This window comes from Lynx canadensis, chromosome E3, assembly GCF_007474595.2.
Source record: "Lynx canadensis isolate LIC74 chromosome E3, mLynCan4.pri.v2, whole genome shotgun sequence".
NCBI classification, from domain to species: Eukaryota; Metazoa; Chordata; class Mammalia; order Carnivora; family Felidae; genus Lynx; species Lynx canadensis.
In genome coordinates this window covers 4,004,774-4,127,582 of record NC_044318.1, presented here as the reverse complement: position 1 = coordinate 4,127,582, position 122,809 = coordinate 4,004,774, and the positions used below count along the sequence as shown (strand labels likewise).

General features: G+C 49.3%; 4 protein-coding genes and 1 non-coding gene across 12 annotated transcripts; 3 read left to right on the top strand and 2 right to left on the bottom strand.

Moving 5' to 3' along the window:
• Nucleotides 1-14,214: 14,214 nt before the first annotated feature.
• On the top strand, nt 14,215-39,883 carry CDIP1 (cell death inducing p53 target 1). Of its 6 annotated transcripts, none has more exons than XM_030300707.1 (7): nt 14,225-14,284; nt 35,812-35,889; nt 36,360-36,464; nt 36,566-36,721; nt 37,546-37,819; nt 37,929-38,065; nt 38,999-39,883. In XM_030300707.1, exons 3-6 carry the CDS (start codon nt 36,380-36,382, stop codon nt 38,038-38,040), a joined length of 627 nt encoding a protein of 208 aa, XP_030156567.1. In that variant the 5' UTR covers nt 14,225-14,284; nt 35,812-35,889; nt 36,360-36,379; the 3' UTR covers nt 38,041-38,065; nt 38,999-39,883. The 6 variants fall into 6 exon arrangements, with proteins under 6 accessions (XP_030156562.1, XP_030156567.1, XP_030156566.1 ...); XM_030300706.1 differs by having other exon boundaries at nt 38,996-39,883; XM_030300702.2 differs by having other exon boundaries at nt 14,215-14,284; nt 37,929-39,883.
• Nucleotides 39,884-40,112: 229 nt separating this feature from the next.
• On the bottom strand, nt 40,113-70,788 carry HMOX2 (heme oxygenase 2). The gene is made up of 6 exons (XM_030300700.1): nt 70,692-70,788; nt 44,143-44,269; nt 42,834-42,951; nt 41,928-42,419; nt 40,944-41,070; nt 40,113-40,853 (listed from the first exon to the last, which is right to left on the bottom strand). Exons 2-6 carry the CDS (start codon nt 44,226-44,228, stop codon nt 40,726-40,728), a joined length of 951 nt encoding a protein of 316 aa, XP_030156560.1. The 5' UTR covers nt 44,229-44,269; nt 70,692-70,788; the 3' UTR covers nt 40,113-40,725.
• Nucleotides 70,789-75,350: 4,562 nt separating this feature from the next.
• On the top strand, nt 75,351-84,357 carry NMRAL1 (NmrA like redox sensor 1). 2 transcript variants are annotated; one of them, XM_030301137.1, is made up of 5 exons: nt 75,351-75,628; nt 78,515-78,753; nt 81,151-81,400; nt 82,449-82,639; nt 84,071-84,357. In XM_030301137.1, exons 1-5 carry the CDS (start codon nt 75,589-75,591, stop codon nt 84,248-84,250), a joined length of 900 nt encoding a protein of 299 aa, XP_030156997.1. In that variant the 5' UTR covers nt 75,351-75,588; the 3' UTR covers nt 84,251-84,357. The 2 variants fall into 2 exon arrangements, with proteins under 2 accessions (XP_030156997.1, XP_030156998.1); XM_030301138.1 differs by lacking the exon at nt 75,351-75,628 and adding an exon at nt 77,774-78,405.
• Nucleotides 84,358-89,011: 4,654 nt separating this feature from the next.
• TRNAR-CCU lies at nt 89,012-89,083 on the top strand. Its single transcript has one exon. It is a non-coding gene; the product is annotated as a tRNA-Arg (tRNA).
• Nucleotides 89,084-90,568: 1,485 nt separating this feature from the next.
• Nucleotides 90,569-120,671, bottom strand: DNAJA3 (DnaJ heat shock protein family (Hsp40) member A3). 2 transcript variants are annotated; one of them, XM_030301287.2, is made up of 12 exons: nt 120,453-120,671; nt 114,470-114,603; nt 109,808-109,891; nt 108,879-109,073; nt 107,672-107,824; nt 104,658-104,805; nt 103,548-103,612; nt 101,234-101,362; nt 100,581-100,696; nt 99,240-99,337; nt 92,450-92,566; nt 90,569-91,794 (listed from the first exon to the last, which is right to left on the bottom strand). In XM_030301287.2, the coding sequence occupies exons 1-11, from the start codon at nt 120,661-120,663 to the stop codon at nt 92,463-92,465; spliced, it is 1,437 nt and encodes a 478-aa protein (XP_030157147.1). In that variant the 5' UTR covers nt 120,664-120,671; the 3' UTR covers nt 90,569-91,794; nt 92,450-92,462. The 2 variants fall into 2 exon arrangements, with proteins under 2 accessions (XP_030157147.1, XP_030157149.1); XM_030301289.2 differs by lacking the exon at nt 92,450-92,566.
• Between the last annotated feature and the right edge of the window lie 2,138 nt (nt 120,672-122,809).

Sequence of the window (122,809 nt, the reverse complement as noted above, 5' to 3'; positions counted from 1 at the left end):
CTCAGTTGGTTAAGCGTCTGACTCTTGATTTCAGCTCAGGTCATGGTCTTGGGGCCATGAGATCAAGCCTCCACACCCAGTGCGGAGCCTGCTTGACTCTCTCTCTCCTTCTGTCGCTCTTCTCCCCCCAACCCCTGCTCTCATCCTCTCTCTCTCTCCCTCTCTAAAAAAAAAAAAAAAGAAAAAGAAAAAGAAAAAAAAAGCCCCCTGGCTCTCTAGGGAAAGACCAGCTGGAGTCTGGGGCACGTATTCACAGCCTGGGGTTGGCAATCAAGGCTCCAGTTCAGGACCTGGTACGAGAGCAAACCAGGACACAGGTTTGCTTCTGATAATGAACTGTGTGGCGGGTGGCTGACGTATTCTGGGCAGTCGGTGCAGCGGCTGTCCTATGAGGGGACAGGACGGTTCACTGTGCAGGACAGCGGGAGGGTGGTAACCACAGCCCAGCTGCGATGGCTTTCTCTGAACAACCTCCTGACCAGCAACACTTGGGACGGCGAAGCTTGGGACTCTGTGGGCCAGGTTTCTGAGGACTGACTGTGTGTGCTTTTGGCTACGTGGGGGTAGAGATGGAGGAAGAGAAAAGCGGCCCCTGACATCGGGACCTGGCCTGGCACCATGGTCCCTGGCGCGCCTGTGAGGCCCAGTCGGTTGAGAGTCTAACTCTTGATTTTGGCTCAGGTCGTGATCTCGCTGCTCACGAAATGGAGCCCCACGTGGGGGCTCTGCACTGCAGCACCCGATCCAAGACATTCCCCCGTCACCTAACATGGACCCAAGTCCTGTAAACCCTTCGACTTAACCCTCCCAGAGAGTCCTGTGGGTTCCCCCTTGTGCTACAAGACCCAAAAATTCAAGTGCCGCCCTGAAACCTTCCAGACACACAGCCCCCCGCCCTCGTCCAGATGTGCGCCCCCATTGTCGGGCAAGGCTCCCCCCAGCCAGTCCCCCAGTGGCCACACCGGCCACACTCCTCCCTGTTCTCAGCATGCAGGGCTTCAGTTCCCTGCCAGCCTGCAAGCCAATCACATCCTCCTGCAGGCACCCCACCCCCTCATTAGAAAGAGCAGCCCAGAGCTCCGTGCTGGTTCACTGTGTTCCTGACTGCAACCCCGAGTGGCCCCATGTGGCGGGCGGTGTTCTTTTTCCCCCACCAGTGAGCGTATGTGGCTGATAACTGCTGTCCTGGCCAGCCCTGGGGGTTGTACTATTGAGGGCACATGTCTCCCCCTGCCCCACCAAAGGGGTGAATGGGAGGTAATCAGGACACGGACTGTGTGGGTTCTCTCTTGTCGCAACAAGTCAACAAGACCAACTTTGCTTAACACAGTGGCTTCTTGGCTGGAGGGGTTCACTCTGCGAACTTAACGGAAAACCTTTCAGTGGGCAGAGTTTCGTGGCTTTGGGAACCGCAGGCAAGGGGCTGAGGAGCTGTATTATTATGGAACCACGGGCAAGGCTTTCCTCAACAGGCAAGGGAAAATAAGAGGAAACAGGCAGGTTAGCACAGAAACAAGACGGGACAGGTCAGCATGGGGCCAGACCAGGGGTTCCCCATGGGCCTTACAAAGAAATGTGAGTGACAGAATTGGAAGCAATTCTCGGTCACTGGGGGGCCAGGGTGGGCAAGTGGGTGTGAGGGTGCTTTGTCATTTGCAGGGGATGCCCGGCATCCGGAACCACCCGCGTACTGGCTGGCGAAGCCTCCACTTTAGGAATCCTGGTTGGAGGCGACCACAGCTCACAGGTTCCCTGGCTCGCTTTGAAGTGAGGGCATGACCCCGTGCTTGGCTTTGGCAGCTCTGGGGCCCGAGGGGTATGTTCCTCTGGGGTCTAAGAACGTGAGGCTAGTAAATGAGCCTGGGTTGCAACAGTTCAGAGAGGTGGAAACTCATCTCAAAGAACCCAGTCTGGTCTCAGGCCTTCAAGATAGGGCTGCAAGCCGACTGCAGAGACACGGATGTATTTCCCAGCACCAAGCACTGGGCCTGGCAATGACTCTTCATTCTTTTCTTCAACCAGTATTTACTGGGCACCCCGCCACATGCTGCGCTCAATTATGGAGGAGACCACAGTGAGCACGTCTGGGGGGCGGTCTCTGATCTCACAGAGCTTGCTGGCTAGCGGGGGAGACATTTATTTTACAGGAAAGAAATAGACTAAGGTCAGGGAGGGATAGGAGTTAGAAACATAATAAGACGGGACAAGATGAGAGTGTGGGAGGGGCACTAATTTAAGCGGGCTGGTGGGGTAGCCAGCCTCTAAGACGCCCCCCCCCCCAAGATCTCCCCTGGCAAAGACCCCCTTCTGTGGCCCCGCCCACACTGCAGCAACAACCCTGTATATCTGCCCCAGTGTATCCTGGATGCAACGTATGAATGTTTACTCCCAGTCTGCATCTATGGACACACATGCATCCACTCACTTCACATCACAGAATGGCAAGATTTGAGAAAGCTGTGTATGTTGCAGGTGGTTTGATGCCGCTGAATCAAAACAGTTGTGATCAAATGCAGGAAAAGAAAAAAGCCAACGTGTTAGAGAAGATCCAAAAACTTTAAAAATCATGTCATTTTAGGTCTGGAAATAGAACACCTGTTACAAAATCAAAAGACCTAAAGACCAGACTGCCTGAGTGGAAGAGGTCACAATGCTGCCCCACAGGGTGTTCCCTGCTTCCTGGAGGATTTGCTGTCCCCAGGAAGCGACCCTGCCCTTGGGTCACCGGTCATCACCAGTCATTTGGCAACGCTGAGTTCTGATGGCAGAACCGTCGCTCAGACAATTTCAGGACAAAGTTGTCACTGGACATTCTCTGAGCGGCTGGTCGGAGCCAGAAGCCAATTAACATGGTTGGAAATGACCATTAGCGTTTTTTCCCTCCCAAATAAGTTAACATCAATGATTAAATCTGTTTTGTAAAATGCCGTTCATACATTTTCCCCAGACCAGCCATTTTTCATGCTGCATAGATGGCTAAGAAGGATAACCAGGTGCCTTTTCCTCCCAAGCTCCAGGAAGAACTGGACGCCAGGGCGAGTACTGCTGGTGAAGGCTCGGAGTTTGTGGTTAGTCAACGCGTGCCATTTCTGGCTGCCTGGTATCTGGACATTCTCCAACTTGGGGTGAGGGTGAGGGGTTGGGGGGGGATCTCATGACAGGTGCAGGCAACCTGCCCCCTGCTCAGAGACTGTCTGTCCAGTCAGATCTCTGCCACCCCACTCGCCTCTGTCTCATTTGTGGTTAGGTGTGAAAAATCAACAAAGCAACTGCTGCTCATGGTTCTGAAATTCAGGACCAGTATTTTCAAGTGCAAATCACCTGTGCACTGGTCTGCTGGAAGCTGGGGGGCCGTGGGGGTGGCGTGTGGGGTCGGGGGACTCAGCCACTTGCCACATTAGGCAAGACACCTGATCTAACGAAGGCCTCTTACCTCCCTGGGCCTCAGCTTTCTTGTGTCTAAAGTTAATGGCTCTAGGGGCGCCTGGGTGGCGCAGTCGGTTAAGCGTCCGACTTCAGCCAGGTCACGATCTCGCGGTCCGTGAGTTCGAGCCCCGCGTCGGGCTCTGGGCTGATGGCTCAGAGCCTGGAGCCTGTTTCTGATTCTGTGTCTCCCTCTCTCTCTGCCCCTCCCCCGTTCATGCTCTGTCTCTCTCTGTCCCAAAAATAAATAAAAAACGTTGAAAAAAAAATTTAAAAAAAAAAATAATAAAGTTAATGGCTCTAATCTCACTAGGGTAAAGAGCAGACGGAAAGGGAAGGAAGCTTTCAGGACGGCCCCGGTGGGGTTGAGGGGCCAGTGGCTGGGTGCACTCTGGGATTCCAGGCAGGCTGTCCTGGGTTGGCTTCATGACCAGCCCCAGCTTCCTGGTTCCCACGTGAGCTCTGTTCCCCAGCCAGGAACATAATTCTGTGAGCAGTCAGACCTTCCATTTGAGCCCTTTTCTGTTCAGGAAACCAGACTCAGGTTCTGTTGCCCCGACTGATCCAAAGCGCTCACTTGTGAGGCTGGCAAATGGTGAGAAACCACAAATGGAACTCAGTGAAGGTCAGGGGGACGGGCGTCTAGGGAGGACACAGCCAATCCGAGCCTGAACGATGCCCACCCAGCCAGGAGGGTGTGTCCAGGTGGGAGTGCAGGCTGTGGGTGCCCACATTTCTTCTTGCGGGGGGCATAAAATGTAGGTTTACATTTGCACAGGGACCTGGACAGAGTATTGCTCCTTAATGAGGCCTCAGGCCAGAGGTTTCCAGAACCTCTTGGGAAATGACCAAGGATCTCGGGGTGGGGGGGGGGGGCTTCCTCTCCCAGTCACTCACATCACATCCTTCACTGAGCCCTGTTTTCTTCCTAAATAACGACCAATGTCACTCACCCTTCCTTGTCCACCAGCAGCCCTGAAATCCTTTGCCTAGGACAAAGACCAAACCACATGGTGTGGTCTGTAGGCTGCATGGCTGGACCCACCTCTCCCCTCTTTGGCTTTAATTCCAGCAGCTCCTTCTACTCTAACCCCCCCTACCTCCTTCCCCCCCACCCCCAGGCAACCACTGTTCTGCTTTCCATCTCTATGGTTTTTGACTACTCTTGGGACCTCATATAAGTGGAATCACGCACTATTTGTCCTTCTGTGCCTGGCTTATCACACTTAACATAGTGTCCTCAAGGTTCATCCATGGTGTAGCCTGTGTCAGTTTCCCTCCTTTTTGAGGCTGAATAATATTTCATTGCACGTATATACACATTTTGCTTATCCCTTCATCCGCTGATGGGCAATGGACCTTTGGGTTGTGTTCATATTTCGGCTCCTGTGAATAATGCTGCCGGTGAACATGACGGTATAAACGCCTGTTCCAGTCCCTGCTGTAAGTTCTTGAACCCACAGGTGGAATTGCTGAGTCATACAGCAATTCTACCGTATGTAGAATTCAGCGTGTCTGGGGACCTGACACGCTGGTTTCTGTGGTGGCTGCACCATTCCTACCAGGCTCCAGTTTCTCCACGTGCTCACCAGAACTTGCTATTTTCTGATAACAGCTGCCCCAGTGGGTGTGAGGTGAGAGCTCGTGGTTTTCATTTGCGTTTCCCTGGTCACTGTGATGCTGAGCATCGTTTCACGTGCTAACTGGCCATTCGTATATCTCGGGAGAAATGTTTATTCCAGTCCTTTACCCATTTAAAATTTTGTTGTTGAGTTGTAGGAGTTCTTTATATATTCTAGATATTAACCCCTTATCAGACATACAATTTTCCAATTAACTTTCTTTTAGTCCTTGTTGAGGAACGTGATCAAAAAGATGTGACCTCCAATTGACCCATGAAAAGGACCCGAACACCTGGAGGCTCCTTAGCCCCTCCCCTGTCCTTGGCATGTGGCTGAAACATTTTTCCTGCCCCTATTTATGAGAGAAACGAAAGTCCTACTCATCATTCAGACTTCAGCTCAGCCATTACTTTCCAAGGGAAGCCTTCCCTACCTCCTTGATTGGAATAAACATTCCATACTCTGGGATCTTAGTACTTCCCATGTCTTTCCTTCACATGTTGGCCACGGTCATTTGTGTGGCTATCTGGTTAGTGCCATTCTCCCTCATCACTCTGAGTTCCTGGAGGCAGATGGGAGTTCTAATGGGAGATGGCTTCTAGCAAGTACACAGTTGATACTTCATAAATACTTGCTGACTGAATGAATAAAACAGAGTCATTTGCAGAAAGCCTTTTTCTGAGGAAGAACCACAAAGGAGGCATTTGCTTCCTTTGGCTGAACCTCCAGACGGGTATAGAAGGGCTGATTTCTACCTTCTGCCACAACCACAGGGAACTCCTCCTGTCGCTCACACAGGGTGGATTAAATAACACAAAAGAGGCAATCAGAAACGACATTGTATGATCCTTAATAATGTGTTCAGGAAACCGCTGTGATCAGACACTGAATTTTCAGTTCCTTTACTTGAAACAATAATACTACAAGACAAGGATCACCCTTGGTTTTTTTTTGTTATTATTATTATTATTATTATTATTATTATTAGCACTTTGGATATATCATCCCTCTGCCTTGCAGCCTCTGTTGTTTCCGAGGATAAGTTAGCTGCTGATCTTATTTGGGTTCCCTCGTAGGCGATGAGTCATTTTTCTCTTGCTCTTTTCAAAATTTGTTTCCCTTGTCTCGTCTTTTAACTATGATGTATCTGGGCATGGCTTTCTTTACAGTGCTCCTACTTGGGAGTTTGCTGAGATGCTTGGATGTGTAGATTAATGTGGGTTTGTTCTTTCTTCTTTTTGTTTTCTTCTATTACATTGTGGAGTTTTCAGGCATTATTTCTTTAAATATTTCTTCTGCTGGGGCACCTGGGTGGCTCAGTCGGTTAAGCGTCCGACTTTGGCTAGGTCATGATCGCATGATGTGTGGGTTTGAGCCCGGTTTCAGGCTCTGTGCTGACAGCTTGGAGCCCGGAGCCCGCTTCGGATTCTGTGTCTCCCTCTCTCTCTGCCCCTCTCCTACTGGCACTCTGTCTCTCAAAAATGAATAAATGTTTAAAATTTTTTTTTTACTATTTTTTCTGCTCCTTTCTCTCCCTCTTCTTTCCTTTGGTTACTCCCATTACACATGTGTTGGTGCACTTCATGGTGTCCCACATTTCTCTGAGGCTCTGTTCATGTTTCCTTATTCTATTTTCTCTGTTTTTCAGATTATATAATTTCTACCAATTTAGCTTCAAGCTCACTTGTTCTTTCTTTTGCCAGTTCAACCACCCTTGTTTTATAGATGAGGAATGAGGATCAGAAACTTAAATAATTTACTGACAGCCTCACACAGCTAATGAGGGGCAGAGCCAGGATCTGAATCTAAGATCTCAGGTCTCACTCCACCTATCACTTACGTATTCAATCATTCATTCACCCAATAAATATTTACTGAATGTTGACTACGGGCCAGAAACTACCCTCCAGGACAGAGAACCCCCAGCAGACAAGATTCTTGCCCTCACAAGAGCAGCAAACATGTCAACAAATGGGCCATGAGGTGACGCGGGCAGGTGCTCAGGGAGGCCTCGGGAGAGACATCTGAGCTGAAGACAGGATGTCCCTGGCGTTCCTTCAGGACAGAGACCTTTCTTCCTTTTGTCTGTCTCTCTAGCACCAGAACACAGAGCCCCGCACCCAGGAGGGGCTCAGTAAATGTTTGCTAAGTGGATGACAGCTCCAAAGGAGCGGTCCACTCTCACAGGCTGTGTCAACGACAGAAATATTACAAAACAGAAGCTAACACTGAAATCATTCATGTTTCCATTTAGAATCATTTAGCATTTAGGGGCGCCTGGGTGGCTCAGTCGATCAGACGTCCGACTTCGGCTCAGGTCATGATCTTGCAGTTCGTGGGTTCGAGCCCCGCATCGGGCTTTGTGCTGACATCTCAGAGCCTGGAACCCACTGTGGACTCTGTGTCTCCCTCTTTCTCTGCCCTTCCCCTGCCCATGCTCTGTCTCTTTCTTTCTCTCAAAAATAAATAAACATTAGAAAAAAATTAGAATTATTTAGCATTTACGTTGGAGGGTTGGGTGGAGGGTCTGGAAATGCCAGGTGTTGGTGAGCCTATGATGAGCAGAACTCCCACCCTCTGGTGGAGTGTAGATTGGGAGAAGGACTTTGGGAAAGTCTGTGACAGGGTATGCAGGGCTGGACACGGGTAGACCCTATGACCCAGACGTTCTACCCCACAGTGGGCAGCCAAAAGTAAGAGACTCATAGCATGCACTATAATGTCTGTGACAGCAATCTCACAATCCCTAAGAATTCCCATCCGGGAATTACCCAGATACCCAGGAACAGCACAACAGATGAACCATGCTATATTCACACAATGGACCATCATATGGCAATGACAATGAACACTGGCAGCCTTGTGCACCGGCAGGGATGACTCACTGATAGAAAACTGAGCACAAGAAGCCTTATAGAAAGGTGCTCATACCGTATGAATCCTTTTCTATAAAAAGCACAAAAATGGAGCGTGGTGAAATGGTCTTTTCTGTTAGAAGTCAGCAGCGTGGTGACCCTGGGGTGACCTCACACCCAGGGAGGGTGAGGCGGGCTGCTGGGAAACACGCACGCCAACGTGTTCCGTTCCTGAAAATGCACCGTGCCGTGCACTTGCGCTGAGAGCGCTTTTCTGTATCAAAGGTCTGAGAAGCCGCCACCATTCAGACAAATCACTGACCTCACAAGGTGGGTTCCACGGGGGTGGCACGCTCCCTTCCCTTCCTGTGCTGAGTATAAAGGCAGGTTTTTACAAATGTGACAGTTTCCTGGCTCATGCTGTCTCTGGAGGGCAGCTTGGGTGGTAAGGAGACCACCGGTCTAGAGTCACGTCTGCCAGCCACCAGCGTTGCAACTCTCTACTTAGGTTTAGGTAAGTGTGTGCAGGCTCTTTGTGGGGTCAAGAGAGGTGTGCGTGCAGAGTGCTTAGCACAGTACTTGGCGCCAAGTAAGTGCTCAGTGATTGTTGGTTGAGTCTCCCAAAACGATCACATGATTTTGTTTGAGGCTTTTGAGCCAATGATGGGAGAGAGGGTGAAGGAGGAGGCAGAGGGTTGTGGCAGGAGGGCAGGGAGGTACCCTTGGTGATGCCTGGGTTTTGCTCCATTGGAGAGAACTGCACTGAAAATGCCCTTGGTCACTTGGAGTGTTTGCTGCATGACAAAAACTGCACACTGCATGCTCCAACCGGCTCCAACTTGCAATGAAGATACAAATGCATGCAAACGAATCTACTCTTAGGAGTCGGGCTGGTGACTTCGTTGTGGGCGGACAGTGAGTGGTGGGAGGGGGCACAGAGGAGCTTGCTGGGGATGGTCACTCTCTGTGTCTTCACTTGGTGTCTGCTGCACTAAGAGTGAGGTTCACGAAAACGCATCAGCCTCAACACGTAAGACACGGGCACTTTTCTGCGTCTCGATGTGAGAATGAGGTCTGGCTTAAACTCTGATCTAAGAGAACTATGAAGGATGAACATTACCTCCAGGAGTCTGTAACACAGGCTCCAAGTCCAGGAAGGAAAGGCAAGCAGAGGAGACACCATGTCCCCTGCACCACCATTTGGCCAGCAGATGGCAGTGGTTGTAGAGAGGATGGAGGAGCTCCCACTTTCCCCACCTTTGGGCTGATTCTGTAAAACGTGGGAAGCGGCGGCGGGCTGGGTGGGGGGGGGGGGGGAGGACAGTCCAGTTGAAAGCCGACAGGTGTCCATCTGGAGGCAAGGGCCAGCAGAAGGACCACTGAAGCTATGCGCTCCGGCTGACCCAGTTAGGGTATAATCTGGACTAAAAATAAAGTGCTGCTGGCTTTGCAGTACAGGTGTGAGAACAGGTGTGAGGCTCAGGGGCTGGAGGAGGGGGCAGTAGGCGATGTAGAAGCAGCCTCGTGTGTGCATCTGTGAGAAAGGCAGGTGTCAGCAGAAAGCAACACTCCTGGGAAAAGGTGAGATCACCAGTTACGCTGCAAGGCCACAAGTGACAGCTCCTGACGCTTCCTGGGACAGTCCTGGGATTCTGGTCTCAGATGCGCCCCATGAGGATTCGAGAGCAAATAACACGGATAACATCACTCTCCACAGAGGTGTGTCTTATGATGTGTCTGATTCTTCCTGAGTTGCTTTGGGTAGAGTCTCTCCCTGGTTGTTTGTTTGTTTGTTTTGGTAACTGCTTTAAGATATAATCCACATTCATCCATTTAAATGTACAACTCAGTGGCTTTAGTACCTTCACTACGTTATGCAACAACCATCATGACAGTCAATCTTAGAACATTTTCATCACCCCAAAAAGAAAATCCGCACCCATTAGCCATCACCCCCTGCCGTTTTCCCTGCACTCCCCCAGCCCTAGGCAACCACTGATCTTCCCATCTCTACTGACCAGCCTGTTCTGAACATTTCAGTATATGTGCTGCCGAAGCGAGCACTGTTCTGAACATTTCATACAAATGGAATCATACAATATGCGTGGTCTTATTGTCTGGTTTCTTTCACTTATGCATGATGTTCTCAGGGTTCATCCACGGTGTAGCCTGTGTCATCACATCATTCCTTTTTTTAAAAAAATTTATTCATGCATTTTGAGAGAGAGAGAGAGAGAGAGAGAGAGAGAGAGTGTGTGTGTGTGTGTGTGTGTGTGTGTGTGTGTGTGCGCGCGCATGCATGCGCGTGTGAGCAGCAGAGGGGCAGAGGGAGAGGGAGACAGAGAATCCCAAGCAGGCTCTGTACTGACAGTGGGCCTTAAACCCACGAACTGTGATATTGTGACCTGAGCCAAAATCAAGAGTTGGACACTTAACCAACTGTGCCACCCGGGTACCCCAACACTACATTCCTTTTTATGGCTGACTAATACTCTACTGTATGGATAAGCCACGGTGTATTTATTTGTTGGTGGGTTGTTCCCACTTTTTTGGCTCTAGTGAATGTGAACATTCGTGCTATGCATATGAACAAATGCTATGGACGTTTGTATACAGGTTTGTGCGTGGCCATATATTTTCATGTTTTCTTGGCCATATTCCTAGGAGTAGAATTGTTAGTGGCTCAGTTTAATCTTCTGAGGAAGATTTGCCTTTAGTTTTTGGGGTTTTTTGTATGTATTTATTTTTGAGAGAGAGAGAGAGAGAAAGAGACAGAGACAGCGACACAGTGTAAACTGGGGAGGTTCAGAGACAGAGGGAGACATAGAATCTGAAACAGGCTCCAGGCTCTGAGCTGCTGGCACAGAGCCCGATGTGGGGCTTTGAACTCATGAACCATGAGATCATGAGCTGAGCCGAAGTTCAATGCTTAACCGAATGAGCCACCTGGGCACCCCACCTTTAGTTTTTGGTTTTTTTTCAAATGTAAACTCTGCACCCAACGTTAGGCTCAAACTCACACCCCGAGATCAAGACTCACACATTCTACCCCCTGTGCCAGCCAGGTGCCCCTGCCTTTAGTTTTAAGTGCAAATACAGTTCATGGGAATGCAAGCTGGTGCAGCCACTCTGGAAAACAGTATGGAGGTTCCACAAAACACTAAACACAGAACAACCCTATGACCCAGCAATGGCACTACGAGGCATTTATCCATGGGATACAGGTGTGCTGTTTCGAAGGGACACATGCACCCCCATGTTTATGGCAGCACTATCAACAACCAAAGTATGGAAAGAGCCCAAATGTCCATCGATGGATGAATGGATAAAGAAGATGGGGTATATACTTATGATGGAGTATTACTCGGCAATCAAAAAGAATGAAATGTTGCCATTTGCAACTACGTGGATGGAATTGGAGGGTATTATGCTAAGTGAAATTAGTCAGAGAAAGACAAATATCAAGGATTTCACTCATATGAGGCCTTTAAGAGACAAAACAGATGAACATAAGGGAAGGGAAGCAAAAATAATATAAAAACAGGGAGGGGGACAAAACAGAAGAGACTCATAAATATGGAGAACAAACAGGGTTACTGGAGGGGCTGTGGGGGGGGATGGGCTAAATGGGTAAGGGGCACTAAGGAATCTACTCCTGAAATCATTGTTGTACTGTATGCTAATTTGGATGTAAATTTTAAAAAATAAAAAGTAACATTAAAAAAATACAGTTCAATAATCTCTTTTATTCTTTGATTCCTTTAACAGCAAGTTGGAGATGGAAGTTCCAATTTTGTAAGCAGGGGAACTGGGGCCCAGGGCACTCTAAGGAGAGCAAATAATAATAGCTACCATCTGGGTCAAGTGCCAGCCTGTGCCAAGCACTGTGCAAAGGGACCTAGCTACAGTAAGCCATTCCATCCTTATGAGAGTCCTAGGGGGCTACTATTATGTTTATCCCCACTTCCCGGTCAGAAGATTAAGTGTTCTCAACAAGGCCACGCAGTGGTGTGGTCCAAGACTTGACTCCAGTTTGATCTTACTCAATTTTAGGCTCTCACTGGCCCCCTCTGCTATTGGGTGGACTCTGGAGGGTCAGAGCATCTCTCCTGAGCCTCTAGCATAGTGAGGTTTACCTGCCATCTTCTACTTGACCTGTATCACACAGGATACTCTGGACCACCTTTTGCCCTCCTTTCTCTCTGATCGTCCTCTTAGTGTCCCTGGATTTTCCTCCGGGTCCTGCCTACAGCCCCTTCTCTTCCTAATGGCTCTTCCTGCCCACAATTTCCACCCCTTGCACATTGCCAGATGATTTGTAGAAAATGCAGGTCTGGTCATATCACTCAAGATACAATGCTTCACATCCCCCATTACTACGGAAGTGGATAAAGTTCTGTTCTCCATAGGCTCGTCTATAAGACCCTCCTCATCTTTTCCCACCCACTACTCTCCCTTTTCACACCCTACAATCCAGCCATAAAGAATTGCTTGCATTTCCCCAGAAGCACCTCCATATGTCATTTCTCTGGGACTTTGCATAAGCAACTCTCACTGCTAGGAGTGCCCTTCTCCTAACTTCTTTTACCTGGGGAATTCTTACACATCCTTCAAGTCCTATCTTAAATGTCTATCTCCTCTCTGAAGCTTTCCTCATCTGATTGCTCCCTCCCTGACCTCTCAGAGCACCTTGTTTTGATGTCTTCGATGTCTTCAACACAGACTATTATATTCGTCTCCCTAGCTGGACTATGTGCACTTTGAGAACGGATATTGGGCTTTATTCCATTCTGTATGTTTCCAGGCAGAGACCAAAACTTTGCACGGTTGAACAAGCAAATGAATACATGTTCCATATCTGCACTGTTCAATATGGCATCTACAAGCTACATGTGGCTACTGAGCCCTGGGAATCTAGCTGATCCCAAATGAGATCTGTTTCAAGTCTAAAAACACACTGGATCTCCAACACTTAGGGTTGGGAAAAAACCCATAAAATATCTCATGGATAATTTTTTATACTGACTACTGAAAAATAATATTTTGCACGCATATTGGCTTAAATGAAATATATTAGTAAAATTAACACCACCTGTTTCTTTCTACTTTTAAAAAAAGTTGATTTATTTATTTTGAGAGAGTCAGAGACAGAGTGAGTAGGGGAGGGACAGAGAGAGAGGGAGAGAGAGAATCCCAAGCAGGCTCTGTCCACACTGTCAGAGCACAGGCCGACATGGGGTTCGAACCCATGAAACTGTGAGGTCACAACCTGAGCTGAAACCAAGAGTAAGATGCTTAACTGACTGAGCCACCCAGGCACCCCACTTTCTACTTTTTTTTTTAAATATGGTTAGAACTTTTAGAATTACATATGTGCTTGTTTCTCAGCTTCTTTTGGTATAAACCATTTTCCACATGGCAATCATAATGATTCCTTAAAATGTCAACTGATCATAAACAGTGGAGTCTCATTATTAGTGGTAGTTATATTGTATGAAGTCACTGTAAACACTGGATTAGCGAGTAGTGAACTACCACTCCTAGGAGAAATACAGGGTAGGGTTCCTGCCAGCATCCGGTCACATTTGCATTAACCAATCAGTACATAACCATGTTTTATGAATGTTTCTATCTAAAGACATCTTATTTACTCTATGCTGCTGATTCAGTAACACTGAACTAACAGCCAACACCACTATAACTTATAACCGTAACAGTTTTTCTAACACAGGTATTTTCTCCTGAAGGCACATAACAGCCTTTCTATGCTTAGGAACACTGGACAGTGCTTTGGGGGCTATGCTCAGACACCATTTTAAACAGGAAAATCAACAAAAAGCGCAAGAAGGCAAAAGACGTGGTACTAACCATACACAAAGACACGACTTCACGGTATGAGAACTAAAATAGGGCAGAATGTTGCCTTAACTGACCTCAGCTTGGCCCCTCCACACCAGGCATCTAAAGCTTCTCCCATTCTGCGCACATTCGCAGAACTCACAGCACCTCCTCTCAATAAGCATTTGTTGACTAAATAATGGAAGGAAGGTGCACCTTGCTTGGACGGATGCCCTGGTGCCCGGAAGGTGGGAGGGAGCGCTAATTGGGTCCTTCCCTTAGCTTCCGGCTCCTCTTTCGCTGGATACATCTATCCCGGCCCTCCCACGTGTCCAGCCTTCGCCGAAGCGCCTCTGCTCACCCTGACTTCACCAGGGTTCGTCACGTGTTGCCAGAGGCCCCGCCCCCGCGCTGACCTCATGGCTCCGCCTCTCACCGTGACGCCCTGCTCCAAAGCCTACCCGCCTCCTTCTGACAGACGCGCGACGGCGAGCTGCGGAGGTGGCCGTTCCTGCTGCTGCGGCCGCAGCGGGTGCCGCGGGGTCGGTGAGTCGCCTCGGCTACTGGAGACAGCTTCCCAGGGAGCCTCCCCCAGGAGCAGGGCTGGGCGTTTGCGGCCCCCGGGGGGAGGGGGGATGACCTCGGACCGCGGAGCCCCCAGCCCCCGCCTGCGGCGCCTGCGCGGTGCATGTCGGGCACTGTGGTCTCCCCGGCCCGCGGAGCGCGCCTCAGGCGCACAGACGGACTACATCTCCCAGAGACCTTTGGGCGGGCGGGGGGCGGCGTGCGCGCAAAGCCCCGCGGGGCTGAGGGTCTTGTCCTCCCAGCGCCTGGACCCCGGCCTGTTTTGGCGTTCGCTCGGCCTCGGGCGCCCGGCCTCCCGAGGTAAAGGGTCCCCGGGGGCGGCGCAGCGGGAGCTGATGCGATCCAGAGCGGCCCTCGGGGTTTTGACGTCGCACCGTCGCTGGGTTGGCCGGCTCCCCGTGGGGCTGTGGTTCCAGCTTCGCCAGGCCCGGGCGGGCGCCGGGGCCCGGTGCCCTGGGGGCTGCCGGCCCGCTCTTCGGGGTCCTGCTCGCTCATCACCTCTCGCACATCCCCAGTAGGGAATGTCGGGGAAATACCGTCTCCAGCTTTACGCGGCGGCTGTGTCCTCGAGGAAAGGGGGTCGGGGGCAGGGTCCTTGTGACGGAAGCCCCTGCTGAGCTCCTCGGTGACCTTGGCAGGCCCGAGGGGCCCGCGCGCCTCTCCCTCCCCCGCTCGTCCCCGCTCGCCGACGTCTGTAGGTCTCCGCGTCCGCGCCCGCCCGGAGGCAGTGACCTGGCCTGGCTTTGAGCCCGGCTTCGTGCCGTCGAGGACCTCGGTGTAGTTGAACTCTCACAGCTTTTTCTAGCCCGGCTTTGGGCACTTGTTCGTGGGTGTGCGTTTTCTGTTTTCCTCTAAATGTTCCCAGGAGGCTTCTCAACAGGTGTCAGGTAAGGAGCTAGCGACTCTGAGTTTCTCCTGTGTGGGTTTGAGATCCTTTGCCTCAGAATCACCAGGGCAGGGCCTTTGTTAAAAGGGTTGGTTCCTGGGGGCAGCCCCCCCTCCCCCGGGTTCTGATTCAGCAGTTATGGGATGTGCCCAGGACTGTTTAATAAGCTCCCCGGCTAATTCTCAGTCACATTTGGGGTTGAGAAGCTTTATCAAAGTGAAGGACGGAGGTCCTGGGGCAGAGCATTTATACCAGGTTTGTATGTAACCTGGTCCCTCCTGCAAGGCGGGCAGTGCCAGGATAAGTGTGACCTCTCTCCTTGGCACTTGGTTTCTTATCTCCGGGCTGACTTAGGAGTTGGGTGGGAGGAGGTGTGCCAGCTCTGCCTTGCCCTCAATTCCCACATTTAATTACGAAGATTTTGAAAGATACCTAAAAGTTGAGAGAACTTTACGCTGAATGCCCATAGGCCACCACCTAAAATTTAGAATATTTTATTGGATTTTATCACAAATCTAAGCAACAGACCACCTTGTTTGTTTATGTATGTCAAAGTCAGTGTGGACATCAGTCTGTGTCCCTCCCAAATAGTTAAACACGTATATAATAGAGTCGTAGAATCTTGCATGTTGTTTTTTAACTAACAGAAGCCCTGGGTGTTGAAGGTTTATCTCTCTGTCTCCCACCCCTGTGGAGCTGAAGGAGTTTCGAGGTTTTTCCATAGGATGGGCCCGTGGAACCAGGAAAGAACTTTACACGTGCTCTTACAGAGACTTGGAAAACAGCGGCCCATGGCTCCAAAATCACTAAGAGCAGAAACATGGAGTGTGGGACGTAGAGTAATATGTCAGGGACCAAAACTGTTTTGAGGGGCCACGAATGAAATGTATCCTAATAGATTGCTCCGGCATATCATGCCAGCCATAGTGATAGGTTGTCAGCCTGAATACTCTGTCTCTGCTCTTCACAGAGTAAGCTTGCTTGGTTTGAGCCTGCCTGTTTGGTGTATTTTCTAAAGCTCCAAGGGAACAGCGCTGCATAGCCCAGTTGACAAGCTTTGAGTCCCCTGGGCTGAGTACTTTGTTCTGTAGCCACAAACACCAACCCTTAATCCTTTCTGGTTGTCTGAGAGGGGGAGAAGTGACCAGTCCTGTGGAAATTTGTCTCCAGTTTCAGAAACACCATTCAAAGGGCATGCACATCTTTTTATCCATGTAGGACACAGGGGACTGTGGCGGTTAGAGTCACGGCACCTTATATTGATGTCTGTGTCCTTACATGAATGGAAGCGGTCACGCTGGTGGGAAGGCAGCATGCAGGGGGAGCTCAGCAGCTAATGTTGGCCCTCAGTGGGGAGGAGAGAGGAGAGCCAGGCTCACAGGGGTGGCGTGAGGTTTATTATGCCTCCACAAGGGGACTTGGAAATGGAGTGTACAGAGGGGGAGCGTGCCAGTTTCTAGAACCCCACAGACGGCTTCCGGCTTCTCATCCTTGCAGTCGGGACTCTCCCAGGCACGTCTCCCCAGGAGATGGGAATACTGCATTGCAATTTAGTGCTGCAGAGGAGAGGGGTGCTGGGCCTGGGCCTGTGCAAAGCGTCTCCCCGGAGAGGGCAGCCCACCCAGGGAGAGGCAGGTCTGGTTGCCCTTGAGCCTGCAGACCAAGCACCTCTCCTGCTCTGTGAGTCATCAGGTTCTGGTGACAATGGTGGGGTTCTGGGGCCAGTACTGTCTAGACTCGGCAGACCGTGCTGGGGGCACTTCTGTCGCTTCCAAGCTGTGTGACCGGGCATTTGCCCTCCCAGAACCTCACTTGCTACATCTGTGATAGGTGAAAAGCAACACCCAGGTGAGATAGTCCTGTGTCTGTTCTCACTAAAAGATTAGTGTCCCCTCATGTCAGACGAACTAAAACCAGCACAGAACCATGCAGTGCAGGGTCAGGAAGTCCAGTGACCTGATTGCTTCCATAAAAGTGGTTGTGATGTTTTTTGGGAATGTCGGATCAATTTTCCAGAAAGCGTTTGTCATCGTCATTTTGGTGCTCCTTATCCATGGGTACTATGAGCCCCTTCGTGTCCCCTTTGTGGTCTGGCCACTGGGAGCCCCAGCACCATTGATTCTTACCACCAGTTCTCATGAAGGTCCAGTAAAAACGGGATGTGCTGGATACATGATGTGTCCAATAAGTGTTGATTCAGTCTGAATTCATATCTTTTCCAATGTCTTTGTTTTCCCTTGAAGGAGAAATAGAGGCCAGGGAAGGCAGAGGAGGTAGAGAGGGCTGAAGGTGTGTCCGGGGTGGGGTCTGGGGAGAATTCGAACCCTCTGTTCCTCCGGGAGGAAGTGAAACTTGTCACAGTCCTAATCAGTATTAAGGGTAAAGGTCTTAGAGGCTGGGGAGGCAGCAGCGAATGCAGCTGTGTTTGCAGGGAGTTCTCTCTCTACCTGCTTTGGGCCCACCTGGCAGCGTCCTCACCTGTGTTGCGTCTCACAGCTGAGGAATGATTCGGAAGATGGCCAGATAGTGGCACAGCAGGGCTGAAGGGGGTGATGCTGAGGGGAACATGGGCTGTCCTGGCCTCCTAGTGAAAAGTGCTCCAGGGCGTTGCCTGTGACTCTAGAAAAGGGGTCTTTTGGATTTTTGACCATAAACAAAGGCGCTTTCATCAGGAAATCAGGGACTCTGTCTCTGCTACGGCTGTGTTCTGGCCCCGTGGCTGTGGGTGGTGGGCATTTGGGCCAGGAATAGCACAGGAAACCTGATTAGGCTGACCTCAACCCTCACGGACTCGCTTATTTTGTATACCCATGCCAGGGGCTGGGCAAGGCCTGTGGGGACCCAAGTGGGAGAGCCCCCCCAGTTGCTCTGGTTGGGAGATGAGTAAAGTGTGAAGGGAGTCACAGGGAATGCAAGGGGTCCGGGGAGGTGTGTGGAGGTTGAGGGAGGGTTCTGGGTAAGGTCCTTCCGTAGGGGTGGGGTTTGCTTTGTTTGGAGAAGAGCGCATTGCAATCTGGGTGGCTGCAGTAGAGTGCAGTGGAGAGACAGGGAACATGGGGCCAGGTCTAGACTCTTCCCCCTTAGACCTTGACCAGTAGGTGACAAAGTGGATCTCAGACCTTTCTGAACCATGACATTGGCAGGGCTTGCCAGAGCAGGGCCAGAAAAGAGTCTGGAACACCTCTCAGACATCCGTCTTGGGGACGGGGGCACTGCTAATGGCATAGGGCCTATGGGATGGGGAAGAGCCCCTGCCCAGAGTACCAGCCAGGCTGCATTACTTATCCACCGAGTCAGCCAGTATTTGACGTGCTTCCCAGAGCTGTGGAGATACTGGCCCCAGACCCTGTCCGTGCTATCCGGGAGCTGCTGGTTCTGCTGGGGAAGCTGAGCCCTTGACCCTAGTGTTCTGTTTCCCCTCTGCTCATGGTGACTCTGGTGTCCCAGGCCTGGAATCCCTACCCTCCTTCCTGCAGGGCCCACATGGCCTGAAGCCTCTCCAGTGCCCTGACCCACAGAAGCCCCTTCTCACCTGGAGCACCTGCTGTCCTGGGTTCTCATCTGGGTTTCGCTCAGTATCTTTTGCAAATTCTTCCTGAGTGTGAGCTGGCTTGGTCGCAGGATGTGCAGCTCCCTGAGGGCGGGGACCACAAGATGAGTGACCTCCATGGAGGGGCCCATGAAATGCTGGCTGAATTAAGGAGTGAAGAATCTAAGTCCCTTGAAAGAAAGAAAAGACAGACTTAGATAGTGACAGCTGTGCTGGTAACGCTGGCCCTTGCCGATCCTGGGAGAGTTCCGCACTGCTCCAGGCTGGAAGGCCCCCTCGGACCCCTTCTCACCTCTTGGACTCTTGGGGCATTCTCTGCTGTCTGAGGCTCAGGCCTCGGTTTCTGTCCTGTATAGACAAGCTGTGGTTATGTGTATTTCTGTGTGCATTTACCTGCTTTGCCTGTCCCATTTCTCTGTGGCCCCACTCAAACTGGCCAAAAAGAAGGCATGCCTCCTACAGGTGGGGGCTGAGTGCTAAGGGTTCCCAACCTCTAGCACCCCCCTGTTGATGTCAGGACTTTGGGGACCCACATTAGTACACCAGGCATCGTGCAGGAAGTAGAGAGCCGTGGGACAAACGGACAACCTGATTTTCCAAGCCCTCCATCTCACTTGGAATAAAAGTGGATTTCCTCTAGCTGCCTGAGGACCTGGCCTGCCGAGGGCCGGTCTCTCTGCCCTCAGCTCCTCCCACTCTCCTAGCACCCACGCTCCCCAGCCCCCAGCATGGTGTGGGCACACCGCAGGTCTCTGCACTTAACCCTCTTTGCTTGGACCTTCTTTGCACAGCTGTGCACGTGGCCTGTCTCATCTTTGGCCTGAGGGCTGCCCACTCTGAGAAACCCTCCCTGTTTAAAATTGCATCCCTGTAGCACTTCCTTCCCTGCTCTGTGTGCCTCCATGGCATGCATCGCTGTCTGACAACTGTAATCTTTACCTGTTTCTGTGTTCTATCTCCCCCAAATGTAAGGTCTGTTAGACATTTCTTTCCCCATCTTCAGGGCGTAGGTAGTGCCTGACTTATAGGTGTGCTGGGTGTTTATGTATTGAAGAAAGTTGCATAGTGTGTCTGCATTTCAGCTGTCCCGTCTTTGTAAGGGCTGGTAAAGTCCTGAGGTGTAGGGACCATGGTCTGCGTGTGCCCTGGTGCTCTGTGAAGTACAGGTAATACATTGTTGAATACCGGGTTGAATTCCCAACTGAACATTCAGTGGCTGGGTTCTAAAGTCAGCTGGTGGAGGGGCGCCTGGGTGGCGCAGTCGGTTAAGCGTCCGACTTCAGCCAGGTCACGATCTCGCGGTCCGTGAGTTCGAGCCCCGCGTCAGGCTCCGGGCTGATGGCTCGGAGCCTGGAGCCTGTTTCCGATTCTGTGTCTCCCTCTCACTCTGCCCCTCCCCTGTTCATGCTCTGTCTCTCTCTGTCCCAAAAATAAATAAACATTGAAAAAAAAAATTAAAAAAAAAATAAAGTCAGCTGGTGGAGCAGACACCTCATGGTCCACCTGCCCTGGAGAGGCCTTGAGTTGTCTGTGAGCTCAGAGGCTTGCAGGAACTGGGCTCCTGACGAGGCCGCGTGTGCTCCCACGTTCTGGTGCTCCCCAGCCCAGCCTTCACTGAGGGAGAAGCAGGGGGACTGGTCAGCTCACTTGAGTTGTTTTCTCCTTCAGTTCTGGGTAAGTGAAATCCCTGTAAACTCATGGTGGCATTCCCGTGTGCGCAGCCCTCTGTGGGAGTGTGGGATCCGCTGCAGCATACTTTTGAGTACGTGTGAGAACAGAGACCGGGCCGAGACCGGTGCGTCGAATGCACATCGGGCACGAGGCCGGACCCCTCTACGAGAAGCTGGGCCGGCTCGCAGTCCGAGAGCAGCCGGGGGGGTGGGCGCTGCCTGTCCTTGCCCGTCACTGGCTGCGGCACTGCCCCCTGCCTCTGGTGGGTGTTAGGCGATGTTTGAAGAGTAACGAATGTCAGCTGAGACTCTGGACTTTGTGATCTCTGATGATATTTCTCGCCTGAAAGGTGGTCTCTAGATGTGTGACTCAGAGAGAAGTATGCACATGGCCATAAATAAGGCAACTCCAGATATAGTGTGAGCTCCCATTTTCCCAAGGAGAAGATCGGAAATAGTTCTTCTGTCCCAAGTGGCATGAGTAAACTCTTTGGGCCAGATGTCCGTTGACAGTGATAGGAATTTCGTTAACCTTCCATATACTATTTCTTGTAAGGTAATTCAAAATACGGGTTAGGTGTATTCCTCACTCACGTGCGGAGCACTTTTGTTCCCACTCTTCCCTTTCACCTTTGTGGACATCATGTCGTCGTGGACGCCAGCCCCGCCTGACTGGCACGTTTCAACTGGAGAGCGTATCCCTGGACTGTTCTGGTTTCTCAGCTTTTTCCATTGATCCTGCAACATAGCTTCTTACTGTGTGCTCCTCAGATGCTTGTCTCTGACAACATCCAACCATTGCAGTGGTCTCCAGGAAGAATTACTCATCTGCGACATGTAGACTGGTTTTGGCTTTTTTCACTTGGTGCCATCCAGACGACCTCTAGCAGCATGTCACGCTGGCACTGGTGAGGTTGTTGCAACTCCTGTTCTGCACCCAGCTGTGCTTTGTTTAAGATAATTGGGAGAATGCCCTGGAACAGGAAGGATGTAAATGATGTACAAATACTTCCTCACTGCTCTGGGCAGGGAGACCTGGATAAGGTCTGGTTAAGCTCCCCTGCTGGGCCAGCAACGACGCTGTAGTCATTTGTGTCTGAAGTAAGATTCTTCCAGCCGGGTGGCCGTGACTGTCGTGGCCATGTGGCTTGGTTGCACGTAGGGCCTCGTGCTTTTACACGGATCAGAATGGTATGTCTTGATCTGAGATAACTGATTAAAATGGAGTCAATGCAAAGACTGCTTTGTGTCAGCTCAGTGCAGGCAGAGGTAAGGATTCTTTCTTTTCAGGGCTTCATGGTTGTCTAAGTGATGGTTCTGTAGATTCTTCCTGCTTCTAAAATTAGCTGGCCCTTTAGTTCACAAGCCCTGCCTGTCGGACAGGTGCAGATGACTTGTTTATTCATTGGGGGCTGCGGCTCTGTTTTCCACCCTCGTTCCATCCTCCTCCTCCTCTGGTCTGTGTTTCCTCCTCCTCCTCTGTCAGGCTCCGGAGGCCCATCCTGCCGGGGGGCACCTTCGAAGGCGGAGGAGATGCTGGACCACAGGTCAGAGGCCTGGCCTGCACTACCAGCGCCTGCCCCAGCTGCTGGCCTCAGGCGAGCCCAGTAACCTTGTCTGTCTCGGTTTTACATGCGTCCATTGGGTTCTTCTTCCTGCCCTCCTCTGCCACGTGGCCTGCTGGCTCCCCAGGCAGGGTCTCTGAGGTTAGAACTCCCTTGGATAGCCTTTATGTTCCAGCTTACGGGTCCGGACCCTCAGTTTTACTGGAGGACGCAAGGTGCCCTGGTCCAGAGAACCGGCTCCTGCTAGCAGACTCTTATGGGACCAGCGTGAAGACCGTCACACCGCTTCTGAGAGGAGAGCTGGGAAATCGACAGTCCTCGGGTGTGCTTCTTGGACTATTGCTTTTCCTGTAGGCAAAATTCGATTACAATTGGAGGTATCTTTCAGGATTGAGGAGGAATATGCCTACATTTATGAGCCTTTTTGGGAAGGAACCAGTCAAAGGAGCCGCTCATCCTAGAAAAATTAGAAACTACAGGTAAAACTTTCAGTATGTGTGTTTGTATATAAACAAGTGATCCAAAATCTTATTACCTAGAGAAAACAATTCTTCACATTTGGTGTGTAATTTGTATGTAAATATGTATCTTTAAAGTAGAATCACAGGGCGCCTGGATGGCTCAGTTGGTTAAGCATCCGACTTCGGCTCAGGTCATGATCTCACAGTTCTTGGTTCGAGCTCTGCTCTGTGCTGACAGCTCAGAGTCTGGAGCCCGCATTGGATTCTGTGTCTCCCTCTCTCTGCTCCTCCCCCGCTCATACTCTGTCTCCCTCTCTCTTTCTCTCAAAAATAAACATTAAAAACTTAAAAAAAAAAAAAAGACAACCTTTCCACCTCTGAAATGGGTCTGTATCACATTCTGGGGCGAAAAATATTATGCTATATGGATAAACCACGTGGGTAACCAGTCCCTTTGGTGGAACACAAGATGTTGATACATACAAACACTTTGCATGTGACTCTTTGCTCACGTGTTCACTTATCTCTAGGACAAGTGCCTTGAAATGGAATTAGTCAAATAGAATGAAGAGGTAGCAAAATTGTCCTCCAGACAAGCCCTGCTAACCTGCTCTGCTGTGGCCCGCGTGCTCCTGACACTCGGGGACTCAGAGTGGTTTGCTGAGGCTTTGACAAGAATTCAGCATGATGTAAATTGTACAGTTATTACCGTTGTCATCGTCACAGCTCCTGGAGATCTTACTGCTTTTTAGTTTAGACCCATTCTTTGAGTCCTGTCTGTCTGCCTTTTGATTTTGCTTCTAAGAGCAACCAGTGTATTTTCTCTCTTTTAATTGTGGACTTCTCACGCTCTGCTTGCGGCTCCATAAATACAAGTGACGTGAGCAAGAATTTGCGTTGAGCACCGTGTGACAGGCTCTGAGCTGTGTGCTCCTCCCAGCCTCATTTATGCCTCTGCACACGTCTGCGGGGGCAGGGGCTGCTGCCGCCATGTTACACATGAGAAAGCTGGGGGACCAGACGGCTGGTGTGGGGTCTGGCGCCCGGGCACCGGGTGAGGATTCTGTTCTTTCAGCTCGACCTGGGACTTGAGGGCGCAGGTCTCCCTGTGAAAGGGCACCGGTGATGGCTCGTGGGGCCATTGGCTTGGGCTGATGTACTAGTTGTTTGGCTCGGTGATCATGATCAGGGAGGAGCGTGCAGGCTGGGTGGGATGAGAGAGGCAGATGGGAAAACCAGATCTGCTTTCTGGTCCTTTCCGTGTCTTTAGCTTGTTTTGAATATTTAGAATTCCCCTGGCATCAGATAAGCCCCTATTCACGTGTAAAAATACGTCGTTCGCAGCCACCAGCGATGCTATCTGAGGGAAGGATTGTCTCTCATCCCGCGCCTCCATCGGTAAGAACAATGGAAATGGGCCACAGGCAGGATTTCCCAGGCCCTCTGGGGCTAGAACTTGGCAGCTCAAGGGCCTGCTTGGTGAACCTGTGCGGAGGCTAGAGAAAGCCAAGTCCATGGGAAGTCCACGATGGGAGCTTTTCAGCTATGGACCACTTGTCGACATACCTTCAGCCTAACTAGCACTGTACCTTCTTTTAAAGCATTTTTAATGTTTATTTTTTGAGAGAGAGAGAGAGCGAGCGCACGCATTAGCCAGGGAGGGGCAGAGAGAGAGGGAGACACAGAGTCTGAAGCGGGCTCCAGGCTCTGAGCTGTCAGCGCAGAGCCCGACGGGGGCTTGAACCCACGAACCGTGACATCATGACCTGACCCCAAGTCAGATGGTTAACTGACAGAGCCACCCAGGTGCCCCTAGCACTGTACACTTTTTTTTTTTAATTTTTTTAACATTTATTTATTTTTGAGAGACAGAGAGAGACAGAGCATGAGCAGGGGAGGGGCAGAGAGGGAGAGAGACACAGAATCCGAAGCAGGCTCCAAGCTGTCAGCACAGAGCCTGACATGGGGCTTGAACCCATCAACTGTGAGATCATGACCTGAGCCAAAGTTGGATGCTCAACTGACTGAGCCACCCAGGCACCCCAGCACTGTATACTTTTAATGACACTCGTATTCCTTCCTTGAGAATAATCAACTTGAAATTTACCAGTCACAAGTAATTTCCGACTGTAGTATGAGAATTGCTGGAAAACTGGCACTTCTGTTTCTCTTTGATTACTGGAATTAGGTCTGGCTGCATTTACGAGGAAACCCAAAGAAACCAAGTTAAAGCAAGTTTGTTTCTTTCTCACACAGAAGAGACGGGAAGTGGTAATCTCAGTGCCTGCGTGGTGTCTCTGGTCTTCCACGGCCTGGGCACCGTCACGTGTCTTTGGTGTGGCTTCCATGCCCAGGGTCACCTCGTGGTCAAGCATGGCTCTGGGAGCTGCTGCATCCATATTCCAGGCAGCGGACAGGAGGGCAGGAGGACGAAAGGTGGCTCCCCTCTAGCACCTTCCTGCCAGTCCTTACATCACTACTCTATGACTCACTGGCCAGAGTGTAGTCGTGTGGTCACAGGTGACTGGACAAAAGGCTTGGGAGTATCTTAGCTAAGACGTTGTTGCCCTGAATAAAAATGGAGTGTGGTGGTCCACGTAAGGAAACTGAGGCTCAGAGAGATTCAATAACTTGTCCAAGGTCCTACAGTCTGTCATAGTGGGCAGGATGCCATTGAACCCTGTGCTCTCAAAACTTTATTGTTGGTTGAGAAAGAAAGTTGACATCTTTGTTCCTGAAGACTGAGTGGTTGGGGATGCGGGGCACCATTTAGGATCACAGGCCAGGAAAGAAGAAGCCAGGGCGCTGCTGTGGAGGTGCTGTGAGCTTCCCGGCCCTTGACCCTGCCTGTTGGTGCAGCTCCCCCATGGGGGTCCACCCTCTGTGTGCTCCGGCAGAGCAGCCCCCTGTGGCCGTGCAGCTTGAACAGGGGCTCCAGGCTGGGACCTGGCCACCCACAGCGGTGCGGCCTCTGTCCTTCACCTGTCACTCCCGGTCCAGCCGCTGCTCCCATCCCCTCCTTGGCCTGCTGGTCTCATTAACTCCACCTCCTCCTGGCTTGCTCGGAGAGCCATTCCCTGACCCCCAGAATGTGTCCAGTTTTTCTGTGCTTTCAAAGTCCCCTAGACTACACTGCACACTTTGTAATTAGGTTTGGCGTTTGGTGTGGTTATTTAATGCCTGTCTTCCCCCGGTTGATTGTGAGCTTCTGGAAGGCAGGGACTGTGCTGTCACTTCCTGCATGCTACACAACTACTGTTGTGAACCAACAGTTGGTTACTCCCAGAAGAAGCACCGTCCCACCCTGCAAGGACCTCTGTGAAGTGGCGATCACACAGACTGTTAAGCCCAGCCCGGGGGGCTTGGGATAACAGAACGGTGCATAGTGTTGCCCCGGAAGTCTGTGACCGTCCCTGGCAAGTAAGTCCCCCAGTCATTGACACCTCCCGTTGGCCTGGTCCTTCCGTGGCTTCTCCACATCCATGTCTCAGTTCTCACACAGCCTCCAGGGAGGGCAGGTAAGGTTGGGATGATGCACTCACGTGTGGGCCGGGCCTCCTGTGAGGGGGTTCAGCAGGGGGCAATGCGGGCTCTCCTTCCCTCTTTTCTGGGTGGCTCTTGGACACCAAGAGGGTGTTTGGCTTGTGTACCCCGGGCCTCTAACCTTCCTGGGCAGCGGGTGCCTGTCTGTCCAGCACGTGGGAGGCTGCAGGCAACGTGGAAAGCTGAGTTTCCCCAACAAATCCCAAAGTCCTGCTCCAAGCCAGGTACCTGGAACATGCATCCTGGGGACAGAGGAGCCCCTCTGGGGCCAGCTGGCTTCCTAGTGCCACTGCTGCCAGGAAGGTGGTTCCTCCAGAGGGGGGCAGTGCTCAGGCCAGCCCGCCTTCAGAAAGGTCCCGCAGCTGCTGCCGCCCGGCCACCTTGCCCCAGGCTTTCAGGCAGATGCCCAGAGTGTCCGGGCTGAGCACCCTTTCCAGGGGTGTCACTGCCTGTGAAGTTGGGCCCTTTGGGAGCAGCCGTCTAGTACCTCGTACATAGCATCTCTTGAGGAGTCCTACGGAGCAAGTGGCCTCAACTTGGCTCTGTCACCAAGGAACTCTGCGGGGCTGAGCTACTCAGAGGGGGTTTGATTCTGAGACACCCCAGGATCCTGTGGGGAGCACACACCGGGACCCCCGCAGTTGTAGGGGCAGGAGCTGCGTGGCAGAGGCCTTGGTGCCTGTTTCCTTTTCTTTCCTGTTGCAGGTTGTTCAGAGTGAACGATGATAATAGCAGGTGCTATTATTCGGTGTTCTGTGCTAGGTCCTGAGCTACTGCACACACCGTTGACCTTAAACCTTGCTCCAACCCCCCGAGGTAGGCATGCTTTCCTCTATTTAAAAACTCTGGAATCTGAGACACGGTGAGGTCACACAGCTGGAAAGTGGTCAGCTGGTGTGAGCTGGTCAGATGCTTCCTGGAAAGCCCACGTCCCTGGGCGGGGCGGGCTCACCGGCTGGGCCACTCCGGCTCTCCCAGCTCTCCCTGGCCGTGGAGCCCCTTCCAGTCTGCGGGCTCCCCTAGACCAGCAGTACTCAAGCGGTGATGTGTGCGGTCTCCTGGAGGCTTCCGGGAGTCTGACGGTCACAAATCCAGTGACGCTAAGACGTGGTATCGCCCTTCTCAGCATGCTGGCTTTGCTTTTGTGGTGCAAAAGCAGCGAGGGCACCAAACTGCTGTTGGGATTCTGTTCACCACACCCATGACTCCTACGAGAGAAAGCGGTAAAAATGATTAATATTACTAAATAATCCTGACCCTCGAGTACACATCTTTTTAACATTCTACACGATGAAACATGTGACAGATCAATGCACACACCAAGTATGATGGATGCCCCAGGAAGAAGCACATGTATAGTCATTTGACTTGTGAGCTGAACTAGCTTTTTCGTGGTGCTCCACGTTTCCTTAAAAGAACGACTGATATACAAACCATGGTTACCTAGGCTTGGAGATTTAGTGGGCATTTTCTTCAAAATGAACAGTGAGCCCGCTACTTCAAGGAAAACAATTGCCCTCTGTTTTTAGAATTGTCGCCAGTGATAAATTTGTTCTTCTGTTTGTGGCCAATGATAAAATGAACTTTCACGGGGAAGTTAGAATTATGGGAAACTTGTATCTGCCACTGTGAGCTTGACAGTTTCCCATTAGTTACAGACTCTTCTGATGAGATTGCAGGTGTTACGGTGTGATTTGAGTGTGGGGAATGCTACGTATCGTAAGGTGTGTCAGCGCTGTTAGCTCTACGTAGTTGGGGCTCCGTGTTTTCCAGATGAGCCACGCGTGCCGTTAGAAGCCATGCATGTGTAAAAGAGCCATTCGAAATGCAGAGTAGAAGAATGCATTGTTACCAGGCGTGGGAAAAATTCACTAAGGATTCAGATTCCATATTGTAGCTAACCTTTGAGAAGGTACCACTTGTCAGGTTTGGCTGTGGTATGGAAGAATGTCCACAATTACGGATCTGAAAGGACTATTCCAGATACTTATCTGTGGGAAGCTGGATGTTCTTTAGTACTTCAACCAAAACAACATAGCACAGCCGACTGGAGGGAGAGGCAGACAAGAGAACCCAGCAGACTTCTCGTAGGCCAGAAATTAAAAAGGATTCCAAACATGTAAAACAATGCCGGTTGTCTCATTACAGTTGTTTAGGAAGGTAGCTGTTTGGGAAGGTAGTTGTTTTAACTATTTATGTTGACATGTAATGCATTTATTGTTTTTTAATGAATTAATAAATACTTGTAAAAAGTCCTCATTTTTCATTTCTAGTATGGCAAGTATTGGTAGACCACAAAAACAAAACCTTTTTGGAGTCCTCAGTAATTGAGTGTGAGGGAGTCCGGAGACTCAGAACACTAGAGAACTGCTCTTGCAGGCCCCTGGGGAGACTGAGGTCACAAATTCCTCCTTCTGGGCACTGTCCTCCGCCTGTGCCCCTCCTCCGGCTCCAGGAGAGCCCTCTCATGCAGAGATGGGTCTTTGCACCAGGCATTCTGTCGCTGCCCTGGGTCTGGGGTCCTGTGGGGGCAGGGCTGGGTAGCTCTTGGCGGTGTGCGGGGGACGGTTCAGGTCTGCAGGAGTGTGTCCTGTGGGCCTGGGCCCCGGTCCACCCAGCTCCCGTGGGAAGCCCGCCTTGGATCAGCAGCACCTTCTGCAGCAAAGGGTGAACAGTTGGGAGCACAGTGGAGCTCAGAGGCATTTCCCAGGGCCCCGAGGTCTTGTGCTTGTAACTCCTCCCTGTGATGTGAGGGGACAGAGGAGGGCAGCTGAAATCGGTGCACCAGGAGGTGAATGCCTCCTCTGTGTCACCAGGGACCAAAGCTGCCCATCGCTGCTCTGTCCTAAAAGTGTATTCTTTTCAGGATTTTAGCCAAGCAAATAATGCAGATACCTCTTTGTTTAATAGATGCGTGTGTGCTTGCGCATGTGTGTAATGAAAGAAGTCTCACCTCTCTTGACCGTGACTGCCAGACTTCAACCCCAGAGACGATGATCTTGGTCTGGGTGTTTCTCCTCTGTCTCTTTGGTTTATAACGGTGCACACACAGAGACAGATAGCTACACCTGGGTGGGTTTTGCTTTTTGAGGGATGTAATTGTAATTCACATGCCATCCAATCCACCCTTTTAAAGTAAACAGTCTGGGGTGCCTGGATGGCTCAGTTGGTTGAATGTCCAGCTCTTGATTTCAGCTCAGGTCATGATCCCAGGATCGTGGGATCGCGCCTCAAGTCAGGCTCCCTGCTGAGGGTTGGGTCTGCTTAAGATGCTCTCTCTCCCTCTGCCACTCTCCCCCGATTGCAGGCTCTCTCTAAAATAAAGATAAAGTGCCCAGTTCAGTGGCTTTAGTATGTTGAAAGAGCTCTGCCACCTTCACCACTGTCTGATTCCAGAGCCTTACTGTTCCCCCCAGCAGACGTGTGACGTGTGTTTTGACCCTAAAGGGCTCTGCTCCCCTGCACAGTGAGTCTTCCGGGCACGTGTCATTATCACTGTTCATGCAGCCTGGTCAGGAGGCAGGGGTTCTAGTCCCAGGAAGACCGAAGCTCACAGAGGGTCTGTGACTCGCTCAGGGCCACCGGCTTCAAGGCCAGGGCTGACTCCAGACCTCCACACTCTCCACGTATGCCCTGTTTTCCCGTTAACCGGTGACTGACATGAGGCAGATCCTTGCCGTGCTGTGAATGGGAGAAGGGGGTGGGGTCTTGGGTTCTTGCCTTCCTGCCCCCACATTGGAACCGTGTCCTGTCCTTGGAGCTATCCCGTTCCTCATCTGCTTAAAGTATTGTGTTGGATGCAGACAGGGCCTGGGATTGGTGGGGTGGGAGTAGGGGTGGTGAGGCAGTAAGACAGTTTTGCTTGGTTTCATGGCCCCACAGCCTAAAGCCCCTAGCAGGCACCTCAGGATATCATTTCTTTCCTCACACCTGGGGAAGCCTCACTTGGCCCCTCCGGCTCATCAGAGGAGAAGCAAGAACCTGTCCATGGGCATTAGGCCTGATTATTCTCTGTGGCACGGCTTAGGGTGGAACCCACCTTGGGGTGCAGGGCAGAAGTTTGTATTCTGCAGTGGGCCTGCGCTGAGTGCCAGGTGGGGCCAGGCTCCAGTGGCTGCCGGTCCAGCAGGTGGCACTCAGGACTCCACGGGGCTGAGGGAAGCTGTGGGCAGTTTTGCAGAAGGGGCCTGGCTCTGTGCCCGGGAGGTCCATGCCGTCCCCCCAGAAGCCTTAGCACCTGCTGCCCTTGGGAAAGTGAGATCACGGCAGAGACAGGCCAGCCGTAGGTCCACAGACAGACAGACGTGGAGGTGGCTTTCGTCTCAGTTTAGGGTGACTTGAGCAATTCCATTCTACGTGGACGCACAGTGGGTCCTAGCCTATGTTGGTTGTGGGTGTGGGGGCCAGGCTGGGCCTCAGGTGGGCCCATCCTGTCTCTCAGTGGGCCAAGAAGCATGTGCAGGCCTGCCCATGCATCTCTTGCCAGCGACCACTCGGGACCTCTCTCCTGGGCATACTGCCCCCGTCCTTTGGGGCTCTCCTGAATCTGTCCTCGGCTCCCCAGGGCCTTACTGTCCTGTGGCAGGCCATGGCCCTTTCCATTCTAAGGGTTTTCTTGCCGATCTCAAGGAAATGAGTGTGCAAAGAATCACAGTGGACAGCGCGGGGGGTGCTGCAGGCACAGGGTGTATCTCACAGTCCACAGCACCTTCTCAGGAGTCTTGAGCCTTCTAAATGAATGAGCCACCTGGCCCAAGCTGCCTCCCTCCCCCAGCGAAGGTCAGGACTGTTACTTCCAGGGCAGCCTCAATCCTGAAAATGGAGTCAAGGGGACACTGATGTCCTCTGTCATTTTGACTCGAGGCTCCTGTGACCAGGTGCCAACCAGTAACCTAACCTCCACCCTGCACACGTTTCCAGATCCTGCTTAGTTTCAGCCTCTGGAAAGCAGCTCTGTTTCCCAAGGGTCATTGGCTTGTAAAGTAGGAGCTGTTGGGGCTGGGGCATCACTTTCATCCAGGACTAAGTGGGAAATCCCTCAGTGTCCCTAGACCTTCACTGGAAAACAGGGAAACAGGAACTGAAGGGTAAAGAGAAGCCATTGAAAACACCTGACGCTGTGATTGTAAGGATGTGTGACCCTAGGTGTGACAGGAGCGTGCTTACTTTCTCAAGGTGGGGGTGGTAGGAGGGCTGCCCCGTGGGACTGAGGGGGACAGGTTAGCACCCATAGCAAGCACCCCGGGAGTGTCCAGAGACTGCCTCACCAGGTCCTCACTCAGGAACATCTCTTGGACTTCTGAGGTTGTGCAAGGTGTGGGGGGGTCTGTGTTCCTGGAGTACACTGCCCCTGAAGCCTGCATGGGGCGTGCCCCTGACTGGGGTGCCTGCACTGTGACTCTGTGACATGACCACTTCGTTTAAGAGTTGTCCTTTTTGGGGGGCACCTGGGTGGCTCAGTTGGTTAAGCGTCTGACTCTTGGTTTCAGCTCAGGTCATGATCTCACGGTTTGTGAGAGATCGAGACTCACGTCGGGCTCCATGCTGACAGCACAGAGCCTGCTTGGGATTCTCTCTCTCCCTCTCTGCCTCTCCCCTGCTCACTCAGTCTGTCTCTCAGATAAACAAACTTAACAACAAAAAGAATCATCCTTCTTGTGTGATGTGCTTTGGCTCACGGAGGGCACCTCTGCTCCTGTATGGAGTCCTGGTGTCCTGGGTGCCCCATCTCTCTGCCCTCACACCCGTGTGCTGCTGGGGACCGGACTGGGAGACTGAGAGGCCAGTCTTGGGTTTCCGGGACTGCATGTTGACTTCGCTGAGCTCCCAGGACCCCTGGCCCCCAGACCCCCCTCTTCTGTTGGGAACTGCAAACCGATGGGGACGGGGTCTGGTGGCCTTCCCTAGCCTCTGGTGATACATGTTCCGACCAGGGTGTGATCTCACATTACACGTTTGCATTTGTAGCTTAATTTGAGCAGTGTGCATTTTTATTGGAAAACTTGTGCTTTTGGACATGTGGGTTGGGTTGTTTTTTTTTTTTTTTAAGATCATAGCAGTTTTACAGTTTTTATTACACCTCACATGATGCAGTTTTGTGGCATGCACGTTGGTTTTATACTGGGAGGCGCTGGGGGGTGGAGATTGAATTCCAGAAAAGTTGATGATCCGTTTTTCAGAAACCTTTTTCCATACCGAAGGGGCCTACCCCAGTCTCTGCCACAGGTCACAGTTCCAGAAGGCAGCTGGAAGATGGTTCGGTTTGGATGTAGAGGGGAGGGGAGGGAGTAGGGGTAAGGCAGTGAGACAGGGGAGCAATAGAGCCCTGCTGTGCAAGGGAGGCATGGAGGCAGGTGGTGGTACGGTCTGTGGCCTGAGTGGCAGTGTCCCTGTGCGCACTGCAGGTGTCCATGTAGCTGGCAGCTGTGCCTGCTCTAGGAACAGCGGTCGACTCAGTTGGGTGGGTACCGGGGAGGGCCTTGCCCTGTGTGGCGGGCTCGTGCCATCATTATGACGGTGGAATTCCAGAAGCAGAATCTCGTGCTCTCAGAAACCATGGAATTAGATCTAGTGATGATGGTGAAAAGGCAGGCCACTCTTGTGTCTTCAGAGGTGGCACAAGTGCGCATGTGGCCCCGGGACGCGGGGGTGCCTGGAAGACCCAGGCTGGTTCCTCTCTCCCAGCACCCGAGAAGCTCTTCTTCCTGGCCGGGTCCCTGGTGAGCTGGGACCTGGAGATAGACGGTGGTGCCACCTCAGGGGCATCCCAGATGGTTGTAGGATAGGAGTTTAAGGCAGGTATTGGCCCATATCAGAGAGACTTAGCGTAATACAGAGTGTTCCGCCGACGCAAGTCAAGTCTCTTAAGGAAAGCTGCCTTTTCCTGCCGTCGGGAGGGCGCCTGGTGGGCTGGTAAGGATCCCCAGGCCCAGCACACACATTCCAGTCCTGCCTAAGCAGACCTCGTGTGATGCCCTTTAGAGACTCTGTGGCCTCCCTTTCTTGACCGTGCACTATTGAAATTCTCCTGCAGGCAGGGTTGGTTGGTGGGAGAGTCGTGCCAGGGTCCTAGACTCGACTCTACCTCTCATATGCCATGTGACCTCAGATAAGTCTCCTCCTCTTCTTATATGCCACATGACCTTGGATAAGTCCCCATCTTTTCTTGGTTTCCATGTCTTTAAAGGATTATTAGAAGTAGCAACTCAAAAGAACAGGTCATAATATATAAACTCTTGGGAGATGTTCTGCTTCATAGTGGTCAAAGAAGTAAGTAACCAAGTTGTCATTTTAACATTACACATTAGCAATTAACAGTAGTATCCAAAGTTTGTACTGTAAGTTGCCATCATCCTTCCCAAAAAGCACAAAGTGGCCATACCCTTGGACCTAATAATTTCACTTCTGGCAGGTTTGACCAAAGGAAATAACCCAAGAAAATGAAAGAGTGTTAGCCAAAGGTTTTCTGTCTCGCTCTCTCTCTCTTTTTTTTTTTTTCCTGAAAGTAACAAGAAGCCTTCTAAATGCCTTAATAAGGGTTGGTAAACCGTGATGGGCCCATTTTAGGGAATATTAAAATTGATGGTCGTGGTGTCTTGTAAGATGGAGAAAATACACGTGATACATATTAAAACCGTCACACCAGCAACTATATAAAAATATGGGTGACTATGCATAAGACAGGCAGGGATATACAGAGAGACTGGCTGCGTGAGATCGGGCAATTTTTTTTTAATGTTTTATTGACATAATCAAATATCATATGATTTCCCCATTTAATGTGTGCGGTTCACTCTTGTATTTTTTTTTTATTTTTTTTTTTTCAACGTTTATTTATTTTTGGGACAGAGAGAGACAGAGCATGAACGGGGGAGGGGCAGAGTGAGAGGGAGACACAGAATCGGAAACAGGCTCCAGGCTCTGAGCCATCAGCCCAGAGCCCGACGCGGGGCTCGAACTCACGGACCGCGAGATCGTGACCTGGCTGAAGTCGGACGCTTAACCGACTGTGCCACCCAGGCGCCCCCACTCTTGTATTTTTAAAATTTTCTTTATTTTGAGAGAGCACAAGCTTGAGCTAGGGAGGGGTAGAGAGAGGGAGAGAGAAATAACCCTAAGCAGGCTCTGCATTGTCAGTGTGGAGCCTGATAGGGGCTTGAACTCTAGAACTGTGAGATCATGATCTGAGCTGAAATCCAGAGTCAGAGGCTTAACCGACTGAGCTACCCAGGCGCCCCAATTCACTGGTTTTTAATATATTTTGCAACCATCATTACTACCAGTGTTGGCAAGGAAACCAAAAGGAAACTCCATATTCATCACTCTCTGCCCACCCCCACCTCCTAAGCCCTGACACCCATGAATATGATTCTTGTGTCTGGATTGGCCGGTTCTGGATGTAAGGAATCACACCGTATGTAGCCTTTTGTGTCTGGTCTCTTTCACTGAGCGGCCTGTTTTCCAGGTTCATCCAGGTTGTAGCATTCCACGGTGGGCACACATCAGCACATGTACAGTTGGGCTATCGACCTATCAGTGGTTGGATGCTGTCAGTTGCGTACGTTTTTTGGCTACTATGAAGAATGTTGCTGTGAACATTTGTGTACAAGTTTCTGTGTGTTTTCCCCGTTCTCCTGTATACACACCTGGGAGGGGAATCACCTGGGTCATGTGGTAATTAACTGTATTAACCTTTTGAAGAACCACCAGGCAGTGTAAAGGTGCTGTGCTTTCGTGTGCCCCACCCCCAGCAGTGTGGGGGTTCCAGTTTCTCTACATAATACTTGTTACTTTCTCGTTGTGGTAACAAGAAATGGTACCTCATTGTGGTTTTGACTTGCGTTTCCTTTTGGCTAGGTGTTCAGCTTCTCATGTATTCATTGAACATTTGTTTTTATCTTTGGAGAAATGTGTATTCAGATCCTTTGCCATTTTTTAATTGGGTTTTTTTGTTAATGAGTTAGAGCTCTTTATATAGATATTGTAAATACAAGTTCTCTAGCAGGTAGAGGATGTGTAAAAATCTGTGCCGTGTGCAGTCTCTCCACTTTCTTGGTGGTGCCCTTGAAACCCAAGCTTTTAATTTTACTGATATCCATTTCTTTTGCTGCTTGGACTTGGTCTCTCAGGCCCTGCCACTGATGTGTGAAATTTAACGAGGCTCCAGGCTCCCTCTGCCCCCCGTAGGGTCGTCTGGGGCCCTTCATCCCCATGTGGCTCTGAACTTCACTCGTGGGCCTCTAGGACAGAGATGGTTTCACTGCGTGTCTCTCTGTCCTGTTTAGAGTTAGTTCCTATTATTTTATTTCACTTAAAAAAACATGAAGCCCTACTTCAAAATGCTAATTTCTAGCCTTCTATGCTGGGCACAGTGAAAAGGAGGGGCCTTGCTGAAGGAGACAGGATGCCAACCCAGGGCAGGAAGGCCCCAGGTTTCCCGTTTCTCCCCAGGGCCCAGCAGCAGGTGCTCAGGGAGCCTTGGGAGGGAAAGAAGTGAGGGAAATGTTTCACTCTGCATCTTCTTTCCTACCCATCCTCAACAAGCACAAGGGCCTCTGTGCCGCATGCACAGCGGCTGTGAGAGCTGGGGAGTAGGGAGACGCCTGTTCTCATTTCTTCCTGCAGTGGCTGCGGGTCTGTGGGGGCCAGTCTGAGCCTGCTGGGGAGGGACTTGGGACCAGCAGCGGAGAGGAAGGGGACCGGAGTGGGTCGGCAAGTGGGAGGGTGCTGTGCCGGGAGGGGCGGAACCAGCCCCGAATGGGGGAGGGAGTGTGGCTGAGGCCTGCCTCTTCTCCCCCGCCCACCCCCCAACAGCTCCCCAGAGGCCTGCGTGTCTGCGTGGCAGTGGAAGGAGCCTCTCCTGCTTCCCCTTCTGACTGCCTGGGATTCGAGGTAACAAGTCTCCCAGATCCTCTCCCACAGGCAAGCCACGCAGTGCTCCGGCACGGAGGCAGCTTGCTGCCGTGAGGGAGGGAGGGAGGGTCTGCCTTACCATGTTCTGCCCTCACAGGGCACCCTTGCCCTCTGGCTCGGATGCAGGGGCATGGGTGATGGTGCAGGATGGTGGCTTTGGGCCTGGCATATCCTTGGCAATGGTGGGGCATCTCCAGGGCCTAGAGGGAGCCCACTGACTCCAAACCCCTTTCCTGAAGGAATCAGTCCTAGTCCATAAGCCCTGTCCCCACCCAGAGCACGGAGATTTACGTGGAGGAGTAAGATAGACTCGAGCTGCAAGGGCAGGGCACACCTGTGGGAGCACTCACGGGAGGCTGTGTGCTTGGGCTCCGAGGACGGTCACAGGCCGATGCCTGACCAGCATGCAGAGGCTGGGAGCTTGGTTCACGTCTGGGTTTTTGTTCCAGGCCCAGGAGAAGCAGCAGAGATGTCCAACGAGCCACCCCCTCCTTATCCTGGAGGCCCCACGGCCCCCCTTCTGGAGGAGAAGAGTGGAGCCCCACCTACCCCAGGTAGGGCTCAGTGCCCCTGATGGTCCCAGCTCCTAGAAGCTGGTGCCTGACTCTGCAGCCACTGCCCTCTGAGCTCCCTCTTCCTGCCCTTCTCTGTCCAGGCCGCACCTCCCCAGCTGTGATGCAGCCCCCACCAGGCATGTCGATGCCCCCCGCAGATATCGGTCCCCCACCCTATGAGCCACCAGGTCACGCGATGCCTCAGCCCAGCTTCATCCCCCCGCACATGAATGCAGACGGCACGTACATGCCTCCAGGTAAGTAGGATAGGGGGAGCACAGGGTCTGCCCTGCCCAGCACCCAGTGTGTCATCTGGGCTGCCATCCACCCTTTGGTGTAGGCAGGTGGTCTGCCTGCCGTGTGTTCTCTAGTAAGGGGGGGGGGGGGCTGCCTCTCAGTGTGGACGGTTGAGGGGTGGGGCACAAGTGTCCTAGAGCAAGGCGCTGCTGTGCAGGTATTGTGGGCAAACCATGTGAGCCCTGGGCCCTGCGGGGGGTAGGGTTAGCTCCTGGGAAGGCTCCTCAGGCCTGTGAGAGGTACTGACTCATGGGTGCTGCAGGGGCCTCTCCCTGCCAGGGCGTGGAGTCTGGTGGAGGTGTGGGCTCCTGCTCACCCAGCAGTTCTCCAGAAGGAGTCCTCAGGCTGGAGAAAGTCCCAGGGCTCTTGCACAGGCGGCCCCAGGTATTTGAGTGCAGGATCTGACGCTGGTGGGAAGGAGAGCCCTGTGTGCGTGAGAGGGGCTTGGGCTGGTGTGCGGCGAGGCTTTCCCTCCTGTGGGACACAGTGCCCCGTCCCCTTTGTGCCAGAGGCAGGGAGCACACACATGAGGTGGAGACCAAGGAGAGATGAGGCCTTCTCCCAGCTCTGCCACGTCTGGCTGGACCAAGTAGCTGCTCTGTCCTGGTGCTCACAGGGTCGGGACCAGGAAGGGCTGGGAGACTGTCATGGTCACCTTGGCCCAGGACCTGGTCCCTGAGGCCTCATTTTGTGTCCTGGGGTCCTTGGGGCCTTGTGCTTACCTCTCACGTGGGGCAGGTGGCAAGCCAGCCACGTCTTTGTTCTGTTTTCTGTGCCATTTCAGGTTTCTACCCTCCTCCAGGCCCCCACCCACCCATGGGCTACTATCCACCAGGGCCCTATCCGCCAGGGCCCTATCCTGGCCCTGGGGGCCACACTGCCACAGTCCTAGTTCCTTCAGGGGCCGCCACCACGGTGACGGTGCTGCAGGGAGAGATCTTTGAAGGTGCGCCTGTACAGACGGTATGTCCCCACTGCCAGCAGGCCATCACCACCAAGATCTCCTATGAGATTGGCCTGATGAACTTCGTGCTTGGCTTCTTCTGCTGCTTCATGGGGTAGGTGGTGTGGGCGCCTAGAGGGTAGGGGCTGGAGTAAGCTTGGGTGCCCTGGGTGCCCTCAATGCCTTCTCCTCTGACCTCCCTGCCTTCCCGGTCTCTGATTCAGGTGTGATCTGGGCTGCTGCTTGATCCCTTGCCTCATCAACGATTTCAAGGACGTGACGCACACGTGCCCCAGCTGCAAAGCCTACATCTACACGTACAAGCGCCTGTGCTAACGGAGCCGGGACTGGACTCCCTGCTGTCAGTCTGGCCCCCTGTGCTTCTGCTCCCCTTGCTCAGTGGCTCGCTTCCCCGCTCCCATTTGGGGATGGAAGCCGTTCCACCGGTCCCCTGGAAGTCCTGTCCTTTTTGGCTTGCCCTTCCCTGAGCATCTGACTCTTCGGCAAAAATTCTGTTGGATTTAAGGCCAAGGGTCAGCGAGTGGCAGGGGGATGGCACTGAGCCGCATGTTGCTGGTGTGCTTGGTGTTTGTGATGAGGAAGATAAAGTGGGAAGGGTCTCCTCGCACAGTCTCCCTGCTGGGGTCTCTCTCATTCCTCTTCTGTACAAAGTATAGACTTGGTCCTGACTCTCCCTGGGACCAGAAGCAGCCAGAGCAGAACTGGGGCCTGCACTGGGGCTGTATCTGTAGCCACGGTTATTTCTGATCTGCTGGGCTGAGAGTGGGGGAGTGGACCCAAGCAGGACAGGGACATAAGGCCTGGCTCTGTTTTGGGGTGCCAGAGGTGGGCATGAGTATTAGAAGGAATGACTCTGGCCCTCAGAACTCAGAAACTCAACACCTTTTCCAAGTGCCCAGGAGTCACCTGGGGTAAGGTAGAGAGGTTAGCACACCTGCAAGTAACGGGGTAAGCACTTAAGGCTCCCGCTTGCCAAGAAGGGACTTGCCTCTGGCCCCTGCCCAGCTCCCTTTCTGGCCACCCCTCCACAAACCCATCTCTGCTAGTGCCAGAAGGAACGCCCAGGAGCCTAGCTCGTCTGCCTATACCACATCCTTGCTGTGTGTGGGCAAGACCTCTGCCCAGGGGCTGGCGTAGCCCGGCCAGGACTGGAGGGGACAGGGACCGCTTCGCAAACACGCTCAGATTTGCAGTGCGTTCATGGATCCTCTTCTCGGTAAACGCTGGGCCCCTCCTCCTGGCTGACTTGCTGTCACTGTGCTTGTTTCAGCAGCAGGTACTGCAGCAGGAGGAGCTGTGGCACTGGACTAGGACAGGCTGGGGATGAGGAAGGAGCAGCCACACGTGGCGGAAGTGCCCTGGTGGACACCTGCCCTGGGCCTGAGCCCACACTGTATTTCCTGGTTTGTCTGTGAACTCGATCACGTGGACCGCTGTACCCGCCGCCCCTCTCCTCGTCTCGCACTGCCACTGCATGGCCTCCTGTCACTGTGAATCATGGCTGCTCTCAGTTTGTAGTTTCTCATTAAATTGGCCCTTTCACTCCCCTGCCCTGGGCCTCTGCTCTCTTGCCTGGCTTCCTTCTTCAAGGGAAAGAGGGTGGGGCTAGAAGTGGTCAAAGGGCAGGGGCTTGAGTCCTCAGGGTCTTAGCGCTTATGACCCACTGACTGCCCAGAGAAGACAGTAAGCCACTTGGGAATCCAGTGTGGAGGTGGACGAGCCCTGGGATGCTAGCTGTGACCTGGCTGGGACAGGAGTCCACTTCACTGCACTGTAGGGTCACCTTACTGTCTCTGATCCTGGTCTCACCCGTCTCCACACCATGGCATCTGCCCACACGGTCTGCAGGCTGGAGCCCCCTGGCTTGAGCTCAGGGTCATCCCACCCTGCAGGCAAATACCCTCGCTCCCTTAAGCAAGACAGCAAGCCACTGGGGCTGAGGCTTCTGGTCTGAAGGCTAATGGGAGGTAGGCAATCGGCCCCCAGGTTGAGCCAGCTCCTTCCCTACCCCTCATCTTAACTGTGAAGTGGGTTGGCTTGGTCACGAGTTGAAGACAAGTTTTCCCCACCATTTAATCCTTTTTTGAATAAAAGTTTTGCAGATCCTCAAAATATAAAACAGGAAACAGATTCCTATCAATAAAAGTATTTAAATTCACATTTGTATTTTAGACCATGAATTGTTACATAATGCTCTTGATCCTTATTTATAAACAAACTATCTCAAAATGTAGGAAACCTTCAAAGCACTTCTGAGAGAAAATCACAAGACCAGATGATAGATTTGGCTCTGGGCAGAGGGCTGTGAGGTGACCAGGAGTGTTGAGAGCACAAGGCCAAGACTGGCTGCGAAGGATAACGTTGGCGCCAGGAAAGAGGGAGGCAGCTGTCAGAGTCCACTTTATTGAGTGCTGTAGCGTTTACACAGGTCAAAGGAGGGGATGCGCCATGGCTAAACAGACCCCCTCTCGGGTTTCTGCTTGAGCAGGAAGAGGACTGGCTACTCAGGATGGAGCTCCCAGGGCCTCGGAGACAGGATGCAAGCCCCCCCCCCCCCCCCCCAAGGACAGGCCTCCTTCCTCCCACAGAGCTACAGCAACCTGGGCTTGCTGGATGCTCTGTTCCCACTAGGGGAAAAATACCCACCTAAATGCCAGCACAAGGAATGACGAAGGGAAGGAGCCTCAGGATAAGCGCTGTGGGTGCCCTGGGAGCAGAGCTGGTTCCAGAGACTCAGACTGGCCTGCGGAGCTGCACTGGCTGCTCCCGGTACCATGGCCCAACGGCTGCAGGAATGGAGGGCCTGCACCCTGCTCGGCATCTAGCCCACACAGAGGACGCTACAGGCAGAGGCTTTAGCGTCTGGCTTTTATTGGTTGCTTGTTTTCTCAAACCCAGCATTTAAAAAAAAAAAGTCACCTGAGGTGGTAGTTTAGTCACAGGTGGGGATGGGCCAGTGGTCAATCGGGAGGATGGCGCCAAGGCGGTATGATGGGTCCTTCACACGTAGTACCAGGCCAAGAAGCCGGCAACAAGGGCCGCACCAGCGGCCAGAATGAACTGGAGGCTAGGCTTACTCAGCACAGCCAGGGCTGTTCGGAAGGGGCAGCTGCTGCCCTCCGGGGCACCTGTGTGGCGGCACCAACAGGGGACAGGGCATCAGTGGAGAACGCTGACACGCCCACCCTGGAGGAGAGTTTTGGACAGGCAAGACCTACCTCCATCTTGTTTAGCAGCGTAGTAGGGGCATTTACGCACATCTCCTTTCCCATCGTGCACGGGGAGCCCATCCTCCAGGGTCTCTTTGGCCAACAAGAAGCCAGCCTGGTCCAGTTCATCGAAAATCTGCAGGAGCAGGGGATGAACGGCTTTCAGTGGACTCCGAAGTGCAAACCAGTCAAGGAGCAGCCCGAATCTGCAGCGGGGGCAGCCACACGGACCCAACGCTGCTCCCTGGCACAAGCTCAGAGGTGGGGCCACACCTGTGCCGCTGACTGTGGGAGCTCCTCCCTGGGCACTGACCAGACACACAGCCCACAGCTGGAGCTACCAGGGCAGAAACAGGAGAGAACAAAAGCGCTGCCCCCAAATACCACGTTAACATTGGTCCTTCCCCATTCGCCGTTGCTAGGTATTTTCAGCAAGAATGACGGAGAGGAACGTGGGAGAACTGAGGCCCCAGCAGGGCTGACCCATCCTAAGTGGCCCACGGAGGCTCACTGATGTGGGACTGATCTGATGGGCCTGTGTCGGGGCTGGTGCTTCCTTTCCCCGCCTCGGCCACCCTCCCGGTGCCGAGGGCCAACCTGGACTCCAGGACAGAATCTGCCTCCCCAGGCTTAGCCCCATTTAAAAAAAACTTGTCAGCTGAGTTCTCACCCTGCTTGGTTCTCTCCCTGAACTGATCAAATGGGGCAGCCCTTACTAAAAAGGAGGAAATCCACTCAAGACCAGAATCCTGTGGTGAGAGGGAGTGACCTCCCTCTACGTGCTAGGGCCTTGCCCTCCTCGGAACAAAAACACAAAAGCTGTCCATCAAAGCGAAGCCATCATGGGCTCATGCCCTCTGTGGCCTATTTGGTCCTACGATTTTCTCCCTGGAAGGCTGCCCCGTATCGGGCCTAAAGCACTGGTGCCTGTTACGGCAGCTCCGGATCAGCCCCCACAGTCAGGGGCCCCCTTCTGCCTGACCTCAGCAGTACCTGCATGTTGTACTCAAAGGCCTTGTTGGCCTCCTCCACGATCTTCTCTTTGGTCTTTAGGTTCAGGTCCAAGGCATTCATCCTGGCCCGGTAGAGCTGCTTGAACTGTTGAGCATTGTCCACGTTCTCAAACTTATAGAACTGGGTCCCTTCTCCCGTGCTGGGGAGTTTCAGGGCCCGCTGGGCCACCTTCTTCAGCACCTGGCCCCCTGAAAGGTCCCCCATGTAGCGGGTGTATGCATGGGCCACCAGCAGCTCCGGCTCATTCTGCCCCACATAGTGGATCCGCTCCACGTACTTTTGGGCAGCCTGGGAGCACTGCACCTGCTCCTCCCAGTTCTCGCCAAAGAAATACTCCATGTCCTTGGTCAGTGCCTCCTTCCGGTGCAGCTCCGTGGGGAAGTACAAGGGGGCAAAGGCTGGGTGGTCCTTGTTGCGTTCCATCTCCTCCTCCAGGGCTGAATATGTGAAGTAAAGTGCAGTAGTGGCCAGCTGTTGAGGGTGACAGGGGAGACCACGGGGAGGGCTGCAGTCCTGGCAGCCCTTGACCAGCAAACACCCCTCCCGAGCCCAATGCCCTTGCGTCTGAGCAGCCATAGAGGAAGGCTCCATCCAGTCGCATGCCCCCTCTAATTCCCGCAGGCCCATTTTGATACAGTGGATTATTTCACACACCCAGGCAACTTTTTATGTTTCTTAAAGGAATGACACGGAACGTGGATACTTCTGCTTCACACCATCACTATGTTATTCTATTTAAGCTACCTGAAAACCACAGTCTGCTGTCAAAAGAATGGAGAGCAGGTGGCAAAAGGCCCAGCTTCCACTGAAGAACTGTTCCAAGGGGATGTTCCTGACACGACCGAGGCCCCGGACCTGACCCTATCCATGACCAAGGGCACAAACCTTAAACAGCTCCTTCCTGATGTTGCCTTTCAAGAAGTCCTTGACAAATTGGGTGTTTTCTGCCCGGTCATGTGCTTCCTTGGTCCCTTCCTTCAGGAGCTCGGAGAGGTCAGCCATCCTGTGGAGATGGCAAGATGTGTGAATTAGCCCTTCCTAGTTTCAGGGTGTCCCCTCGCTGAGATGGACGCAGAAGCTTCTGAGAAACTCAACCCCAGCCTGAATACAGGGTCTTGCTAGGGAGCACGGAACAGGCAGATGTGAGTCGGCCCCCAGGACTTGGATGACATGTGGAGGACTGTGGCCTACTTCCTAACAGTGTCCATGTCTGAACCACCTGAATGAACAATGCTTTGCCTCTGTGACCACCTAGCGCCTGATAAAAAGCCCACCTCTAATCCCAGCACAGCGTGTGCTGGCTTCTTCAGGAACAGCGAGCCTTTGGGAACGTGTCTCATGGAATCCACACTGCTGTGATGGACTGACTGTGGATGTCCCGGGGCAGCCTTGCTGCCCTCCTCCCACCTGGGACCCACAGCCTCTTCAGGACTGCATGTGGCTTGGCCCAGGGGCAGGAGGAGAAGGAGACAAAGGCTGAGGAAGTTGGAGCCAGTACCTGGGCTTGTACCGCTTAACAAAATTATACAGGATGGAGCTGTGCTGACAGGTGCCACAGGCAGCAACCAGCGAGGGAAACAAAGAACCCATGACCCTGAAGACGGGAGGCGCCGCACAGTAGCCCGTGTGGTCCACAGGGTCCATCCACCAAAGAGATAAAAACGCGGCCCCATACAGCCCACCCTCTGCTGGCTTCTTTAGGAGATTGGGCTCCTATCACCTACATGCTGAGAATCATTTCTTACTAGCAATTATTTCAAGATATAAAAAAGCACTTTGTCAATGACAGGGCTCAATAAGATAAGAACAATGAAGAACAGGCTCTGGGAATTCATGAAGTGTCTCTACCCAGTAAGAAAAATCCCTGGAGTCAGAGCTGCTCCCACATCCTAAGGGGTGGAAAACACTGGAAAAGGTGCCAGTTTTGCCTGATTACCCTTTTTCACCACAAAAGAAACAAGGATCAGGGAAACCATCAAATTCTATTCCTCAGCACTCCTAGCGGTGCCTGTCCTGCTTCCTCGGGAACGAATGGGGAGAAAGCTGAGCAGCCCAGGGTGCTGCATGCCACTTCTCTCTGCAATCCCAACCAGGGGTCCCGGGGGAAACAGCAGCGACACTCCCCACACCCTGGTGCCTCCCACATACAAGGCCCCGGGCACATGAATCAACACAGCCAGCCACCACCACTCACCTGGTGTGGTTTTCTTTTTCTGAGGCCCCAAAGCTCTTTTTCTCCGACTCATCCACCCCCTCTGAGGTCTCCAGTTCCACTGACATGGTTGCCGAGTGAGATTCTTGCTGCTCTCACTCTTCTGGTCCTGTAGAGACACAAGGAGCTGGTGATGTGGCGCCCACAGCATCACTTCCCCCAGACACCCGCTGGTTCTGCTCTCCTCTGAGCCAACATAACGGAGGAGTCACCCACGCGCCTCAGGAGTGTTTTCGTTAAAAATAAAACTCTGCCATTACTGGGACCATTATCCGGATATGGACAAAATTTGAATATGGACAGGAGATGAGGTAATAGCGTCAAACTGATACTGAACTTGCTTTTTTTTTTTTTTTTAATAATTGTACTGTGAGTATATAAGAGAATGTCTTTGTTTTAGGAAATACATCCTGAAGTATTCAAAATTAAAGGCCACACTTCTGCAAGTTAACTGTAAAATGGTTCAGAAAGTGTGCGTGCGTGCACATACCTGTTAGGGAGAGGGAGGGAGGGAGGGAACACTCAAGTCAAAGCAAATGAAACAAAACACTGGCAGTGAATTTGGATAAAAGGTACACAAGAGTTACTTGTATCATTCTTGCAGCTTTTCTGTATGTTTGAAATTATATCAAAATCAGAAGTTAACCTAAAACACAAAATAACAAATAACATCATAGATAAAGCTTAAAACCAAAAGCAGTGGTGCAGCGAGCGGAGCGGCTCTGAGTTGGGCAGCAACCCGTCCCAGCTGTCACAGGCAGGGCGGCCTTGTGCACAGAGCCGCGGGGCAGGGCAGTTAACTGGAACAGTGAGCCAGGCCGTTTGAAGACGCTAAGAAGAGCAGCTGGAAAGGCACTCGACGAGCTGCATCAGGTATTCAGAGTCACCAAGCAAGTGGACCGTCCCCAGCCTGCTCCAGACTTTGAGGGGCTGAAGGAAGAAAGACAAGCCAGCCGCTCTCCCTTTGCTGCTGAACCTTCCGTACCTTCCTAAACCAGGGATACGGTCCCACAAGACAAGCTAACCCTCCACCCCTGGAGGCCTCTGCTCTGGAGCACAAAAGAGCAGCCCATCTGGGAAACTTTCCAGATGAACAGCAGCACAGTTCACCAGTTACTAATGTAACTCACAAAACCAGAACTACCCAATCAAGCCAAGGAAAGAAGAGGTCTTTATTTTCCTACCTCAACCAGTATCTATTTACTGAGCATTTTCTACATGCTCTACCCAGAAATAGGTGTCAAGGGGGACAAAAAAAGTGTAAGTAATGGTCCTTTGAAGGGTTAAAGAAGAAAATAAAAATCAACCTCTAACTCACTCCACAGATACACCCACTGTTAACGTTAGTACGTATCCTGAGTTTTCTCCAGACATGTAATTACATCTTATCTTTTGGGATATTATAATACATGGTTTGCTCAGCATGCTCTTTCTGAACCTTTATATTTAGCATTTATACAGTGGGATTGACAGGATTAAGTGAGAACAGGGAAGATAAGGCTTTTAGCACAGTGCCTACCACATGGTAAGCACTCACTCACTAAATAGTAGATATGATTGCCTTTGTATTTTGACTGAGGCTTAACTGCTGTTGTCCTAGAATGCTTAGAAAATAAATAGCAGAAAGTGAAATAAGCCAGACAAAGACATGCAGGGTATCATTTGTATGTGGAATCTAAAAAAAGAGGCTTAAGTCATAAAAACAGAGGGTAGAATGGTAGTTGCCAGGGGATAAGGGTGGGAGCAATAGGGAGATGTTGGTAAAAGGGTACAAATTTTCAGTTATAAGATGAATAAGACCTGAGGATCTGTGAACAGCATGGTGACTAGAGTTAATAATACTTTACTGCATAACTGAAATTGGTAAGAAATGTAGCTTTTAAGCGTTGTCACAGAAAAATATTTGAGGTCATAGATGTTCATTCAATTATGAGAATCCATAATTATAAATCACATTGTATACTTTAAACATATTATAATTTAATTTTTTAAATAAAAATTTTCATGTTTATTTAATTTTGAGAGAGAGAAAGAGAGCGTGATCTGGGGAAGGGCAGAGAGAGGGAGACAGAATCTGAAGCAGGCTCCAGGCTCTGAGCTGTCAGCACAGAGCAGGATGCTGGGCTCAAACTCACAAACCGTGAAATTATGACCTGACCAAAGATGGATGTTTAACCGACAGAGCCACTCAGTCACCCTCAACAAAAAAATTTTTTAATGCTTATTCATTTTTGAGAGAGAGAGGAAGAGAGACAGAATGCCAGCAGGGGAGGGGCAGAGAGAGAGGGGGAGACACAAAATCCAAAGCAGGCTCCAGGCTCTGAAGCTGTCAGCACAGAGCCTGACACAGGGCTTGAACCCACAAACCACAAGATCATGACCTGAGCTGAAGTCGGATGCTTAACCAACTGAGCCACCCAGGCACCACGAAATATATTATAATTTTACTTGTCAACTATACCTCAATAAAGCTGGAAAAAGAAAAACAGAATATATAGAAAATGGGACCTTCCCTTGACTCCCAAATCACATATACTTTCATCTCTAATAATGCTGATGAAGGCTATGGTTCATTAACGTTAAGTCCAGGATGTGAAAGTAGGTGGTCATCACATGGAGAGAAGGCTATTCAGAAAGGCTTCCTGGAGAAGGGGGGGTGCTTACCCAGCTCCCTCAACACCATACAGGATTTAGGGTGGAAGAGAGGAAGGGCCTCTGGATCAAGGAACAATGTAAACAAAGTAAAATGGGACAGACCATAGAGATGGCCTAAGGGTGCCCAGCTATGCATCCTGTGTCCTTTTACCAAGGGGCCAAGGCAGACTTTGTCGGCTGCAGAATAAGCCTCACACCAGCTTGTCCATGCTGACCTCCTTTTACAGACTTAAGAAAGAACATCTGAGCTCTATGCCCATGAGGACCCTCAGAGCCAAGATTTATCTCAGGCCAGTCGGCCCTCAGGCTGCTAAGAGAAGGTGCTGGATGGGTCCCCCAGTAGAGGGAAGAGGGGAGAGTAAAAGGTCCCAGAGCCTCTAGACAGGTGGCAGGCCCACATGGCCATGCTGAAGACATACCCCAGGTACCTGAGGACTGCACCTCCCATGCTGCCTGCAGGTGAAACTGAAAGTAGGCAAACACAAGAACAAGTGTGCAATCGGGCTGCCCTAGGTTACCAGCTGCAGTAACTTAGGTAAACTTTCTGCACCTAATTATCATGCTGCACAACAGTCATTATATATGTAATTCAATCTGATCATTAATTGTTTTGTTTGATAATAACTGCACACTCTGGGAGGGTGTAGTCTTGCTCGACCAACAGGACCTTTTGCTTCTCTTACAAATATGAAAGGGGGAGGGAAAGCAGGCTGCCACAGATGCCTCCTCATCAGCACTTTGTGCCAGTCTTCAGGCACACCTTCCTCCCACCTTCTTCAACCTCAGTCCTGCCCTAGAGCCCCTAATCCCCTCAACTCAAGGGAGGTCCAACTCTGGCCCCAGGGGCAGGGCCACAGGTGTCTGTTTCATTGCTGGAGCTCCAGAGCCCGGGAAATAACAAGTTCTCAACAAACACTTGTTAAATTAAAAATCCAAAGGTGGGGGAAGGGGGGTGTGCCTGGCTGGCTCAGGCGGAAGAGCATGCGACTCTTCATCTTGGGAACCTACGTCCAAGCCCCATGCTGGGTGTACGATTACTTACATAAATAAAAACTTTAAAAAAATCCGAAGGAAAGAAAGCAGGCAGGCAATGATCTCATGCATCCTGCCAACAACATGGCACCTGTGGACAACAAAAAGTACTCTGCTGTTGACTACTTCAATAGTTTTCTAAACTCAAAACATGATTTAGCAATTTAGTTTTTGAAGGAAAGATAGGTACTGGCCTACTTCACTCAGAAGGAAGAATACAGATGGGGCACCTGGGTGGCTCAGTCAGTTAAGTGTCCAACTTTGGCTCAGGTCATGATCTCATGGTTTCTGAGTTCGAGCCCCGCGTCAGGCTCTGTGCTGACAGCTTGGAGCCTGCTTCGGATTCTGTGTCTCCCTCTCTGCCCCTCCCCTGCTTGTGCTCTCTCAAAAATAAATAAATATATTTTTAAAAAGGAAGAATACGGAGTCCTTAATGTGGACTCAAAGCACCATCTGCACAGATGGGAAGAATGCTCTGAGAAAGGCTCAGTTAGCACACTCAACCCATACGAGCAGGGTCCAGGCAGGGCGGCCTGTGTCCATCATGTGGCCTGGTCACTGTTCCTCAAGGGGGTGGCTGGGTAGTACAGCATTCAGAAGCCACCTTGCAATGTCAGAAAAAGAATTCACTTCTGAAAAGCTACGTGTCCAAATTTGGTCTGACTGGCCCTCTATGCCTGAATCCTTTTTTCTTTGCAGGAGCCCCTGGAATCCCTAGAAAATCAGAGGTTAAATCATAAATGTAGAACCTTTCTAGACTTCAACCTCTCATTATCGAGAAGCTGCCTCACTCCACCAGGAAAAACAACAACAGAAAATATCCCAAAAGATTAACAGTAATCTGTACCAAAATGATAAGTAGCCATAATATGACGTTAGAAAAAAGTCACACAGCCTAACAATACAGGGTTGGACTGCTCAAACAACAGCAAACAATAGAATCCTGGCACAGCTGGGACAAGTTGATAGGCTGCAACCACTATGGAAAAGTCTACATAAACTTGTTTTAAATAAAGGACTCAAAACGCTGACTACAACCATGCACAAAAGTATGTAAGTAAAAAAAAGAAAAAGTACTGAAGTATACTGACAGTAACAGGAAATCTATTTAAGAGTATAAAATGCACAATAAATTATATTAAAGAAAAAAGAAAAAAATAAAGCTCAACGTACCAGTTCCAATCAAGCAATCAATCAATAAAAACAAAAGAGTATAAAACTTGTTATTTGACTTTTTGGCAAACTGGCTACTTCTTTTATATAAAGTGGCCAAATTCTCTTGAAAAGGGGGAAGAAAGGCAGGGGAGAGAGGAAGAGGGGGAGGGAGAGGGAAGGAGAGAGAGAGACAGAGACAGAGAGAGAGAAAGAGAGAGGAAATGGACCAAGCAAACCAGCTAAGGTAAGATCCTGCACTACACGAGTCCACAGGAAGTCACCTGGGCCATTACTTTGCTCTTACAAATTTCAGAAAGGTCCACCTGCCCTCTGTGTTTTAATTCCAGAAAACTGTGACCCTCTATTTATAAAATCTACCTCCATACCTCCATAACTCCTGTACTACCTATTCACCTGACTGATAAAGGTTTTCACTCCCATATCAGGTCTGATAGAAGCAGCAACAATGTCCCTTATCACCAATGTTCCTTCCAGCAAAGTTCGTTCCTGTGGACCTGCCCAGGAGTTCCAGAACACTCAGTTCAAAGCCTTTGCTCCTGGTAATTTGCAGGCTCAAGGCACTAGGGCTTTTGAAAGAACTCATGTGTTCAAAGATGTTAAATCCTCCTCCACGGACACACATCCTGCAAACCTCAGAAGTCAGAAAGCTCAGTGCAATGATACCAGAACAGACTACGTTATCACTCATTCCCCATTTGGTGATTCAAAAAGGCACAAAAAAGACCTAACCTATAACAATTCTTTTTCATTTTGATTCTTCTTTGCCCTGGAAAGCCAAGGAAGAAGGGAGCAGACTGCTGAGCTCAGCCAGCACTAAAGAGCAAGGTGGGGGAAGGGGGAAGAAAACGCACTGCAACCAGCTCCCTGGAATTAGAACAATTCTCCCACCTGACTCTGGAATTGACAGTGACCAGCTACCAGCTACAGATGCCCACAACATGAGCTAGTGTTGTTATTCCCATGCACAGAGAAGGAAACAGCCACAGGGAAAAGGAAAGCGGCTGCTCAGACATCTGTATGGCTCTGCCACAGTTCCCACCCCTCCCTACTAAACAGCTTGTGGTTGGGCACCGGGAGTCCCTGCCTGCTTACCAGAAGGCTGTTCCCAGCTCAGTTTACTCCTGTATAGAACTAGCATCACATTAATAAGAGATTCTTTGGCTTTCACAAGTGCTGTCATCTTGTTTCCCCAGGTAAACCAGAAGCTTCCTACAAGACAGATCATCAAGACTCCCGTAGGCTCAGTTTCTCAGAGTCCAATGCCACGTTCCAAATCACTTAGAACCCACCCTGGGGAGTCTCCAACCTGAACTACAACTGTTATAGATGCAGAAACAGAATGCCTACTGAGAAAGCTAACTTAAATGGGTGTGGGACAAGAAAATATTGGTTAAATTCTAAAATACCAGGGGCATGGAGTGCCTGGGTGGCTCAGTCAGCTGGGCGTCCGACTTCGGCTCAAGTCATGATCTCACAGCTCGTGAGTTCCAGCCCCGCATCGGGCTCTGTGCTGACAGCTCAGAGCCTGGAGCCTGCTTCAGATTCTGGGCCTCCCTCTCTCTCTGCCCCAACCCACTCTCATTCTGTCTCTCTCTCTCTCTCTCAAAAATAAAAATAAACATTAAAAAAACTTTTTTTAAATACCAGGGGCACCTGGCTGGCTCAGTTGTAAGAGCATGCAACTCCTGACTTTAGGGCTCTGAGTTTGAGCCCCATGTTGGGTTTAGAGATTACTTTTAAAAATTAAATAGATAAAATACCAAATACAATAAAAATTTTAATTAGGAAAAAAAATTTTTTTTAATTTTTTTTTTAACGTTTTTATTTATTTTTGAGACAGAGAGAGACAGAGCATGAGCAGGGGAGGGGCAGAGAGAGAGGGAGACACAGAATCCGAAGCAGGCTCCAGGCTCTGAGCTGTCAGCACAGAGCCGGACGCGGGGCTCGAACTCACAGACTGCGAGATCATGACCTGAGCCGAAGTCGGACGCTCAACCAACTGAGCCACCCAGGCACCCCAGGAAAAAAATTTTTAGTTGGGTATTATGCCTCTAACTGGTATGAAATTTAGTTTTATCTTTCTTCAGATTGCCCTCCTTCTTTCCCTTCCTCTCTCTCTTAGGGTCTAGATTTTCTAACTAAGGATTTGTTTGTATTTCCCATGCCTCAGGCTGGCCAAGACCATTCTCACCCCTTAGGGCCCAGTGAGATTAGCTTCTGCGTTTATCTGGCTGTGTTATGTTTTCTCTGCTGCTCCCCTCCCTACAGGTCTCCCCTGTAGTCCCTGCCCTCGGCTGCTGTCTCCACATCAGAGCTGGGCACTGGCTCCCTGCCCCACTCCAACCCCTCCAAACAGGCCCATTTCCACATCCATCCTCTCCTTGCCCAGGGAGGCTGCTCCTCACCCATGTGCCTCTAAGGGCAGGCACTACATTGGACTCTGGTTACTTTTCTTAGCCAGCATTGGAAGTAAAGAGGACTCTAGTTTCTTTTGTCCAAAGGTCTACCTCTGGTCATTGGTGCAGCTTCTTTTCTGCAGCCCATGGTTTTCTGTGTGTGTGTGTGTGTGTGTCTTCCACTCTTTGGTTTCAATAAATACCTTTCAATTATATACATCTTCGTCTATGATCCCACCTCACCCACTTACATCTTTTGACATTTAGGAGGGTCACAGTTCAAAAATAATGTATTACCTCTTACAGAAACCATGTACATTGTGTGCCCCATAAATGATTTTAGATAAACACAGAATACAAGAATCCCAGACTCTCTTTCCTGGATTATAAGATCTGTTCCTTCTTTATATGCCCTAAAGGCTTTTCACCTTTGAGAGAATACCTGTTTTTTTTTTTAATTTTTCTTTTTAATGTTTATTTATTTTTGAAGGAGGGAGGGAGAGGGGGAGAGAGAGAGAGAGAATAAGTGGGGGAGGGGCAGAGAGAGAGAGAGGGAGACAGAATCTGAAGCAGGCTCCAGGCTCTGAGCTGTTGGCACAGAGCCCAATGCGGGGTCGAACCCATGAGCTAGGAGATCATGATCTGAGCCGAAGTCAGACACTTAACCAAATGAGCCACCCAGGCACCCTAGCCACCCAGGCACCTGGAGAATACCTGTTTCCATTTAACAATACCATAATCAAGGGCGCCTGGGTGGCTCAGTCAGTTAAGCCTCGGACTTCAATTGAGGCTATGATCTCATGGTTCGTGAGTTTGAGCCCCATGCTGGGCTCTGTGCTAACAGCTCAGAACCTGGAGCCTGCTTCGGATTCTGTGTTTCCTTCTCTCTGCCTGCCCCTGCCATTCCTGCCCGGCCCCCCCCCCCCATCCTGCTCACCCTGTCTCTCTCTCTCAAAAGTAAATAAACATTTAAAAATTTTAAAAAGCAAAAAAAAAAAAAAAAAAAAAAAAAAAAAAAAAAAAAATTAAAAAAAAAAAAAAAAAGGGGCGCCTGGGTGGCGCAGTCGGTTAAGCGTCCGACTTCAGCCAGGTCACGATCTCGCGGTCCGTGAGTTCGAGCCCCGCGTCGGGCTCTGGGCTGATGGCTCAGAGCCTGGAGCCTGTTTCCGATTCTGTGTCTCCCTCTCTCTCTGCCCCTCCCCCGTTCATGCTCTGTCTCTCTCTGTCCCAAAAATAAATAAACGTTGAAAAAAAAAAAAAATTTAAAAAGCAACACCATAATCAGGCCAAGTTAATTCTTTTTTTCTTTTTCTTTCTTTTTTTTTTTTTGAGAGGGAGAGGGGGAGGGGCAAAGAGCGAGGGAGAGAATCCCAAGCAGGCTCCGTGTTGTCAGTGTGGAGCCCTATGAGAGGCTCAATCCTACAAACTGTAAGATCAATGACCAGAGCCGAAATCAAGAGTGGGACGCTTAACCGACTGAGCCACCCAGGCTCCCCAGGCCAAGTCAATTCTTAATGGCTCCACATAGTCCCATCAGGCCTCAGGAGACATAAATCAACTGGTTGTTTACCCAAAAGTTCTTTTCGGGGGGGAGGGGGGAATTATTTTCTGGATACGTGCTACATAAATAGAGTAAATTCTAACATCCTTACAAACCCTATATGTGATCTGGGAACAAAGAACTGTAGAGCTACTATGGAGGGCAGAAACCGGGCACAGGAAGGCAAATCTCTTCAGAGCCTCCAAATCTAGCTCTACATTATTCACCTACAGCCCAGTGTCCCATACCACAAGACTATTTGGAGGATCAAATAAGATAATGACCGTGAAACCACTTCCTAACAAGCGTTACAAAAGGAATTGAGAACGGACTCAGAACTGTTTACCAGCTGGTCTGCGTGGAGACACTCCCAGTGAGCTTTTCAAACCTTGTCAGGACACCAGGAAACTCTCAACAGGGGGAAGAAGCCCTGTTCCTGGATGTGGTGTGGAGAATTTGTTTTCCTTAATACTGTTTGAAATCCAGCCCCTCACCAAGCACCAGTTTTGCATGCCACTCAGGAAATGGACAGGCAGAGAAGTGCTATCTGCCTCAGGTCAACAGCCACTTAACTGGCTCTGCTTTGCTCCCAGACCTCAGGGAGGCTAGAATGCAAGTGGGGCCTCCCCAAAACTCTGAGGAAACCAGGTTGTCTAGGTCAACAGCTTCTGAGTTTATACAATACATGGCCTGAGGTCTCCTCTGAACCCTGGAGCTGCCGCTGCTCAGGAAATCTTAACACACAACCTTCATCCTTTTCACTTTAATCACTGGGTGAATTCAATCCCACAGTTCACTGACTGGATGACTATTAACCTCTTGATAAAGAGCAGTTTCAGACAAAGAATCCTGGAAAAGTAGAGACTCTCGGGACACAAAATTCTTGCATCAGATTTATTAAACACATTTTTGCACATCTGGACAATAAGCAACCAGAATGCAATACAACTACTAATTAGTCCAAGAGTACCGGCCTCTTAGTAACCCCAACAACTGACATCGCTCAGAAGTTCAAGACTGCTCTGGCAGGCTTTCTTTTTACTGAGGACAGGGATGTGCTCATCTGTAGCATGTCCAAATACAAGAGAGCAAGCATTCAAAGCAGACACCAGGGAGGACACCTGAAGCACTGAAAAGAGCTCAGAGTACGGGCCAGGAGTCTACTGTTGATGCTGCCAAAGTCCTGGTAAAGAGACTCCCTACTACAAATGAAACAAATTAAGACTTGCCCTGTTCTGAGTGTCTCCTCACCTCATATGAGAGACCAGACCTCAGGGCTGAGAGGAAAAGACTCTTTCCCATGAGAGGCATCTGGGTGGGACCAGAAGCCCTGACTGAATTCTGAAATGGGAAGGACCACATTTTGTAAGAATAAAGCCCAGGCATCAGACATCCCACAAGGGCTGGTGTTAACAGAGGAAATGCTGACATGACCATGGGTCACCCCTAGGTACTATCAAGTGAAAATGATTCTAACTTTGGAACAATCTTGAAAGCATGTGTCCTGTGGCTTAAGTAGAGTCATCATATTCCCTTTCACTCAGGTGCAACAGTTGTCACATGTGGCTTCGGCTTCTCTCGTGGATGAGGACTGTGAACAGCATTTGGGGGTGGAGGCAGAGAGTGGCTCAATAGGGTGCATTCTGCTGGATCCCCCTTTTGGAGAACCTAGAAGTGCTACTAGCTTCCAGATGTGTCCCTCTCTACAAACAGACTCAACAGAACCTCAAAAGCACCCCTTGAGTGCTTCAAAACCTCAAAAAGCACAGAAGGTCCTTGAGTTCACCCTGGGAGGTGATACAGACAAAGCACCAGACTGAAGTCTAACACACCTGGGCACACCAGGCTAAGTCACTTTCAAGCAGGGTCCCATTGACCATGAAGGAATGAAGAGTGAGAGATTTAAGTGATATGTCCAACGTCATTTAGAAAGTTAATAGTGGAGTTGGGACCAAGCCGGAGTCCTTCTGAATGCAAGGTCATTCGTCCTATGTCCCAGCTAACATGCATGTGAAATCAGTATGATGTCACCACAGACTACTAACATCATGGAAAATGAGGCTGTACTATACTGCATTTATGTGTGCAGTGGAGGGGTTTTCTAAACCACTGATTGTCATTTGGGTTTTTGTTTTTTGTTTTTGTTTTTAGTATGAAACATTAGCTCAATCCTTTGATTTCTGAGAAGTAAATGCCCAGGCTCCCACTGGAAGCTTCAGAAGCTGCTGCTGCCCATCCTACAACACTTACCTTGGCTCACTCAGATTACAGGCAACCCGAGAAGATTGTTCCCTGGCGAGCCCTGCTTTTAATGGACCAGCAGGGCAGGCCAAGACTGGAGACAGCTGGTCCCAGAGGGGAAGACGGCACCTCCACCTCTCAGGGCATGGAGGGAACCAGCCAGACTTGCCAGGCCCAGGTGGACAATGAAGCCAGGCATCCCTGCACCAAGAAGAGGTCACAGTAAGGTCTGCACATCTCTATAGCACCCATCGCCATGGTAACTACAGAAAAACAGGAGACCTGGTTTCAAGAATCTATAAGTGTGTCCTCCATGTGTTGTGTTTAAAATCTATTCAGTCCCATCTTTGTCTACTGAAAATATATGTCTACTTGGAAAAAGTAGTGCAATGGATAGAACTGTGTCAACATAAACTTCATATAAGATTAGCAACTCCATAGGCCAAGGTATTGGTCAATCTAACAAGGTGGCTCCTATAATCTCACTTTGGACCTATAAGGGATTTTAACATGTTTCCACAGGCCTACAGAGTCAAATATTATTCCCAGGCTTTTTCACAATGACTGTCTAGATTCTGACAGCAGGGGAAGAGGTGGGTGGGTGGAGTGGGGGGCAAGGAAGCAAGCCCAGACTCAGAATTGCTAACTCCAAGAGGCTGGTTCCATCCTACAAAGGCTTGGTCTATGGCAGCAGGGGACCAGCAACAGTGGCTACTAGGACTTTCTCACAGTAAGGAGTTCAGCTTTCCCAGCAGGCCCTACCTCCACTGGTAGAAGGGTAAGGGGTACAGACCAGTCAGCCTGCTGCTGCCTACTCTGGCTCCCTGTATTAGTGAACAAGGTGACAAGGGCTCCTTGGAATGGAGGCTCTAGTTATTTTCCTCTCTCAGTATACCTAGCCTCATTTGTACACGAATGACTAAGTCCCATAAGAGTAGCCAGGGGCCAGAGTATGGAGAAAACATGTTGTAAGCAATGTGAAATTACCACAGTTAGTTGTAACAGTGGCCCTCTCTTCTATCCTAAAAAATCTCTCAGAATAAGAGCCAATTTACAGGGATAATCCTTAAAAGGCAAGACAGTCATAAACTTTACTGTAACCTCAAAACCATGCTCTTATTTTTCTTTAGTTTTTAACATGTTTATTATTCATCTTTGAGAGAGAAAGCACAGGCAAGGGAGGGGCAGAGAGAGAGGTAGACAGAATCCGAAGCAGACTCCAGGCTCTAAGCTGTCACCACAGAACTGAACACGGGGCTCAAACCCATGAACCTTGAGATCACAACCTGAGCCGAAATCGGACGCTTACCCGACTGAACCACCCAGGCGCCCCAAAACCATGCTTTTTTAAAAGGCAGAAAAATCAAAGTGATACAGGGTGTTACTTAGCAAAATGCCCTTAAACTCTAGATATTCCAGCTGTTCAACAAAGCCTTTTAGCATAGAGGGGAAAAAGTAACAGATCATCATGCATTAATTACTCTGCCTTATCTGTGAAATTTCTACAACCATGAGGTTTCTTTTCCTCATTAGTACGAAGTTCCCAGGACACGATCTCCCCATGCAACAGTTGTGGCAATAACTCAATGTCTGCATAAATGCCATATGTGCCTGTTAATTCTTTTCTTTTTATTCAAGTATAGTTGACATACAATATTGTGTTAGTGTCAGGTACAACACAGGGATTCAACATTTATATACATTACAAAATGATCACCTTGTTAAGTGTAGTTACCATCTGTCACCATACAAAGTTATTACAATGTTACTGACTATAATTCGTAAACTATACTGTACATTCCTATGACTTACTTATTTTATAACTGGAAATTGGTACTGCTTAATCCCCTTCACCTATTTCACCCATCCCCTCTCCTCCTTCCCTCTTACAATCATTAGTTTGTTCTCTGTATTTACAAGCCTGTTTCTGTTTTATTAGTTTTGTTTTTCAGATTCTACATATAAGTGAAATCATACGTTGTCTTTCTCTGCCTGATTTATTTCACTTAGTATAACACCCTCTGGGCCCATCCATGTTGACACTATTAATTTAGACACAAATGTTAAGTATCTGTATCTCAGTATACATCCTATGACATGGAGACTGAATGCCTCCACCTGAAAGTTTCTATAAGATGGGTTCAACACATCTAATAGCAGACATATCCATACAAGTCCTTTCTACACAGCACAATGCTAATATGCTGACATGACATAGAAGGAGGTGAGGCAATGGCTGAATTGCATGATCTCCAGAGTTGACCTGTAGCAGGCACCTAACAAATGTTAACCTGAACTGAGCTCAGCCAAGAAAAAATACACTGGCACACAAGCCAAAAGGTAGAGTAGGGATATGGTTAAGGCACAGGCTCAGGGCACCTGGGTGGCTCAATCGGTTAAAGCATCAGACTTCAACTTACGTCATGATCTCATGGTTCGCAGGTTCGAGCCCCGCATCAGGCTCTATAATGACAGCTCAGAGCCTGGAGCTTGCTTCACATTCTGTGTCTCCCTCTCTCTCTGTCCCTCCCCACATGCACTCTGTCTCTCAAAAATAAATAAACATTTAAAAAATATTAGGGGCGCCTGGGTGGCGCAGTTGGTTAAGCGTCCGACTTCAGCCAGGTCACAATCTTGCGGTCCGTGAGTTCGAGCCCCGCGTCGGGCTCTGGGCTGACGGCTCAGAGCCTGGAGCCTGTTTCCGATTCTGTGTCTCCCTCTCTCTCTGCCCCTCCCCCGTTCATGCTCTGTCTCTCTCTGTCCCAAAAATAAATAAACGTTGAAAAAAAAAAATTAAAAAAAAAAAAATAAAAAATATTAAAAAAAAAATAGGGGCGCCTGGGTGGCTCACTAAGTTAAGCGTCCGATTTTGGCTTAGGTCATGATCTCGTGGTCCGTGAGTTCAAGCCCCACATCAGGCTCTGTGCTGCCAGCTTGGGGCCTGGAGCCTGCTTCGGATTCTGTGTCTCCCTCTCTCTGACTCTACCGCATTCATGCTCTGTCTCTCTAAAATAAATAAGCGTTAAAAATAATAAATAAATAAATAAATAAATAAATAAACAAATGGCACAGGTTCTAGTCAGGCACAACTGAGAGCAAACCCTGGTTCTGCCACATACCAGCTGGGTGGCCTTGGACCAGGTACTTAACTTCTCAGAGGGTCAGTTTCTTTATCTGATAGTAATAACTATGCAAGGTATGTAATGAGAATTAAATGATAAGTTACTTATAGAACTGTGACATATCATATAGCATTGATTAACAAACTGAAGAAAGGGCCACTTAAAGTTAACACATGTTCCCATATACATTTACACAAGAAATGGAAATACCCTTGTCTGTGAAAACCCTTACAGGCAACGTCAAATCTGTACTGGGGTCACAGACTTTGAGTTGAAGGCTCACTGTGAAGAACCTCTGTTTTCATTCTGACAACACTAGATACCAAGAAAGGAACACAAAAATCTTGGAATTTCTAGCAAAATAAACTTTGCAAAGGCTCTAAAAGAAGATGATCTCCTAAGTTCAAACTCTTTCAGGGACACTCTGAACATGAGTTAGATAAAGGCCCCTTCATGCTGTGGAGGGTCAGGATGGAGGCCAAGGGCATGTTATTGTTTTATTTCTTTAGAGTAGCTCATCACTATAAATAAAGGTTTAGATAACTGAAAAATTTACTTGACTCTGTAATCAATTTGATTTGCACTTATATCTTATGACACTCAATCCCCAACCCAATGGTTCTCAGCTTGGGGACCATTTTGGCAACACCCCCCCTCCCCCCGCCCCCCCCCCTGCCCTGCCCAGGGGTTATCCGGAAATGTCTGGAGACACGTTTGATTATCACAAGTGGGAGGGGGAGGGGGTTTGGCCACTCAACTGGTATCAAGTGGGTAGAGGCCAGGGATGCTGCTCAACATCCTGCAATGCACAGAAAGCACAAACACAAGTACATTCATGCACACGTGTGTACACATACTCACACACCCACCACCACTACAAACTGTTATCCAGCCCAAAATGTCAACAGCACCAAGGCCGAGGAACTCTGCTTGAATCTCAGAAGCAGTGCTAAGGTCATTCAAGAAAGGACATGCATCTAATACTCTTCCTGTCCCTTCAGTAGTTTACAGAGACATATGAGATTCTGGCACTATGCTTCACACTGTTTGTCACACCTTTATCAAATATCCTTTACAGAGATTTCTGGGGAAACTGAATTTCAAGAAAACAGAAGAGGCTGTTACCAAATGGGGCAACTTGGCACTGTCCACAGATCACAATGAAAGGGGTCACAGTACCTTCCTGGGAATAGGACTGATTTGTATTTGGATCACTAGGAGGCAAAACCTTTAAAGCTCTGTAACAAAGCCAGGCAGAGGTGAAGCTCCTGAAAGAAATGTGTTTACTGACTTCTTTGTGGAATGGAACAAAAAACTGGAAGAAATCTAATGACTGTTTAGCGGTCTGGTCTGTGACTGACAAGTAAGCTAGGAACGAGGAGAACTAAAGTTCTACGACCAGGCCCACACTGGGTAACTACATTTTATGACTTCCCTAGAATTCCAACATCCTCATTTATAAAATGAGAGGCATTCCTCAGGAAGCTGCAGGGAGGATGGCATTTAACATGAGCCATAGCAGGAAAAGCTGTGGGCTTCCCCCATCTGTTTCAGCTGGAGCAACTCCCCTATTCCTTGCTATACTTCCTCCCAAAATGGGGTTGTGCTACTTCTAAAAATAAGGCCTAGAAAACAACGAACTTGATCATCTTGGAGGCCCGATATTATATTAACAGCGACCTAAGCAAGCCTTTTACAATCTACCATAGCACTTGTATCCCATGACAGTATTTATTTCCATTCCAGATTATAGTTCATTTATCTTTCCCTCCTACTGCCCAACACAGGGCACCCAATCAGGGTTTGCTGAGTCAATGAATGATTTCCAGAATTTGAGGTATTCTCAAAATCAAGATTATTCTCAAAGAGCGGATGACAAATACGACAGTTAAAAATGAAGCCCGGAAATAAGAAAAATGGCTGGTGAGTAAGCATTTTTGAGCAGTGTTTTTACTGGAGAAATTTCTACTGATGGTGAGAGATGAGAATGGCCATGTGGGGAGACCAAGCATATAATACTTTGTGCTCAAATAATAGTTTCAGGGTGCCTGGGTGGCTCAGTCGGTTGAGCATCTGACTTCGGCTCAGGTCATGATCTCACAGTTCTTGAGTTTGAGCCCCGCATCGGGCTCTGTGCTGACAGCTCAGAGCCTCGAGCCTGCTTCAGATTCTGTGTCCCCCTCTCTCTCTGCCCCACCCCTGCTTGTGCTCTGTGTCTCTCCGTCTTTCGAAAATGAATAAACATAAAAAAAATTTTTTTTAATTAAAAAAATAATAATAGTTTCACGTTTGAAGGAGAAATGTTGGGTTTGCACTGGTTTCAAAGCGGCTTCCTTACATGCCACGGATACAGATACTGAGAACACACCTTTTAGATTTTGTTTTAAGGACTGTGAAAGCCTGACTGGGAGCAGAGCACTTGGCCTTACCGCACCACCCCCTCCCCCACCTTCTTTTTAAAGAAATGATAGGCAAAATTTTAACAGTCAAGGTAACAAACACTTGCCAGCACTCCACCACCCCAGGCAAGCACAAACTACCTGAAACTTCCTGATGTCTACCTCCATAGAAAAACGCTTTATTCCTCCAGCTGGCTTCAGACAGAAGGGATGCACAGGAGCATTTTCTTCATGTTTGTTACTCCAGCAAAGGGGCCGACCTAAAGAAGGCAATAGCTGTACAACCTCCTAATAAGCCCATATCCTGTTTCTAAGCACATTTTGGAGGAAATACACCAAGGAATTAGGTTATCATTATTGCCAGGGCATAAAGCAAAATGCTACAGGGATCACAACTTACTGAAAAAACAACAGCAGCAGTGTGCCACTATAAAACTGAGTAAGTTCCTCTTCCATGAGGCAGCCCCCAAAACTACATGAGTTAAAGATACATGAAGTAGGTACCTATAATTCTGAAGAGTTCCCAAGAACTGGTCAAACATCACTGTCTCTATCAATCATTATCAAAAAGAAATTCAAATAGCCCAGAACATCCACTGTTGCCCAAGGACATGATTAGGCAATAATGAATGAATAACTTTAAGGTTAAAGAGGTAGGCAAGATAGGGAGGGCAAATGTTCAACAGCTTATAGGCCAAGAAAGGCAGGGACTGTGTGCTCCTCGGCTCTGAGAGGTATCTCAACCCTTTTTCGAAACCAAACCCTACACAAAAGGCCAATATGGAAAGCAAGTACTGTATAGTGAATGGAGCATCCACAGTTAAAGTGGTGGTGCAGGGTGCCTGGCTGGCTTGGTAGGTAGGCCATGCAACTTCGGATTTCCAGGTCATGAGTTCAAGGCCCACGTTGGGCGCAGAGCTTACTTAATTTAAATAAATAAAAAATAAAGCCTTGGTAGCGGCTTTGGTGGCAGGTACTCAGGAGCTCAGCTCCTCCATCACCCTTAGGAATTCTGAGCTCAGCCTAGTTTGCCGGCTGTGGTCTAGGGCAACTAGGTCACTTGCTTTGAAACAGACGGCTTCCATTTCCTGCTACATGTGCTAAGTGACAGTGGCTCTTGGACAGTCTCTTAGGTTCTGTGTGTCCAAGCAACAGAAGGAAACTGGCCCTGGATTAGCCACTGTTCTCAGAGCTGCCCATGGCTTTCTGACTGCTGGGCCAGGGCTCCGTATACTCTTTCACACCTTGTTTCCAGCAGTCCAGCAGCTTCTTGAAAACATTTTGACCTTCCCAAAAACCTGTGGCTTCTGTGTCTTCAATTCACTCCATCCCCAATACTCCTACTTAACTGTACCTCTGTATCAGCTACACTTGACTGTAAGGTCTCTGAGGCCAGACTTGGAGTCTCAACCACACTAGAAAGTGAGAGTGCTTAGCTGCCCTGTTCCTGGGAACCAGTGAGAACTCACTGTCCTTTCCATGTGCACTCTTGCAAGTCCCATGACAGTTGGTATTTAGTTAATGTCTGTTTGTTTACAAAGGAATCCTATGGTTTCTGTCTCTAATCTTCCACCCAACTACTTCCTCATCTGAAGACAGAAATTCAGAGACATGTACTTCTAAAGATGGGTAGGAAGGGTATTTGCCAGAATAGAAAAATCAGTAACTTTTTTGGTTGCAAATCCCTTTGAGAATCAGATGACAGCTTCAAATCCTCCAGGACAAATGCATATAAAAAATGTGGTCAATGCCATTCCAGAGCAACCACAAGCCCCTAAAGTTTACCCATGGACCCAGAATTCAGGTTAAGAATCCCTACCCCAGTAGAGTCTCTTTATGAGAGACATTCCCTTTGTGAGTAATGTTTTTAAGGAAGCCCTGAATAGTTATTAAAACGGGGTTTCCCCTCTCTTTAGTTCCCTTCTTTTCTGTTCGAATTCTTTTACCTAACCCCAATGGGTTCAGTTCAAGTTCTCCTGTCTTTTCTCTTTCTCAGCCCTTCACTTCCCTGACCTCCCAAAATTCTGTGTGCAAGGGACTATCATAAACCTTACAATTTTACAGTTTTGAGTCTCCCCAAGGTGACAGCCAACTCCATGTGAACAAGGACTATGCTGGGTTTGTTACTGTTTTGCACACCCCCTCAGTGCCAATTCTCTGTATACCACAGAGGCAATACATACTGCCAAAGAGACGGATGCCACTGCTTCTTTGCCCTTCTACCTTAGGCATTTGCACCTGAACGTTAACTTCTTTAACACCGGACATATGCCCTGGAAAAGCCAAATATAAAAGCAAGAAAGAATAACCTGATCAACCCCTCTTCTCCTTTCAGGTCCTCTAGTATGACTCCACAAACACAAAAAGCAGGACAAATATGACACTGAATACAGACACCTGTAAATTTTGCTGAAGTTGTCAAAAACACAAGTGTGTGGTACAGGAATGGAGTGTTTTAAAAGTTACTTTCCAAGGGCTCCTGGCTGGCTCAGTCGGTGGAGCATGTGACTCTTGATCTCGGGGTTTTGAGTTTGAGACCCACACTGGGTGTAGAGATTACTCAGAAGATAAAAAAAAAAAAATCTAAAAAAATGTTTAAAAGTTATTTCCTAATTAGTGAGATACCTATTACTAAACAAAGAGAAAGCCTGACGCTCCCCTTGCCTTCCTGTGGAAAACCAAGGGAGTGAAGGTCAATGACAACTCACTACAACTGCCTTCAAATACTACCTAGATTCCTCTCCCAACCCAAACACAATTCTGCTCACCAATTCTTTCCCTTCACCTGCCCACCCTCCTCCAGCCTGTCCTGGAAATAATTCCAGGTGACAACAGCTCCTCTGCAGCAGTGTGTAGTGGTCCTGCTATAGAGAAGAGCAGATCCAATAACTAAGGAAGTTACACCACAGCATCATCACCAAACATTTATAATGCTCATGGGCTCTGTGGCTTAAGACCTTAAGAGGCCTTAAGGCCCTGTTTTGAACTTTAAGTACCTTTCAATCAAGAAAGAGAAAGAAGATAACACAAGGTGTACCACAGTATAAACATTAATTGTACAGTGCAGACAACAGTGCTAAAGACTGAGCCTTAGGCGGAGCCTAAGGGTGGCTAAGTCTGTCAAGTGTCTGACTTCGGCTCACGCCATGATCTCACGTTTCATGAATTAGAGCCCAGCATTGGGCTCTGCACTGACAGTGCTGAGTCTGCTTGGAATTCGCTCTCTCTCCCTCCCTCCCTCCCTCTCTCTGCTCCTCCCCAACTTGAGCTCTCTCTCGAGAAAAAAACAAAAAACAAAAAACAAAAAACCTGAACCTTATGTTCCACATTTTCCAGGACAGTTCTGCTTCAAATCAAATATCCTGTCTCATCAGTTCCTTTAGTACCTTAGTGCACCTGTATGGTCAGACTATGGGTCCCAGTGTTTGGCATAAAAAATCTGCCCATCGGGGCGCCTGGGTGGCGCAGTCGGTTAAGCGTCCGACTTCAGCCAGGTCACGATCTCGCGGTCCGTGAGTTCGAGCCCCGCGTCGGGCTCTGGGCTGATGGCTCGGAGCCTGGAGCCTGTTTCCGATTCTGTGTCTCCCTCTCTCTCTGCTCCTCCCCCGTTCATGCTCTGTCTCTCTCTGTCCCAAAAATAAATAAACGTTGAAAAAAAAAAATTAAAAAAAAAAAAAAAAATCTGCCCATCATAGCAAGTGATGAGGCAGGCCAATCAATCAGGTTAGCAAAAACATAATGGCAGATTGTTTAAATCATGCCAGTGCCTTCCCACAGCCCTCAGGTAATTGTGGCATTGACCCACAGAATAAGACCGTGAAACTTGAGTCATCTGAGACTGAGAAAGCTCATCAGGAGAAAGGCAGGACACTGGGAGTCCTTAGAAAAAGTCAGGCACGCAGGGTGCGAGTCACCTGTCTCTGTTATGCCATTCTTCTCCAAAGCCCTTTTAAAGTTACTGAGAACTATGACAATAATTAGGCCTATGATACTCCTGGGAAAGAAACAAATCTGTTCGTGTGACAAAAATTAATTTTTCCCCTAAGCAGAGAGAAGAGACTACTTGCTTGGCCTCTGGCATACAAGCTGACAGCAGTTATCGCCAGGCAACAATTAGCCCTTTCTTTCCTCTTCTGCTGTCCCCTTCCTCATGTACCCCATTCACTTACTTCTCTACCCTCTTGCCAGTCCATTCCCACTTCTGTCCAGCCTGTGTTTGTGACAGGTGGCCCTAAACAAGAATCACATGAAAAACCTTAAAAAGCACAGATTCCCGGGCCCCCAAACTTACCCAAATAGCAAAGTGTGAAAACCCCTGCCCTAGATTCCATAAGCAGCATTCAAGGCACAAAAGGTACTTTAACATATTAACCTTAACTTCATTAGGTATTAACCCCATTTTTCAGACACAAAAACTGCAGCTCAAATGATTTAAATGTTTTTCTCATGGTCAAAAATATATCATCACAAATTCCTTTTTTGGGAGAAACAAACCATTTATTTTTCACTCTAATACAAATGAATATGTATGTATTTGGATATATACATGTACATACAAAACAAAATTGTCTAATTTTGAACAGCTGTGAGTGAAAAAGATTGTTACCAATTGATTAGCTTAATTTTGTGCTTAACAATTCAATCACTTTTTTTTTTTCTTTAAGTAAGCTCTAAGCCCAACATGGGCCTGGAGCTCACAACCCCAAGATCAAGAATCGTGTGCTCTACTGACTGAGCCAGCCAGGCACCCCAACAATTCAACCACTCTGAAGTACAAACAGTCAGTCAGTCTATCTGTGTATGTTCATAGAGTGAGGCATTCAAGCACACATTTGAAAAAAGAACCTTCCTCAACATCACATCATTAAACAGCAAGAATACATGCACTCTGATGAAAATCCTACTCCACAAATGGACTAGACAACTCTTGGATAACTATTACAATATCTGCTTAAAGAAATCTATCACAAAGACAAAGCCATGTTTGATAAAAAAGCCTTTGAAAATTATATCAAAGCAATAAGAAAAAACCTGTTCACTGATAAGAGCCTTATGAATTTAATTGCTATTTTGAAATGCTGAGTTCAGAGTTTAGAATATTGCCTTGCAAGGTCTGAATACAGATGCGTTGATATGACGACTCAGAAAGCATTGTTGGCTCCATTTCAGTCCTCCATGATTGCGATTTGGATGTAGTTCTCTGATGGGCTGTTTGTAAATGGATTCCCTTTACAATAGGTGTACACCTTTAAATTATCTATAGTGAACTCCAATAACCAGTGTTATTCTTAAATGGAAACACAATGGTCATTCAGAAAAGATTTCCTGCAATATATATAAATAAATGTAACCGCATATTCATAAATACACATAACGTTCCTAGGCCAGATCATCAGCTATGGGCTGCTGTAGTTCAACACTGTGTGTCAAATTTATTAGAAATTTAGAAACGAAATTTCTGAGGGACCTAGCTGCCTTGTTAGTTGGCTTTAAAATGTGTAATACAATGGGAGACATCTCATGGTAAATAAACTCAGTCAATATAAAGAAGTAAACCAGGGATGCCTGGGTGGCTCAGTGGGTTAAGCGTCTGATTTCGGCTCAGGTCATGATCTCGGGGTTCGTGACTTTGGGCCCTGCGTCAGGCTCTGTGCTGATAGCTCAGAGCCTGGAGCCTGCTTTGGATTCTGTGTCTCCCTCTCTCTGTCCCTCCTATACTCACACTCTGTTTCACTTTCTCAAAAATAAATAAACATTAAAAAAATAAAAAAAAAAAAAAAGTAAACCATACGGTGAACAATATTACAGGGCACCTGAGTGATCACCAGAGTGAAATATCTTCCAGCATTTAAAAAAAAAGGAAAGACATTGGTACAAGCAATTAACTGTTCCAATTAAAAATTCCCCCTCCCTTCCTCCTTTCCCTCCTCCTCCTCCTCCTCTCTCTCTCTCCCTCTCTTCCTTCCTCCATCTCTCCCTTCCTACTTTTCCCTCCTTCCCAAAAACTAATCACTAATGGCACTGCTTCTCAGTACTGCAAAAATATCCTGAAAAATTATTCAGATTACAAAAGACAAAGCTTTCATCTTATGTTTTTGCACAAACCTAACAGATACAATACATTTAGTTAAAAAGCACATAACTCACACTGTGTTGAACACAAAAGAAGATGTGATCCAGAGCTCTTAATTCTCTCATTGACTACTGTAAGAAAAAAATATTGGGGGGCGTCCAGCTGGCTCAGTTGCAAGAGCGAGCACTCTTTATCTCGGGGCTGTGAGTTCCAGCCCGACAATGGGTGTAAAGATAACTTAAAAATAAAATCTTTACCAAAAAAAAAAAAAAAATTGCATTAAATGTCTATTTATAACTTTCTAGTTAACTGTGGCCAATAACATACCAGTAGGTAATTTATAATTTTTCATCTCTTTTCTCTCCAAGGAGTTACAAGCTGAATTCTAAACTTATTATAAATACACAATTCCAATTTTCTTTTTTTTTTAACGTTTATTTTTGAGACAGAGAGAGACAGAGCATGAACGGGGGAGGGGCAGAGAGAGAGGGAGACACAGAATTGGAAGCAGGCTCCAGGCTCTGAGCCATCAGCTCAGAGCCCGACACGGGGCTCAAACTCATGGACCGCGAGATCGTGACCTGAGCCGAAGTCGGACGCCCAACCGACTGAGCCACCCAGGTGCCCCCACAATTCCAATTTTCAAAAGTATCTTTCTCCTGAAGGAGTGATATTCTAGTTTTTGGTACAATACTGATGCAGAGTTCAACTGTCCTATGAAGAGAGTCAGCTATAAAAGGAAACCAGGGGCACCTGAGTGGCTCCGTCGGTTAAGCGTTTGACTCTGGATTTTGGCTCAGGTCATGAGCTCCACGTTGTGGAGCCCAGCTTGGGATTCTCTCTCTCCCTCACTCTCTGCTCCTACTCTCCTCAAAATAAATAAACATTAAAAAAAAAAAAAAAAAAAAAAAGGGAAACCAAAAAAATCAAGGTAGCCCAAAGGCCCCAGCTGTCCAGTTATACATTTCAACAGACTTAATAAGGGGCTAGCTAAGGGCAATGAATGCCATCTTCTCCCGAGGCAATGTCATTTCTAGGGTAGCTCCTACTCCTGACTCTGGTGATACAGCATCTCACCTTACTGGCCCAAGCAATAGAAAAACGCAAAGCAACTAAGACAAAAAGAGAACCACAGATTTTCCTCCTCACATTCCCAGTTAAATGGGGTTATTTAGTGAGTGTTTCCAAGGCCCCTCTAATTTCCACACCCTCACCAGTGTTTCGCCTTAAGGTACTGTATTTGAAAGTTTTTCCAATGTCACCACGTAAACTTTTAAATGCCCAAATGAGCTATGAGCTTCTGGAAAGCTTGTGATGTTTTGTCTTGTGATGATTTTGAGGGAGAGAGAGAGAGAGAAAGAAAGAGAGAAGGAGAGAGAGAGGGGGGGAGAGGGAGAGAAAGGAAGGAAGGAAGGAAGGAAGGAAGGAAGGAAGGAAGGAAGGAAGGAAGGAAGGAAGGAAGGAAAGAAGGAAGGACATGCACACACACACACACACACACACACACACACACACACACCTGGGTGGCTCAGTCAGTTAAGCGTCTGGTTTCGGCTCAGGTCATGATCTCACAGTTTGTGGATTCGAGCCCCACATCGTGCTCTGTGCTGATGGCTCAGAGCCTGGAGCCTGGAGCCTGCTTCGGATTCTGTCTGTCTCTCTCTCTCTCTCTCTCTCTCTGCCCCTCCCCCGCTCACGCTCGCATGTGCGCGCTCTCTCTCTCAAGAGAAAACATTTAAAAAAATTAAAAAATAAATAAAAGAAAGAAAGATCCTAAATAAAGCATATACTGGGGCGCCTGGGTGGCTTAGTCGGTTCAGTGTCCGACTTCAGCTAGGGTTGTGATCTCATGGTTCCTGGGTTCGAGCCCCACGTTGCGCTCTGTGCTGGCAGCTCAGAGCCTGGATCCTGCTTCGGATTCTCTGTCTCCCTCTCTCTCTGCCCCTCCCCCATTAGCGCTCTCTCTGTGTCTCTCAGAAGTGAATAAATGTTAAAAAAAAATTTTTTTAGGGGCGCCTGGGTGGCTCAGTTGGTTAAGTGTCTGACTCTTGGTTTCGGCTCAGGTCATGGTCTCACGGTTCATGGGTTCAGGCCCCACATCCGGCTCTGTGCTGACAGTGCAGAGCCTGCTTGAGATTCTCCCTCTCCCTCTCTCTCTGCCCCTCTCTGACTCGCTCCGTCTCTCTCTCAAAAACAAATTTAAAAAATTAAAAAAAATGTTTTTAAAGAATAAAGCATAGATTTACTATTTACTAATGTGTATTCTTTAATCCACTCCTTGCAAAAGAAAAACTAACATTTTTATTACTGGAGTTAAAATTTTAATCAAAACACACTGGTTGGGGCGTCTGAGTGGCTCAGTCACTTGAGTGTCTGACTTCCATTCAGGTCATGATCTCACGATTGGGGAGTACAAGCCCCACATGTGGAGCTCACTGCTGTCAGTGCTGAGCCTGCTTGGGATCTTCTGTCCCCCTGTCTCTCTGCCCTTCCTCCTCTCACGCTTTCTCGAGGCGTGCGCTCTCTCTCTCTCTCAAAACTAAATAAATATTAGAACAAAACAAAACAAACAAACAAACAAAAAAAAAAACACAGTAACACCATACCAGAAACTCAAATACACAAAACCACTAAGCTCCTCTTTCCTTCTACTTGGAATGACAGTTAACAGGGAGAGGGAAGAGAGTTTAAATGACATAACCCAACCTCTACAACACTATTTAGGAAAGAGCGTCAGATCTTGTAGGCAAGACGACCAGGATCAAGCCCATGTGTGGCATCGTGTCAGTTGTGCGATGCAAGTGAAGTCACTTAACCAGTTTCATCATTAATTCCATTTTATAAGTGAAAAACCTATCAATTCGCAAGGTTTTGGAAGGGGATGACAGTAAACAGCAGAGCCTTATACGGGGCTGTCCCCCAATCCCATCCTGCCTTGTCTGGTTCACAGAGCCATGAACAAGAACAGCCACCGGCCACAACAACAGGTTCATCAGAATCCTTTTTTTTTTTTTTTCCCCCAAGTCTATTCATTTATTCCGAGAGAAAGAGACAGGGGGTGAGAGAGCAGCCCAAGCAGGCTCTGCACCACCAGCACAGAGCCCCATGCGGGGCTGGAACCCACAAACCGCCAGACCGTGACCTGAGCCAAAATCAAGAGTGAGACAGATGCTCAAACGACTGAGCCACCCAGGCGCCCCTCCTCAGAATCCATTTAAATAGCATGACACACGGGCAGACAGCGTCCTGCAAAAGACCGTGCAAGGCGTTCCTGGCAACTGCAGGCAATCAATACACCTACATTACCGCGCCGACGAGGTGACCGGTAAACTCCCTGCCCAGACTAACCGGCTGCCCCGGGCGTGGATCCCTCCCGATCGCTTGGCGGCCGCGGGTCACCCATGAAGTCATGACAGTGACTCAATGCGCCCTTCCGAGTGAGGTGAGTCAGGAGGAAGGGCAGAGCCCGCAGCAGCCGCCAAGCGGGACACGGATCTCCGGCGCCGGGCCAGGCCCGGGTCCCGGCGGGCCCACTGCGGACGAAGGCTGCAACCTCCGCCGGGGACACCCAGTCCGCACGCGGCGCCCCTGGGGTCACCTCGCCCAACGCACTCGTGACGCCGCGAGGGGCTGGGCCCAACGGGGACCAACGCTGACCGGCCGTTCGGCCTCCTCGGCCCTCCCAAACGACGCGCAGGAAGCGGGGACCCCCAGCCCAACCCTCTCCCCTCTCACCCCGCTTCCGGCCGCCCCCCGCCCCGGCCCACTGGGTCTCCCTCAGGACGGCGCCGGGGACGCGGAGTGCCGCGTTCGGCCTGGCCCAGCTCCCGAAAGCCCGGGCGGCCTAGACTCGCTGAGGAGCCCGAAAAAAAGCCGGAAAGGGCGCCAGCCACTCACCCGCCGCGGGTCCGCTCCGCCGTCGGTAGGTCCCAGCGTCCGCGCGTCAGTCACCTACTCCCCGAGGCGCCGCGGCCGCCGCAGCCAAGCGGGCGGCGCGAGTGCGGCCCGACGTGCGCACGCAGAGGGGGCGGGCCCTGCAGAGGACACGCCCCTGCGGCGGACACGCGTCCCTTCTCGCGGTGCCCGCGGCTGCTAGTGTACCGGGGCCCTCCCGAGAGAGTTCATTGATAAGAGCAGGTGTTAATGACGATGATCCGGGGTACAAGCTTTCCATGCCCGGTGTCACCGCCTTCCAGGCTCCTCTCCCTCTGGACTCCAACCTTGCCGTTTCTGTTCCAGCCACACTGGCTTCTCGTCATTTCCTTACCTTGCGGGCTGGCTGCAGATTAAATGACCGGTGCAGTCAGCTGTTGACAAAGATGTGCGCAATATGCGGTGTTCGTGGGAGTTACTGGGGAACGGGAGACAATTTATTGAGATCTATTAGAGTTTAGAATGGGTCTTCTCTGTGCTCAAACAATTCCACTTCTCGGTAGCTATTGGAGAGCAACGCGTGCAAGAACCCAAAGAGACGCAACAACGAAGATCGTTGCACCATGTAAAGGGATGCATGCGCCATTTGGGTGAAAATCTGGAAACCATCTTAACGTTGTTTGAAGGAAGATGGGGTGGGGATTGACAGGGGGACATCTGTTCAACGGAGATGTGCCTCCGTTAAAAAGGGAAGGGCAGAGACCACCTTAGGATGTTCAGCAGAAAGGAAAAGCCAGATGTACGAAAATACAAAAATAACATTTGATAGTGTGTAAACTTAACCTAAAAAAATACATTGAACTCTAGTGTGTATGTGAACTGTTTAAGGGTGAAGAGCACTGATGTCTGCAATCTACTTGAAATATATCAAAAAATAAGAAAGTTGATGGATAATAGCTGTCTTATGGATAAATATTAGCAAAATGCTTAGAATTGTAGAATGTGGGTGGTATTTGTATGGGTGTTCATTATACAGTTATTTCAGCTTTTCTATATGTCTACATATTTTCACAATAAAATTGGGGGAAAATATATCCAATATGATCTCTTTTAAGTTTTTTTTTTTTTTAACTACAAAATGATCTCTCCACACGTTCACGTTTAGGTATCTAAATGCATCCAAAAGCCAGGAAGATTTACACACTAGAATGACAGAGGGAGGTCGAGGGTCACTTGTGGTTTATCTGTACCATTTGCATTTTTTTATGAGATGCATAAACCCATTATACATTCCTTAGCTATCAAAACCCAATTTAAGGGGCACCTGGGTGGCCCATGTCGGGCTCTGTGCTGACAACTGGGAGTCTGGAGCCTGCTTTGCATTCTGTGTCTCCGGCTTTCTCTGCCCCTGCCCCACTCATGCTCTGTCTCTGTCTCTGTCTCTCAAAAATAAACATTAAAAAAATTTTTTTTAAAGCAACCAAAATTTAAAAATAATGAATTTTAAGAAAGTAAAAATTGGAAGTACACACTGTACTGTCCCCTGCCTCAAACACATACACCAAAAAATGGAATTAAACCAAGTGGCACTGAATGAAGTAGGGGTTGCTCTGAGGGTTCAAATGAGATAATGGGGGGGGGAGCGCTTGTTGGGTGTAGAGAGTACTCAAAAATAAAATCTTAAAAAAAATAAGGGGCACCCAGCTGGCTCAGTCAGTAGAGCGAGCATGACACTTTTGATCTGGGGATTGTGGGTTCCAGCTCCACACTGGCTGTAGAGATTACTTAAAATCTTTAAAAATATAAAAAAGTAATAAAATGCATGTATTTATTTTAATATACTTCACTCGTGTTTATATTTATAAATGAAAATTTTTATCTATGTGTTTATTTTGCACAACTCTCTTGCAGTCTCTTCCATGCCCTGTTATGTTATGCCTCTCTGCTCAGACTATAAAGTTTGCCTGGACAGGGCTCACCACATTAGGGCTAACTCCTACTCATTCCTTATGACTCCACATAACCATCACATCCTCCAGGAAGCCCTCCCTGATCCCTAAGCTAGGCTAACTATTCCTATTCTACTTTCATCTCCATCCCACTGGTATAACTGTCTACCATAATAGGAGAGCTTCCTGAAAGCTGGCCTATGTCTTGTTTCTCTGTATCTCTCTTCTCCTGGCACAATGCCCAGCACTTACTAGAAGCTCAATAAATACTTATTAAATGGAACCCAAGTGCATATTACTGTGATAATAAATGAGGGTTTTTTAATGTTTATTCTTGAGAGAGAAAGAGAAATCGGGGGACAAAGAGAGAGGGAGACAGAGGATCCTATGTGGGCTCGATGCAGGGCTCAAACTCAAACCATGAGATCATTACCTGAGCTGAAGTTGGATGCTTAACTGACTGAGCCACCCAGGCGCCCCTATAGATGATGTTTTTCTTTAAGAAAATAAACCCAGGGCCACCTGGGTGGCTCAGTTGGTTAAGTGTCAGACTCTTGGTCATGATCTCATGGTTCATGGGTTCAAGTCCCGGGTCAAGTCCCAGGTCAAGCTCCAAGCTGACAGTGCAAAGCCTGTTTGGGATTCTCTAACTCCCTCTCTCTCTCTGACCTTACCCCACTCGTGCTCTCTATCAAAATAAATAAGTAAACATTAAAAAGAAAAGAAATCCAAACAAGCAGTAGGACCAGCTACAGAATTTGCACGACCTGGTGCAAAATGAAAACTCAGGGTTCCTTGTTTAAAAATTATCAAGAATTTCAAGAAAGCAATAGCAGAGCCTTAAACCAAGCATGGGTGTCCTTCTCAGAGTGGGATCCTGTGCAACTGCTCAGGTTACAAGCCCGTGAAGCCAGCCTTAGTGCCCAGGTTTAATTAAGTAGCACAGGGCCACAGTAGGACACAAGGAACTCCACTGCCTTTTGGCCTTGCTGAATCGACAGCTTGGAAATCAGAGCAGGAAAGAGTGGCAGAGAATGGTGTCTCTGCCCCTGGGCTTCTGGTCAGTGGTGCAGGTGCCAGGGGTCTGTCTGGAAGTGAGCGGGCATTATTGGTAGCCTGGGCAAAAGTTTTGTCTCTTGAAACCCCACCCAGCCCACAACCAAGTGGTCTCTTGAGGCCTGAGGGGAAAGATTTGGCTACCGACTGGTGTTCTTAGCTGAGACTCTGTGCTTCCTGTGGGACTTTATATCTGAGGAAGACTTCCTGCAAAGCTCTTGCCAAATCACCCAGCCCAGTGACATGCTCATAATGATAACAGTGGGAATCCTTCTCTGAGCTTCCCCTGTGTGTCAGGCATAAGCTAAGCCCCACATTATCTCATTTGAATTTTATTTATTTATTTCCTTTTTTAAAGTAATCTCTAAGCCCAACGTGAGGCTCGAACTCATGACCTGGGAATAAAGAGTTACATGCTCTACAGACTGAGCCAGCCAGGCAAACCTTTATACATGCATTTTATAATAAATAAAGACCGATATTTTACATATAAATTACACATTACAAAAACATTTGAAAATGATAAAACAGGGGCACCTGAGTGGCTCAGTCGGTTAAGCGTCTGACTTCGGCTCAGGTCATGATCTCATGGTTTGTGAGTTCGTGCCCCGCGTGGGGCTCTGAGCTGACAGCTCAGAGCCTGGAGCCTGCTTCAGATTCTGTGTCTCCCTCTGTCTGCCCCTTGGCCGCTTGCACTCTGTCTCTTGCATTGTCTCAAAAATAAACATTAAAAAAAAATTAAAAATGATAAAACATAAGGAAGGCTAAAATGCACATTACCTTGTGGGTTAGTTATCTCCACCAGTAGATTGGGGGAAACAGCAGCAGATTTAGTTGGGTTTCCCGGTAACTCCAGTGCCAGGGTATTTAGACAACAGGTCAATCAACAAATATTTACTGAGCGTCTACGTGCCAGGTGCTCTGCTAAATGCTGGAAATTTAGCAGTGAATACAGAGATGTGCCTGATGTTATGAAGATGACATTCCTGGACGGGTCAATACATTTTGGAAGGAGTGAGTGAATGAAAAAAAAAAATGAAAGCTCTTATCCATTAATAAATTTTCAGGTGAGGAGCGACAGGAGAGGAGTGTTTTAGTTGAACACAAAGAAATCTCACTTTTTCTGTAAAAAAATAATTCAAATCCGTACAACTAGAAGCAACCTCAAACATGAGTTCAGGCCTTGGGTGTTGAGAGTCCCAGATGCAGATTTAATTATCCTTAGGTGACACCTATATCTGCAAGTTCAGATGTTCATGCCGGATAAAGACGTGCGTTTCTGTTTCTGGTCTTGGTTTTCGGCTTCCGCAGGCTTCAGCGCCAGCATCCCGCTAACCCGCTCCGCACGTGAACTCAAAAGAGCCCCGAGGTCCGCAAATCCGGTTTCTGCACGCCCGTGGCGAGAATTCTAGCCTGGGTGGAACGAACCATCCGCGCCCGCCAAGGGGGTGGTGGGTCAGCTCCGCGCGCAGCAGCGCCGGGACGGTGGGAGTTCAGAAGCCGCGCGGCCTGGGGTCCCCTCACGCAGGAAGGCCTAGAGGGCGTGGCTTTTCCAGGACGAGGCTGGAGCTGCGGGCGGGACCCGCCTTCTCAGGTTCCACCCCTCCTCCCCCCACCCGCGGCGGTGGACTCGGCTGCAAATTCCGGGGCCCTTGTTCCCTCCTCCTTAGTTTCCCGCCTGGTCTGAGGCGAGGAGGTACCGTAGGCCCGGGCCACCGCGCCGGGGTGTCCGGCGCGGAGAGGGGGCGGAGCGGGCCGGGGGTCGCGGGGCCCCGACTTCTCCCGGGCTGGCCGCCCGTCGGGCCCACGCAGTGCGCTCCCGGGGTGGTCCCAGGCGGGGACCCCTGTCCTCTTCGCCAACCCGAGCGTCCCGCGGTTCCCAGGCTTCAGGGACCGCACTTCCCGCTCCGGCCCGCATGGCGGACAAGAAACTGGTGGTGGTGTTTGGAGCCACAGGTGAGCGAGACCAGCGCCGCCCCGCAGAGCCTGGGAGACCGAGGGGGGTGGGGGTGGGGCAGGGCTGGAAGGAGGGTCCTGTGGCCCGGACCCCTGACCCGGCCAGGGACCCTGGAGCAGGACCTGGGAGCACATTCTGTTTGAATTAAAAAAATAATAATAATTACTTTAACTTCTTGAAAAAGTGACAGTTGCACATAATACCAAAATTAAATCTCCCTCCTACTTCTGTCTCAGCAACCCCATCCATCTCTGTCATCGTTTCTTGAGTATTCTACCAGATTAGATATGTACAAAGATTTTTTTTTTAATGGCAAAGTGTCTTGCCATCATGTTTTGTTCTTTTTTGTACTGTATGTTTTTAAATATGTGTACCAGCTTAAGATCTAAATCACATATACAATTCACCCATTTAAAGTGTGCAGTTCGCTGGTTTTTGGGAGCCTTGTTGGCTCAGTCGGTTAAGCCTCCGACTTTGGCTCAGGTCATGATCCCCAGGTCGGTGAGTTCCAGCCCCACCTGGGGCTCTGCACTGACAGTGCAGAACCTGCTTAGGATTCTCTTGCTCTCCCTCTCTCTGCCCCTCCCCCACTTGCTCTCTCAAAATAAATACTTATAAATATTCTTATTCAAAAAAAATTTTTAATGTTTATTACCTTTGAGAGAGGGAGAGACAGAGCGTGAGCGGGGGAGGGGCAGCGAGAGAGAGAGACAGACAGACAGACAGATCCAAAGCAAGCACCAGGCTCTGAGCTCTGTGCTGACACAGCCAGTTGCAGGGCTCGAACCCACCACCCATGAGATCATGGCCTGAGCTGAAGTTGGAGGCTGAACCAACTGAACCACCCAGGCGCCCCTCAAAATAAACTTAAAAATAAAGTGTGCAATTCACTGGTTTCTGGTATATTCACAGAGCTTTACGCTCATCCTTGGCAGTTTTAGAACAAGGTCATCTCATCACTCCCAAAAGAAACTCACACCCACCAGCAGTTACTTTACTCTCGGTTTCTTAAACTTTCCTCAGCCTTTGGCAGCCATTGGTCTACTCTCAATCTGTAGATTTGTCCATTCTGGACATTTCATATAAATTAAATCATACACTCTGTGGCCTTTTATGCCTGGCTTCCTTGACTCGGCATCGTGTTTTTGAGGTTCATCCATTTTGTAGCAGGTGTCAGTACTCCATTCCTTTTCTATGTCTGAATAATATTCCATTTTATGGGTAGACTGCATTGTGTTGATCTACTCTTCCATTGCTGGATGTTTGGCTTGTTTCCAGCTCTTGGCTGTTGTGAACAATATAGTGAACGTTCATGCACAGGTTTTTGTGTGAACATGTTTTTGAGAAACTTCCAGACTCTTTTCGAAAGTGACTGCCCCATTTTCTATTCCCACCAGTACTGTGTGAAGGTTGTTGTGGTTCTGCAGCTTCCCTTTTCCACTCCAGGATAGGTCACGTTCACCTGTCCAAGTCATATGCACAGATCTGCCAATCTGCCAGTGATTACTTTGGCGTGGATTGATCACTTCCTTAACCAGATTCTTACCAAAGGACATCTTGTTTCTACAAATTTCCACTATTGCACGTAGTACTGCATTCACTTTTCTCGTACATGTATTTATGGATGATTTTTTATTTTCTTCCTTTTGATGATTTTACTTTTTGTAATTTTCTCTTAAGTAATCTGTGTACCCAACATGGGGCTCAAACTCACTACCCCGAGATCAAGAGTTGCATGCTCTTCCAGCTGAACCAGCCAGGCGCCCCTCAGTCTTTTAGAGAAAAGATGTAGGTAATACTTTATTTCTTAAGCTAAGCAGTGGGTACATGGGTGTTGGCATGCCTTTGTGTATGTGCTAAATATTTTATAATAGATTTATTTTTTTTACACGTAAACTCTGCTCCCAAAGTGGGACTTGAACTCCCCGACTTTGAGTTGCATGCTTTATTTACTAAGCCGGTCAGCTGCCCTTGTAATACATTTTATTTTTTATCTTTTTTTTTAATGTTTATTTATTTTAAGGAGAGTGAGCGTGAGCAGGGGAGGGGCAGAGAGAGGGAGAGAGAGAGTCCCAAGCAGGCTCTGCATTGTCAGCAGCGAGCCCGCTGCGGCGCTTGAACTCACAACCCTAAGATCATGACCTGAGCCGAAGTCAGACACTTAACCAACTGAGCCACCCAAGTGCCCATTTTAAACATTTTACAAAAGGTTTGATGCTAAAACATTGATGAACTTTGGAAACCGTATGCTGAGTGAAAGAAGCGAGACACAATAGCTACATGTTATATGATTCCATTTGTGTGAAATGTCCAGAATAGTCAGATCCGTAGAGACAGATCAATACAGACAGAAGGTACGTGAGTGGTCTGCCAGGGCTGAGAGGGAGGGGAATGGAGAGTGACTGCTGATGGGTGTGGGTTTTCTTTTAGGGGGCACGAAATATTCTAAAATTGACGGGGATGATGGTTGCACGCTCTGAATATACAAAAAAACAAAAACCCACTGCACTGTACACTTTCCTTATTTATTTAACTTGAAGCAGTGAGTCTTACCGGTGAAATTCCAGGCAAGTCTGGTGTGTGGACGGCAGCACAAGTCTCAGCTGCCTCATAGAGGTATCTGTTTACTCTGGCTAAAATCAGCCCACTAGTGTGGATTTGCCAAAATATTTTTTAAATAAATATAAACCGTATACCCTGTAAAAGGTGAGCGGATTCTATCTCAATAAAGCTGTTATTTTTTTTAACGGTGTAAGGCACTTCATGAGGATCACAGGTGGAAAGGGCCTGGGCGTCTGGCTGTAATGGAGCCTTCCCTGAGGGGCTTCCCCTCAGCCGGACTCCCAGGCAGGCCCATCCCCGCAGGCCTTTCTGACTCTTCGCAGGTGCTCAGGGAGGCTCGGTGGCCCGGACGCTCCTGGAAGATGGGACATTCAGGGTCCGAGTGGTCACTCGAGACCCTAGGCAGAGGGCAGCAAGGGAGCTGAGGCTGCAGGGTGCAGAAGTGGTGCGGGGAGACCAGGATGACGAGGCCAGCATGGAGCTGGCCCTGACCGGGGCCCATGCTACCTTCATCGTGACCAACTACTGGGAAAACTGCAGCCAGGAGCAGGAGGTCAAGCAGGTGAGGGCAGGGGGGAGGGCGTGGGGAGGCCGGGCTAGGAGCAGGGCATCTCACTAGGAGCTCCCTGGGAGGCAGCTCCAACTTGTTAGAAAGGGACTGACCCTGCCTGTGACCCACTGACCACTGCAGACCTTTCCCCTCCTCTTCCATGCAGTCCACCTGGACTTGAATGAGGATAGGAGGCAGCTGCTTTCTTTTCTGGTGGTTTTTATTTTAATTTTAAAAGTGTATTTATTTATTTTGAAAGAGAGAGAGTGAGCGGAGAGAGAGGGAGAGAGAATCCCAAGCAGGCTCCGCGCTGTCAGCACAGAGCCCAGTGCGGGGTTTGAACTCATGATCTGTGAGATCATGACCTGAGTCAAACCAAGAGTTGAGTGCTCAATCAACTGAGCCACCCAGGCCCCCTGATTTTTTTTAAGATATCATTCAAGTACTATACACTATGCCTTTTCAAAGTGTATAATTCAATGTGTATGTATACATATGTGTATATATATACACATACATATATATATATATATATATTGTGCAGCCATCACTGTTACCTACCTAATTCTAGAATGTTTTCATCACCACAAAAAGAAACCTTTATCTATTAGCAGTTATTCCCCATTCTTCCTCCCCCCCCCAGCCCCAAGCAACCAATAATCTACTTTGTCATCCATTGACTTTTTACACTTTCTAGAAAAACAACTCTGTTGACCCATAATTTCCTGGAAATAAGATGCACACATTTTAATTGTATAGTTTGATGGAATTTGAAAGTCAGTATACTCATATATATATTTTTAAGCTTAGTTATTTATTGGGGGGGTGAGTATAGAGGGGGAGAGAGAGAGTGAGAATCCCAATCAGGCTCTGTGCTGTCACTGCAGAGCTCAACATGGGGCTCTGTCTCACGAACAGCAAGATCATGACCTGAGCTGAAATCAAGAGCCTGATGCTTAACTGACTGGGCCACCCAAGCACTCCTAAGTAAACCCACATATTACCAATCTAATCAAAATACATTTCCATCATCCCAGAAAGCCCATGTCCCCTTTGTATGTTGTATGTTTCTGTTTATTGTTTTCCACCCACATTCTCTCTAGTTATGGAGCCCAGGTGGCAGGGGGAGGGATATGGGACGGAGAACATGAGACATAGCCATCTTTCACTCTGAGGATGGGGACACTCGCACAGAGTCTGTCACATAGACTCAGGTATCTGTGGGACGTATTGTTGGTGGCAGAGGAGAGGCTCCTGCTGTCTGTCACTTCATCTTTCAGCCCTCCCTCGTCCATGACCAGCTGCAGCTCTGCTCTAGACATGGACCTTCCCTGCCCTGGGCTTTATTAGGGGAAAAAAGGCCTTTGTAAAATAAAGGGAGACTGGACGGGCCCACTGGTCTTTAAAGTTGTTTTCAGCCTTGACATTTTCTTTGAATCCACTTACATAGAGTAGAGTAGGACATAGAGTACTCCTTCCCATAGAGTAGAGAAGGACAGCTTCTCTGGTTGATGGAGGGAATGTTAGGTCATTATCCTGATGGCCTGGGTTCATGTCCCGTAGCTGCCATAACCAGCCAGCTGGCTCAAACGACAGGAATTTACTCTCATTCTGGGGGCCAGAAGTCGAAAATCCAGGAACCTCCAGAAGGAGACTCTAAGGGTGATTCCACTCCTTGCCTCTTCCAGCTTTTGGTGGCTGCTGGCTCTCCTCATGGCCACCTCACCCCAATCTCTGCCTTCACGCAGGGCCTTCTCCTCTGTGTGTTCTCTTCGGTCTCTTGTAGGGATGCTTGTCATCAGATTGAGAACCCACCTGGAATCATCCTTAGTTCTATCTGCAGATTTCTTTTCCCAAGTAAGGTCACGTTCACAGGTTCTGGAGGTTAGGACATGGACACATCTTTCTGGAGGCCACCATCCAACACATCCTTATGCAGTAGGTGGTGTGGCTCTCCCTGTTTAACTGACAGTTAAGTGCATCACAGCCCCGGGTAGCACCTGAGCAGTCTGTGTGCCTAATTGCTGAGCTGTACCACCTCCCTAGCGGACTGCTGGGGCCTTCCATCGACGGTGGCTTTACACGGAGTAGGCCGAGCTGGGAGACCTCTGTGTGGCCCTCTCCCGACCTTCCACCCCTCCTGTCATAATGCACACATGTGGGCCGCAGTTGAGCATATTGAGAAGTAGGACAACCCAGATGATCTAGAGAAGGGACGCTAAGGTAGAAGGCTCACAGTCCACGTGTGGAACCACGTGTGAGCATCGTTCCAGGAGAGGGACAAGGGTGAAGTGGTGTTGGCCTCTTTGCATCAGGCACGGTGGCAACCAGGGCAGGAGAGCCAGGGCTGTGGCTGGGGATACACTTCTTCCCTCTCAGCTCTGTGATTTCTCCTTTCCTGCCCACCAGGGAAAGCTGCTGGCCGATGTGGCCAAGCGCCTGGGCCTTCGCTACGTGGTCTACAGTGGCTTGGAGAACATCAGGAAGCTAACGGCCGGGAGGCTGGCAGCGGGCCACTTTGACGGCAAAGGGGAGGTGGAGGAATATTTCCGGGACATCGGAGTTCCCATGACCAGTGTGCGGCTGGCCTGCTATTTTGAGAACCTGCTCTCCTACTTCCTGCCCCAGAAAGCTCCGGATGGAAAGAGCTACTTGCTGAGTGAGTGTCCTTCCTCCCTTCTCGAGCATCCGCTGTCACCGAGGGGAGCAGTGGGTGTTGGAGAAAGCTGGCTAGTCCTCAGATGGTTCCGGGTCCAAGCCCTGGTTCTCTAGTGTCAGGCCTGTGACACTGGGCCTCTGCTTCCTGCTCTGTGAAATGGGCATAACTGACCTTTGCAGGGGCGTTGAGAAAATCTGCCAAGAGGCAATGATGCGATGCTTTACAGAGCGCACTTGTTACTTTTCCTTCAGAAGTAAGAGAGTTGGGAAGATCAGGTCCAGTGAGGTCGGTGTCCTGACGCAACCACCCCTCACCCTCTGCATGAACACAGGCTCACCCTCGCTTGAGTCCTGCCCAGCAGGGAGGGTGAGCAGTCTGGTCCTAGTGTTGGCACACTGGCACCGCCCTTTATAGTTTGCAAAGTTGGTCGGGGATCCCTCTTGTGTTCTGTCTCTGGTTGGAGCTCTGTCCCTACAAGGTCTTTGGGTGACCTGAACGGGCAGCTGCGGTGGCCCCTTCGCCTGGGCGAGGAATGTGGCAGGACCCACGTGCTCCTGGCGCCAATCTAGACATTGCCCTGCTCCCCACCAGACCACCGTGGCAGGTGGAATCACTAGTAATTCAGCACATTTATGGAGCACCTGCCATGTGCTGCTCTGGTCCAGGCCCTGGCCTTGACTCTCTAGCACTCCTGTTAGCAGACTTGGTTTTCCACGGCAGGAATTCCAGATGTGACCAGGTGCCCTGGGTCCAGCGCCTTGGGAGCAGCCCCTCCATTTCCTTCCTGTTCTGGTCTTAGCCCTGAGGGGGTCGTAGGTCCCGGGTTCCCTCCACTCTATAAATGGAGTAACAAGGGCTCAGGGTGTCAACAGGGGACCGTCAGGGTGGCAGAGCTCGGATTGGATCCCGTTTCCTTACTGAGCTGCACTGCCTCGCTGCCGCCACAGACACCGGAGGGTGCTGCCGTGTGCACGTGTCTGGGCGGTGGGCTGGTGGGAACATCAGCCACAACCCCAGCACATCCCTCTTCCCCCCACTTCCCTCCCAGGCTTGCCCATGGGTGATGTGCCCATGGACGGCATATCTGTGACCGACCTGGGTCCCGTGGTGCTAAGCCTGCTGAAGATGCCAGAAGAATACATCGGCCGGAACATCGGGCTCAGTACCTGCAGGCACACGGCGGAAGAGTATGCCGCCCTGCTCTCCAAGCACACTGGCAAGGCCGTGCGCAGTGCCAAGGTGGGCCCCTGCAGCCCCCCGGGCCCGGGCTGGGTGATGTCCCAGCTCCCACCAGGGTGCTCCGGCAGCCGGGGTCTGGTCGTTCTGATCCCCAGAGGGAGCTATGGTTGGTAGGGAAGTGGTATGGTATCTAGGGCTGCCCCACTCTCTGGGCAAAGTCAATCTGAATTCGTCACTGTGAGCATTTGTCATGCTGTTCTTGGGAGCCACGGGTGGCCACTGAGAGAAGTTTTTGGCTTAGGCAATTGACTAAGTGGCAAGGAAGGTTTCTAGGAAGAGGGGACACTAGGGGCCAAGGCAAGGAGTGAACACACAGGGCGTGTTGGGCAGGGAAGGAGGCCAGAGAGATGGGCCCCATCCCTGCCTCCTCCTGGCCTGGCTGTGTCCCCGCTGACCCTCCGTCTTCCCCTTAGGTGCCTTGTATCTTATTTGTCCTTCCCATTATGGAAGTAAGACTTATTAAGGTCTGAGAAACTCCCACGTTATTAAAAGACAGGAACCACCTATAGAGTTCCAAGACACGAGCAGAGCAGTGATGGGGAGGCCATGGCAGGGCATGTCTCAGTTGGGTCAGACCCCCAGAATGGGGTCCTGCTCCCAGCCCTTACGGCCCACCAGCATGCGGGCCTCGGGGCACAATCCCTGACCCTCTCTGCCTCAGTAGCCTCATCTGTAAAACGGGTGGATGAATAGAATTCCCTTCCTTGGTTGTCAGAATTTAACAGAATAATCGAGGTAAGCACTTCCTTAGTGCAATGAGGTGCTCTAGAAAACGTGCCCTAAATGGCCATGCATTACATCTAAACAAAAGTCTGAGGCAACCATGGAGGATTTCAAGAGCTGAGGAGTTCAGGTTCAGTTTGGTCAGGAACTGGGAACAGCTTTGGTTTTTGAGCAATAAAGTGATGTTTGCAGAGTTCTGGTTTGGAAAGGGCTGAAAAGTTTCCATCTTCTGATCTCAAAAGAACAGCATTTATGATTTTTCTAAAGTAATCTCTACACTCACTGTGGGGCTTGAACTTACAACCCTGAGATCAAGAGTCACACATTCTTTGGACTGAACCAGCCAGGCACCCCTTGAACGGTTTAAGTTGACTTAGAACAGTGGTTTTTTAGCTTTAATCTTTTTTTTTTTTTTTTTACATTTATTTATTTATTTTGAGAGAGGGGGAGACAGGATCCAAAATGGGCTCTGTGCTGACAGCACAGAGCCTGATGTGGGGCTTGAACTCACAAACCGTGAGATCATGACCTGAGCCAAAGTCAGATGCTTAACTGACTGAGCCACCCAGGCGCCCCTAGAACTTTAATCTTTTTAGTAGAGGGGTTTTCACATGAACTTACTGGTAAGGACCTGGGCTGGTACTGAGTTGCCAACAGCCGGGGTGCTAGTGATGCTGACAGACCCAAAAGACTCCCCTCTGCTTCCAGACGACCCCAGAGGACTACGAGAAGTATGACTTCCCTGGCGCCCGAGACCTTGCCAACATGTTCCGTTTCTATGCCCTGAAACCTGACCGTGACATCGAACTGACCCTGAGACTCAACCCCAAGGCCAAGACGCTGGACCAGTGGCTGGAGCAGCACAAAGGGGACTTTGCTGGGCTCTGACCCTGCCATCTCTCAGCCCCGTCTGGGGGCACAGGAGATACAGTCACAGTGATCCGTTCTCGTGTTGCAAAAAGTTATTTTTTTAAATAAAGGCCATTGTTTTCACAGATGGCTTCCAAAAGAAAAGGGCTTTGTTTCAGGGACTGGGGTTGGGGTGGCAGCTGCTGAGGCATGAATATCCCAACAGGAAGCATCAAGTGGTGGAGACGCAGCCCCCTCCCTTTGCAGGGGACTCGAGGGCTGAAGACACACAACTTAAACGCAACTCTAAGTTTAGTCCGGCACGTGGGAGACCGTGCTGTGACCACAGCCCAGAGGAGCGGCTCTGACCACTGTTTGTACTACGTTTGAGGACAGAGGGGATTCCGCATACCAACCATAAGCAATGCCTTTTTTTTTTTTTTTTTAATTTTTTTTAAATTTTTTTTTTCAACGTTTATTTATTTTTGGGACAGAGAGAGACAGAGCATGAACGGGGGAGGGGCAGAGAGAGAGGGAGACACAGAATCGGAAGCAGGCTCCAGGCTCTGAGCCACCAGCCCAGAGCCCGACGTGGGGCTCGAACTCACGGACCGCGAGATCGTGACCTGGCTGAAGTCGGACGCTTAACTGACTGCGCCACCCAGGCGCCCCAAGCAATGCCTTTTGACATCGAGGCAAATACAGCCTTCATCTCCAGAGAGCTGGTGAGGCCAACCACACATTCTTTCTTGAAGCTTGAAGGCGGCAAGACCGGCCCTTTCTCCCTTTGTCTCTCCTCCCCCCAGTGGCAGCAGCCCTAAGTAGGTCATCTTCAAAACAGGCCAGGCAAAACATCTGGAGGGCAGTGACAGACCGGACCAGAGGTCACCATAATTGCACACCACTGAGAAAAAGTAACACGCTGCTTACAGCAAAGGCTGGGGAATAAAGCCAAGGAAGGGAAAGCACTGCCTCGCCTGTAGTGTCCACATAGGACCGGGAAGGTAGGGGTGGTTCAACCTCCCCTCTCCTGCTCACTTTACAGAAGAGGGAGGAACACCCAGAGAACACAGGTCAAATGCCCGAGGTCCCACGGCAGGCATGTTTTTCCTGTACGGATTTGCGTATCGTCTGTCACAGCTCTTTACTACCCTACCTTAGCCTTGGTACCTGCAGTCATGAAGACTGACAGCAGTCCCACCAAATTCATTTGATCCATTCATTGATGACTTGAAAAAGCATCTGACAGCTTACCACTGTGCCAGGTGCACAATGTTAATCAAAAAGGTTATGGTCTTTACCTTGAAGAGCTTTGGTTGGTGGGAGAACCAGATACAGATATGCATGAATAGTTATAGATTGACATAGGGCTGCAGAAAATGGGAAGCACGAGAGCACCTGGGTGGCTCAGTCGGTTGAGCATCCAACTTCAGCTCAGGTCATGATCTCGTGGTGTGTGAGTTCAAGCCCTGCATTGGGCTCTGTGCTGACATCTCAGAGCCTGGAGCCTGCTTTGGATTCTGTGTGTGTGTCTCTCTCTCTGTCCCTCCCCCACTTATTCTCTCTCTCTCTCTCTCTCTCTCTCTCTCTCAGAAATAAACATTAAAAAAAATTTTTTTGGGGGGCGCCTGGGTGGCGCAGTCGGTTAAGCGTCCGACTTCAGCCAGGTCACGATCTCGCGGTCCGTGAGTTCGAGCCCCGCGTCAGGCTCTGGGCTGATGGCTCGGAGCCTGGAGCCTGTTTCCGATTCTGTGTCTCCCTCTCTCTCTGCCCCTCCCCCATTCATGCTCTGTCTCTCTCTGTCCCAAAATAAATAAATAAATAAATAAACGTTGAAAAAAAATTTTTTTTTAAATAAACACAAATAGTAATGGGAGGAGGGGGCCTACTTTTGGGGGACAGGGACAGACTGAGGTATAAGGGGAGGGCAGCAAGCCCCTAGACGGGGCGGGAAGGCAAGCAGCATCAGCAATAGAATGTGAGAGGCCATCTGCGTCCAGCCCTATGTGATGCCCAAGTCTCCCATACCCGAGGTTGGGAAACTCACCAGCTTGGGGCTGAGTCACTGTGATGAGATCCTGGAGTGGCCTGTGGTCAGTACAGAGCCTGGGAGGAGTCCACTGTGCCCAGAAGCAGAGCAAACCAGCAAGCCTGCGTCGGGTTCCAGGCGCGCCTCGCCCAAAGGGATAGGAGCTGGGCACATTGCTGAGCCTCGCCAGTCCGCTTAGCTGGCCAGGCTGTTCTGAGGATGCCATGAGATCATTCGTGCAGAGCAGCGTCTGACATCCCCGGGTCACTCTCCCCCTCCTTCTGAGACACATGGTCAAGCCCTGCTAGCCTCCAGTGCCCTCATCCTGTTCCCTGCCCCCATCCCAAGTGTGGCCAAAGCAGTGGGTCTCAGTGGGAACAGCCCAAATCCAGTGAAATAAATAGACAACAGTCAGGATACTCCATGTGCTATGAGCTGTCCACACTGCACACAAAAACCAGATCCTAGGTGGTAGAACTATTCTGTAGGATATTACAATGGACACACGTCACAATGGATTTGTCCACACCCATAGGATATGCACCACCAAGAGCAAACCCTAATGAAAACGTGACTTCGGAGATAAATGATGTTCATCAGTTGGAACAAATGTCCCACTCTTGTGGAGGTGCTGATAGTACGGGAGGAGGGGGGGCTGTGCACGTGGGGCCAGAGGGTTAAAAGACAACAGTCCTAGTATTTAAACCATCTGATCTGTAATAGACATTCATGTCAATCCTCTTCCCTTGGCCCCCATCGATCCCCAAATGGGGCTGGAGCGGAACTGGCCCTTCCCATACCCTGGATACTCAAGTCGAGGTGCCTGCCTGGCCCAGGGTGCTCCTGCCCCGCCTGTGCATCACTACAGGAAGGAAGCATGTGTGGATCACAGCTCACAGAGCCCTGGGGAGTCTGGGTCAGCACCGCACGGAGGGGATGACTCCTAGCACCACGACATCTGCTGGTGGAGGCGTCCCCAGCTGGGTGGATGCCACGTGTGCCTGGTTTTCTGAAATTTGGTACCTGAAATACATTAGTTCGCTGCCAACGTTTTTCATTTTCTTAACTGGTGAACTATACAGAAAATTTACCATTTTAGTCATTGTTAAGTGTACATATAATTCAGTGGCATTAATTACATTCACAGTATTGTGCTGCCCTCACCAGCATCCCTCTCCAGGACTTTTTCATCTTCCCAAACTGACACTGTCTCCATTAAACACTAGCTTCCCGTTCCCCCTCCCCCAGCACGAACCACTCTACTTTGTCTCTATGAGCTTGATGACTCCCAAGTACCTTATGTAAGTCGCTGCCAACATCTTAAAATGAGACAACTCCATAGCGTTGTTGATGATAGCCAAATGCTGGAAATAACCCAAATGTCTATCAGTGAATGGCTGGAAAACAAAAGTGGTCTATCCACAGAATGGAATTGACTCAGCCGTAAAAAGGAACAAGTACCCATCCGTGCCACAACATGGATGAAGCCTGAGACATCGTATTAAGTGAAACCAGAAGGAAACAAGCCACCATATATTGTATGACCCCATTCACATGAAATGTGCAGAGTAGATGAATCCTAGAGACGGGGAGTGGGTTTGTGGCTGCCAGGGTCTGAGGGACCCGGGGAAATGGGGAGGGACTGCTAATGGAATTGGGGTTTCTCTTCAGGGTGATGAAAATGTTCTAAAATGGATTGTGGTGGGGTACCTGGGTGGCTAAGTCAGCTAAGCATCTAACTCTTGGTTTGGGCTCAGGTCACGATCTCATGGTTTGTGAGTTCGAGCCCTGAGTCAGGCTCCACACTCAGTGTGGAGCCTGCTTGGGATTCTCTGCCCCGCCTCTCTGCCCCTACCCTGCTTGCTCTGCCTCTCTCTCAAAACAAACACAAGATCCAATCAAATGTCTATAAGAAACCCATTTTAAAAAAATATTAACTGGGGCATCTGCGTGGCTCAGTTGGTTAAGTACCCAACTTCGGCTCAGGTCATGATCTCGCAACTCCTGGGTTTGAGCCCTGCTTCAGGCTCTGTGCTGACAGCTCAGAGCCTGGAGCCTGCTTTGGATTCTGTGTGTGTGTATCTTTCTCTCTGCCCCCCCCCCCTCAAAAATAATAAACACTAAAAAATTCTTTTAATTTTTTTTTTGTTTTTATTTATTTTTGAGACACAGAGAGACAGAGCATGAGCAGGGAAGCAGCAGAGAGAGAGGGAGACACAGAATCCGAAACAGGCTCCAGGCTCTGAGCCGTCAGCACAGAGCCCGACGCGGGGCTTGAACTCATGGAGTGTGAGATCATGACCTGAGCTGAAGTCGGACGCTTAACCGACTGAGCCACCCGGGTGCCCCAAAAATTCTTAATAAAATAAAAAAATAAAATGGACTGTGGTGGTGGAGGCACAACGTTGGACTTAAAATCCACTAAACCGTATGCTTTAATGAGTGAATTGTACAATATAGGTAACCCCAAAAATGAGGTAACTAAAATCTCCACAGAAGAATCTGGATGCCCAGCTTCTCTTGCAGAGCACCAGACGGTCTGGTAGCACAGGGTCTGAATTCCCACATGGCCCCCTCGGGTGGAGCCGAACAGCCACCCCCTTGAGACAGGGCAGCCAGTGTCCATCACCCCCACCGCCTCCTGGGTTCTGCACAACTGGGAAGCACGTCAGGGCCCACTCGCTTTATGTAAAGTTGCCGGCTGGCTCATCTGTGACCCTTCATGAGGATCATGCCAAATAAATACAACTTTTGGTTAAAAGATCTGGGGCGCCTGGCTGGCTCAGTCGGTAGAGCAAGCGACTCCTGATCTCAGGGTGTGGGTTCGAGCCCCATGTTGGGTGTAGAGATTACTTAAAAATCTTTCTGTAGATAAATAATTACAAGATACAAAGTGCGGGTTTCCCAGTGCTAAAACACGCCTTCTGCAAGAGGTGCGAGTGTTCACTTAATTCGGGGACAGGCCCCAGGGTGGCAGGAAAGCAGAGTGAGGGCAGGGCCATCCTTGGACACACGGTAGCCAAGAAGCTTGTGGGACTGGAGAGGATTCTCGTCTTTGAGGGGGGTCTTCATGACAAGGAAGGCAGAGTTCAAGTCCACCTAAACCCAGAGGCCTCAGGAGAATGGCCCAGGTCAGAAACATATCAGAGCAGAGACCCGCCGGTGTGACAGAGCCAAGGTCCGGCGCCCAGGTCTTCATCACCCACACGTGACCGTGCCTTCCCCCATCCTCCCTACCCACCTACCTTTCCACTCCTCTCAGTCCCCAAAGGCTCAGGGGCAGAGTTACTTTTTCATATTTTTGAGGACCTCGTCTCACGTTCCAGCCTCAACTCAGAGGCTGCAAAGTCTGGAGACCAACGCCTCGAGACCCTCCTGTGGGAAGAAGCCCAATCTGAGTCTTGAGTGGGACTTGATTGGGCAGGTGTTGCACTGCCCCCTTCCGGCCAGCAGGGGAAGGACGGCCTGGTGCAGCAGGGATGGTGTCTGGCCAGCAAGAAAACCACCTTTCTCTTTCAAAGTCTCCCTCCAGACTTGTGCTTTCAAAAGACAGGACATGAATGGGATTTGGCTGGACTTCTCCAGGAAGAAAACTTAAGCTGTCATGAGGCACTGCCCAGGTCCCACCGCTGGACCTGGGATCTAGGACCGTGCCGGGCCCATTCTGGTGAAGGGAGAAGCATCTGATGCTGGCACGAAGTCACCGCGCAGCCTCTTTGTGCCCACAAGGTCTTCCCCAACGTCTTCACCCGGCCCAGCAAGTGCTCTCACACCTCATGTGCACAGCCTGGAACCCTGGGATGGATCTGAGCTATGTGCTCAGGGTCACTGCAGCTGTGCAGCCATCAGGGCTTCTGTGGGACAGCCTCTGCTGGGAGCCCAAACCAGTTAAACTACAATCAGCAAAAACTTCAATGCAAAAAAAAAAACAACAACATTCCTCTGAAAATAATGGAGGAGAAAAAAAAAAATCTAGTGAGGAAGACAGTGACATGCAGGGCCCCAAGTAGGCCAACACTGCACATCTTCTCGTGGCCCCCAAAGAAAGTTACACGCCGAGAATTCCAGAACATTCAATCAAATAAGCATAGTCTCATGGAAAGCCCCCCCGCACTGGGACCTTGGAGGGTCAGCATTTGTCAGAGCACCATGTGGCCATCATGGCGCGTGTGCTCTTGGGCTGGAGTGACTCAGTGGATGGGGGCGGCCCCAGGAAGGCCAGAGGTGACGCGGGATGGCCCCCATGTGTAGACGAACATCAGCAACCCCACTGCTGAGCCCCCTGTGAAAAGCAGTTTGAACTCTTTCAAAGAAGAATATGACCACAATTTAGGCTTTAAATAACTTTTTTGCAGTAATCTTATTTACATGGATACAGAATCATTTTACATTCTTAGATCACAGTAATAGATGCTTTATTTTGTAAATTATGAAGGAAAACAAAAAGGAAACTATTTGTAAGCCTTCTCCATTAGCCTGTCTTACCAGTGGGAGGATCTGGAAGCATGTGGAGCCCGCACACCCTACAAGCTGAGACTGGGGACAGTGTGTTTTGCTCTGGCTGGACGGTGAAACCTTCAACCTCTCAGACTGTGCTTTCCTTTTCTGAACAAACATTTATAGAGACGACAGCAGTTCTCGGCACTGAGGAGTTTACACACACTTCTAAAAACCGATGTCAGCAATGTGAGTGGTGAGAACCAAGCCACTGGCAGGCAGAGGGGCAGGCCTCTGGGGTGACAGGCTGTTAGTCGGCCCTGGGCTGTAGCTGTGACCAGCTGGGGTTGAGCAGAAGGGCAAGAGTCCCCCTTAACGCCTGCCCCAGGACAACAGAACTCAACAGTCAGGGACGAGAAGCCACCCCACACAGGGCGGAAGGAAGGACTATCCGTCCTGATAAAGATCTCGGCCCATATGGTCAGGAATGACATCTTTGGGGACCCCCTTGGTACGTGCGTCCCCAGGCCCCAAGGCGCCTACGTTCCAGCTGTTTGGGATCTTTGGGACATAAACTCCGACAAGAGCACAGGGTGTCCTGGCTGAGGGGTGGAGGACACTGTGGGGTGTGCAAGCTCCAGGTTCCTCAAAAAGACAATCTGGCAGAAAAGACTCATTCCAGAAGCTCCCGGAGGTTTGCTGAGAGGGAAATTAATCACTTCATGACTCAGTGCAGCTTAAGGCTTCATTTTTAAGCTGTAAGCATGGCCTTTAATTCTTTAACTAATATCTCCACCACTTTTGATTCCAAATTAGAGTTTTAGCTCTGCAAGAAATGTCCAGTTGTTTTACTCTGCCTGAGCTAGAAGAGGCCAAGTTACCTACCCATGGACGGGAAACTTCCACCATCCCTTATGGGTGCCACGCCCTACTGCCCAGGGGCTGTCCCCTATGACTAGTCCGTGGAGAGGTGTGTTGTCACATGGTTTTGCTGTCGCCAAGGTGGTCCAGGGCCTCTGCAGGCAAGGGCGCAGTGTTGCTGTTCCGGAATCCTTCCAGGGCCCTGGCCACGCGGAGGGGCTGCTGCTCCCGGCCTAGTTCCCAGTGGACCGTTTTCCTGAGCCAAGACACAAATGGTCACGGTTCACTAGCACTGCACGAAGAAGGCGCCCTGCGGGTGAGCTTCTGTCATCCCTGGGAAGGAGCTGCACGAGGAGTCCCAGACACCAGGGACCAGAACAAGAGAAGAGTGAGTCCCGAGACACCACAGTGAGCAAGCACGACTCGTGGCAGCCCCCTGAGGTTTACACGGCCCTGTGGCTCCCAGGCAGGGAACATGACTCCACAGGAGGTTGGGGGGGGAGGGGGGTCTGAGTTCTAGGCCTGGCTCTGCTGTGACTCGCCCTCTGTGACTGTGGGCAGCCTGGTTTCCCACCAGTGTGGGACGTGGCCCCCCTGGAAGCTGGTGGAAGGAGGACTGTGAGGCAGCCCTCCGTGCAACCTCTGCAGAAGCGGACATGGCAGAAGGCCGGCCGCTGCAGTCTGGTTCCGCCCAGCACCGCCGGCCAACGCCACCACCCTGCCCTGATGCAGGCCTCTCCACGGGCCGGGAGGCCTGGCTCTGAGTGGAGCCAGATACGCCACACTTACACTGGCAACCCTTCCAAGCCTGGGAGCAGGGAGACGGGGGTATGATACTGGTTAAGGTGAAGGAAAACAGGGTTAGTTCACAGAGGGAAACAAAGGGGGAAGAAACCTCAGGGTTTTCCTACCTCGGCTGGGATATCAGGAGGTAAACATTTTCTTAAGTTTGGAAAGGAATCCCTCCTTGTCCTCCCCAGCCTCAGGCCTAGCCTTGCCTCCTGCGGAGCTATCCATGGTCCTGCCACCTGGGCACAAACAGCAGAAAGAACTGGGGTCAAGGGAGCCACCTCCAGGAGTCCCATCCCTGGTCCCGCCTACCCACACTGGCCACCCAGGGGCTTGCCACTCAAGAAGCCACCAAGCACCACCCAGAGAGGGGAGGGGGCGGCTCCCAGGTCAGCCAACACGGCCTCGCCTGTTAGATGACTGAAGCAGAAGGGCCGCTCAGTGCTTTATTTAGTGTATCCCAACTGCTCCTCGAGTCACTGACCCACAACAGGGAAACAAGACAGAGAGGAGGACAGTGACCAGCTAACTCCACCTGAACAACTGTAACAACTGCCAAGTGCCACATGCCTTCCAGGTCAGGCCACGCAGATCCCACAGTAGCTCACTCAATCCTTTACACACAAATTTCACATATTAAAAAACAAAACAACAACAACAGAAACCACAAAAGCAGAAAGAGAGTTATATTAGATAGTTTGCCCAAGGTCTCAGAGCCGGTAGGCGGTGGGGAGAATGGAGTTCAAACACAAGCAGCGAGGGCCAGAGCCCAAGCTCCTAACAACCAAGTCACTGACTCCAAGCAGGTGAAGAACACGTACCAAGACCAAATGACCAGCTTCCACGCTCTGTACGTGTGCACCTGGGGTCTCTGGGACACCCAGGGAAGGGACTCGCTGCCTTGTGGAATCCCACGACACGTGCACTTCTTCCCTGTAACAACAGCAGTTGGGCACCCTATGCGTCCCTGGGCAACTCCCCCTCAAGGGCATGTGACCCTACATGCCCTAGAAACAGGGAAGCTACTTGGCCGTTTTTTCAGGGCCCAAGCTGAGATTATGGAGATCAACTCTGCTGCATAAATCTGTCCTTTTCAAGATCTGCCAACCACTAGGCAGGCAGGACAAGCTTCTGCCATGAGCTCCTGTACTCAGCACAGGGCACGTTTCTAACATGCTAGGTTGTATATGCCAAGTACGGTGCATAGCGCAGTAAAAAAGGATCACGGTTCCCAAGATCTCAGTCTAAAATGCCATCATTAGTGAGGGGCGCCTGGGTGGCTCAGTCAGTTAAGCGTCCAACTTCAGCTCAAGTCATGATCTCATGGTTCGTGGATTCAAGTCCCACATCGGGCTCTGTGCTGACAGCTCAGAGCCTAGAACCTGCTTGGGATTATGTGTCTCCCTCTCTCTCTGCTCCTCTCCCCCTCGCACTCTCTCTCAAAAATAAATAAACATTTTTTTTTTTTAATTGAAAAAAGAAAAAAGATGCCTTCATCAGTAAGAGGCCCAAAGCTCTGGGCACCAGGCTCCAAGTAGGGGTGGGTGGAGTCGCCCCTGGGTACAGCACCCTGGGCAGTCTCGTGGACCTGGCATGCTCTCAGAGCTCAGAAACGTCTTGAGAGAGAGCAATAGCCCCAAACAAGGATGTGCTAACCAAGGTGTGAGCTATCACCAAAGTCAAGGTGGCTGAGTGATCCCCGACTCCCAGGGTTCCCCAGCAGAGGACCCCGGGCACTGCAGAGTCACCAGAGCAGATCCCCGTGAGAGGTGCCCACCGCCACAGGTTGCAAGGCCATGTGTGCCTTCCCTTAGTCCCTCACATCCCCCGTTCTGACGTGATGGCTTAAGTAACAAAGAGCCTCCTCACACAAAGCAACCCGCAAACCAGAAATTTCCCATCACTCCTGGGCCTCCCTGGACACAGGAGAGGAGAGTACGGACTGATTTTATCGTGCCCTTGCTCTGGGAATGGCAGACCTTTGTGCGTGCACATGCATCACTATGAGTTATAGCTGACGGAGCTTTTAATGTGTGCCATGTACTGTGTCAAATGCTTTACTTACGTGATCTCATTTAATCACGTAAGAACCCTATGAAATACAGGCTGCTATCATTTCCAACTTACAGATGGTAAAGCTGAGGCCTGGAGAGCTGAAGTAATTTGCCCAAGCCTTTACAGATGATAAGGGCAGAGTGGGGCCTTGCCTCGTCCGTTGCCAAGCTGTTAACTACGAGTCACAACAGGGCACAGAAACTCAGACTGCCGTCACCCTCTTCCCTGCAACTCTGCTGTCATCATCATCCAGAAGGTGGGAAACGGTGATGCCCCCATGGCTATAGGTATGTGAGCCACAGTGGCCAAAGGCCCCAGAATAAGCAACCAGTTAACAGCTTAATGATTCACAACAACAAAAATAAAACAACAAAACGCAAACATGCCAGATCACCCCCTACCACCAGGAACTCAGGTCTTATCTCTATTTTAAATTTGGATAAAAGGACTCCTTCAGGAATAAGGTTTACTGGCAGGGACATCAAAGGCTATAAGCACTAAATTTAAAATTCTGAACCAAATGTCAGGAATAAACTACACACATAGATGACAAAGTCTACATACACACTGTTTTTCTAACCTAGGACAGGAGGAGGGATGTGTCCTTACGGATGTCACGGACACTCAGGTGCCTTCTGGTCTCAGGACAGGATACAAACAAAGGCACTGTGCTTCTAAAGCTTCTTTAAATACAGCCAGCATGTCACTTGTGCCTTTAGAATAAAGAGGAAATGCCCACTCCAGCTGAATGGGCACTACATGACCATTTCTAGTCTACACCTTCAGAAGGTGACCACACCCAGAGGGGCTGCTCAGCCAACACAGAGGTCCAGCCTGAGGCCACAGGTCTCTTCTCTCCTGGGGAAGAGCTTGTACTCCCATCTCTCAGAGTATCTCCCAGCGACATGAGAAAAACGAATTCAAATAAACTCAGTCAACATTTCCTGTGAACCAGCCCTGTGCCAGGTGCCATGGAAAGTGTTGGGGGATTCAAAGAAGAAACACACCAACTTATTAGGCAGGGATTCCAAGTTAGAGCTGCCTGATAGCTGTTTATACTGTGATCCCAGGGGAAGAGTAACAATCATCCCAGGAATATGGGCCACCTTTTTGGGCCAAAATGTTTTTTCCATCGGCACAAGCTTCTCTTAAGAGAAGGGTTCAGCACGTATCTGGGGCTCAATGCTTGCTGTCTTCTCCCGTTATCTATAAGCTGGATGACGGCACGGACTCTGTCTCTCTGTGTGTCATCTCTTAGCACGTAACAAATGCTAAAGGAACGTATGTTTGAAGAAACAGAGACCGAGAGGACTCCAGGACCTGACTTCTGGGGACCGGGGCCGCCCTGCAGGTGGAGGTGCAAGTCTATACACACAGCCTGACTCCCTGAGCCGACTACACACACAGGCTGAGCCAGCAAAGTACCTCTCGTTCTACTAAAATTTTGTCCTTTCCTTCATCTTCCTCCTGCCAGCACCCTTTGTGAAGGTCAACGCTGCCAACTCTGTCGGAGAGGAGAAACGGCAGGTGGGATTCCCAGACAGTGAGCTCTGGAACTGCTTTCTACATCTCCAGGTAAATGTATGTGTACTGTCACCAAGAGTTAATGAGGACCCAGAAGCACAAACCCTGAGCCACACTGTCTCTAACTCAGTCTCGCAATAATAGACTTTGCCGACTCCCTGTGTCTTCTATGCTCAGCCCTGAGTACTGAGAGTCCCTGAGTGCACGGTGTCTTTCTGGACTTTCTGATTCACAGAATGGGGAAGAAGCAAGGGTCAGCTGTTAAGGTTTTCACCAGCTGTACTAGGGACCAAAAATAAGCAAGGGATATTAAATCCCCCAAACCTTTTGGGTCGGTTTCCTATGTAATTATATCTACTCCAAATGCCCTTCAGGTGCCCTTTTCCCTAATGAAAGTATAGACACCCAGAAATCAGTTTGTACCTGACAGCTCCTGTCAGGTTCTGAGGGCTCCCTGACTCACGTGTATTTGGAGGCTACTAAAAAAGTGATCTGAGGGGCTCCTGGGTGGCTCAGTCGGTGAGCGTCCGACTTTGGCTCAGGTCATGATCTCATGGTCCGTGAGTTCGAGCCCCATATCGGGCTCTGTGCTGACAGCTCAGAGCCTGGAGCCTGCTTCAGATTCTGTGTCTCCCTGTCTGTCTGCCCCTCCCCTGCTCATGGTCTGTCTCTGTCTCAAAAAAAAAAAAAAAAAAAAAAAGTGATCTGAGTAACACTTTATTCCACGAAGCAATGATACCTGAACATAACTGTTTCTTTTTTTTTATTTTTAAATTTTTTTTTTAACTTTTATTTATTTTTGAGACAGAGAGAGACAGAGCACGAACGGGGGAGGGTCAGAGAGAGAGGGAGACACAGAATCTGAAGCAGGCTCCAGGCTCTGAGCTGTCAGCACAGAGCCCGACGCGGGGCTCGAACTCACGAACCACGAGATCATGACCTGAGCCGAAGCCGGCCGCTTAACCGACTGAGCCACCCAGGCGCCCCTGAACATAACTGTTTCTAACATAACTTCAGTTTAAGTTTTGTTAAATGCTTGAAATAAGAGATTCAGACTCTACTTAAATAAATATGACCCACTGTTAGTGAGGTTGTCAGGAAATGAGAATTATAAGTACTGTCATATTTTCACACGCAGATTGCAAAAATAACTGTCTTCACAGTATAATGAAATTTAACCATGTCTGGGCAGCATTCTTTGAAGCCAATTCTAAGATTCTTAAATGCTATTTAAAAAATTATGTCCAGGGCCCCTGGGCGGCTCAGTGGGTTAAGCGTCTGACTTCGGCTCAGGTCATGATCTTGCAGTTTGTGAGTTCGAGATCTTGCAGTTTGTGAGTTGGGCTCTGTGCTGACAGCTTAGAGCCTAGAGTCTGCTTCAGATTCTGTGTCTGCTCCTCCCCCACCTACACTCGGCCTCTCTCTCTCTCTCTCATAAATAAACATTAAAAAAAAAATTACGTCTGGGAGCCAAATTTCCCACGAGAACACAGCTCTGAAATGACAATGAAAGTGAGTAGGGGGGCGCCTGGGTGGCGCAGTCGGTTGAGCGTCCGACTTCAGCCAGGTCACGATCTCGCGGTCCGTGAGTTCGAGCCCCGCGTCAGGCTCTGGGCTGATGGCTCGGAGCCTGGAGCCTGTTTCCGATTCTGTGTCTCCCTCTCTCTCTGCCCCTCCCCCGTTCATGCTCTGTCTCTCTCTGTCTCAAAAATAAATAAACGTTAAAAAAAATTAAAAAAAAAAAAAAAAAAAAAAAAAAAAAAAAGTGAGTAGGGAAAAAATAATTTGGCATACTACGTCACTTTACAACAACTTTTCAGAAATGCGCTCAATTCATGCATCAAAGTTAAACTATACTCAACAAAACTATGTCAATAAAAATTTAAAAGGAAGAAGTGACAAAGTGTCTGGCACACCACAGGTTCCCAATAAATCCAGGCTGAATGAGAGCGGGGAACTAGCTATGAGGACAAAGAACCACAGAAGTCACGAGGGTTCAAAGGATACTCATAAGCTGACTGTATGATCAACTCTCAAGTTAAACTACCAGAAAAGAGTTTAACAAAAACACCAATGTTCTAATCTAGTGAACAAGGCCCGCGTCACGACTCACAGGGCCGACCTCAAGTTCTCCCGTGGTTGGGAGAGGAGGAAAATCTCCCCGGCCAGATGACTGGGAACATTTGCAATTCAGGAAGCACAACTACAATTACGTGGAACGGCTATTTCCACTTTTCAGTACAAGGGCTATAACAAGAGTGTAAGAAATCCAGGTACCAAACCTTTCCATGTTTGGTCAGGCTCCCGACAGGCTTCCTGGTGGCTGCTTTGTCACAGACGACTTGGCCCCCTGGACTCCACAGAAGCCCAGCAAGTCCATGCAAAGGCAGTTGCTGCTGGGACCTCCAGCCCTAGGCTCCAAGACCAGCCCTCCCTCCCTGGAAACCCACCCCTGGCTGCCATCACCTGCTCTGAGGGACCACACACTCTCCAGTGCCGTTCAGGCTCTGAGGACACGGGGGACATCCACCGCCTGCCCCGAGTGACCACACACTCCCTAGTGCCGTTCAGGCTCTGAGGACAAGGGAGGGGCATCCAGGACCCACACAAGCAGAATGATATAAGAGGGGAACACCTGTGCAGCTGAGGCCAGTTCACCACACAGCTCGCCCCATCCCGGGCCGAGTCCCCACCAGCGGAGGACCAGCATCTCCTCCGCAGGGCCCCCACCTCCCACGGGAAGAGGCGCTGCAGCAGAGGCGGCCATCACCACAGCCTGTGCCTGCCAGCATTTTGGTATCAAATAGCTAGTATTTAAAAACACTCTATAGATACAGCCTGACATCCGAGCTCAGGGTAAACGCAGCATTTGTTCGCTGCCGGACGAACTCAAAGTTAGACGTGCTGTGCACAGGCAGGTTTGCGCTCAGTCGACTGGCTTTTTTACGGCTTTGATAGCTGTCACTTACAAGACACTCTGAAATCTTGGGGAGGCGTTCTGGGTCAGGACTGCATAAAGCCTTCCAATCTGTCTCCTCCTTAAGCTGTTACAAGGAATCTCATGTGGGGATGTGCCCAAGGTCACAGGGCGAGCGGCAGAACCACGGATAGAACTCAGAACAGCTCTCGCAGACACACAGCTGCCCTCCGGCAGGAGGCGAGCTGACACTCTCTGACCTCTGCACACACGGGGCAAGTTAGAGTGGCCGGCAGGAGGCTGTTCCTGGCTCCCAGCACCCCTCTGTCATGCTCCCCGCAAGGGCAGACCCCAACGTGTTTCTGAGCCGTGCACCCTCCAAGGACTGAGAGGCCTTCCACGTGTGGCCACCTTACCCGTGCTTGTATTGGTGACACCGTTCACCGTCCCCTCCACGTCGGTCTCGTCCTCGGCGTAGCTCAGGATCAGGCTCTGCTGCCGGCTTGTGAGTCTCCTGTGGAGCAAACAAATTGAGTGCTTCCTCTGGGCAACCCTTTAAATGATGGGCTGGGCCGGTTTCCACGTAAGCATGTGGAAAATGTGGGGACACAATAAGGCAGAGGCACACACCCCGAACCTAAGAGCCACCCCCTCAAAGCTTCAATAAAGAAAACCTGAATTACACTGATCATGGTGAGCACTGCATAACATATCAAACTGTTGAATCTTTATGTTGTACACCTGAAACTAATATAACACTGTAAGTCGATTATACTTTGATAATAAAAATGTTTAATTCTTTGTTTATTTAGTTTGAGAGAGAGCACACATGTGCACGCATGTACAAAAGGACAGAGAGAGAGGGAAAGAGAGAGCCCCGACGAGGACCTTGATCTCATGAACTGTGAGATCATGACGTGAGTCAAAATCAAGAGTTGGATGGTTAACCAACTGAGCTACCCAAGCACCGTGATAAAAAAAACAAAAAACAAAAGACAAAAATCTCCTAAAATACCTTAAGTTGAGGGGGGAGGGGCTCTTATAAGTGTCGTATGTAGAAAGTTAACTAATTAAAAGGAGCACCAGGGGGCACCTAGGTGGTTCAGTAGATTAAGCGTCTGACTTCCGTTCAGGTCATAATCTCATGGTTCATGGGTTCGAGCCCCACGTTGGGCTCTCTGCTGTCTGCGCGAGCCACTTCAGATCCTCTGTCCCCTTCTCTCTGCCACTCCCCTGCTCATTCTCTCTCTCTCTCAAAATAAAAAAAACTTTTAATTAAAAAAGTAGTGCCAGAAATTTTGCTCACCCTCCCCAACAGGGTGAGCCATGCCTATCCTGGATGCCACAGCACTCGACTCAAACCTTTCTCCCAAAGAACGGAGACGTCATGTGCTATGATCCAGTTACAGATTAGTGTCTCCCACGAGACCCCCAGTGCCCTCAGAGCAGTAATGATAAAATCAACAACAGCAGCTATGGCTAAGTGTTCCTTAGGTATTATTCAATTTTCCAGCAACTAATGAGGTTGGCCTTATTATGCCCACTTTGCAGATGGAGAACCTGGGCAGGACACATCTGACTGTAAGGTAGAAATAACTGGCACAAGTCTCAGTGCTTACGGCAGCGGACCCACAACGGGCCGGGCGGTCTGGCTCGGCCTAAGGCCTGGCAGGTAAAAAGCCCTCAAAACCGGGTCCTGCTGGGTGGGGAAAATGCAGGGATTGGGCGGACCTCACCATGGTTACGTGGGCACGCACTTTGGAACTCTTATCTTGATGTGAATGTAGTGATCTCCATAGCCGTAGCTGTTAATCCGGGGGATACCTTTCCCACTCATCCGAATCTTCTGGTCTGTCTGAATCCCAGGGGGAATCTATAAAGCAAAGAAATCTGTGGTTTTCCGTGGTCTACAGTTGCTCAAATGGAAACATTTCACTACACTAAGACTCACTCCTTGGAAAGAACTCCCATTCAGGTTTCCAGACATCCACATGGAAGCTGGCTAAACCGGGGTCCACCTGGAGCAGAGCCCAAAACAAGCATGTGGGGGCAGGCAGTTCGGGAAGCTGAGCCCACAGCAGGAGTGAGGGAGCACAGAGAGTGTGACCTGGGAGGGGGCAAAGCCAACACAGGGGCACAGTGCTGGGGCTGCTCCCTGGTGCCAGCAGAGGCGTGGATGTGACCCAGGACCTGCCTTCACTGGTGATTCCTTCATCAGGGTCTACAGTCTGTGATTCACACCCAAGGAATGGCCTAACATTCCTCTACTTCCCCCAGACCCCATCACTGAGTCTCCAACAGGCTGCTCGGTCACAGGTTCTAGCCACCTCTCAGCCGGTTCACAGAGGGAAAAAAAAAAAAAAAATAGCAACGAAGGACAAGAGTGGCAAACACGTTCTCGGCCTCTTACCGTCACGTTAATTGTCTCGTACAGGCCTTGCGCTCTGGCTGTCCCCCCAAGAAGAGCCTGAGCTATGGAAATAAAGAGGTCGGAGTGGATGTCTGCACCGTCCCTCCGGAACACGGGGCTTTTCTGCACCTACGGTCCAAGCAGGAGAGATGTGGTTAGGCGTGCAGAAGTCCTTCTCGAGACTGGACAACAGCCCATCTCAGCAGCCTGGGCACAGGGTCCGGCGTGCGCTACGCTGCTTCTTTGCGGAAGAGCACAGTATCAAGGGAGAGGATGTACTTTCGCCAAAGCAGAACATGACCCCAGGCTCCGGGAGTTACAGGTCAGATTCATTTCTACATAGCGACACAAGAGTGTCTGTCTCAGATCAAGCCGTCCCAATTGGCAAATTAAAAAAAGTAAAATTGGCTTATTAAACATTAAAAAAAAAAAAAAGCTTACTCCACTGGCAGGTATAAGGAAACAGAGATTAGTACATCTACAAAGGCACAGTTTATTTTCCAAACAGTCATCTGGTACAAACCACCTTCAAGACAGACAGGCAGCAGTGGAATGATTCTGATGCACAAGCACTACTTTTGGGGCCTCAAAGACACTTCTTGCCTTGCAGTGATTTCCCCTCTCTCTGTTCTTGTCTATTATCAGGTGGGAGCAGGGTCTGAAACCCCCACCAAGCCCACTGGAGAGCCTGGCTGACAGCTGGCTGCCTTTGTCTTTGATTCCTCGTCTAGCACTTCATGCTTTGCAGTATTTTTATCTGTGTTTTAAATTACAAAATATTTCACACACGCATGAACAGGAAAAGTAGGGGCGCCTAGATGGCTCAGTAGGTTAAGCGTCAGACTTTAGCTCAGGTCATGATCTTGCAGTTCGTGGGTTCGAGACCCGTGTCAGGCTCTGTGCTGACAGATCAGAGCCTGGAGCCTGCCTGGGATTCTGTGTCTCACGATGGACACATCCTCTCTCTGCCCCTCCCCCACTGGTATTCTGTCTCTCTCTCTCAAAAATAAATAAAACACTAAGAAAAAAATTTTTGAACAGGCAAAGTAAATTACATCCCACATGCAGAACACCCACAACCCAGTGGAGGTAATAAAACATCGCGATGCAGTGAAGCCCCTGGCTCCTCCCCCTCCAGGGTGGCCCCATGCTGAATGTAGCAGTTCTCATTCCCACATATGTACGTGTCCCCAAATAATATGTAGCACCCTCTCACGTGCTTTAAAAGTGTTTATAGACAGTCTCCCTCCCTGCATCCACTCGCAATCTGCTTTCTTTCCCTCAAAGTAACTGAGAAGTCTCAGCTGTGCTGAACGTATGGCTCTGGTTTCTTCCCGTGGCTGCTCTGAGGCACTCTGGCCACAGCACGGTTCTCTCATTCACTCTCTTGTCCGAGGGCAGCAGACTGTCGTCAGTGTCTTGCTATTATGAGTGAGGGTATCTTGCACACAGCCTGTGCCTTCCCCTGCTGCGCTCACATGGCTTTCCTGGGGCACCCGGCAGAAATGTGGGGACAAGAACTGTATCTCCTTTACCATCTCCTGTCTCAGACACCAGGTCTGTCTCTGCACACAGTAGGAAAATCTGCACCTTTGGCCCTTACCACCCCCCAGAACAATTTGATACATAAATTCAAAATCACAAGGAGGGGGGTCTGGGTGGCTCAGTCAGTTGAGCATCCAACTCTTGGTTTCGGCTCAGGTCATGATCTCATGGCTTCGTGGGATCAAGCCCCGCATCAGGCGCCCTGTGCTGGCAGTGCAAAGCCTGCTTGGGATTCTCTCTCCCTGTCTCTCTGCCCCTCTCCCACTTGTGTGGTCTCTGTCTCTCTCAAAACAAGTAAATTTTTTAAAAAATCACAAAGAGATGCATTCTATATTTTTATGTGTCCTATGTTTTCCAACTTATAAAAATCTTGAGGAAACTGTTCTGTCCAAACGTAGCACAAAGGCTTGACGTGATACATGTTTCATAACCCCACCGAGGTGGTCACTGTTTCCCTTAGACATGCCCCCATGAGCGCCCACCTCCCTGCAAAAGGGCAAGGGCTACGCCTGGGTGGCGCAGTCGGTTAAGCGTCCGACTTCAGCCAGGTCACGATCTCGCCGTCCGTGAGTTCGAGCCCCGCGTCGGGCTCTGGGCTGATGGCTCAGAGCCTGGAGCCTGCTTCCGATTCTGTGTCTCCCTCTCTCTCTGCCCCTCCCCCGTTCATGCTCTGTCTCTCTCTGTCCCAAAAATAAATAAACGTTGAAAAAAAAAAATTTAAAAAAAAAAAAAGGGCAAGGGCCCAAGAAGCTATGAGCAGAGCACCCACCCTGAATGTGATGAAAATTTCTCTTTTTCCGACAGGCATCCGCACCGTCTGGCCATCTTCGACTCCTGTAAGAACAAAAGTTCAAAAGGGAACATTTATTTGGGGACCTCCCATGGAGTTTCTTGCCCTAAATCCATTTACAAACCACTGACTTCCTTACCCGTTCCTATTAATGAGGAACAACACAACTATCCACAGTACCTCCAATGGGTGTAACTTCTCAAAGGAGCAAGTACAGCAAGTGATACCCAAACAAGAGCGCCTTCTATTCGTTTATACAAGTTCCCTGGACACCTGCTCCTACCAGGTCCGTGTAGCATGTCGGTGAGTTTAGAATTTAGTAGGGGAGACAGCTATCGCCCAAATAACAACACTAACAAGTGCATCATTACAAACAGAAATGTGTTCGTAGAAGCAAGGACAAAGGACATCTAAGGAACAGGGAGAGTTCCAGAAACTGCTCTAGGAAGGCAACACTCAAGCTAGCAGCTCTGGGAGAAGAGTTAACCCGCTGAGAAAAGAAGGTGGAAAGTGAGCTTCAGACACAGGGAGTGACATATGGCAAGGCTCTGTCTAGAGGCATTACGGCCCGTTCGAAGAGCTGGCATGAACATCAGGAAGGCCGCAGGGCAGGCAACAAGAGGAGAGGCTGCAGAGGCCAGAAGGGGCTGAGACAGGTAGCATTTCTCACCCCAGGAGTCACTGCACAGGCTTCAGGACAAGTGACACGATCAGACTGCCCTGCAGAAAGTCCATCCTGGGAACAAGACCCAGCTGGCGAGAGCAGTCACAGGCGGCCCCTGGGGGCTAGGAGGAAGGGGTAGTGGTGCAGACAGGGCTGGCCACAGTGACAATGCTGGCCTCGTTGAACAAAGGTAGAGGAGCTCCACAGGGGAGTAGAGCGGGTGTGTCAGGTACCTTCTGCCCACGCGGCATGCAAGGGTAGATTTTAAGGACAACTAGTACAGAGAGGAAAACGCAAGGAGATTCCAGTTCCCCCTCCAATCCGGGCTCCAGATCCTTCACCACAGCTTTTACAACAGCCCAATCACAGGGAAACAAAGGCCCCAGCTGTCCCAGCCCCGGTACGTGGAGGAGCCCAGGACCCACCGGCAGGCACAGGGATCACCACTTTCTTCTTCTGCTTGGCCTGTCCGGCTCCTCTGCATATGACGCAGGGAGTCGTGATGATGGAGCCTCGGCCACCACACCTCCGACACGTGGAGCGCATCACAAAGGGGCCTGTATTTATGGTTTCCTGATAAAGAGACGAAAAAGACGGAACCCTTAAGTACACAGGTAAACTCTAATGGCCAAGCCTCCGGGAACACAATGCACGGCAGAGAAATATTTCATCAAAGACTCGTGTTCTGTGTGAACACGCACTAAAACATACTGCCTAAGAACACAGGGACCCAGACCTTTCTCACAAAGGATGCAGACGTCATGCAAGATGATGCAGTCACAGACTTGTGGAAAACACTCTGGCAGCTATGAGAACTGTGTGTGCATCTGTGGGGCTGTGCCCTACAGACTACACTTGTGCAACAGCGTACGTCCCTTGCAGCCTGGGTGGCCACCAGGAGCGAGCTGCCTGAAAAATCATGGTGTAACCACGTTAACAGAACACTGCACATGGGTGAGAAATGCTTTCTGAGATCAGAGTTGTAAAAACCGAAGCAAACGCTGCAGCACCATGTACAGAGTGCTACCTTGGGTTACTGGAACCTCCATACAGATGGCTTGAAATGTGCGTGTCCGTCTAAAGCAGGATACACAAGAAGGTCACTAGAGCTGTGCCTCTAAGGAGGATGCCTGGAACAATTAGGGGGTGGGGCTTGGGGAGGAACACTTAACTTTTCACTGTACTTTTGTTTTTTCCTTCAGAATTCTGTACCGTGTGCAAATACAAACACGTACATTTTTAAACATGATAAATTTTAAATTAGAGACATTTTAAATGTAAGGATTATTTGTCCCAGCAATTCCACCTTTGGAGGTCTGTGTCACAGAAAGTAGAGGCATCAGATGGAAGGCCATATGTGTAGAGGGTTTTCCTGTTGCACTGAAACCTAAGTATTAAGTTGGAAAATGAGATCTGCATGCATCAGCCTGGAGGAATGGGCATGATCCATCAAAGACCAAAGCAAGTTGCACAACAAAGAGTATGTGTAATATACTCTCATTAGAAAGTTTTTGCTTTAAAAAGAAATTTTTTTGTATGGAGACAGAGACTGAGTTGTGGAAAGAACACCTCAAGTTATGAACTTGGGAGTCCAGGCAAGGGGCGATTACTGATGTTTTCTTTATGTATTCCTCCGACTGTTGTGTCAGAACAAGTACTTTTCGATAATTTACAAAACAGGCAGGGGGACGCCTAGGTGGCTCAGTCAAGTGAATATCTGACTTGATTTTGGCTCAGGTCATGATCCCAGGGTCGTCCTATGGAGCCCTTGTTGGGCTCTGTGCTGAGTATGGAGCCTGCTTGGGAGTCTCTCTCTCCCTCTGTCCATCTGCCCACTCATGCACGCACTCTCCCGCCCTCTCTCCCCCTTTCCCGCTTTCTAAAAAAAAAAAAAAAAATGAACAAACAAACAGTGCAAAGAAGTTAGGTTAAACAAAAAAAGTAACCACTTTCTACCCAGTGAGGAGCTGGGGGTAGTGGCCACAGACCACAAGGCCCCGCCAGCTATGGGAGGGGCTGGGGGCCAAGAGGCCCCTGAAGGATGGGGGTGCGCAGGGAGGATGGGGGAGAGGACACTCGGCGGGGGGGGGGGGGGGGAGGGCAGAATGAGGACCACGCCAGCAACAGGGGCTGCCTGCCTCCTTGCTCCTGGGGCACCAGTGGTGGGGGCCGGGGGAAGATAGGGAGGACCCAGCCCCCCTCTTTCTTCCCACATGGCCCTCAGGTACAGTGAGAACAGGGCAGTAGTGGCCTCAGGGACCAGACTAGCTGCTCTGGGTGGTCAGGTTTCTCTTTTGTTTTTCTCAGCAATCGCTGTTGTAATCAGAGGGGCACTACTCTCTTTAAAAGGTAACTGCTCAGCTCCCAGAGGTTTCAGGAACGCTTATAGAGAGGCAGTACACCCCATTTTTCAGTCTCCTACAATCAACGCGGTGATCTGGAGTTCAGGAGTCAGTATGTGCCTCACCACAACTTCTTCATTAACCTCAAAGGGAAAATTAACAACTTTACAGTGAAGAAACCTGGTGGGCACTATCTTAACTAACTACTCATGATCCAATGTCACGTCATCACTAATGGGACAAACTGACACCTCACGACTCCTGACGTGATCCACTGTCAAGGGCACTACCCCTCTGTGGCGTTTCACCAAAAATGTGTGATCTGAATCTGGTCATGAGAAAATATCAGATGAACCCCAAATAAAGGGCATTCTACAAAACAGCTGGCCTGTAATCCTAAAAAATGTCAAGGTCATAAAGAAAAAGAAAGGCCGAGAAACTGTTCCCAGATTAAAGGAGACAAAAGATATGACAACCAAACACTATGCAAAATCCCAGCATGGATCCTGGATCAGGAAAAAAAGGACATTGTAAGGACAAGTGAACACATGAGAATGAGTACAGAAAATGGTATTCTAGCAACATTAAATTTCCTGATAGTGACAACTGTGTTGTGGTTGCATAAAAGAACATTCTTGTTCCTTGCAAATACACAACAGATATGACAGTGCAAGTGGGACAGAACGTTAACAACTGGTGAATCTGGGTAAGGAATAAGGGAGTGGCTCTTTATACTGTTCTGTATGTTTGTATTATATAAAAACTTACCAAAAGAAAAAAATGATTACACTTCAAGCAAAATTTAAACCCCCCGCCCCCCAGCAACGGTTTCAAATTACCAAAATTTTCAGGGAAATGTATTTTCAGGGAAGACAGCACAGGATCACTGACCAAGACAGAGTACTCTTGGGAAAAGAAAGATCTAGATAAAACAGTCCCACCTAGTCACGGACACTCAAAAGCACCAAGCACTGCCAGATAACTCTCCAAGGCTATCCACAGGAGCGTAGAAAAAGAGCCGGCAAGGGGTGTGGGGGGGCCAGAGGCGGGGGATCCCAGGCGGGGGGGGGGGGGGGGGGGCTCTGCCACACTCTCACCATGCCGGAGCCGCCGCAGTAATGGCAGTTCTGCATCTTGGTGCCAGGCTCGTTCCCCTTGCCGTCACACCGCTCGCAGGTGTCAGTGATGTTCACGGTGAACTCCTTGTTGACCCCCTTGGCAGCCTGATTAAACGTCAGCTCCATGATGTACTAAAGAAGTCAGAGGGCAGCCTGTCATCTTTGGTTAATTACCAAAGTGATCCTCCACTTTGAAAGTAAAGGAGGGCAATGGTCAGCGGTTTTCATTCACATTACCTCTTCTTTTAAACTGGGCTTTATTCTTTATGATGGTTTTACACGTTTATAAAATTGAGAGGGAGGTATCAGGATCTCCCCCTGCCCCCACACATGCACAGCCCCCACCAGGGTCAGCATCTGTCCCCGGAACGTCCATTTTTTATCAAGGATGAACCCACATGGACACATCAGAGTCCCCCAAAGCTCGTCTTTCACTTTAGGGTCCACCCTTGGTGGTGTATTTCCTAAGGGCCCGAACAAATGTATGACACAGGTCTGTCGTTACAAAATCATAAAGGACTTTCACTAAATGTGAAATTTCACCAAAAATCCTCCATGCCCCACCTGTTCATCTCTTCACCCAGCTACTTATTTTTTAACTCACCTGTCCTCTTCCAAGTAGGAATGGATGGGACTTGACTGACTCTCCCCTACATCTCAGGATTTTCAAGAGGGAATGCTTGTTTTAAGTGAAAATGTACTTTTCAACAAACTGTTCACAGATAATATTTGTACACAGTCCTTATAGACAGCTCGAATGATCCCCAAACATAATTTAAGTCATAAAACATGCTCCCTCTCTCAGCTCTGATAACGTCTTATTAGGACATAAATATGCAAGAGGTAGAATTGGTGTTGTGTCTCCGTTCCGGCACCAAGCTCTTCTACAATAATGCAGCAAGCTCCAGACAAAATGCACCCGAATCATGGACCCTCAAAGCCTTCGCCTCAGGCTGCCTGATTAAGCAATTGTACAGCTAAAAAGGATTACCTACCTGGTTTTTCTTAAATATGGGAATTATTTCCTACCAAAATGGCTGCCTCCAGATCATTCCATTGAAGATGCTTTGGGGGTTTTTTTGTGTTTTTTCTGTTGTTTTTTTTTTTTTTTTTTTGAGAAACATAAAATGTTTGCCTCACAATGAGCGGCTAAAATGTGAATGATTCTTTAAAACAAGGAGCTTACCTCCTGAGGCTGACTGAATACACTCTGGAAATCCCCAAAAGAAGAGGATGAGAATTCCCCGAAGATCTTCCTGAAGAGCTCTTCGGGGTCGACAGTGGGGCCCCCTTTCCAGTAGCTCTGTCCGGAGGCACCGGCATCCGAGCCCGCAGAGCCGTAGGTGTCATACTGTCTCCTCTTCACTTCGTCACTCAGCACCTAGCGGAAAAGGCCCGGCGGTCAGGCGCCACCAGGTCTCCCGAGGCCCAGGACACGGCACAAGTTCACACCGTGTGTACAGGTAAGGGTGCTGGATCAGCATTAAATTTCCTGCTTTTGACAAGTGTACTGTGGTTAACGTAAAAGAATGTTCTTGGTCTTAGAAAATTCACACTCGAGTACTGAAGAATAAAGAGATACGGCGTCTGTGACGTACTCTCAGATGGCTGGGGGATGTGCACAATCATACAGCAGGTACACGATACTCTACATATCCTGAGTCCCTACAGACCCTCTAAGTCTGGGAAGGTCGCTCTGGAACGGCTCAGCAGCCCGCCACAGTGTGCGCTTCATCCCTCTGACTACATTTCAAGTTCCTCACGGGCGGCCTCCTACTTTTACAATACGCACCATCCCACTAGACAGAGATGCCCTAAGGAGGGGGGTCAACAAATAAGTGTGGAATTAATTAATCCAACCAGGAGCTCCCAGACCTGGCTATAAATCAGATTACCTGGGAGCTCTGTTAATACAGATTATCAGACCGTTTCCTACTGAGATTCCAAGTGAGATCTAGCAGGAGACCTGGGAATCTTTTCTTCAAGGAGGTAATCTGGTATGAGGACAGTCTTCACAATGGACCTTATGACATGTCAGGTCACCCTGGGCAGCACACTGTGATGTACCCACACAGCTGAATGACAGTGACTGCACACACAGGTAGGTCACATTACCTCATAGGCTTCTGCCAGCTGGGAGAACTTCTCCTTGGCTTTGGGATCATCCTTGTTTGTGTCTGGGTGGTATTTCTTGGCCAGCTAAGGGAAAAAACCATAAATTACAATGGACACATGATGATTACTAACACTGGACCTCAAATAACAGTCATAATCTCACCTCCCTTACAGCATTGGTCTGTTTTGAGATTTTGCAACCAACAGCAATTTTTTTTTAATGTATGTTTGTTTATTTTTTGAGAGACAGAAAAAGACAGAGTGCAAGGGTGGGGTGGGGAAGGGCAGAGAGAGAGGGAGACACAGAATCTGAAGCAGGCTCGAGGCTCTGAGCTGTCAGCACAGAGCCTGACGTGGGGCTTGAACTCACGAACTGTGAGATCATGACCTGAGCCAAAGTCAGACGCTTAACCAACTGAGCTACCCAGGAGCCCCATCAACCAACAGCAATTCTTAAAACAAGGCCTAAGACTTTAAAATAAACCATCTCTTGCAGCAACTGGGTTACTCAGTCAGTTAAGTGTCTGACCAACTCTTGGTTTCGGCTCAGGTCATGATCTCACGCTCTGTGAGATCGAGTCCTGCATCGGGCTCTGCGTTGGCAGCATGGAACGTGCTTGGGATCCTCTCTCCTCTCTCTCTGTCCCTCCCCCCAGCCACATTCGCTCATGATTGCTCCCTGTCAAAATAAATAAATAAATATTTTTAAAATGTCTTTAAAAAATAAAGTAAATAAAAGTAAAATAAAATAAACCATCTCTTCAAATCTGACACATATACACATTTTTTAACCACAACAAATCTCTGCCAAAAAGAGCAAATGCTTTAGAACTTGGGCACCTTTGTGAAAGCAGTGGAAAACAGTGTGTCTGATATACCATCAACTATGTAAAAAGAGAAGAAAATAACTGGATACGTAGATGTATCTGCTGTACAAGTTATTTTGGAAAACATATAGCAAGCTAGTAACATTGGTTGCAAAAGGAGGGATGTCAGAGAACAGGAGGGAGACTTTCTACCGAATATACTCTTTTGTATTTGCTTAATTCTGAACAAAGGAAACGTATTGCCTCTTCAAAACACTAGTTTAAATATTAAAAAAGAGTAAAATCTCACTAGGCTGTCCGCAGCTGAGCCGAGCCGCTCTAAAACTACGGTTACCCTCCGGGCACTCTGAGCAGTGCTGTGCTTTGCAGGTGGCTCACTGTTGGCTCACTGTTTGCTGCGGCTGCTGACCCCTTCCAAGTCTGGGTCACTACAGGTCCCTCACGTGAGGGAAGGAGGCACACGGAATCCAACCGCGGACCGGAGAAGCCATGTGGCTCGGACGCCACGCCACCAGCAGCTGGCTGCGGTTAAGGTGCAGAAAGTTAGGTGCACAGCCTCCGGGTCAGAGAGTCCGGATCCACTGTCTGTAGCCCTGAGACCCCAGACAGAATGTCACTAAGCACAACTTCCTCGTCTGTCAAATGACGAAAACGGTACCTACTCCACAGGGTTGTGGCAGGGATGAGATGAGACACCACATATTCTAAAATGAACACAGAGCACGGCCCACGGCGACATCAGCCATTATTAGGACACAGAAGGGAGCAGAGGATGTAGTCAGGAGGTGGGGGCATCTGGCAGGAATTTCAAATTTTCAATGACAAGCCAAAAAATCACTGATACTGAGTAACAGTATACCCCAAATCACCAGGATGACCACCGGAAAATACAGCACTGAGGCAGAGAGCCTCAGAGCTTACACACGAGATACCACGTCCATGGCTTAGGTGAAAAGAAAGAAAGGAGATGTCACATGTAAATAGTGCATTTGAGCCAAGACAAGATGAAACGGTGTCATGGCTCATAATGCCAAACGAGGATGCATAGGAGTTCAAATTCAGAAAAGTACAAGGAGACATCACAGGGCTGTACTCCCAAAGCAGGGGTGGTTAGGCTTATTCTGATGAGCCGGGGTGGTGAGGCTTATTCTGATGGCAGGCCGACTCCCAAAGACCCATGCTGGAGAAACAAGTACAATGACCACAACATGAAACAGTCGGATTTTAGACAAACATGATCACATGAGATTAATATGGCTTGAAAGGGAGTTGAGCATATTTTAACACAATTTTTTTTAAAAAAAAAAATTTTTTTTTTTCAACGTTTATTTATTTTTGGGACAGAGAGAGACAGAGCATGAACGGGGGAGGGGCAGAGAGAGAGGGAGACACAGAATCGGAAACAGGCTCCAGGCTCCGAGCCATCAGCCCAGAGCCTGACGCGGGGCTCGAACTCCCGGACCGCGAGATCGTGACCTGGCTGAAGTCGGACGCTTAACCGACTGCGCCACCCAGGCGCCCCTTAACACAATTTTTAAACATCCATCACAATTAAGAAAGAAAAAAAAAAAAAAAAGGAGGGGTGTCAGGACATTACCCACATCTGAGAAACATGATGGGATTATTTTGTGATGGGGAACTCACTTCTACCCAAGGTGGGTTGTATCATGATGGACAGCCTTCACTGTTAGAAAGCTCTTCATCAGAATAAGCCTAACCACCCCTGCTTTTGGTTACATGGGTGACTTTAATCCTCTTCAACAAAACAGCCCAGAAAATAACGGAGGCTGGATATCATGATCCCAGAGAGTCCTTTCTTTATGCTAAGAGCCAGACAAACAGCTCTCAATCTTCCACAGGAGCAGAAGAAGAAATACGCGTCACCAAGCCTGCAAAGAAAGAACTGGTCATGTGCCATGCAACTCTGGTTTCCGGGAGAAATGAGGATGGTGGCAGGTGGCCAGAAACAGCCACCCACTCCCCAAAGGCAGGCCGACAGAAGGAAGGCAGCGCCAGCCATCCAGAATGAAAAGAGCCATCAGTGGAAAGGCAGAGTATGGCTCCACTGGCATCTCTGAGCTCAGTCCTGCTTCCGGAGACGCTGGTCCTCACAGCAGCTCGTGGGAGCACACCAGAGGCTGCGTGCTAAGCCCCGGATCAGGGTCTCAGGGCACAGCCAGGACATCACGGTGGGCCACAAAGGCTGGTCCCAAAAGCCACGGCAAGAAACAATGGTGTACTCATGAGATTAGCTTAAGGAAAAGAGAGGCCTTTTTGCAGTATTTTAGTCTCATGTGTGACACATAGTGACTTACGGGGCCTTGGGCGTAGGTCACAACCTCTCCAAGCCTCTGCCATGAGGATCAAATGACGCAATACACACAAAGCTTTCAAGTCCTGACCCCAGAAATTGCGTTGTAAAGACTACTTTAAAAATGTCCAGTTTTAAATTGCACAGTTTTACCTCATCTTTTTACTTCCACACCTAAAAACTTGAATGGCTCCCTACTCTCTTAAATTAAGTTTCTAGGGGCGCCTGGGTGGCTCAGTCAGCTAAGTGTCTGACTTCAGCTCAGGTCACGATCTCGCAGTTTGTGGGTTCAAGCCCCGCGTCGGGCTCTGTGCTGACAGCTCAGAGCCTGGAGCCTGTTTTGGATTCTGTGTCTCCCTCTCTCTGACCCTCCCCTGTTCATGCTCTCTCTCTCTCTGTCTCAAAAATAAATAAACGTTAAAAAAAAAAAATTTTTTTTTTAAATTAAGTTTCTAGTGCTTGCAGAGGGACTCATGTGTTCCCTTGTGGTCCCGGCCTCCATCTTTTCACTGCTCTCCCACCCTTACGTCAGGTACCTTACCTTCCAGTTCAAAGAGGAGGGACATGATATTCACTGTTCCCAAGCCAGGGTCTCTGTTTCCTAACCCCGTGCCTTTGCTCATTCCATTACAACATAAGTCTACTCAAAACCTATACCTGGGGTTCACAGCAGCACTACTCATAACAGCCACAAAAAAAAAAAAAAAAAAAAAAAAAAAAGTGGAAACGATCCAAATGTCCAAATGGATAAATAAAAACGTAGCCTATCCACGCATTACTCGACCACTGAAAGGAATGAAGAACCGATACATGCCACAGCGTTGATGAAGCTTCTTTCCAGAGTGAAAGAGGCCATCACAAAAGTTCACACGATGTACGGCTTCACTTCTATGACATGCCCAGAACAGGCAAATCCATAGAAAGAGAAAACAGGTTAGTAATTGCAAAGGCAGAGGAAAGAGGAAACTGGGGAGTGAATGCTGATGGTATGGGGTTTTTTAAGCAGTTGAAAATGTACTGATTGTGGGGATGGTTGTAAAGCCTCTATGAATACATTAAAAACCAGTGAATTGTACGCTTTGAAAAAACATAAGGGAAGGGATTAGCTATCCAAGCCATGGCTGTTAGGTCTGGTCTTGATCAGTATCAGTTCACAAATATTAGGTTCAAAGTTTTTGCCGTCCTCCCCCGCCCCCACACACAAAGGAAAACAAAATTTAAAAAAAAATCAAGAATCTTGTAGTGAATTTTCATACAAGTTACAAGGCACAGAATAATTTTAAATACGAAAACAGCTTTGGAAAAAGATTTTTAAAAATTTTGGGTTCTGCCTCTTTTTCTGAAGTGTTAACCAGCGGGACACTATGCACCTGAGGGACAGTCCAGCAAAGCCCATCACCTCATTCTACACTGTGAGCCACATGTCACCTACACGTATGGGCATACATGCTGCATTGGTGAGCAGACTAGACTGACAGCATCCCTTCTACAGTCTTGTCCCTAAAATCTGGCTTCCATACAGACCTGGTAATACGCTTTCTTGATCTCCTTCTGGCTGGCATTTCGGGGCACTCCTAGTATCTGGTAATAATCCTCTTTGGCCAAAGGGGAGCTCGTGTGGAAGGATGCAGTACGAACAAAAGGGTAACTTTTTACTCCTAAAAAAGAAAAAAAAAGGAAAGACAATCACTCTGGGAATGTGCTCAACAAAAGGAAGCTGTGAGTAAACACCCAGCCAGGTTACACCTGTGAAGGAACGGACGTCACAGCTTAGGGTCAGCTTTCCCCCCAAGCCCGTTGGAGACCAAACTCACTGCACTTCAAAGATGCCCAAGGCCACTGTGTACAATGAACATAAAATGAAGAGTACTGGGCAGGGCTAATTCTGCTGGATCACGACACAACGAGGTCGTACCCTCATGTCTGCACCCCGGATGGGGGCTACACCGGGGGGGGATGACTAGAAAGGGACCTAGCCCCACTGTCACACTACCTGAGCACCTGCCATGTGCCACGTACCTTCATATGCTGTCTTCCTTAATGCTAAACAATTCTCCGGGTTCTTTGCCTCCACCATACAACCTTGGGGATGTGGTTCTGGGGTGGTTCTCAGAGTGTGGTCCCTGGACTGTCCATTTTCAGGCCCCACCCCTGACATGAATCAGAGACTCTGGAGGTGGGGTCCAGCAGGCTGTGTTTAATAAGCCCTCCAGCAATTCTGCCACATGCTCAATTTGAGAACTAAAGAACTAAGAAACGGTACTCAGGGTGCTGGGTGGCTCAGTCGGTTGAGCAGCCGACTTTTTTTTTTAATTAAAAACATTTTTTTTTTCTTTCAACGTTTATTTATTTTTGAGACAGAGCATGAGTGGGGGAAGAGCAGAGAGAGAGGGACACACAGAATCTGAAGCAGACTCCAGGCTCTGAGCTGTCAGCACAGAGCCCGACACGGGGCTCGACCTACGAACCACAAGATCATGACCTGAGCCGAAGTTGGATGCTTACCCCCTGAGCCACCCAGGTGCCCTATTTTTTTTTTTAACGTTTATTTATTTTTGAGAAAGAGAGACAGAGTGTGAATGGGGGAGGGGCAGACAGAGGGAGACAAAGAATCTGAAGCAGGATCCAGGTCTGAGCTGTCAGCACAGAACCTGATGTGGGGCTCGAACTCACGAACCACGAGATCATGACCTGAGCCGAAGTCAGACGCTCAACTGACTGAGACGCCCTGAGAGGCTGACTCTTTATTTTGGCTGGGGTCATCATCCCAGGGTCATGGGATCAAGCTCTACATCGGCTCTGTGATGAGTGTAGAGCCGGCTTGGGATTCTCTTTCTCCCTCTGCCCCTCTTCCCCACTCGCACTCTCTCTCTGAAAGAAAGAAAGAAAGAAAGAAAGAAAGAAAGAAAGAAAGAAAGAAAGAAAGAAAGAAAGAAGAGAAAGGAGAGAAAGGAGAGAAAGGAAGAAAAAGAAAAGAAGAAAAAATGGTTCTCAGCGTTTAAGGTCACAGATCTAAGAGAATCTGATAAAAGTGCTGCCCCTCTCCTAAAAAAAAAAAAAAAAAAAAAAAAAAACACCTTAATAGACACACGGGGTTAAAAGGCCCTATGCCTGAAACTAACAGCTAACTGGGGTCAAAGCCCAAGGCAGAGAGCCACATGCCCTGCCCCCCTTCATGCCTCTGGCATCAGCAGTAGGAGGAACGTCCGCTGGCGGACACATCCACTCAACTGCCCTCTGTGCACAGAGCAGAGAACTAACTTGGACTGGTCTGTCACCAAGTGAAGCAGGGGGAGCTGCCCCACAACTTGAGCCCTGCCTAACCTCCAACCCATTCCGTGACAACTGAAGACATGGGGCTGGGAGCGGAAGGGAGCCAAGTAAGAAAGAGCATGAAGATCACGACAGCTCCAGGTTTCTAAGTCGAACTTCAGCCTACAGAGAAGGTTCTGGATGCACCATTCATTCATTCAGTAAACACTCACTGAACATGTACTACTTGCCAGGCACTGAGTTCTGTGCTGGGAATAGGCAGCAGACCATTCAGACACTGCCTTCCTAGAGCTTACATTATTCAAGATGTTAATACTGTAGCGGCAGGGAGGATACAATGTGAAGACAAGACCAAAGCCAGCGCCCTCAAGGAGCTTACAGTCCACATGGGAGCGTGGGAGAGAGTGTACAAACAAACAGTACACAACGACATGCACAGTGAGAACACACATAGGGTCACCTAACCAGGGTTTCTCAACCTCACAATGTTGAGGATGGTATTGGATTCCTCTTGGTGAAGGGGCTTTCCTATTGTTATGGGCTATGTCTCTTAATTCATACGTTGAGGCTCTAATCCCCAGTGCCTCAGAGTGTGACTGGTATTTCGAGGTAGGATCCTAATTTTAAGTTTTCATTTATTTAAGTAATCTCTACACCCAACATGGGGCTAGAACTCACAATCCTGAGATCAAGAGTCTCATGCTCTTCTGACTGAGCCAGCCAGGTGCCCCTGGAGGTAGGATGTGTAACAACTCTGCCAAAACATTGATCTTGGACTTCTAGCCTCTAGAAACCTGAGGATAAATGTGGTTCTCTCTTATGGCATCCCTGGCAAACTAAACAACTTATATGTCAAAGGATGTTCAGCAGCACCAACAACTTATAAGTAGTACACTCTACTGCCCCTCTACCCCTGTCACAAGAGAGCAACTCAATGTCTCCAGACATTGCCAAATGTCCTTTGCAGGGCAAAATCATCCCCAGTTGAGAAGCACTGACAACCCAACTGAAGAAGTTCAGGAAAGGCCTTTTAAGGCAGCTGCTGTTAAACTGTAGAAATTAGCTAGGCTAAGGAAAGGTTTGAATCTGCCCAGAATTACACCTGTAGTCCTTATGTCATTTGCAACAGATTCCCCTTATATTTTCAAAAGTGCCTCATTTGGCTGCTAAATCATAGATCATCTTTGGTTCACATGAAAGTTCACATGCACCCAATAACTGCATGATGTAACTTGTATACATTTTATACAAGTAGAGATGTGGTTAGAGATAATGATGCTGATTAATGAGGCCTAGGAATATGGCAAAGGGCCTTTGAGCTATCCTAAGGAGTCAAGGTTTTATCCTGAGGGCAACAGGGAGTCACTGCAAGTGTTAAACAGGGAAGGGAACGCCTTTGCATGAGAAAGAGCTCTCAAAAACAACCCACAACTGGAGGACTGGGAGACTACTTAAAATTAATCTGAGCACAAAACACAACCAGGAGTGTTGAGGGATATCTAGGAAGGGGGCCAAGGTAACCAGACAGGAAGACGAGTAGGAAAGAGTCAGAATGATGAGAAATCAGAAGCAGCAAGTCAATCTCGACCTTCAGTATCCCCATACTGTTTCCTGTCCCGCACCCTAGACCCCCCAGAACACAAGGAGCAGACAGCGTGGAAGCAGTGGGAGTTAGGCGACCACAGAGGTCTTTCTGTGGTCAGATTTGAGAGAAACAGAGCTAGCGGCCTAGCGCTCCTACACTCAGTCCCTCTTCACTCAGGCGTGAGGGGCTGCCCTGGTCCTGTCAGCCCCCACTACCCGCAGGCTCCTTCCAATCCAGGAAGAGACTGGTAGTGGCAGCTCCAAGAACGTGAGCAGAGACCTTGGACTCAAGAAACACTCGGATGTAACAACGTAACGTGCAAAACTGCATGCGAAGAAAGACAAATCACATTTAACTATTACAAATTTGATGACTTTTGACATTATCCAAAAAGCACCAATGGTTAACAATAATTAAAGTTCATTTGGGGCGCCTGGGTGGCTCAGTCGGTTGAACAGCCGACTTCGGCTCAGGTCACGATCTCGCGGTTTGTGAGTTCGAGCCCCGCGTCGGGCTCTGTGCTGACAGCTCGGAGCCTGGAGCCTGCTTCGGATTCTGTGTCTCCCTCCCTCTCTGCCCCTACCCCACTCACACTCTGTCTCTCTCTCCTTCAAAAATAAATAAACATTTAAAAAATTAAAAAAAAAATAAAGTTCATTTAATGGACAAACTTTCCCCCAAGAACAACGTCTTGCCCTTTTTAGAACCCAGAATAGGATCAGCCTCCAAGTCACTCCAAGAATGACTAACCCAGAGTCAAATAACTACATTTTTTTCTGCCCTGGGAGAAAAGTTGTAATTAAAGTGTTGTTTTATGCCCTCTAATTGTATTACTAGATTTGAGAGAAGATCAAAGACCCATGTTTGGGAGCTGAGTTGATGACTTTAGATGTAATAACAAGAGTGTGTCTTGAAGGATGTTATCTCTCAAAAATATTCATCATGTGATACAAAACATGCCCATTCTGGGCTATGTGCTGATTGCGGTTCCTTAGTAAGGGTCCCCCAAAGGCTCAGTACTCGGTGCCTGCCTATCTCTCTCATATATACACAATCAACAAAAATGCTCCCCAAACTTGTACAAACGTACTATGAACAGAAATAGCTTAATAATTACCTAAGGAATAAATGAACACAAAGATGCAACCAAATTCTATTTAAAACAACACTGACATTAGAAAAAGTTAGCAAAACTTGAAACTTACCACTTTTGCTCATACTGAGAAATACAACATGACATCGCTCCGAATAACCCTGAAGAAACCTGAACAGACTACTGCTCTACCCGTGAGGAAATACTGGTGGCAAGAGCAGAATTAAAAAATGGGATCACTTGACCAAAACCTCATCCAATCTCTCTGTTCTCTGCTGTATCCCCAGTAACTAGAATAGTGGCCAGCATATGGCAGACTCTCAATAAATACCTGAGTCAATGAACAAATTTTCACAGTTAAGGAAACAGGGGTTCAAAGAGATTAAATAACTCACCCAGATCCCCCCCCCCACACACACACTAGTAGAGGTGAGTTTGTTCACTTTACAAAAGAATAACGATTACTGATGCTTTAATGACTCCCTTATTACACAAGCATTACAAAATTGCACCCCAACAGGCAATTATCTTGTGTGGGTTATCTTGTCAGGGCCTGTTAATTAATTACCTTTGTAAATATATAGATAAATATCACTTGCACAAATTGTAGGGAACACAACCAATAAGACAATTCAGACACATGGTTGGTTATTCAGTGTTTCCTCCTTCCTCCTAACAGAAGTCATCCAACACAGAGCAGAAGAACCATCACAGACAAGCACCTAAAGGCTTAATACATATCACTTCTGTATCGCCTCCATCAATTAAGAAAGCTGGTTTTGAATGAGGGCTCTACCAGCTTTTCACTTTGTCACTTTCTACAAGTCGTTTAATATCTAGGCTTAAGCTTCTTTGTCTGTAAAATGTAATAGCATCTATCACATGGAAATGACCCATGCCGGGTACACAGAAAAGCGCTCGATAAATGTTAGTTTGTATTTTTATTACAGTTGCCAATTTAAGAACTTATAAAAGACTACTAAGTGTATCCTTCAATTAGAACCACGTGACGGAAAGGGCGTAAGCTATTAAAGGACAACTCTACTCTTTTAGCTTTATGACATTGGGCGGGTCAATTCTTTTTGCTAGAACCTCAGTTTCTCGTTCTTTAAAATGGGGATGACGACTCCATTCTGGCAGGGTTGTTACCACCAAGTGAGATGGGGCACAAAGTACCTAGCACCATAACAGGTGCTCACTGAATGGCAGTTACCTCCTCCCTTCCGGCTATAAGGTGAAAGGAGGAGACGGGATTGGAATAGGGTAAGGGAGCAGTGGCAGGCTGGAAAGAGGCTTCTAGAAATGTTGATAAAGAAGAGAAGACTGTAGGCCTACAGAACATTTCACTACTGCCGCCGAGGGCTCCATGCAACTCTCCCTGGTTTACCATTTCTCAGTAGCCATTTGGGCCTCTCTGCCTCCTGTTCGCCGGTCTCTCCAAGCAATTCTGCATACAGGTCAGAAGATACCGTCCACCCCGCTACCCCCGTAGCCGAATCGAGTCAGTCCCTTCTGGGCCTTAGAGCCCCTACTCGGGCGCTGGAGCCTGCCCTCACCTTTGAAGCTGACACCAGTTCTCAATGTCAGCAGCGCCCCGGAGCCTCGAGCTCTCAGAGAAGGCGAGAATGCAGTGACGTTCAGCTTGTGGCCCAGTGAAGCCCCCACCACGTCCCGCCTGGGCGGCCGGGCTCCTCTCCCCGCTGTAGCCGGCAGCCGCGGGGACCCCACAGCCACCAGCAACCAGCGTGTGGGGCACCGCGCCGCCATCTTGGCCCAGGGACACTGCGCCTGCGCCACCCGGCTCAAGGAGGCGTCGCGAAGACAGCGCGCCGGCGCTGCGATGGCGCTTCCGGAGGCGGGGCCCGAGCGCGCGCACACGCACAAGCGCAAGCGTTGCGCATGCGCAGCAGCACCCAATGCGACTTTCTGGTTGCCAACACCGAAATGAGGCTTCCTCTGAGGAGTGCAACTAGGTATGCGTGCCGTGAAGGACCTCGTCATTCTGTGATGGATGGCCAATATTGTACCTTATCTATGTAGAGACGTGGTTGAGTGTGTTCAGGTATAACTGGTCTCAGGATCCCCGCGAAGGGCCGGACTACATGTCCCGGCGTGCAATGCTGCCGTCAGTCGCGCAGTCCCAGCATGCAGTGCGCGGTCTTTTTCCCCTGACCTGATGCTGTAAGTGTTGCGTGAGTGTTGCTCACTTTGTGTCAGCGTGAGCTCGTGGGGGCCTCTGCCCTACTTCCGAAGCCTGGCCTCAAGCTCACTTTCTCTCTAGCTGATTCTCCGCGGGGCTGACTTTGATCACTCGGTTCTGTCCTGAGCGTGTTAAGGCTCCTGCAAACCTGTGATAAACTTGCCAGTCGCCAAGGGAGAGCCGAGCCCCGCACAAACGAATTTAATAAACGTGGTGAGCACCTACTGTGTTTCACGCACGTTGTAGAGTACTGGGGATACAACGGTGAATGACATGCCATCCCTGCTCCAGGGGAGCAAACTCTGAATCGAGAGAGACCGGCTCCTTAGCAACTGACATAACGTGATCAGTGCTGTTGTAGATATAAACCGTGTTAGAGACACGGAGGTGAGGGGTTTCTGGAACAAGTTGCGGAGACTAGAGTGTCAGGGAAGACATCTGAGAGGTAACATTCCAGTTGGACTTTGATGAAAAGTGCGTCAGATAGAGGTGGAGGGGAGAAGTATTCCAAGCAGCAGACACTTCAAAAGCATGCCTCAGAGGTGTGAAAGTGATTTCCCTGTTTGTCTAAACCCTAAATTTAGGGTGTGTGACTGGAGATGAGGCGGGAATCTGGCCCAGTAAGCGTTACTAAGGAGTTTCAGCTTACACACCCCCGACCACCACCCCAAACAATAAGAAGGAAACCTGAGGATTCACTGATGGGTATAAGATGAAGTGTGCTCTTTGCCACTTCTACCCATTGTACCCAAATTTTTGTGGAGGTGGATGTTAATCTGCATAGATAGCCATAGCTTTCCTTGATCAAATTCCCCACAGGCTCTGAGATTCAAAAAGGTTTAAAAACCACCTGTGTAGTGAAAAAGTTACAAGGCTATTGTAAAATATAAGGAGAAGTTGAGAGTTTGGGCTAGGGAAGCTAGCAGGGAGGCCTTTTAGAGAAGGCAAAGCTTGTCATGAAGTGAGAAGTGGAGAAACGAGTTCATTGAATATATTCAATCGATACTTAAATGTTTTCAGCATAGTGATTAAGAATATGGGCCTTGGGGGTGCCCTGCATGTGGCACTTGATCTCTGGGTCATGAGTTCAAGCCACACATTGGGTGTAGAGTTTGCTTAAATAAACTTCTAAAAAAAAAAAAAAAAAGAGGGGTGCCTGGGTGGTGCAGTTGGTTAAACGTCTGACTCTCAGTCTTGTCTCAGGTTATGATCTCACAGTTCATGAGTTCAAGCTCTGCATTGGGCTCTGCGCTGATGGTACAGAGCCTTCTTGGGATTCTGTCTCTCCTTTCTGCCCCTACCTCCCTTGTGTGCACGCACTCGCTCATGTGCTCTCTTCTCTCTCTCTCTCAAAATAAGTAAATGAACTTAAATTTTAAAATTAAAAAAAAAAAAAAGATTATGGGCCCTGGAGTCAGATTGCCAGGGACTGAATCCCACTGGCTGTGTATCGTTGGACAACTTAGTTTACCTCTCTGTGTCTCAGTTGCCTTTCGGTAAAATGGGGACATATTGGTAACTACCTCAAAGGACCATCTGAGGAATGAGTTGAGATAGTCCTTGTGAAGGCTTCATACAGTATTCGGCATATAGTTAGTACTCAGTACATGTTAGCTGTATGTACTAGGCTCTGTGGTAAGCACTGAGAATACCAAGCAGGATTCAGGCACTTTACTTACCAACAGGGAGCCCAAAACCTAGGGGGAAAGAGTG

Coding starts and splice junctions, on each gene's coding strand:
- CDIP1 (XM_030300702.2), top strand. CDS start 36,380: ATGTCCAACGAGCCACCCCCTCCTTATCCTGGAGGCCCCACGGCCCCC. Junction 36,465..36,565: donor TGGAGCCCCACCTACCCCAG/GTAGGGCTCAGT, acceptor TTCTCTGTCCAG/GCCGCACCTCCCCAGCTGTG. Junction 37,820..37,928: donor TTCTTCTGCTGCTTCATGGG/GTAGGTGGTGTG, acceptor TCTCTGATTCAG/GTGTGATCTGGGCTGCTGCT.
- HMOX2 (XM_030300700.1), bottom strand. CDS start 44,228: ATGTCAGTGGAACTGGAGACCTCAGAGGGGGTGGATGAGTCGGAGAAA. Junction 42,420..42,833: donor TCAGGAAGGAGCTGTTTAAG/GTTTGTGCCCTT, acceptor CACCCTCAACAG/CTGGCCACTACTGCACTTTA. Junction 41,071..41,927: donor CCTTTGAGTACAACATGCAG/GTACTGCTGAGG, acceptor CTGCTCCTGCAG/ATTTTCGATGAACTGGACCA.
- NMRAL1 (XM_030301137.1), top strand. CDS start 75,589: ATGGCGGACAAGAAACTGGTGGTGGTGTTTGGAGCCACAG. Junction 81,401..82,448: donor TGGAAAGAGCTACTTGCTGA/GTGAGTGTCCTT, acceptor CTTCCCTCCCAG/GCTTGCCCATGGGTGATGTG. Junction 82,640..84,070: donor AGGCCGTGCGCAGTGCCAAG/GTGGGCCCCTGC, acceptor CTCTGCTTCCAG/ACGACCCCAGAGGACTACGA.
- DNAJA3 (XM_030301287.2), bottom strand. CDS start 120,663: ATGGCGGCGCGGTGCCCCACACGCTGGTTGCTGGTGGCTGTGGGGTCC. Junction 103,613..104,657: donor GGTGATCCCTGTGCCTGCCG/GTGGGTCCTGGG, acceptor TTGTTCTTACAG/GAGTCGAAGATGGCCAGACG. Junction 101,363..103,547: donor AAATTTTCATCACATTCAGG/GTGGGTGCTCTG, acceptor CTTGGACCGTAG/GTGCAGAAAAGCCCCGTGTT.